Source organism: Papaver somniferum, unplaced genomic scaffold (assembly GCF_003573695.1).
Source record: "Papaver somniferum cultivar HN1 unplaced genomic scaffold, ASM357369v1 unplaced-scaffold_10, whole genome shotgun sequence".
Classification (NCBI taxonomy): Eukaryota; Viridiplantae; Streptophyta; class Magnoliopsida; order Ranunculales; family Papaveraceae; genus Papaver; species Papaver somniferum.
In genome coordinates, this window is record NW_020618825.1 from 344,319 (window position 1) to 488,497 (window position 144,179).

The following is a 144,179-nucleotide window of genomic DNA, read 5'->3' on the forward strand; positions in this document are numbered from 1 at the left end:
ACAGGCATAATGGCTGGCAGTATGGATGGATGCTGGCTGGCTGACTGGATTGGCTGCATGGGTAGAGACTGGATGGCAGTGCGATAGAGTACTTAGCTGAGAATTGGTTGGCAGCACCGCTGGCAACGTGAGTGGAAAATGCATGGAAGCACCATCGACAACATGGATGGAAATTGCATGGCAGCACCATCGGCAACATGTCCTTGACATTGATTGATGGTTGATTTTGAACGTTGACCGGTTATTGACTTTTACCATTGACCGAGCGTTGACTTTGACCATTGACCGGTCATTGGATTTATGTAATATTGGGCATGCTGGTGGGATGCTTCAGTTGACTGGTTAGCGGGTAATGTGATTTGTAAATAGTGGTAAAACTGGTTCGATTCTCAGACTTTTGAAGGATATTAATTAGACTTAAATTTTAATATTAAAATAGAAAACTCACTAAAAATTATAGCAAACTCAATCAAAGATGATATCAATATTAAAAGAAACACTGAGGCTAAGATTCCACTATTTTCCAAGTTTAAAGTGATTAAACCAATACTTATATTTATGCAATTTTCTTGTTTAATTTGATTCTAAAATATTGCAACAAGTAGATTTTCAAAAGTAATAATTGTAAATACCAAGTATGAAACATCAAAAGTCTTAAAACTAAGCATACTCCATCAAAATAGATCACAATCACTCAAATAAAAATCATATTCAATAATGTTTCAAGGCAAATAATCATATAATTATTGCAAATAAAAAGATAAAATAGAATATACCACTTTTTGTTGGCAAAATAGCTTCCTCTATCGCCTCAACAATGGGGTTTAGCTCCTCATATTAATCATGATCTCAAAATATTGTTTGTTGCTCAAAAGATGATTAAAAGAGTGAAAAGTAATAACACAGACTGTTTGCAACAGTGTATTGGTGTTGCAAAACAGCTGTTACAATGGAACTGTTAGAGAAAAACTGTTGCTTTGTCGCTGATTTTAAGACCCTAGAATAAGACTGCCCTGAACAACTTAATGTTCTTCAGCTGTTAAACAGCGACACTTTTCTGCGACTGTCTACCGAGGGTCAATGTTCTTCGCATTCTTCTTCTTCAACAGCAGCAGAAACAGAGTTTGGTAAAGCTCTGATTTCTTCTTCTCTGGCTCTCCTTAGCTTCCCAAACTCTCGACACCTCTTCTATATGACCCAAGACATCTATTTATATCAAAAATACCGATTCAATCTCTCCCAAATCTTCCAAAATCTCTTTCCTTCTCTTCACGGACAAGTTGCGACAATTTCTTGTTTTAGGATTTCTACGCGTTTCCGAAATTTCCTTTTTATTCTAAACTCTTCCTTAGATAGATACAAATCTTTGGGAAGGTTTACAACATTTTAATCACTCTAAAATTCCCTAAAACAGGTCACACACGTGACTTTCCATATTTTCTTGTTGTGAGAAAAATCTGTCGATTGAGCCCAATCTAATCGATTTAAACACCCATATCAGATTCCTAGACCCATAAGGAGTCTATCCTATGAAAATCAGAGGTTTAATCGACCTCAAACTCCTCTAAATCACGATTGCCAAAACTCCTCTTTAACTGCACTTTTTTTCCCGTCAAAATTTTTTTTTTTTTGAATGTTGAAGATGGTTGCCCCTTATCCAGAGTAGGGGTGCGATTAGAAACTTCCTGGAAATGAGATGCCCCTTGGTGATTAGGTTACCCCTTATCCAAAGTGAGAGTCCGAATAGCAAATGTCCTCCGGGTGCTTTCCGACAACTTTTCGAGCTAATTTTTTCCAAAAATGTTTATTAGCCAAAAATACCTACAAATAAATAAAACACCATAATAAGTACAAAAATGAGCCCTAACAATATATAGAATCGAGACAAATCGAACACAAAAATGTGTCTATCAGCGGGCTTGAATGAGGGACAAAAGATGATTCAAGTACCACTTTGGCCCATTATGTGGCATTTTTTCTTATGGTACAAACATCGGCCCTTCTTAACCTCCAACTTATTGGGGGTTAAAAAAAATTTGTTTTACTTAGTCAATGACAAAACTTGCCCCAATTGGGGATTATTGATGCAGAGGTGATCGACAATCTTCCTTTGTTGTTTTCGAAAATCAAGACGCCCCCAAGAATAAATTTCTGCTATTGAAACTTAAAGAAACTTCCTTTGTTGATTGTGGAAATCGTAATCAAGTCGCCCCCAAGTGAGGCTATTGTGGTCGGAAGATCGGCGGAAAACAGTTGAGTATGAACTATTGTTGTATGCAAAAACATGACTGAAGGCTGAACTGGTCTGCAACGGAAGCGTGATGCTGGACAGGAGTGGTGTTGAAAGTGAGCTGTAACTGTGGATGTAAAACTGAACTGTGGTAGTTGTGTAGAAATTGACTAGTAACTGTTGTTAGGAAAAGATGAGCCATATTTGGCGTCACTCTGCTGGAATCTGTGTGAGCTGTTGTTGTAAATGAAACTTGAATTGTAGACTATCAGTAATTTCCGACCAAACTAGGTAGTAGTAGTTGTCGGTATTAAGCTGCTGTTAATTACGGACTGAGCCGCGGTAGTTGTGAGCGAAAGGCTGTGACCCTTTAGTAGTTGAGATGGTAACAGATTTTGTGTGTTGTTGGACCTCCAATGGTCTTGGATGTTCTACTGGATGTGACTTCGATCTTGATATGTCTTCAAATAGTTATATGAATCAAGATAGCAACAACGATGTAGATTAGATCGCGATAGTTGTTGTGGAATTGGATTGCGATGATTGAAGTAATGTGTGCTGCGATGGCCACAGAAAACCGTCCTCTGCAGTAATGAGTAAAACTGGGTGGTAACAGTATTGAGCAAAGCTGGTCTGCAGCAGCTGTGATCAGCTGGACTATAGCAGAAACGAGCAAAGTTGAACTGTAGCAGCTGCGATCAGCAGGACTGCAGGAGCTGCGAACAGAGTTGTAATGTAGCAACTTCGATCAGCAGGACTACCAGAGCTGCAAACAGAGATGTACTGCAACAGCTTCGATCAGCTGGGCTGCAACAGCGACGAGCAAAGCTGCACTGCAGCAGCTGCGATCAGCTGGACTGCAACAGCGACGAGCAAGACTGCACTGCAGCAAATTCGATCAGTTGGACTATAGGAGTTGCGAACATAGATGAACTGCAGCAGCTTCGATCATATGGATTGCAAGAACAACGAGCAAAGATGCACTACAGCAGCTGCGATTAGCTGGACTGTAAGAGCTGCGAACATAGCTGGACTGCAGCAGCTGCGATCAGCTGAAATGCAGCAGCGACGAGCAAAGTTGCACTCCAGCAGTTGCGATCAGCTGGACTGCGGAGCTGCGAACATACCTGGACTGCAGCAGCTTCGATCAGCTGGACTGCAGCATCGACGAGAAAAGTTTTATTACAGCAACTGCGATCAGCTGGACTGCAGGAGCTGCGAACATGACTGAAGAAGCTGCGATCAGCTATCTTGCAGGAATCGCGAACATAGCTGGATTGCAGCAGCTTCGATCAGCTGGAATGCAGCAGCAACGAGCAGAGTTTCACTACAGCAGCTGCGATCAACTGGACTGCAGGACTACGAACAGAGCTGGACTGCAGCATCTGCGATCAGCTGGACTGCAGCATCTGCGATCAGCTAGACTGCAGGAATCGCGAACATAGCTGGACCGCAGCAGCTTCGATCACCTGGAATGCAGCCACAACGAGCAAAGTTTCACTGCAGCAGTTGCGATCAGCTGGACTGCAGGACTATGAACAGAGCTGGACTGCAGCAACTGCGATCAGCTGGACTGCAGGAGATGCGACCAAAGCTGCACTGCAGCAGCTGCGATCAGCTGGACTGCAGGAGATGCGAACATAGATGGACTGCAGCAGCTTCGATCAGCTGGAATGCAGCAGCGACGAGCAAAGTTTCACTGCAGCAGTTGTGATCATCTGGACTGTAGGAATCGCAAACATAGATGGACTACAGCAGCTTCGATCAGCTGGAATGAAGAAATGGCGAGCAAGACTGCACTGCAGCAGCTGCGGTCAGCTGGACTGTAGGAGTTGCGAACATAGCTGAACAGTAGCAGCAGCGATGAGCAAGACTGCACTGCAGCTGCTTCGGTGAGCTGGACTGCAGGAACTGCGAACATAGCTGGACTGAAACAGCTTCGATCAGCTGAAATGCAGCAGCGACAAGCAAGACTGCATTGCAGCAGCTGCGGTCAGCTGTACTGCAGCAGCTGCGATCAGCTGGAATGCAACAGCGACGAACAAGACTGCACTGCAGCAAATTCAATCAGTTGGACTATAGGAGTTGCGAACATAGCTGAACTGCAGCAGCTTCGATCAGCTGAAATGCAGCAGCGACAAGAAGACTGCATTGCAGCAGCTGCGGTCAGCTGTACTGCAGCAGCTGCGATCAGCTGGACTGCAACAGCGACGAACAAGACTGCACTGCAGCAAATTCAATCAGTTGGACTATAGGAGCTGCGAACATAGCTGAACTGCAGCAGCTTCGATCAGCTGGATTGCAACAACAACGAGCAAAGATGCACTACAGCAGCTGCGATTAGCTGGACTGTAAGATCTGCGAACATAGCTGGACTGCAGCAGCTGCGATCAGTTGAAATGCAGCAGCGACGAACAAAGTTGCACTGCAGCAGTTGCGATCAACTGGACTGCGGAGCTGCGAACATACCTGGACTGCAGCAGCTTCGATCAGCTGGACTGCAGCAGCGACGAGAAAAGTTTTACTACAGCAGCTGCGATCAGCTGGACTGCAGGAGCTGCGAACATGACTGCAGCAGCTGCGACCAGCTATCTTGCAGGAATCGCGAACATAGCTGGACTGCAGCAGCTTCGATCAGCTGGAATGCAGCAGCAACGAGCAGAGTTTCACTACAGCAGCTGCGATCAACTGTACTGCAGGACTACGAACAGAGCTGGACTGCAGCATCTGCGATCAGCTAGACTGCAACAGCTGCGATCAGCTGGACTGCAGGAATCGCGAACATAGCTGGACCGCAACATCTTCGATCAGCTGGAATGCAGCAACAACGAGCAAAGTTTCACTGCAGCAGTTGCGATCAGCTGGACTGCAGGACTATGAACAGAGCTGGACTGCAGCAGCTGCGATCAGCTGGACTACAACAACAACGAGCAAAGCTGCACTGCAGCAGCTGCGATCAGCTGGACTGCAGGAGATGCGAACATAGCTGGACTGCAGCAGCTTCGATCAGATGGAATGCAGCAGCGACGAGCAAAGTTTCACTGCAGCAGTTGTGATCAGCTGGACTGTAGGAATCACAAACATAGATGGACTGCAGCAGCTTCGATCAGCTGGAATGAAGAAATGGCGAGAAAGACTGCACTGCAGCAGCTGCGGTCAGCTGGACTGTAGGAGTTGCGAACATAGCTGAACAGTAGCAGTAGCGATGAGCAAGACTGCACTGTAGCTGCTTCGGTGAGCTGGACTGCAGGAACTGTGAACATAGCTGGACTGAAACAGCTTCGATCAGCTGAAATGCAGCAGCGACAAGCAAGACTGCATTGCAGCAGCTGTGGTCAGCTGTACTGCAGCAGCTTCTGAGGGATTGGATTTAAATAGTTCGATTAACCTGAGTGTAACAGTTATAAAGAATACCAGACTGTATCAGTTGCGTCCAACTGAGTACAGGATGGATGAGCAAAACTGGACTGCATCAGTTGCGTCCAACTGAGTGCAGCAGTTGCTTAGGAACTGGATTACAGCAGTTCGATCAACTTAGTTGTAGCAGTTTAACATTACTGATTGCAATAATTGCTTCAAAATATTAGGGTGTATGCTCGCCCCCTCTTAATCCTATAACTCGTTGGAGGATTAAGAAGTTTGGGTTACTTGAAGTTTCGATTTTCAGAAGCTGAATTCCGCATTGAAATTAGGTGCTATGTAACTCTCCCCCAAGTGTATGGAGTGTTATGCAGCTCGTCCCAAAAAAGTTACTTTAGACCATGAGGTGTTACATATATCTCCTCCAAGTGATGATCAGTTACTTTTAAGTGATATGCAACTCACCCCCATAAGATAATGACTGTCATGCTGCATTTTGCTCGCGCACGAGATTTTGAAGATGTCTTCTATCTGGAATTCGTGCGGGGGGCCAATCCCACTATTCCAGATGCGCGCAGAGTTGAAATGTGTGCATCTCCTCGTGAGAAAATGCTCGCCACATTGTAGGTGTTCCAGTGAACAAAAGTATACATGATTATATGAAATGATGCAAAAATATGTAAATTGTATATGTACCTTATGAGATGTGGTATTTCGACTATGTGTATGAGGTGGTTAGGATGTCCGTTGGCTATGTTGATGTTTTCCAGCGACGATGACTAGTTTAGTTGTTCTATGCTTGACTCAGCAGCTAGATTTGTCTGCGGGACTGGAATGCACCAGTTAAATCAAAACTGGATTGAAGACAGTTTCCATGGAAACTGTTCTTCAGCAGCTGCGATAAGGATTTTGTTATGGCTTTTTGAGGATTTTGTTATGGCTTCACATGGTGAAATTTCGACGTCGCCGTCCCAAACTCAAAAAATAATTTTTCTTTAAACGTTGAAATTTCGCCTTCATGATGTTTGAAATTGGCATACGATCTCAACGGGCCGAAAATCACTCCGTTTGGATGCACGGAGAAGAAGTTATTGAAGAAACAAAATTGGTCGGTGAGCGCCTTGCTCTCAAACATGTTGATGACGTGATTGTACCAAAAATATTATTCTCCAATTGTAAAAAATTTACCTTCATGATATAGGATATCGAAATATGATCGCAACGAGCCAAAAACCACCCAGTTCGGACGTGGGATGAAGGAGATATCACGAAACAAAATTTGAGACCAAGCCCAAATGGGGCGTATAAATCCGCTAGGCAAACAGTATGGGGCTGAAAATTCCGGGGCTACAGAATTAAGTTGTGCCGCACTGCATTAGATTGGTACTACGAGATTAAGTTGCGCCGCGCTGCACCGAATCGGGATCACGGAATTAAGTTTCGTCGCGCTGCACCATAGCACAAGCGGTACCGGACGGATGCGGATGGACCGCTACAGCTACACAGGATCTACCGCCGTCGTCTATGGCCGCTGGCAATTACCATAGCCGGAGAAGATGATGACGTCATCGTGACGCAATCAAGATGACGTCATCATGACACAATCAGATGACATCATGATGATGTCACCGCACACTGGCTTTCTGACCGTACATTTCTATTGACGTGGCGCATCCTTGTTGGCAAGTATTGCTGGCGTAAAAATGATGACGTGGCAGTATTTGATTGGCAATTGTTGCTGACGTGGCACTCCACTGCTGACTGGTACATGCTGATGTGGCGGGTGTTGAGTGGACCAAGCTGCTGACGTAGCACTGATGACTGCAACTTTTTTTTGATGTGTATTTTTGTCGGACATTTTTCTGACGTGGATCATGCCACGTTAGCATATCTGATGATGTGGCTTACTGATTGGGATGCTGACGTGGCGTTAGCGGGGTGGCCATTCCTTGTCTCGCTGACGTCATGCTCACCCCTCTTGTTGATGTCATGCTGACATCATAGTCCACTGACTCTGAAGTGGGTGATGGAGACCATAACGTGGGTGAGGGTTCCTTAAGGTGGGTGAATGAAAACCTGAAGTGGGTGAACAGATCTCGCCGCCAACTGTGCCGTCGGCCTTTTTCTTTAAAACTTTTCGCAACACTTTTCTGGCACTGTGATCTTTAGTCTTGAACCTTCTGTCACGGTTTTCTGAACTGTTGCCATTGCTTTTGAACTTTTGTAACAGTTTTCTGTTTTTTTCTTTTAGCAACAGTTTTCTTTAACTGTTGTTGTTTGTCAAGAATTTTCTTTAGACTTTTAGCAACGGTTTTGGGGACTGTTGTTGTTTCTCATGAACTTTTCTGGAACCCTTTGAGATTCTTTTCTAGAGGTTTTCTCTAGGGTTTTCAAGCGTCTAGAGATGTAGGCAACTTGACAGCCATGCGATCACGACAATAGTGATTTTGACATACTATAAACTCGAACATGTGGACACTGCGTTATTTGAGAAGCAATTTTTTCCAACTTTGGACTTGAATATGCTGCGGATCGAACATCCTGGCAATAATCTTAACGATCTTTCCAATGAGTCAAACTTGGTGGCCTCTGACTATGAAGTTGGATTGCAGCAGTTGCGATCAACTGGACTGCAGTAACTGTGATTAACTGGACTGCAGCAGCTGCGATCAGCTGGACTGTAGTGATTGAAATCAGAACCGGACCAGCCATGTTGCAGATCGAATATCCAACAACAATTTTGATGATGTTTTTATGCCATCTTTTACCGTGGACCGAACATTCTGACAATAGTTGTAAGAACCCTTGTAGTGGTATAGATTGGGTGTTTTTTCAAAGGTAATAGTTTACGAAAAGCTTGAAGTGCGAATCTGGATTGCAGCAGTTGCGATCAACTGGACTGCAGTAACTGCGATTAACTGGGCTGCAGCAGGTGCGGTCAGCTTGACTGCAGTGATTTCGATCAAAATTGGACTGCAGCAGTTTCGATCAACTGGACTGCAGCGGTAACTGTTGAAGGCATCCAAACTGGAAATTTCTGGATGTTTTTTTCAAGAGGTTTTTTCCTAGGGCTTTTTCCTCGTTTCACAACAAAAAGATCCTTAGTGGAAATAGCAACGAACTTTTGACCCTATCATGTTGCGGATCGAACATCCTACAACAGTTTTGATGGTGTTTCACTACATCTTTTTCCGCGGAACGGGCGTCTTGGAAACATTTTCATCATACTTTGTAGTGATGCGATTTTCAGTGGTTTTAGAAGGTAATAGTTTCAGCAAATCTGAAACAGCGAATCTGGATTGCAACAGTTGTGATCAACTGGACTGCAGTATCTGCGACTATATGGTCAGCAGCAGCTGCGATCAGCTGGACTGCGACTATTACGATCAAACTCGGTTGCAGCAGTTACGATCAACTGGACTGCAGCAGTGATTTTTCACGACGTTCAAAAAGCTTTTTCACGGACATGATTTTAAAGTATTCTGTACAACTTTTCTCAATGGGAAAGCATAATTCCTTTTATCGTAGTCCCCTTAGTCGGCGCCAATGTTTGTACCCAAAATTAATTTTGGGCACGAAACACAATTGAATCGATTATTCGGTGTGTATGTTAGGTTAGGAGACGAATTGAAGAGCAAATAAAGTGACACAGGTTTAACGTGATTCAGCATGGTTTCCTACATCCACGGATGAATCCTCTAGGGGATAGTATTTTATTGATTATTAGTATTACAGTCTCTATTTTCTATATTGGCTACCCCCCCCCCCCCTCTAATTTCTGTTCATCACTATTTATATAGTTGAATACATAATTTCAATATAAATTTAAATGGCATTAACTGCTCATTCATGCCTCCCTGTTTAATTCTGCATGAAACTGCACATTTATGCCTCCATGATGAATTCTGCATGAAACTGCTCATTTATGCCTCCATGATGAATTCTGTATGATGGCACACTGGATTGATGGTTGACAGGCATAATGGCTGGCAGTATGGATGGATGTTGGCTGGATGACTGGATTGGCTGCATGGGTAAAGACTGGATGGCAGTGCGATAGAGTACTTAGATGGGAATTGGTTGGCAGCACCGTTGGCAACATGAATGGAAAACGCATGGCAGCACCATCGGCAACATGGATGGAAACTGCATAGAAGCACCATCGGCAACATGGCCTTGACATTGACTGATGGTTGATTTTGAACGTTGACCGGTTGTTTACTTTTACCATTGACCGAGCTTTGACTTTAACCATTGACCGAGTGTTGACTTTGACCATTGACCGATCATTGGATTTATGTAATACTGGGCAGGCTGGTGGGCTACTTCAGTTGACTGGTTAGCGTTCTTGGATGAAGGCTAAAAGATGATTCAAGTACCACTTTGGCCCATTATGTGGCATTTTTTCTTATGGTACAAACACATTTATAATAGGTTTTCGAACCAAACAGTAACAAAATTATAAAGACAAAGATATTTGAGATTCCACGGGAGAAGCAATCCAATGTAAGTGGAATAAAGGGCTTTGATAGTCTAGTTGTTGATTTAGTCAAAAGACTACAAAAATAAGTTGCAGTCGATGATGATCTCTCTCCCAGAATTACTAAAGCAATTATAAGACAAGTACAAATCAATTGGTCTTTCATTAATATTTTATTTAAGATTCATGGTATTGTTTTTATTGTTCATTAAAAAAAATTGTTGTTATAGGATTACTGCATATTACATACTTGAACTTTCAAGATCCAAATTCTAACAATAAAAAGTCTCGTATGATATATATTACAAAAAGTGAATTCAACAAGAACACGTCTTGTAGGACCTTTGCTCTGCAAGCTAAGACTATCTAAATTTATTAATGTACTACTTGTGATATTTCAAATATTCAGATAAAAAAATATAATGCGGAAAAGAAACAACATAAGATACATGTAATTTTGTTAACAAGGAAACCTTCAATCTAGCAGTAAAACCTCGAGACCTCATCCAGTTTAAACATCATACTGTATTAAGACGCTACAAACACCAATATACTATCAGACTTTGAACTGGAATGTAATCAAGACTGAATCAACCTGATAAGCAATTTATTTTCAGTCGTGCTCTTGAATCACGCAAGACCATGCACACTTGATTTCCTTAGATGACGTCCTTTACAAGCCTAGGAGCTACTCCACATTCCATCATGATAACTAGTATTACCCTTCCTCCAATAAAACACTTACTTGATTCCCTTCATATATATTTCACTAAAGGTAATGGAAATTATTTAATTTGAGGGATCACAAGGTAAAAAAGATACCAAGAAAACCTCAACAACAAAGAGAACTTATTCTCTTTAAACATCTATAGAGATGCCTAATTGATTCCACCTCACAAGATCAATTTTAAATCAATGTTAGATATAAATCTTGTGGAACTATAAGACCAGAGACGAAGAAGTTTTTATAGTTTATATCAATCTTAATCCTCAATCAACAGTTTTTGAATGGGGGATAGCGGAAGAGGCCCACCTTTAGAACAAACAAGAACTACAAAGATCAATATAAGATTTCAAATTTGAAGGATTCATCTGGTAAAAAATAATCTAACCACGCTTCACGAATCCCAAGTGAAATTTTCATAGTCACAACCTAATTATGTTTATCGAAGAAACCTGGGTTTCTGAAGGAAGACTTTAGCAGCAACTAGGACACTACGTGTCAAGGTTGAATTTCTTTATTGCAAAGAGTCCTCTATTTATGATGATGAAACATGCCAGGTTGCTTAAAGTTTAAGAAACTCGTACTTGCATTCAAAGCAGGTTTGTGAACTAGTTTTCATGTTTTGATACCAAGAAATATTTAAATTCTCAATATAGATTGATCCAAAGAATGGAAACCATGTAAGCATATGACAAGTTTACCTTGTAATACAAAGAACAATGTGACACCCGCGTATTTATCGATTAAGGATCGTGCACAAAAGTTAGATCACGAATAACAAGATAAGGTCTATGTGAACCATCAGGCGATGTTAGAGTTCAGGAACACCAAAAAATTGACAAGTTTGCGAATTAAGAAAATTGGTTGGCGAACTCGAGATGTTTTGGAGTTTAGGAACATACCAAAAGTGCATATTTCACAAACTGAAAAATCAGTTTTTAGAAAAAATCAAAAGTAAAGGATCATGAAATTGCATAGTTGGCAAACAAAGAAAATCAGTTCGTGAACTCTTACGCACCTTAGAGTTCAGTAACATCAAATTTTTGTACAGTTCGAGAACTAGAAAATTATTTATGAAGAAAGATACAATTTGATGTTTTTGGATCTTCTTTTACAGATATAGTATTTTGAAGAATAAGAATTATTCTCAACATCAAAAGCAATATGTCCTATGAATATCCAATGCTTGATTCATTTTTCTAGATTAGTCAAATACAACCTTAAACTCGAAACTTCTTCTTTGTAATTTTATCATGTATATTAAATCTATATGACATTGTTTCATAAGATAGTATGGTCGGTATAATGATAGTTAATCTTCACGTGATGAAATTCGCACAGATTTATTCGTTATTCTCCAGTCTTAAATCTTCAAGGATATTCAGTGATTTATGATATTCAACTACCTAAATGTAATCCTAATCTGAGTTGAATTTAGTAGACAATAAATCAAGAAATAGGTTTAGTCATCTAACATTGGCGACAAGTTTGACATACCAATACTTGTGACATCAACCGAGCGATGCTTTAACGAAACTCTTTAAATCTTATCAGATTTTTTCTACTGAATCTTAGAACAACCACATGGTCCGATTTTTTCAAATCATCAGGGTTAGATTAAGATTTAATCGTAATTATATGATATAATAGTAAATAAAATAACCTCTCTTAAAAAATAATTTTAGTTTTTCTTAGTAAGTTTTTATTTTCTTTTGTAATGGTTTTTATATGCCAAGTAATTTTTATTGTATGCTTTAATAACAAGATTTTCATATCCTTCATGGAGCTTCAATTGATTGTATCAATCGTCTTAGCTATATAATCGAGGTAGTCTTCTTTTGCGTGACATAATTCTACTTCTATATGAAGATCAATGGCTACAAAAGTGAATGTGATAACGATGTTTTCCTTATATTGCTCCCTTTTGGGACATTTGAATCTGTATAATGAAGAAGAAGTTAATTCAAAATGGTAGATTATTAAATCTCGGCCGATGCCTCAGCCATCATCAGATTCTTCTTTGAGTTCATGCATTTGGTATTTATGATGTATTGCAGAGTATTTATTATTGTGATACATAGTATATCTTCTTTTGTTTTTCATTGTTGATGTATTCTCATAATTGTGTTCTTTTTTTTTTTATATTTGTGAAATCAGAAAGAAATTTCTTCATTAAAAAAAGAGTTGGTGTAAATTGTTTAATGTCAAACACGATTTCTCTCTCTCTCCTTTTTTTTTGGTTATTCTCCAATTCCATCAAATTCGCCATTTTTCTACAAATAGTACTGATTTTTTATGAGTGGAAACATTCATAGATAGAAATTATAAAAAAATACATCGATGTGATTCAATAATATCAGTTAAGAAGATCTTAGATTATCAACTTCAAAAAGAATCAAATTTCAATTTTGATTAAAATCATAAAATTATTCATATCAGCCACTTAATACTTCAACTTCTTCCTCTAAAAAAAATTAAGTCATCAACTGAAAGATGAAATCTTGAATCCTTTTGATTTTACAAGTTCGATTTAAAGAAAACAAAGCATAAAAAAGTGAAATACGGAAAATCTAAAATTTGAGCGATGAAGACGGACAATCAAGTCGGATTTTCGGATATCGTTAGCTGACCCATGCTTATTTCAAAATAGGATATCAAAAAAGAAAGCAATACCTATCCTATCAGCCAGTTTTACTTCACGAGTCAACGGTTCTCCCGCGTAGATTCATTAAGTTGATGATTCTATTTATTATTGGAAAAAGTATTTAGTTTTTTTTCAGAATTTTTCTTTTTAATTTTACGTGAAGATTATTTTCTTAAAATCAGAAAATTAGTATTTACTTTTTTAAAGCAAATTTGTTCCTTTGTCTAGTTTAACTACTTTAGTTTAATCTAGTTGAACCTGTAATCCCTATATTTCAGTTTTAGTAACCTTGTAATAGCACTACTACTGTTAGCACTACTTATTTAAGAGCAAAGATTGGAATTTATATCAAGATACAATCAAAGTTAACGACTCAATTGAAGTGATGGATCAATCCGAATATCAAAGGAGTAGATAGATATCCCTCGGGCAGTTCACCGCAATAAAAATATACAATGGCCTAACAAGCAACTTCAATCAATTGCATCGAACATCTCTTCCGCCAACTAAGTTCTTATGGACATCGTCATGTCCATCAAAAATACAACTTTTCTTGTGGAAGGCATTGACCGAAGAACTTCTGACATTCGACTCCAACATCCTCGATCCCTTGATGCAACTCCGATTTGAAGACTGTTATTTTCCTTCAATATTATGTTGATGTAGATTCATGGCTCACCAATCTTATTGTAACTGATGAATCTTTGGGTATTATATACCCTCATGTAATAGCCCACTAGTAGTAGTTTAATAAATTTTATGCTTCAGGAAAAAAAAAAAAAAAAACTCAAAATGGTAAAGTGAGTTTCATCAAAAAGTTTAGAAAATATTATTTTTTTCTTTTGAACATAATTTTCTTTTAATTTTTACTTGTTTTGCTTATATTTTTTTCAAAAAGTAGTACTTGAATATTTTTAAAATTGATAAACGATACGGAAACTTTAGGTAAAATTTGGAGGGTCAAGATCTACTGAAACTTGTGATTTCCTCCCATTAATGTATCTAAGCCGTGCGTCAAGGGCAATAGACCAATAAAAAAAAGATCGGAAATTATTTGATGATCTTTATTTATTTCCTAACCTGTCTGCTTTGTCTGTTACAATGAAAGTCAGACCATGACTTTTCCGTATGGCCAAATAAAGGCCAACGCCAATATTTTTACATTTATATTCACATCCACTGAAGCACACTGTAATGTGAATATTATTAGGTGATGTGTTACTATCCGTAGTAGGTGTGAGTTCGTTAGACCAAGGAGTTAAGATAATGTGTTTGGTATCATTTGTTACTGGCTTCATTGTTATTTTAGTTTATCTCATTACAGGATTTAGTCATAGGAAGATATCATTAGGTATTGGAAACATTGTTATTTTAATTTATTATCACATTATTACAAGACTTAGTCATAGGAAGGAAGGCACCTGGCAGCCAGAGTAATCTAGAAGTAACCTAAAGATAATCATGGATGCTAACGGCAGGTATCTGTTTGTACCATAAATAAAAATGCCACATAATGGGCCAAAATGGTTCTTGAATCATCTTTTGGCCTTCATCCAAGACTGCTAACCAGTCAACTAAAGTAGCCCACCAGCCTGTCCAGTATTACATAAATTCAATGACCGGTCAATGGTCAAAGTCAATGCCCGGTCAATGGTCAAATTCAACGCTCCGTCAACGGTCAAAATCAACCATCAGTCAATGTCAAGGCCGTGTTGTCGATGGTGCTTCCATGCAGTTTCTATCCATGTTGTCGATGGTGCTGCCATGCGTTTTCCACTCATGTTGCTAGCGGTGCTGCCAACCAATTCCCAGCTAAATACTCTATCGCACTGCCAGCCAGTCTCTATCCGTGCAGCCAATCCAGCCTGCCAGCCAACATCCATCCATACTGCCAGCCATTATGGCTGTCAACCATCAATCCAGTCTACCGGCATGCAGAATTCATCATGGAAGCATGAATGAGCAGTTTCATGCAGAATTTATCATGGAAGCATGAATGAGCAGTTTCATGCAGAATTTTTCATGGAGGTATGAATGAGAAGTTTCATGCATAAGTCATCATGGAGGCATAAATATGCAGTTTCATACAGAATTGAAGATGGAGGCATGCAGAATTCCAGCAGTTTCATGCAGAATTGATTACAGGGCATATTAATGCCATTTAAGTCTATCTCGAAATTAGTTATTAAAAATGTATAAATAGAGATTCCCTGGTGGAGGAAAGGGGATAGCTAATAGAGAGAAAAAAATGCATTGTAATTCCATAATCAATAAAAATACCATTCCCCAAGGGGATTCGTCCGTGGATGTAGGAAAACCATGCCGAACCACGTTAAACCTGTGTCTCATTATTCCTTCTTCAATTCGCCTCCTAACCCAAAATACACACCACATAATCGATTCAATCATGTTTCGTGCCTAAAAGTAATTTTGGGTACAAACAGTACCATACGCGAATTAGTCTGAATATAATGAATGTCTTATCTGATATGGATCTTAGTACACCCTCAAGCAATATAATATGATAATTATTAGTGGGAAAGTCACTTTTAATAAAATTGAGGTGGATTTAAAAAAACAATCTCTTATCAATAATTAGTTTTTATTTTGATTTTCATATTCAATTAATTAAGCCTAATTACAAGAGGACTTGAATGCAACTTAGATGAGGTGCGTAAACAATCACAATCTGTTCATTAGAGATCGAGATATTTTCACCATAGCTTTTGTCATCACTTGATAGAGTAATCACGCTCAGTTAATTGAGGAATGACTTCCCCGTACATGTAACTCTTAAGGGCCAATTTTGAAATGCAGATGTGTGGGAACTAATGATTTGTCCTATACTGTTTAGCTCTTGGCTCTTACAATTCTCTTTGCATTTTGGTTGCGGCATCATATGAAAAGGTCACATAAAAGGTGGAAAAGCATAAAAAATAAAACGTAATCGTCCAAATCGTGTCTTGAAAAATTGTAAGGCACTTAATTTGGGTTGCGCCATCTAGTAATTATTTTTTCGTTAGCAAGGGACCAGGGTGGTATGGAAAATCAAAACAAAATGATACTAATTGTTAATAGTGGAAGAAGTTTTTCTTAATCCACCCCAAAATCGGTTTTCCTTGTAATAAAAATGGCTTTTCCCCTAACAACTATTTATAATATCCCTTATTAAGGATACTGGAAATAATGAGGATACAATTTATTTCAAAATATCATCACTAATTATTTTTAATGTGCTATGATATTGACTCTTGAAGCGATTTATTAACTGCTATATTATTTTTAGAATGACCTACATTTTCGGTAGATATTGTTACAATTCGAGTCACTATTTATCAATTTTAATTTCCACTGTTAACTTCCAAAATGATTTTTTTCCTTTTGGGAATTTTCAAAATGGTCAATGATGTTGTTGTACGTTTTAAATAACTTTTTCTATAAGATCGTCAAGTGTTATAAGTAGAAAATAAGAAGAAAATATTATAGAAAAAATTGCTTCAAACTCGTCATATAAGTAAAACAAAATGGTGCCAAAATTATGAAATAATATGATCATAGCTGCATAAGCATAACCAATTCCACTGGTTCTCCATCTCATGTGGCGATGTCGACACCTGTTATAATCATTTGGGAAACCTAAACCATCTCTACCCAACTTACTCTAATCTCATCTTTTTTTCTATTGCCTTTCTTTTCCACTCTGGTTTTGCATTATTTGCCACAAACTCAATAATGAAGGGAGATGGGATAGGAATTTATGTTTTCAACTTGGACAAAATAGAGTTTTGAACCATCTCTAGACTTCACTGTCCATAACGCTGACTATTCTTTTGTGGTTTGAAGCCACAAAAGAAACTGATAGGGAAAGCTCCCGAGAGCGCCTAGCTTGTCCAATAAAAGAAAGGGATTGGCAACCAAATTTGTTGTGCGTAACTAATTCTTTTTCCATGAATTGGGACATGTATGTGTTCAATCTGAGTTTGAACCTCAGACATCATATACCTACTGATGGACTAAGATAAGATTAAACGAAAATTAAAATCAAATGCAGCTGGCGAGGGAAAGAAACATGCATATACACATTTCTAAGTTCACACGATGATGTTGTCATTCGTGTCATCAGATGAGCACCATATTTGTACATTAAAATGAACAATTAGGCTAATATACCACCTTACGTCATATCTAAAATGACTCTTTAAGATTAGGCCTTTTGGTGTTCAAAGTGAGGTTTACAAGCCGAAGAGGCAGTCTACGTACTTCGGGAGGGTTGCAAGTGGAGCCTGTAGGCCCAACTAGATTTTGAATCATAAACCTAATTACGCGTTTGGATACACATTTAGAAGTAACTTTTTGACTTCTAAAATTCAAAAGGCAAGAAATCAATTTGGGTGTAGAATTTCAGAACGACTTCTAGAAGCAGAAAAATCGACTTTTTGTGAAGCAAAATATCTGGACTTCTGACTTCTATTTCTGGAGAAGCAGAACTCAGAAGCAAAACTGCATCTAAACGCGCTATAAGTAAGCTTGTGTTCCTCGTAATATTAGAGGAACTCAAAGAATTTTACGATAGGTATATGAGCGTAATTTGCGTGCCAAAAATGTAAAAGCATTCGGGAAATATTTTGAATGTCGAAATCTTTTGATTTGATTCTGGAATTGAAAATTAACAATTCCATATTTGCAAGTTCCTTTTGCAAATAAAGAGCTAGTTTATGTATCCAAATAAAAAATGTACTATTTTAGAAAAAAACAAATACCGTCATTTTTTCAATTTAATTTATTTTTAGGCTAAAATAAAAAAAAACGAAAATATCTATTTTTTAAAGAATAAGGGAGCATAATAGGTTTTCGTTAATCTTAATTCTCTAGCAGGACGCATTTTATTATTTTCACTCCATTTATTTTGGACTTTCTAGCCCCGGAACCCTCTGTTTTTCCCCCCTTTTCCTTTTCGATTATGTATAATGGCCACAATTTTTCATTTAAAACCATAACAAGTAGTGTCTTTTAAAATTTATGCTTCAAAAAATAGATACAAATAAGTATCTTTTAAAATTTGATGTGGTAAGTAGTAATTGTATGTCATAAGACCTGGTCCAATCAAGTTGGACTTAAAAATGGAAAAGCTTCTGATTACAAAGACGACAAGTATATGTACACTCGACATAGCCATCTCATTCCATTCAAACTTCATAGAAGTCAGTTAATAATGCCGCTTTGATATTCTAAGAGCGTCCACAGTGGTACGAGTATAACCAAAGACCAAAGACTAAAAAAAAAGACCAAATTTGGGTTTAGTCCGTCATGTGGCGTAGTGGGAAAAGAGTATATTTGGTGGCGCGTTGATAAATATTACGCCTGGGATCAGGCGTTGGTAAAGATAACGCCCGAGTGGAGCGTTGGTAAAGATAACGCCCGAGTGGGGCGTTGGTATAGTCTACGCTTCATAAACAAAAAAAAAAAAGAAGAATTAATGGGGCGGAGGTATAAAGCCCGCCCCATGCAGAAATCAAAAATTGTGAAATAGAAATTGGAGTGGGGCGTTAAGTATATGAACGCCCCATTTCGCGCGACCACCTTTACCAACGCCCCATCGGGCGTACATTATATCAACGCCCCGTTTCAGGCGTACATTATATCAACGCCCCTTGTGTAGCGTACATTATATCAACGCCCGATGAATGGCGGAGATTATATCAACGCCCGATGTGTAGCGGAGATTATATCAACGCCCGACTATATTTGGATTTGGTCTTGATCGCAGACCAAATTTGGTCTGGATTTTATTCTTTGATCAAATTTTGATCGATGATCTGTCCCACTACGCCAGCCCACTCGACTGAAAATTTGGGTTTACTCGTTCATTGCAGTTGCTCTAAGGTGAAAGAGACACACAAAAAGAAAAGGTTAGTCACTTTAGGTTTATCATCATAATCAGCAAGACTCTTAGTATAAAAAAAAACACCAAGGCATTACTTTCTTCTCAAGAACTTTTCTTCCTTCAACACAAAGTCATCATTTCAAATCATTTTTTTGCCTAAAACCAGAAGCCATCCCAAGTTAATCCAAACCCACACTTCAACCAATCCACAATCTTCTTCTTCCGTTCTTCATATAGCTAGACAGATTAGACTCTTTGCAAGAAAGGAATAAAATCTTGATAATTTTAATGGAGGGTTTGATACCACTGGTGTACAAGGCAATAAAGAGAAACAAAACTGGGCGTCAGTACAAATCTCTATCTAATCCTGATTACAACATAGCTGACTTTTACAGTGCCGATTCTATTACTCATCAGTTACCGTATCTTACACCACAACCTGAAAAAAGTATGGTGGTGGTAGCAGCGGATACGAATCGAGAAGGCGGCAGTCTTCATCGGAGATATAAATCAGTGGACCAATTTTCGGGTTCCCGAAGTGTTCGCGACGGTGGGTTCTCGTCGAATAACGGTAGTAATCAAGTTGTTGAAATGAGAAGGTATAGAAGTCATCGGGGTATTCTATCTTGCATCAGTTGTGGGTAGTCAAAAGAAAGACTCGTCCTCCACCACATGAAACCAATCAAGATTGAATTGAAGTTCACAAGGTGTTCATGTCTTGATTTCTTCTTATTGTTTTGCTTATTGGGAATTTGGGATTGATTACTGAATGTAAAATGATTATCAAGAATGCGTAGAATTTGACGCAGCAATGATATGTAAAATCTTAATAAATCATTGTGTTAATGGTTTAATTTTATGTTCAGGTGCAAATATTAATTGGATATTTTTGGGTGCCCTTTAAAGTTCTTATGGTGATTATTACGAACAGATGTGGATTTTTTTACTATGAATCACTAGATTTTGATTAAATCTGATTTTGTTGAAATAATTTATTTGTATGATTGTTTGATTCTGTGATTAATTTTGAGATCTGCGTGATTTGAAATCAGTTTTGTTTATTGTTTTTTAAAGTTTAAAAGGTACACTTTAGATTCTTGTGGAGTGCTGACAGCCCGTGATAAACGAGACACACCAGTGGACGTGACAGGTTGAGCGTGTCTGTCCCCTCACATGAAAATGTGTACCATATAAAATTTTAATAGAAGTAATACTCCTAATTAGAAAAACAGATATCTTCTCTTTAACTCTCAAATCCTAATTAGTGCATTAAATGAAGTACCAGGTTATCTTTTTCAGCTTTTTGAAAAGAAGAGGCTTCACGAACCCTCCACAACTTTATCAATAATTTTTTCTTTTTTTAATAGCCGAAGGCCTTCAACAAGGCTAATGATCCTCCTCGACTGATGGAAATGTGTACTAATGGTCGCATCACATGGTAGAATTGTTGTTTTTAGCCCACTGAGCAAGCTCACAAGCTACAGAATTACAATAACGAGGTTGGAATGTAAAGATACAGGCAACTAATTTAGAAGAGAAAAACTGAATGTCTTTAAAGATAGCATCAGTACGCGAGTTCCCCTCGAAATTCCTTGATGAAAATTGGTCGATAAGGGACTTTGCATCGCTTTCTATGATGATGTGAGTTAGACGTTGCTCCAAAGCTTTCTTCAGTACCGTCCAGATGGCTCTTTCTTCAGCTTCTCCAGAAGAAAATACTTCGAAGACTAAGGACGCACAAAAGGTTGCTTTTCTTGAGAAATCTTGCATCACATACCTTGCACCATTTGCTCCAGAGATAATATCAAAAGCACCATCAGTATTGCATTTAATCCAACCAATAGAGGGAGTCATCCGTTTATCAAAAATACTGACAGAGATAGTATTAAAGACAGGCAAACTAGTCTTCCTAGTGAGGAGCATAGCTCTGGCTCTAGCAAGGACGGTAGTGTTGGTTTATCAAAAGTGATTGTAGTTGAAGTGGTAAAACGGATTCGTATCAGACTTGTGAAGAAAACAATTTTTATAGATTTAAATTAAACAGGTAACTAAATAAAATATTTCAAAATTTTAGAGAAAAATACCAAGACTAGGATTCCACCATTGACCCATTAATTTATAAACTCTAAATAATATTCATGCAATTCTATCTTTAAAAATAATTCTAATATTTGCCTCAAATATATTCTTGAAGTAATAGTTGTAATCAACGAGTATAAAACATCAAAAGTATTTAAAACCCAGCATGCTTCATCAAATTAATTCACAACTATTCAATAAGAACTAATATTTCAATTCAATCCCATGCAAATAATCAAATAATAATAATATTGCAAATAAATAGTAAAATTAGAATTATACCAATTAATGTGGAACAATGGCTTCCTCCGTCGCCTTGGCTAATGGGGTTTAGCTCCTCATCCCAAAAACATGATCATAAGATGTATCCATGGCTTAATAATGTGTTTTTATTGATGAAAATGGTGTAAAAAGAAGTTTGCAACGCTGTATAAATGTTATAGCGTCACTGTTACAAAGTGGAAGGGTCTTAAAAACAACGATAGTAGCACTAACTGCTGTAAAACAACGACAGTTGGTTTTGATACTATGACTATTGAAGAACGACGGTTCAGAAGCGTTTGTTCTTCGTCTTCTTCAACTGTGCAGCAGCAGAAAATATTTTCTCTGGAAGTTTTTCTCGCGCCTCTCCTGGTCTTTCTTTTGCTCCCCAATCTCTCCTGATGGTTTCCAACCCTTCTTATGACTCGAACCAACACTTATATAGCTGCCAAACCCCCAAAAATATCGAGTGAATCCGACTTCTTCTTTTTCTCTCTTCTCTGCGTTGTTGAGAAAATATCTCTCTCTGATCTCCCTGTACGCGTTTGTTAGCTATATATTTGCCACCAAACTCTTATCAAGACTAGAACAGGACCAAGTAAAAGTCTAACTAGCGTGAAACTCTCCCTGATTCCTTTACCCATTCTCTGTACATATCGGGAAGATACGTATCTCTGTACCAACTCTGTTTATCCAGCCCGGATTATCCAGCCCATTTCGATTGATAAAAACGCATGTACCAACTCTGTTTAGTCCATTAACATCCAGCCCAAACGAATTTGGTGATCGAATCTGTCCCAAAGGGCCCCAAAATTCCAACCCTGTTTGCTGTTCGTGAAGCATTTCATTTCCCGCCAAAATTTTCTTTTGAATTTGAGAAGATGACCTCCCCTTATCTGTGGCTGGTCTCCCTTTAGAAGCTGCCTGGATATAGGTCACCCCTTAGTAATTAGATTACCCCTTATCCAAAATCAAGGGTCCGTATAGCAAGTGTCCTCTAGGGCATTTTCCGCACTTTTTCGGGGTTCCTCCGGGGTATTTCTGAGTGTCTCCAACATACTTCTGGGGTGCTTCTGGTAGTTATCAACGGAGGTCCAAATGCCGCATTTTTAGCCAATTTCGCCACAAAGCCTTATTCTTCCAAAAACACCTACAAATACATAAAATAACCGAATAAGTACAATATCGAGTACTAACAATATATACAAATGAGCTATATTAAACACATAAATGCGTCTATCAAATACCCCCAAACTTATTATTTGCTAGTCCCGAGCAAATCAAAACTACAAAATAAAATCCTAACTCACTGTCGCAGGCATCGTCGATTGCATTTAGCGTATGCAATAAGCCTTTAAACCCCTAGGTGGCCCTAGTGGCCGAGTTATAGTCTCGGGAGGGTTTACCAGAGATATACCCACAAAACCTGTACTCCAGACCTTAGCTATCTACGCAGAACCTTGGAAGACACTAAAGAATCTCCTTGGTTGGCATACTTATTGACTATAGGAAGAAGTACCCTGATGTGAAATTCCAATTGATGTACACGAGTTTGCACTCAAGCATACTAAAATTCATATAAAGTGACAGAGCTCTACTCAGATAGTTGCACTATGGACATCATATTCGGAGTCAAAACTAATCACATGGATAGATCAAGAAGATGGATATAGAAAAACATGTATGGTTTTGATGTTTACTAAGTGAACAGCGTTTCCCATATATGTCTGAAGGCCTCCGCCAAAATGAACCTATCCTAATGGATTGAGATACTAGTCTGACTAATATCAACACACTGGCATATACAAGGGTACCAGTGGTCGATAACCTAACTCTAGGTCAACACAACTGGCATATACAAGGGTACTAGTGGTCGACTTTATTGAATTTATTCCTTTTGGTCAAATGGTCTGGTCTCAATTTTTTTTTTTTTTTTTAACTACCATTTTTTTTTTTACTCTTTTTTTCTTTCATCTCTTTTTTCTTTTTCAACTTTTTTTTTTTTTCATGGTATCTCAATCACTCTAATTCACCCTAGCATTGGTAACAACTTGAATCGTGGGCCCCACCTATCACTTAGAGAAACATAGTTTAAAAAAAATAAAATAAAAATAGAAGTGAAAAGGACTCAACGAGATATGGTGAAACTATCATGTTATTTCTAACACCTGAGCTCTGTGCTTTTATGAATAGACTCTTTAGATGTTTCCATCTAATCAGATTGGTTCCTCAAACTCCTACAATCAAAATGCTTCCATCCACTTAGATTAGTTAGTGCAATCCTCAATAGGCATAAATTTCTAGGCTCTGGAGTTAATTTATTGCAACTAAAAGCTAACAAAAAGTTTCTTCCCCACCCCCAAACTTAAATCTAACATTGTCCTCAATGTTTCTCATGAAAGAACAGTACCAAGAATATAAGTAACATGAGGAAATAGTAAAGAGAGAGTTCGGAAAGATAGTACCTGAGTGAAGTGAAACCAAAAACTGAATACAAAAATTATACAACATACAAATCGCCTCGATGGTCAATCAAGGGTAAACAGGATCCTCCAGAGGGACCTCCTCAACATCACCTGTAGGAAAAGGATCTAAAAAGGGTTCAGTCGCTGACCGTTAACCTTTGAAGAACTACTACCATCCAGTGTCTCGATCTCAACAGCTCCATGAGGAAAAACAGTACGGACCACAAAAGGACCGGTCCACCGAGAGCGCAGTTTCCCGGGGAATAGATGCAAACGAGTGTCATACAGAAGAACCTTTTGACCTGGAGAAAATGACTTCCGTAATATGTTTCTATCATGCACAAGTTTCATTTTGTTCTTATACTCCTTCGCACTATCGTAAGCATCTATACGAATCTCGTCCAACTCATTGAGCTGGAGTTTCCTATGGGATCCTGCCTTGTCAAGTGAAAAATTTAGCTGCTTAACATCCCAATAAGCTCTGTGTTCTAACTCAACAGGTAAGTGACATGCCTTGCCATAAACAAGCCGATAAGGCGACATTCCAATGGGTGTCTTAAATGCAGTACGGTAAGCCCATAAGACATCAGTAATCCTAGACGACCAGTCTTTCCGATTAGGATTAACTGTTTTCTCTAATATACGTTTTATCTCCCTATTGGAAACCTCTACCTGACCACTAGTCTGTGGACTCCCATTTCAAAAGTGTGACCCTCCATCACTAATTATAGCTCGCGGTGTACCAAAACGTGTAAGTATATTATTTTTCAAGAACTCAATCACAACCCTATGGTCATTGGTTTTACACGCAACCGCCTCAATCAACTTAGAGACATAGTCTACGGCGACAAGGATGTATAGGTTACCAAAATAATTAGGAAACGGACCCATAAAGTCAATACCCCACACATCAAAGACCTCAACAATTAAAATAGGGTTCAAGGGCATCATGTTCCTACGGGAAATGGTTCCTAATTTCTGGCATCGTTCACAAGTAACGAAGTAACTGTGGGAGTCTTTAAACAACGAAGGCCAATAGAATCCACACTGCAATATCTTAGCAGCAGTTTTCTTAGCACTAAAGTGACCCCCACAAGCATGATCATGACAAAAGGAAATAATACTGGACTGGTCACTCTCAGGTATACATCTCCTAATAATCTGGTCTGGGCAATACTTAAACAAATAAGGATCATCCCAAAAGAAGTGCTTAACCTCAGCTAAAAATCTAGAACGATCTTGTTTACCCCAATGTTGGGGCATTCGACCAGTAACAAGATAGTTCACTATATTCGCATACCAAGGTAATTGGGTAACAAAGAACAATTGTTCATCAGGAAAGCTATCCCTTATAGGAAGGGAATCATCTGGGGAACTAACAACTAGCCTAGACAAGTGATTGCTACAACATTTTCGGCACCCTTTTTGTCTCTAATGTCTGGAGAAAACTCTTGCAACAACAGAATCCACCTAATCAATCTAGGTTTAGTATCCTTCTTAGACAAAAGATATTTTAAAGCAGCATGATCAGTAATATGATGATCTTAGAACCTAAGAGATAGGGTCTAAACTTGTCTAAGGCAAACACAATGGATAATAGTTCCTTCTCGGTAGTGGTATAGTTCAACTGGGATCATTCAGAGTTTTGCTAGCATAGTAAATCACATGAAGTAACTTATTTTCTCGCTGACCTAGCACAACACCAATAGCATAATCTGAAGCATCACATGATCTCAAAGGGTAGGTTCCAGTTGGGTGCCTGGACTATGGGGGCGGTAGTGAGTAATGACTTAAGCTTCTCAAAAGCCTCTAAACAAGCATCATCAAAACAAACTTAACATCTTTTGCAAGCAAATTGCAAAGAGGTCTAGACATCAAGCTAAAATCCTTAATGAAACGACGATAAAAACCAGCATGTCCTAAGAATGACCTAATATCTCTTACGGTTTTTGGGACCGGTAAAGTTTTAATAAGGTCAACTTTGCTCTATCCACCTCTATACCCTTTGAAGATACAATATGCCCTAGAACAATTCCTGAACGAACCATAAAGTGCATTTCTCCCAATTAAGCACTAAATTCTTTTCCTTACACCTAGTCAAAACTAATGACAAATGATGCAAGCACTCATCGAAAGACGAACCAAACACTGAAAAATCATCCATAAAGACCTCTAAGAACCGTTCTACCATGTCAGAAAAATGCTCATCATGCAACGCTGAAAAGTCGCAGGGGCATTACATAGCCCGAAAGGCATGCGTCTATACGCAAAGGTACCAAAGGGACATAAAAGTGGTTTTCTCTGGTCTTCTGGGGCAATAACGATCTGATTATATCCAGAGTCCATCTAAAAAGCAGTAGTGACTATGTCCAGCTAATCTCTCTAGCATCTGGTCGATGAAGGGAAGGGGAAAGTGGTCCTTCCTAGTGACCTTGTTCAATTTCCTATAGTCAATACAAACACGCCAACCCGTGGTCATCGGGTCGGGATTAACTCATTGTTATTATTCTGGACTACAGTAATACCAGATTTCTTGGGAACAACCTGAACGGGGCTGACCCACTTACTGTCTGAAATAGGGTAGATGATGCCTGCATCTAATAGCTTAAGAACCTCAGTTCGAACTACTTCTTTCATATTAGGGTTTAGTCGACGTTGCATCTCCCTAGAAGGTTTGGTGTCTTCCTCTAAATAGATCTGATGCATACAAACAGTAGGACTTATACCCTTAATGTCTGCTATGGTCCACCCTAAAGCTTCCTTGTTTTTTGAAGGACGGTTACTAGCCTACTTTCCTGATCTATCCAAGTCGGAAGAAACAATCACAGGTAAAGTCTCAGACGGGCCTAAAAACATATACTTCAGGGTATCTGGCAATGGTTTTAGGTCCAACTTAGGAGGCTCTTCTAAAAGGAACTAGGGTAGACTTAGAAACTGGTAGTGGTTCGAACTTAGGTTTCCATCCATTACTAGTATCTAACAAAGGGGTTGAATCTAACAAAGCATTCACCTCATTAATTACATTATCATCATCAAAATCAATCCCAAAGTGAGCTAGGCATTTTTAATGGATCTTCTAACAAAGTGTTTGGTAATGACTCCTCGACTAATGTTCCTATCATGTTCACCTCTTCTATATTCGAGTCATCTAGTTCAGAGGGTAGCTTACTAATATTAAAAATGTTCAGCTCAATAGTCATATTACCAAAAGACAAATTCATAATACCATTTCGACAGTTAATGATCGCATTGGATGTAGCTAAAAACGGGCGACCTAAAATCACTGGTATTTGGTTCTCTGGGTCAGGGACAGGTTGGGTATCTAGGATAACAAAATCCACTGGATAAATAAACTTGTCAACCTCTATGAGAACATCCTCGATCACACCACGAGGAATTTTAACGGACCTATCAGCTAACTGAAGTGTCATCTGGGTAGGTTTCATCTCACCAAGTCCTAGCTTAAGGTACACATGATATGGAAGTAAATTCACACTGGCTCCTAAGTCAAGCAAAGCTTTCTCAACACGGTACTTACCTATTGTACAAGCAATGGTAGGGGACCCTGGGTCTTTATACTTAGGAGTAGTGGTATTCTGAATAATAGAACTCACATGACTAGCTATGAAGGCTTTCTTCTGGACACTGAGCTTACGCTTTCGCGTACACAAGTCCTTAAGGAACTTGGCATAAGAGGGAATCTGCCTAATTGCATCTAATAATGGAAGGTTGATATTAACCTGCTTAAAAACCTCCAATATATCATTAAAGTTGGACTCCCTCTTAGTCGGAACTAGCAGCTGGGGAAACGGGGCTCTGGGAACAAAGCCGTCTAACAGGACCCTCATTGGTCTCTTTGGAGACTCTATCAGTCTCCTCATTTTCTGGCTCAGCAGGGTGAACTACAACATGTTCATTATCAGGCATGGCGACCTTGTTGTCAACTTTCTTTCCACTCCTAGGGTTGTGACAAGCATTCACATGATTGTACGATTTCTCTCCTTTGGGTTAGGATCAGTATGACTAGGGAACCTTCCTTCTTCTCTCTCATTGATAAACTTAGCTATTTGGCCGACTTGAAGCTCTAATTTAGCAAAAGACTGGGCACTATTCTTAAAATTCTGTTTGGTTTCCTCTTGAAAATTACCCTGGCTTTTTACTAACATTTCCTGGCTTTGTGATAGCATCTCCTGGCTCTTCCTTAATATACTAAGGGTTTCCTCTAAGCTAGTATTCTATTCTCAGATGGGTTCTGGGTCTGACCTGAAGAGTTCTTAGTATAACCAAAACCTGGGGGAGGCTGAGAATTACTAGACTGGCCTTGATTCTGGCCCTTAGACCAAGAGAAATTAGGATGGTTTCTCCAACCAGGGTTGTAGGTTTCTGAGTAGGGTCAAACTTCTGACGGTTTCAAACCTAGCATTGTTATAGACAGCATGGGCTTGTCTTCACTAACCTGACCTTCCCAAAATGAATTATCGGGTCTATTCCACAACTAGAGACTTGAGAGGCTCTATTAGGTTCAACAAGGGACCTATTTTTGACCCATTACCTTCTAACTTCTAGACAAAGCAGCAAACTTAGCATCTGACGCAAAACTCGTATCTACCATATTGGTGCTACTTCTATTGACCAAGAGTCTTTTAGGGGGTTCAACACAAGATTCCCACTGTTGGGATTTTTCAGCGATAGCTCCTAAGAAGGTAAAAGCATCATCATCAGCATTTTTACTAGTGAACTCACCAGCGCACATAGACTCAACCATGGCTTTGGTCGAATAGTCTAAACCATCATAAATAATCTGTACAAGTTTCATATTATCAAATCCATGGTGAGGACACTGAGATAGGAGATCATTGAATCGCTCTAAAAACCTATAAAGAGACTCTCCCTCTTGTTGCACACTAGCACTAATTTTCTGCCTAACAGCTGCAGTTTTATGCTTAGGGTAGAATTTCATATAGAAGGCAGCGATAAGTTCCTGCCATGTTTCTATGGATTCAGACGGTAGGTTGTTAAGCCAGGTCTTGGCTTTATCTCTCAAGGAAAAGGGAAACATTTAAGTTTCAAGACTTCATCAGTAAGGTCTTTTATTCTAATTGTCCCACAGATTTCCTCAAAGTCCCTAATATGAAATAAGGGTTCTCATCATCTTTTCCTAAGAATATAGGGATCATCTGAAGAATACTAGGTTTTATCTCAAAATTAGCCGTAGTGGCTGGCAATTTAATGCATGAAGCTCGGTTGGTCCTAGTTGGGAACATGTAATCTTTCAAAGTTGCCATCGCTGGCACAACAGAAGTACTAGGGGTACTTTTATCACTCAGAGATAAATTCTCAAAACTGAAGTTTCCAAAAACAGGGCTCTCAAAGAAGAGTCTTCGAGCTCCCTGCTTAAATCAGAAGAACTACTAGGTTTTTCGCTAATCAATCGACCTAGAGTATCTCTTTTCCAAGCCCTAACAAAATCGGGCATACACTAAAAAGAATTCAAAAAGAAATAAAAAAATCCTAACAGGAAGGTTCTAGCAATCACACAGCAGGCTGACTCGACTTTACCACAGCAAACCTAAAGATTTCTAGCAAACAACAAGCATGATGGCTCCACTTAGATTGTTTCTAGACCAGCTTCTAATCCTTCGAAAGGGAATTCGTTACAATTTAAGCAAACCCCTCTGGAATCAATCCGAGTTAAACAAGTTGAATCGAGGCGAGGGAAGCTCAGTGGAGCTTTGATACCCAAAACCTCACCGATCCAATGCGGCGCAGTCACGCATTCAACTCGCAGAAACCGTCAAGAACTTCGAGGTGTGCTTAAAAGAGTAACCAATATTTTTCGAATGATTGTCCTGTTAAGCTCGATACCCTATAGGTCTCTTTCTAGTCCAAATTTTAGGCTTAGGTTCGCTTTAGGTTTCGTTTTCCTAAGGCGGGCAAGAAGGGAGCGGTGATGAAATCCGAACCCTTATCTTATATGGTCCAGTCCTTGCCCTTTACTAGGAATTTAAAAACAGTCCATATTCAAGTCCTCAGCATATATTCACCTTAAGGAGTCCAGTAACCCGCTTGCAGGAGATTCGCGGGTGTTTAGAATTTTACCTCCCGTACCAGACGGGCGAGAGAACCGTTGGTCGACTCGGGCCACGACTCCTATGTCGTGTGCGAACCCGAGGGGCCGAGACGATATCGTAATCGTCGTCCTTCCCTGCAAACAGTTTATATTTAAGGTACCCTTCCGTAGGGTTTAAAAATAAAAATAAAATGTCCAAAATTAATGTCCAAAGTCCATAAAAAAAATCAAAAGAAAAGAAAGTCTAAAAAAAATTACAAAAATAAAAATGTCTCTCTTTTTTTTTCTCTCTTTTACAAAATAAAGAAAATCTTCTTTCTTTCGCTCCCAAACTTTAAGTAAATCACCACAAGCTTTGGCAAAATTGTCTTTCGCTCCAATCTTCAAAAATCTGCAAGGAAACAAAAAAAAAAAAACCAAAAAAACGTAAAGAAGAACAAAAATAATAATAAAAAAAATCTAAAAAAAAATGCTAACTAAACACAGGTCCGCGTCGGTGGCGCCAAAAATTTGTTGGTTTATCAAAAGTGATTGTAGTTGAAGTGGTAAAACGGATTCGTATCAGACTTGTGAAGAAAACAATTTTTATAGATTTAAATTAAACATGCAACTAAATAAAATATTTCAAAATTTTAGAGAAAAATACCAAGACTAGGATTCCACCATTGGCCCATTAATTGATAAACTCTAAATAATATTCATGCAATTCTATCTTTAAAAATAATTCTAATATTTGCCTCAAATATATTCTTGAAGTAATAGTTGTAATCAACGAGTATAAAACATCAAAAGTATTTAAAACCCAGCATGCTTCATCAAGTTAATTCACAACTATTCAATAAGAACTAATATTTCAATTCAATCCCATGCAAATAATCAAATAATAATAATAATATTGCAAATAAAAAGTAAAATTAGAATTATACCAATTAATGTGGAACAATGGCTTCCTCCGTCGCCTTGGCTAATGGGGTTTAGCTCCTCATCCCAAAAACATGATCATAAGATGTATCCATGGCTTAATAATGTGTTTTTATTGATGAAAATGGTGTAAAAAGAAGTTTGCAACGCTGTATAAATGTTACAGCGTCAGTGTTACAAAGTGGAAGGGTCTTAAAAACAACGATAGTAGCACTAACTGTTGTAAAACAACGACAGTTGGTTTTGATACTATAACTATTGAAGAACGACGGTTCAGAAGCGTCTGTTCTTCGTCTTCTTCAACTGTGCAGCAGCAGAAAATATTTTCTCTGGAAGTTTTTCTCACGCCTCTCCTGGTCTTTCTTTTGCTCCCCAATCTCTCCTGATGGTTTCCAACCCTTCTTATGACTCGAACCAACACTTATATAGCTACCAAACCCCCAAAAATCTCGAGTGAATCCGACTTCTTCTTTTTCTCTCTTCTCTGCGCTGTTGAGAAAATATCTCTCTCTGATCTCCTTGTACGCGTTTGTTAGCTATATATTTGCCACCAAACTCTTATCAAGACTAGAACAGGACCAAGTAAAAGTCTAACTAGCGTGAAACTCTCCCTGAATCCTTTACCCATTCTCTGTACATATCGGGAAGATACGTATCTCTGTACCAACTCTGTTTATCCAGCCCGGATTATCCAGCCCATTTCGATTGATTAAAACACATGTACCAACTCTGTTTAGTCCATTAACATCCAGCCCAAACGAATTTGGTGATCGAATCTGTCCCAAAGGGCCCCAAAATTCCAACCCTGTTTGTTGTTCGTGAAGCATTTCATTTCTCGCCAAAATTTTCTTTTGAATTTGAGAAGATGACCTCCCCTTATCTGTGGCTGGTCTCCCTTTAGAAGCTGCCTGGATATAGGTCACCCCTTAGTAATTAGGTTACCCCTTATCCAAAATCAAGGGTCCGTATAGCAAGTGTCCTCTAGGGCATTTTCCGCACTTTTTCGGGGTTCCTCCGGGGTATTTCTGGGTGTCTCCAACATACTTCTGGGGTGCTTCTGGTAGTTATCAACGGAGGTCCAAATGCCGCATTTTTAGCCAATTTCGCCACAAAGCCTTATTCTTCCAAAAACACCTACAAATACATAAAATAACCGAATAAGTTCAATATCGAGTACTAACAATATATACAAATGAGCTATATTAAACACATAAATGCGTCTATCAGGTAGTATGGTTTTCCCTAATGTTTTGGAAGATGAAATTGTTTCTACTAGTCCAAAGAGACCATAAAATAGCCACAAAAAGACATTGATCATCCTCAGGGAGTTTAAATTGAGGATCAATTAACCAGAAAAGAAGCCAATCAATAAAAGACTTATTTTGAAAAAATTGGGTGTTTATGTTGAAATCAGAGATGAACCAGATTCTGCTAGCAAAGGGACAAGTGATCAGAGCATGCATAATAGTTTCCTGAGGATCAGAACACCTAGGGAAATCCACACTATGCATAGACATTCTAGTGTGAAGGATAGTTCTAGAGGTAAAAGCATTTCTAGCTTCTCTCCATAAAAAAACTTGAATTCTGTAAGGAACTCTTACTTTCCAAATACGCTTCCAAAGGTTTTTACAAGGGGAAGGCATAAGGCCTCTGAGACCCAAGTAGGCAGATTTAGAAGAAAACTTGCCATTCTTTGAAAGATCTCAAGCCCTCCTATCAGGAGTGCAAAGCTGGCCTAAGGGAATAGTGATAATCTTCTGGACAGAAACATTATCAAAGTGGGTGTTAAGGCTAGACACATCCAAACTTCTAGATTGATGATTAATAAAATAAGATACTATAATACAAGGATCAGGAGGGACTAGAGGGTTGGGTGTAGCAGAAACCAGAGTAGGGATCCATTTATCACACCATGGGTCAATAAATTGGCCATACCCAACAATACAAGAGATGAAAGGCTTGATTAGTTCCTTTATGGCATGAAGACACTTCCAAGACCAATAGCACTTACCAGTACACTTGGCATTCAAGAAATCAGTTCTAGGAAAGTATCTAGCCTTAAGGACAGTGGCCAGTAGGCAATTAATATTTTCCAGGTTCTCCAGGCATTCCTAGACAACATAGCCATATTATTTAATTCATCCTTCCTAAAACCCAAACCACCTTCAGCTTTAGGGAAGCATAAAATGTCCCAACCAAACATATGCAACTTTCTATCTTTTGGGTCTAAGGTTTCCCCCCACTAGAATTTGCAGAGGTGATAGTCCATTTATTTACAAAGGTGCTTAGGAATAAGAAAGGCTCCCATTTGAAAAAGGGGGATAGCCTGGCCAATGTGCTTAATTAGAGTAGTCCTAGCAGCTTGGGATAGGAGCTTATCAATCCATATAGAGATTCTGGCATCAACAGCTTGGAGAATACCCATGTGAGTTTGGATTTTAGAAGCTTGAAACACAGTAGGAGTGCCAATATATTTTTCTCCTAAATCCCTGCTAGAAATTTCTAGAATATCGGCCAAAAGGGCTTTCCTATGTTCATGAATCTTCCTGTTAAACAAGATGCCAGATTTTTCAAAATTTATTTCTTGCCCAGAGGCTAGACAGTACTTCTGAAGATAGTCTTTAATGACTTGAAAATTCTGAGTAGTAGCTTTAGAAAATAAGAGAGAATCATCAACAAATAAAAGCTGAGTCATTTCAGAGGTGTGGTTAAAGAGGGACTTTAAGAATGAGAGCAATATTGGTGTGGCTAAAGACCTTAGAAATATGTCATGTTATGAAGCAGGTTTGTGTCATATCAATGACAGTATCTCCCACAATATCCCAATGTTTTTGGTAAAAAAAACCAGTAAAACCATCTGGTCCAGGAGATTTTTCCACCCATTTGGAAAACAACATTCTTAATTTCCTTGGAGTAAGAGGCATATTTAACAATGGATTATCCTCAGCAGAAAATTTAATAGGAAGGTCATCAAGGATTTCATCCTGAAACTGTTGAGGGTGGGAAGAATAAAGGCTTTTGAAATAGTCTATGAAAGAATTTCCAATACTATCTCTATCAGTTAGAATAATATTCAAGGATTCTTAATCCAACTGATGAAATTTCTTTTTCTCCTAAAGAGAGTTACTCTATGGAAATAGGGTGAATTTATGTCACCTTCCATGAGCCAGACCTTCCTGGATTTATCTTTCCAATATAACTCTTCTAAATTATAAAGGTACTCAAGTCTAGCTTTGAGTCTAGAAGTATTATTGGTATCAGTTGGGTTAAAGAGTTGGAGATCACCTAAGTCTTTTCTAATGGTAGATATATTGGTTTGAATATTACCAAAAGAAGACTTATTCCAATCTCTTAGACCTTTCTTAGTACTTAAAAGTTTAGCTTTGAGCTTGTAGGCAGGGGAGCCTACCACACTGACATACCAAGAGTTAGCAATAATGTCTCTGCAGGTAGGATCCTCAATCCACATAGCCATAAAATTAAAAGGCCTAGGCACACAAATATCCTCATAATTAAAACCTATATGCATTGGGCAATGATCAGAAGATTCCCTGGGGAGATTGTTGACACAAAGTTTAGGACAAAGATCTTCAGCAGTTTGGTTTATTAGACATCTATCTAATCTTTCAAGAATTAAATCAGGACCTTCTTGCATATTGGACCAAGTAAACCTAGGTCCAGAGAAACCAGGATCATGCAAGTTATAACATAACATAAATTTCTAAGGTTTTCAAAATCAGGATCATCAACTTCTAGGCCACCATTTTTATCTTCAGTACCTAAGAGGGCATTAAAGTCTCCTATGAAGAAAACAAGTTCATCTAAGGTAGCATTAGGTTGTTGACATTGTTGTTCCCAAAAGGCTTGTCTAAGACTACTATTAGGTTCACCATACATGAAATGAATACGATAGGTCTTAGAGTGAATGAAGTCAGTATATGTAACATAGATACCCCTCATACTGGATGGAACAATGTTGAGATGAATTTCCTTCTTCCAAGCAAGAGAAAGACCACCACTTCTACCAACACTAGGGATGTTAAAGGTACATGGAAAACCCATATTTTTAAGTTTTCTGGCTGCCATATCTTTGTTCATTTTCGTTTCAGAGAGAAAAATAATGTCTGGGTTGACATTCCTACACAGTAGACTAAGTTCCTTATTAGCAGATTTCTTTCCAAATCCTCTAATATTCCAAGAAATCAGGTTACTGTTATTAACAGGGAAAGGGTTTATAGTATTATTTGCAGTATCAATTAAAAAGGTTGGTTGAGGTTGATTTACCTGAGTGGTGGAGTCAGATCCACCACCAAGAGAAGCACTGGTATCATCACCACTTTGAGAAGTAGCAGCATTGAGAAGGGAATTATTGCGGAAACCATTGTTGTTTGAGGAATTGTCAGCAGGTACATTGTAGCTCCCAAAGGAATTGAACACTGGTTGGGTATTGAGAGAACAGGTAGAAAGGTGAATGGCTGGTAAATCCCCCAATTTGGTAATTGGAGGACACAATTGAGCATAATCAGGTTCAGTATTGTCATGTTCTTTAGGGATAACCACTATGCTTTCCAAACTAGAATTATCTCTTGTATGTTTCTTCAAATCATCCCTAGGGTTAATCTTTCTTTTGATATTTGATAGTGCATCATGTTCAGTTGAGTTAAGTGCTCTTCTTGTGCTGATTGGGTTGTTATTTGGGACAACAACAGTCTTGAACCTTCTTGATAAGTTGGTAGTACGAATCAGACCACTAGGGGTTGGGTCGGGACTAGAAATAAAAGCTTCAACAGTAACATTTTGAGTAGTAACCTGTTTGATAATGATGGGTAAGTCATTCTCCAGTTGAGTCGAATGTTGCCGAACATGACCAACATCAAAGATCTTCAGGGTAGTGGATCTATTTACAAAAGGACCCATCTGAAAAGTGTTTGATAAGCCCTTCTGAGTAGTATTTTCCAATATATGATCAATATCCTTTGCTTTTCCTTTGTTGAACATTTCAAGTGCAGGAGATTCAATTTGAGTTTCCGGTACAGTTTCATTTTTTTGCATGATGGTATCTGTAATGGCAGCAGAGGAAGAGTCTACTTGCTTGGTTACCGTTGGAGGAGGCATCATTAACCTTGAGACAGCAGGGAGAACATACTTGCTTCTAGAAGCTTCAATTTCTTTAATTTTCTTATGTTTTAATTTCCAAGCTGGACAGTTTTGATCTTTATGATCAAGGATGCAACAAGAGGTGCAGAAATACCTTGGAACTATGATGTGTCTATATTCAATCAGAAATGGTTGAGTTCTACCGCTGGTAAAGAGAGGGATGCCTGTTGGTAAAGATTTCTGAACTGGGATTCTAATGCACACTTTAACATTCTTTTTTAGAGGGTGTTTACCAAAAGGATTTTGAGCTTCGATGAGTTCCCCCATGCTGAGAGTAAGTTTTTGAAGATCTTCAAATTCTGTGCATTCATTTGGGATGTTGCACAAAATGAACCACAAAAATTCTTCATCAAAAAAGAGTTGACGGTTAGCAGGTCATATGTGATACTCCAAAACTTTTCTCAGATTTGCCTAAACCCAAAATGCTTACTAGATAGGTTATCCCTTAGTAATATTGATATGCACGACTAATAGGTGCTATGAAAACACGTAAATTGAGCATGATCGACAAATGGCAGGCATGATCTAGGGACGTTTTTGTCATTTTTGTAAAACCAAATCTCTTTCTTCACCAGGATGATATTCCCTCAACTGGACTGACTGATTTTACTAGCTCTCAGGAAAAAAATATCTTCATTTTCCAAACATATTTTCACTCTCTAGATTTGGCTAAATACTTGACTCGCACCAAGTGATGGAATTTTGTTTGCTAGAACTAAAATGGAGGGAAGAACTCTAAAATAGAGCTCGCTACCTAGATAGATTTCACTGGCAAGAATCTAGGAAGGAAATAAGATTCAGTTTGATTCAAAGTGTATGTCTGGCATGGGTTAGATGAGTTCACATTTAAATGGGGACAAGGGTTCCACTGCCAAGAAAACACTGAGGAGGTGTAATGGTTACTACCTTGTTTTTGTCGATGCATGATAAATACTGAGAATCAGTAAATGTATGGGATTGTTGGGTTATGTTCAAACTCAAAAATTCAGGTCACCAGATCTATGTGAGGGATCCGAATCTACACAACAGGGTCACCTTCTCAAGACTAATTTATGCACGTCGTTTGTTTGATGAAAATCCTGAAAGAAAAGTAAAAAGGGATTTCATGCAATAAAAAGGGGAATCAGGAGGTGTTAATCCTTCTCCGTACACAAAAGAAAAACTAGAGAAGAGGAGAGCTTGGAAAGATTGAAGGACACCAAAGGAGTTGTGTTGTTGAACTATGGAGGTTGTTTGCAAGCAAAGGTAAGGATCATATTCCCTTGATTGTGTTTGAGTTTATTTTTGCCTTAATGATACTCCTGATTGTTTTGAAGAAATTTAGTGTTCATTTTGGTGATTTATTTAATTTTAGGACAATGGGTAATTCGTAAGGAATATCAATTTTATGTATAAATGCCTTAGTTTGAGAATTTTGAAATTACGGTTCATCATAAAATTTTGGGAATTTAACAGAAACCATATTCTTAATGAAAATATGGATTGGGTACTTTGGTTTCTTGTTTAATTTTTGTTTAAAGAGCCCCTGGTAAGAAAGTGCATGTTTTGATTATAAATCAAACTTTGTGAACCATAGAATCCTTGTTTTAGTTTTAATGATATCTTTAAATTGGACCGTTGGAATATAATGAAATTTTAGTATGTTATGCTTCTTCAATTCATAATAATACAATAAAATTTTCAGGAAGATCAGGTTTCATTTACCACTGAAAATATTATATAATCTATGACTCTGTTATGCAGATTTTTAAATCTAAAATATCCGACTGATCTTAGTGCTTCTCATTATCCGTATATGTATATGGGATGAAGCTGAATTTTCAGTATGTTATTTGGTACTGTGTAAGTAACTTCCTGTAAAAAATTTGAGAGGGTCCGATCATTTTAGATACCTCAAACCATGAGATAAGTGTGACTGAATTCTGTATGTCAGCAGTGAAAGTTGTCAGGTTGTGAAGTGTATATTTTTCTAATGAACCGTTAGAATATGTTGATTTTTTTTACATGTCTTTTTTCTCTGAGTAACCAGGCTACTGTGAAAATTTTAAGACGATCGGGTGAGATTAGCTACTGAAAGACTTGAACGAATTAAGACAACATTCTGTAAAACGGGAATCCTTTACTTCCCACTCATCCTTCATTATCTCATTCAGTGGTCATTGGATTGAGATAAAAACTTTCATAGTTTGTTCTCTGTATGGTTGTTAATGTTCAGTGGAAGTATTAGGAGGACATGACCTAAGATACGCAATTGGTCTAACTAATTAGAAGGAACCTTAGAAGCCCTACGGAGATGAAGAGAAGAGTATATCCATTTTACTGTTTAATCTCCACTTTTGACTTCTTCATTGCATTACTGTCCCATATTTATATCTTCCCATATTTCATGGGCCTGAATTCAAAATGTATGGTTTGAACCCGTAATGGTTCGAATATGTAGTTTGTTTCTTTGATGCTTAGTAATATTTGGTTATATTGATATGGGTGTGTCAGCTAGTGACCGAATTGGCTATCATTAGACAGTTGTCGGACGATGAAATTGGATGAATTGATGGTACTTGCAAATATAGTTTTGGTTAATCAAATAGAAATAGATATGTGACGACAAAAATGGGAAGGGACATCAGGTGAAAACCATATGAGAAAAGGTTATTTGATGCATCGTATATTATTAGTGTATAAATGTACCTATCAACATTTTTACTTGTGTGAATTTTGGAATGAGACACCTAGTAAACTATAGGTTGCACTGTATCTATCTTTATGTGAATGTTGATTTTCTTTATGAGATCGTATAATCCTTACCTGCTATCAACTGAGCCAATTTCTCCTACTATGTCATACTATACATAGGTTTATTATTAGTGCTCTACACAGTTAACATGATGAAGTGGTTATGAAAGTGATGGTTGATTGGACTTAACTATTTATTATTGTTTCGTAATTTTCTGTGGTGGTAGCAGAAATATAAATGCTGAATATTTTATAATGGTGAAGTGATTTGCTAATGCAGAACTGTGAATGCATAGAACAGAATATTAATAATTTATAGGGGAAGGTACAAGTACAGGTACACATAAATGTTGATATTTACCATTAATTGGAAGCCTAGGTACGGGTAGTGGTTCGGGACGGTATATGTACTGGAATTATACGGATTCGCATTCGGATAGGTCGGATTCGGTCAAAAATCCGGTCAAGGGTTCGTTGTTCGGACAGTAGTTCGGAACGGCATACGTACGTGCATATTCGTTTTATAAATGTGAGTTCGGCACTTAAAATTTGATAAGTATTGTGACCTTATTAAGAGACTAATTTTATTTGTATATGATTTATAAAATGGAAAAAAACATTTTATCGTGGTTATTTAACAAGAAGTAAACAATTTAATCGCATAAATGTATTAAAAAAATAATTTATAGACTTTTAAACAAAAATTAACACATAAAACTGGTTAAACAACTACCAATGGAAAATTGTAACTGAATAATTGTATTTAAATATAAAGTATATACAAAAATCAAACAAAGTTCTAGTTCGGAACTACCATTCGGATTCGGTCAGTTTGGGTACCATTTGGATTCGGTCAGTTCGGGTACGTTCGCGAATCATTTGTGGGGTCCATTTTATCCGGGAACTTGGTTCGGAGTTCAAATAGTTCAGAAGTATCATTCGGATTCGGTCAATTTGAGTACGTTCGCGAATCATTCGGGAATGAGTCGGAGAATTACTAACTAGGATTGGAAGTTGCTTAGATAACTGTTGGTGACATTCAAAGTTGGGGATAGATATTGCCACTTAATTCATACTGTCTGCTTTAAGAGATATTGCATCCTCACATAAAAATGATGAATATCATCGGTTGGACTCAATGACCCGTATTTTACGGTAGCGAAATTTGGAAGTCTGTTTTCTTTCCGAGTGGAGAATCAGGAAGTCGGAACTTGCCAAACAGGTCGTAACCCGACCTACTGGAAGCGAAAATTTTCTGGTCCATCACACCATCCTTCAACCGGAACCACTTTTAACACCATTAGGTAGCCACAGACGAACCAAGGTTTCTGAGAATTGATTCTGTTGAAGTCCTCTTCTGATAAGAAACGAATAAGGATTTTGTTTCGCTGACCATTAAAGCTGGTGATAGTAGGATGTTGAGCTAAAGGCCAATTATTGCATATGTAAAAATGGATTGGAGAAGTTGGAACTAATGTTTCATAACATACGTATCCCGCCATATACCATTTCCAGTTTCTATCAGCTTCGGTTGGAACAACTTTCTTGTCAATGAAAACTGGTTTGGCAAGTGTAGATGGTAAAGTTAATTTCTCATCCATTTGAGCAGATAGAGTTTGAATATCTTAATCTATTTTTTTGGGGGTTTTCTGAAGAACTTGAGGTTTCCATGAAATAAGAGAGTTTGATATATATAAGAAAGTGATTTGGTTGGGATCAGTATTGCAGAAAATGAATATAAAATGCAGATGTAGAAAAATGAATCTCTTGGTGGTACTGTACTGGTATTGATCACAAATAATATGGATGGAGAAAAGGCAATAGAGATTTGTTTGTTTGTATGTTTGAACCTTAAAAGAGGGAATGTGGGAGTTGTTGACTAGGATTTGAATAGTTTTCAGGAGGAAATTGATGTAAGGTAGTTGTCTTAATACTGCAAACACTGTGTTGGGGAAGGGGTTCATCATATGAGATGTCATTTTCGTATCCAAAATTTATGGACACCTTCAGATACGGGGTATTCACGTGAGCTTGATGGTTAGAAACCCGAGTGAGGACAAAGCCAATAATACTTTGTAGGTAAACCTGGGATGGAAGAGATTGGTATGTAAAATTGGCATGGTTTAGGGTTGGTGGATTATTAATGGGTTTGTCATTTCTTAGAATGACGTATGTATGATGATATAAACTGCCAAATGTAATAATGGTAGTAAAATGGAGGGAAAGTTTGTGTTGGGGCGGGTGGTTTTGAAATGGTTGTAGAAGGTCCATAGAGTACTTAGGCTTAGTAGTGGAGCTAGTAACCCATCTGCCAGACATGTCCCAGACCGCAATGGTGCCTCTCAACTGATGCTGCATTCTTCTAATCTGCATAAAACATACAATTTTAATTAAACCCCAAAGAGAAACTTCAAAGTTTGGTGACCTGCCAAATCCTCCCTTAATAGCATTTCCAAGAGGAGTAATGGTAATAATGAAGATTAGGTGTTGAAAATAGGTATTGATAGGGTAATGATGGTCACTAGGTTGAAGGGGGTACGCATGGCTTTGAATGGGAGTAGAGAACAAAACGGCATGACGGTTAACTAAGCGTCATAAATGACAGTTAGTGAACAAAATTGTGCCTTTAAAAGGGATGTTTTGGAAGAAATTAACATTTCCATTAACAAATTTACTAGAAAATGGAAGGTTAAGAGAGATTTTAGCAGAGAATGACAAGTTCCAGCGCCTCAAATCCGACAATTCCTGCCAACTCCGATCAATACAATCAAGCAAAAGACCAGGCATTTTCCCTGGAGATGAATGAGTTAATGAGATTTAGGGATGAAGTTCAGGGGGAGATAAATAGACGTGCAAGTGAGATTGCTGATCGTCATAGAGAAGAGGAGTAAAAGAAGAGGAGAGAAGATGAAGAGACTGAATCGTTGTTTGTTGCTTGGTTGCTGAAGCATTATGAGAGGTCAGATCGGAAAATGAAGGAGAGGTCTGAAAAGCATCAGAAAGGTCCAAAATATGGTAGTGCAACTGAGAGTGATTCCGAACCAGATTCTGCAGCAGGGTACGACTATCACGTGGAAGAGGTAAACACCAGTAACGAAGGATCTGATGCTGTTGAGGATAGGCTAAAGATGGAGAAGTATCTTGATTGGAAGTTGCGAAGACGGTTTGATTTTGAGAGGTCCAATCCAAAGATATTTTCCAGAACCATGCAGGAAGGAGAACCCAAGGTTGAAGATCAGAAGCTTGTTTTGATACATCCCCGAAATGCTCAAGAAGAAGATTTTAGTGACTCCGATGAGAATCTCCCTGATGCCTCCAATGATGATAAAGAAGAAGATGAAAGTGATGAGGATGACTCGTCTTCTGGAGATAGTGATACTTCTCCATCTTCATCAGGCAGCAGTTGCAGTGAACGTTATGATGAGGACGGGGAGTGGATCTACGATGAAGAGGATTGGTAAGGTTCTCTTATGAAGTGTCGAAAGCAGGCAAGTTTCCAGACTTTGAGAAAAGTTTGAAAATGATCAACAAGTTCTTTTTAAAATGTCTTTCTCGATGCTTGCTTCTAGTGTTATGAATCTTTGATGATGGTAAGCTTGATTTTCTTACCCTTTCGGCCCGCTCTAGATGATGGTTTTTTTGTTACTAGTTTTGAAGAAATGTTTGAAATGGTAGTAGTAGTAAGGTAAGTATTTTGTTGTTATTGGTTTACAAATTCTGTGGAATATGTAAGATAGGGTTTCTGGTAGTGATGTTGGTAATGGGTATCAGTTATTTGGTTTGCAAAATGGATGAACAAAGTGCTGTTATGTTTGGTGTAATCTTTACTTTGAATGGTACTATTAAAGTTATTTCTTGCCTGAGAGTAATTGATACTGGAAATTGTGATGAATTTGAACAAACCGATGATGAAATTGATGAAGATATTAAACAGATAGATGATTCTAGAATAGGAATTTCTATGATTGTTAGGAGGAACTTGAAAATACATCAGAAAATTTGAGTTTTTGTGACGTCACAGTCACTGCTTCAAAGAAAACAAAAATCAAATAACAATTATATCGCTACCCGACACTACAAGTCTACAACAAAGCATAGAAGAGTCAACTACTCCACCCGTGATTGGCCATTTTGCTTGGCTATAACTATACTATGGCCAAGGAAGAAAAAATACGAGTCCCATTAACCTATGTACCCGTATATAGGTTAAGATGGATTAAATATTATGCTTTTTGCATTGTTATTAGGTATTTTTGTTGGAGTTAGCATATTCTTGGATAAATAAATTTACAATGATAATCGTTAAAATTAAGTAGATTCCATCAAAACTACCTAATAACAATGCAAAAACTATAGTATTTAATCCACCTAACCTATATACGGGTATATGGGTTAACATGACCCAAGAGATAAACATTGCATACACATCCTATAGGTTCTGCTTCACTTAGCCTAATGAGACTGTAACATCATAATAAAATATGAAAAGTGGATTTTTGAGTCGGTCGAAGCGTTAACCTTAACCAGAGTTGTTATAAACACACGGTAGAAGTTGGGGTTTACGCTTCTATCTTTTTTTCACTCCGTTTTGTTACCTCTTTATGGAACAAAATGTGGGGGTATTAAATGACAATACGTAATAGAGATCTACGTGGTGGAGATGCGGATGCTACGGCGGGCATATGGCCACACAAGATAGACCGGATTAGGAATGAAGGCATTTGCAATAAACTTGGGTAGCACCGATTGACAAGAAGCTGATTAAACATAATTAGAGGTGGTACGAACAATTCCAATGAAGGTTCTTCGCTGCCCGGTACGCATACATGAATTATAATACGCATTGAGGGGGAAAAGAGATCTAGAGGTCGTCCAAAGATGACATGGAAGGAAGCAGTGAAGCAAGACTTGAAGGCGCAAAACATATTCGAGAAGTGGGTATGGACAGAAGTGCGTGGAAGGCAGCGATCCACATACCAGAAACGTGACACATTATTCAAGACGAACAACTTTGAAAGCAGTTGCTAAGAAAAGTGGGGTAGTGATTCCTAGTAATGTCTGTCTTCAATCTCAACATGCGAACACGTGACCTAAGTCTCTGCAATACGACAAATAAGGTGATTCCTAATTTTCTATATTGCTCGGCAGGAGAGTTGGCTAACACCTTTCAAAACATGGAGGTACCAAAATACACCACCAACTTTTTCTTAGGCAATCTTTATGGAAAAACTCAATATTCAATTCCGAGAGTTCAACTTAATGAATCTCAATCAAGAAATAATATGTAGAGTTATTTCTCCAACTCTCAAATAAAATTAACGTTTACAGACACAGTCCGTGTACCTAATTTCCGGATGAGAGTACTTGGGGGATTCCAAAGAACAATTACGCAAGTAATCAATCAAGTCTTATCCAACAAAAAAGGTCAGATTTGCCTACTATGATTGATTTACGTACAACCTGTGATATTTCAATTATAAGGATAAACGATATAATGCAGGAAAGAAATAACACAAACATCAGAAGTTTTGTTAACGAGGAAACCGCAAATGAAGAAAATCCCAGGGACCTAGTCCAGATTGAACACCAAACTGTATTAAGCCGATACAAACACTAGCGTAATACCAGTTAACTTCGAACTATAACGAGACCGAACTAAACCCTCCCGGAAATTCAGATACAATCACGTTCCTTACGCCTCTTGAATCCCAGCAGGACCCCACGCAATTAATTCCCTTAGCTGACGTCACACCAACTAAGAGTTGTTTCAACTCAATTAAAGACGTTAAACCAATCTGTCTCCCACAGACAAAGCCTATATATGATTTCCTTTCCGATTTGATCAAGGTGATCGGAAATCTTTAGCAATAGACAAAGTCTAGCTAACCTCAAAATCCAGACGTATGCAACCCGAAGTGCAACCTAAATTATTAGTCACCTCGCAAGTAATCAATCAAGTCTTATCCAACAAACAAGGTCATATGTGCCTACTATGATTGATTTACGTACAATCTGTGATATTTCAATTATAAGGATAAATAATATAAAGCCGGAAAGAAATAACACAGACATCAGAAGTTTTGTTAACGAGGAAACCGCCAATGAAGAAAACTACATGGACCTAGTCCAGATTGAACACCAAACTGTATTAAGCTGATACAAACACTAGCGTACTACCAGTTAACTTCGAACTTGAATGCAGTTGAGACCGAACTAAACCTCCCAGCAATTCAATTACAATCACGTTCCTTACACCTCTTGAATCCTAGCAGGACTCCATGCAATTAATTCCCTTAGCTGACGTCACACCAACTAAGAGTTGCTTCAACTCAATTGAAGACGTTAAACCGATCTGTCTCCCACGGATAAAGCCTATATATGATTTCCTTTCCGATTTGATCAAGGTGATTGGAAATCGATAGCAATAGACAAAGTCTAGCTAACCTCAAAATCAAGACGTATGGAACCTAGATTATCAGTCACCTCACAAGTATAAAACTTGTGGAATAACCAAAGTTTGAGACGAAGAGAACTTTGATGATTTATATCTATCTTGTTGATGGAGTAAGACTCAAAAATCAAACAAGATCAGGATACATGACATAGCTGGACCACCTGGCTTGACGAATCCCTATGAAATCTTTTTAGTGGTGGAAACCCTAAAAGTGTTTTAGGAAGAGGACGACTCTAGTTACAACTAGGACACACAAAAAGTAGTGTCGGGATTCAGAGATCCTAGTTTCTTGAAGTTCCCCTTATATAGACATTCAAAACATAGGTTGCTTTAGGTTTAAGCTATGATATATATGGAACCAAGCAATCAATGTTCACCATTAGATGGATTTGTGAAATTTATTTCACGTAAACAAGATATACAATATGGTTACGTAAAACCGTAACCGAACCATGTACAAAGACTTTGTTCAAGGTGGTTAGCTGAAACTAGCCGATTTGAACTTAAAAAATCAATACTCGCTTTCATAAACACTTAAGACTTAAATCGAAGCACAATAAAGTGATCCAATATGTCTATGGTGTTTAAAGATATTAATCAAATGCAAATTGTGCATAAGAATTTAATCGACATGGAAAGTAGGTGTACAAAGTATAAACACTAAGGTCGTTCGTGAATCGGTTGAGTCACAATACGCGTACTGGTTTGCATACTATAAACATTCTGGAGTTCCGGAGTTAACACAAAACAATTTGGGTACATATACCGGTTTTCATACCATAACCACTTACCAAGGTCAATAGTTAACAGAAAAATTCAGGTATGTGTACCGGACGGTTTGCATACCTTAAAACTTTAACTGGTTCTCGAGTCCATAGAAATTTTCTGGTACGTGTACCGGTATGTATACCAAGCGGATTTTGTGACCACAGTTCCTTTAAGGTTAGCATACGGGTATACGTACCGATCTGGTTCACGAGTTGACAGATTTTATTCATGGTATGCATAAGAATACGTGTACCAAAAATTCATTCGTCGACATATAGCTAATCCATGTACAAGTACATGTAATACAACTTCAGACTTCTAGCAGTTTTTTGAATTTGTAAGACTGATAACATTGTCTTATATCCGAATATAGTATCTCTATATTTATCTGTAAATCAGTTCGAAACATTACCGAATAACATCAATGACACATATCATTGTTTCAGGCTATTTTCGAATGATAAAACTTGAATCACCATTTTGATTCTGAAAAATAAAATTGTCCTTAATCGAAATTCATTAAGTATGAACAAAATGTCCATTAAGCTTAGTCATTATATTTCGAGAATATTTTAATTTGACAATTAGTTCTCAACTCAAAATTTTTGTCTATGCATAATTGTCTAATTAGTTATGCGACATCGTATCATAGATAGAAAGATGAATATAACTTGAGAAATAGGTGGTCCAGTCTTCAATTACCTTTTCGAAGAAGTTCTCCAAAAGGTTCGGTTGATCTTCACTTTCAAACGGTATAACCCAATGATGACTGCCGCGATGTCCGTTTCTTAACTACAATTCTATCCTAATCCGAGACTTAACTAATTGTAGAATAAAAATCAAGATATAATTTTGGAAGCTAAATTTGACAACAAGCTTGATATAACAACACTTGTGAATCCGACCGATCAATACTCTAACGATCTCCCCCTTTGTCAATTTTAGTAACAAAACTATCAATACATATGGATAAAAAAATAAAGCTTTGAAACTCATCGAATCCATCATGATTGATTTCTTTGTTTTCTTCAACTCCTTGAATTATTCGTTACTTCAAGTTGCAATGATTTTGAACTTGTTCAACTCAACATTATTATTTTTGAAGATCCGTAGCGATAACAACTTTGAAAAAAAATATTCTCAATCGGCGTTATACAGAAACATAATATTATTATCTTCTCCAAGGTTCAATTGTATCTCAACTTTGAAGTAATATACTACGGTGGTAAGTCTCTCCCCCTAGTCAATACTTACATCTTTTGCATAATAGGTTTTTTTCTAGATAACTGGAAATTTTATTTAAATAGCAGGAGGAGCATTAAACTTCTCCAGAAAAGTGTCAATACAAATAACAGAGTAATAACTTTCTTCTAAAGACTGTTTTAAACGTCTTATTCTTTTTGAAACTCTATCTGCCAAAAGATTACTATCCCTTTTGAAATGAGTGACTGACCAAAGACTAAAAGACGATAAGATAGATTTAATACGTCTAATCATTTTCCTATTTACCCAGTTAACATAAACTTCTTCTGTTGTGATGGATTTCACAACCGTTTCTGCATCAGCTGCAATGTGAATCTTTAAGATGTTTTTGTCTCGAATCCAGCTCAGAGCTTCCATTACAGCCATACACTCCCCTGTTTCTGGAACTTTTACTCTAGCTGCATAGGATCCTTTGACGCTTGAGATTTCCCCTGCAAAATTACAGAGAACCATACCGATTCCACAATCATTAGTACTATAGTCAAAAGATGCATCTAAAAATAGTGTAAGGGTAGTATCATCTCTAGCACTAGTGGTTTGACTGCCTGATTGTATTGGTATGCTCTCAACTAAGTTATCTGTAGAAGCAGAAGTGAAGTTAAGTTAAGACATATGATAATTAATTCTAGCTACAGTTTTTTCAGGGTTTAGAGATTTATCCTTGAAGATGCAGTCACATCTCTCTTTCCAAATTATCCAACACCCAATCATTAGAAGAGATCTCCATTGTTGAGTTTCTTCAGCATTTGAATTCCTGACATCCACAAACCATGAAGTAATCCATTGTATGACACTTTGGCAGTTGGTTATGACTTGATCAATATTTATATTAAGCAGTCTCCATACAACTTTAGAGTGATTGCATACAAGGAGGAGATGAAATAGTGAATCCTCTTCTGAATTACAGATACTACAGTGATGATCATCCAGATAGTTAAACTGAGCTAATCTTATCCTTGTTGGAACTGAATTCTTGAGGCATTTCCAAATGAAAAACTTCACTATGTGGGGTAATTTCATCTTCCAAAGAACCTTCCAAACAACTTTAGGAATTGTACAGATAGCCGCTTGATTAAATACTCTTCTCTCCATGAGTTTATTGTAAGTGGATTTTACTGAGAATACACCGTCTTTAGCAGGAGACCATCTCAATATATCCTCTTCTGACACTGAGATCTCCATTATGGATATTCTTTCTACATTCTTAGGGGAGAATAAGATGTTGAGAAGTCTTGTATCCCAATCATTGGTATCTGTTCTGATTAATTCACTGACAAACAAAAACTGATAATGAGAAGTATGCTTAGGTTCAACCGTTTCATTTAAACCTATAATCCATTTATCACGCCATATTCTTGTTGATCTGCCATTATTTACCTCCATGAAGTAGTGCTGCTGGACTATAGAGAAAACTAATTCAATGCCCTTCCATACCCAAGAAGAATTACTTATTTCACCATGTAAATGAAGAAAATCCTCATTTTTATGATATTTGGCTTGAAGTAATTGACCCAGCAAATTATCAGAGTTGTGACAAATTCCCCATGCCAGTTTAGCCAGAAGTGCATGATTCATCATTTCTAAGTCTCTGAAAGCTAGACCCCCTAAATCTTTAGATAAACACATATTCTTCCAAGCAATGAGATTAAAACCTTTATTAGATTTGAACCCCCACCAGAATTTTCTTTGAATAGAGTCCAGTTTCTTGAGAATTTTCTTTGGCATTTTGAAAGTGCTCATTTGATACATAGGAATGGAGTTGAGAACTGCTTTAACCATAGTAGATCTACCAGCTTGATGGATTGTAGTGCCTTGCCAATTACCCAACCTTCTTTCAAATGCCACTTGAATATCTTCAAATGCTTTGACCTTTGATCTGCCAATAATTAGAGGATATCCCAAATATTTCTCATTTTTACTCATAGGTTGAATACCTAGTATGTTACTTAGAGAGTCACATACCACAGGATCCATGTTGTTACTGAAGAGTATTGAAGATTTGTCAAAATTAATGACTTGACCAAATGGTGAACTAAAATCTTGTAAAACTTGCAAGAGATTATTCACACTGGTTAAATTTGCATGAGTAAAAATGAGGCAATCATCTGCAAATAGCAGATGATTGATAGGTGGTGCACCTCTAGCTACTGAAATACCTTGTATGCTTTTTGAATGATGAGCTTCAACCATAGTCCTTGAGAACCATTCCATGGATAGAATAAAGAGATAGGGAGAAAGGGTATCTCCTTGTCTTATCCCTCCACTAGGATTGAAATCTGTACAGGGTGAGCCATTAAGTAAGACAGATAAGGTGGTGGTACTAATACATTGTTGAATGAGACAACACCAATCTTCTGAGAAACCAAAGCTTTGTAGGATCTTCATAAGGAAAGGCCATTATAGTCTGTCAAAAGCCTTTGACATGTCTAGCTTGAGTGCTAACCAACCACTTTGTCCTTCCTTCCTTTTCATAGAGTGAATAATCTCATGAGCCATGATAGTGTTATCATTTATTAATCTTCTAGAGACATAAGCTGTTTGGTATGGTGAAATTATCTTCTCCATTATTGGCTTCATTCTGCTAACCAGTATCTTAGAAATTATCTTGTAAGAGGTATTACACAAACTGACAGGTCTAAATTCAGCTGGTGAACAAGGCTTACTTTTTTTTTTGGTATTAGAGAAATATAAGTCTTATTCAATTTCTTGAGCATATGCTTGGAAGAGAAGAATTGTTTGACCATATCACACACATTATTACCAACAACATCCCATTGAGATTTATAAAATCCTGCTTAAAATCCTTCTGGTCAAGGTGCTGACCAATTTTCCATAGATTTAAGAACCTTGAATATTTCATCATCAATTGGAGGAGCAATAAGCCTTGAATTGTCTTCATTAGTAACCAAGTAAGGGATGTGATTATAGTGCCTTTCATCAATGGAAGGAGCAGAAGTAACACTGATATTCTTGAAATGATTAGTCAATAAATTAGCTAAATTATCTCTGTTATGAACCCAGTTATTATTTGAATCTTTCAAAGAATCTATATTATTCCTTGCTCTTTTCCTTTTATGAAGAGTATGGAAAAACCTAGTATTAGAGTCCAAATCTTTAAAGAAATTATCTCTGGATTTTTGTTTGTAGAATTCATGCTGTATGCCATGCCATCTTTGCAACTTCTTTGTAACAACAGTAGCTCTTTCAGTATTTTATGAGGAATAGGGAAGAGACTGAATATAGGTGAGTTGGTGTTGTAGTTCATCCATATTTTGGTTTATGTTCCCAAAATGTTCTTTATTTCATCTAGACAAAGCAATTCTTGTAAACTGCAGTCTTTTTACTAGTTTATAACCTGGAGAACCAGATACAATTTTTTCCCAATCTTTTGTAATTTCCACATCACACCTTCTGTCTTGTAACCAAGAAGTAAAGAATTTAAAAGGCTTCCAGAGATTAGGTTGAGTATGATCTGTCACAATAAGTATGGGGCAGTGATCACTACTAGACTGGTTAAGATGAAGAATTTTAGAATTTGGAAAATAAGTATTCCAATCTGCATTACCCAAGGCCATATCCAATCTTGATCTCTTTCTCCCAGTACCAACATTATTGTTAGACCAGGTATGTTCCCTTCCTATAAAACCAAGGTCCTCTAAACCACATGTTGAATTATAGAATGAACCAAACCATCACTAGAAGTAGAAGAAGAAGAAGCATTATCCATGAGGTGAAAGTTCAGATCACCCAGAAGAATCCAAGGCTGATTGATATTACTACCTATGTCTTTGATGAATTCCCATTGATCTTTCTTCTTGGAGTAATTACAGTAGCCATACATACATGAGAGGATCCATTCAGGTTGACTAGGATCACTCTGAACTACAACATGGATCATGTTATTTTAACAACTGACAATATCACAAGAAAATCCATTTTTCCATAGAAGAACTAGACCACCTGAAAGACCAATTGGTTGAAGATACCTAACATTGGGAAACATAAATGGAGCTACCAGATTTTTCATTTTATCCTCATGGAGTTTAGTTTCACAAAGAAATATAATATCAGGACTTTGAGACCTGATTAAATCTCTAAGATGATCCCTTGTGGCCAAGGAATTAAAACCTTGAACATTCCAAGATAAAACTTTCATTATGTGCAATATGTAGAGAAGTAAAGGAATGTGAACTAGAAGTCTACTCCTTTGATTATATCTTAAAGAAGCTATGTATTGTCTTGGAACCCTATATAAGGGTCAGAAGATATAATGCAGTAGTGGAAAATAGAAGATGTAAGTATCTAGACAGGTTTTAATAAAGAAGCTAAACCATAGAAGTTTTGGTGCCAAGATAAAAATTAGACTGATGCAATAACTACTTAATCTTAAAGTGGTAAATAACAACCTGACAAAAATATTAGAGAAGGAAAAAATCAAGACTGGAAATCGAGTAAGAACAAATAAGAGTATAGAGAAAGGTGATGGGGTGTATACCTGAACCTCATTTTCTGTAAGTGCAGTTTGATTATCTCCAGTTATGACTCTGTGAGTAGTCTGGCTGGAAATGCTGGTATCTTGCGCATTGTTGTCAAAGGAGCTTTCAGCATCATTAAGATTCTCAGTCATGATCCTTTTTCCTAGTCTACTATCTTCTTCATGTTCTTGATCACTCTTCTTGAGAAGAAAATGCATATTAATCGCAATGCCATCTTTAGGTGGGACAAAAGTAGTGGATTTCACAAACTTATTAGGATTTTTTTGGCGAATAGGAGCCAAGTTATTAGGATTAGCAGTGATGCACTTCCTGACAGAGTTAGCTTTGCCAAAAAAAGTAAGGCTTTTCATGAGCTGCCTTTAAGAAAGTTGTTGCAGATTTGCATGCTACTTTGCAATGTTTAATGACATAGCAATCCGTGCAAATTCTTTTTGGTTGCCTCTCAAAGAAAAACTGCTGCCATTTAGTGATTCCAGCATTGGTGATGCACTTGACTCCTCTTCTTAGTGGTATAGTAAGATCAACATTCACGCAGACTTTGACTGGTGTGCTTCCAATTGGCATTGCATCTTCAGGCTCAATTTTAGTCACCTCTCCCATAATTTATCCTATCTTGGTGACAAAATCTACATTCATGTTTTCAGGAAGCAAATATTTCAGTTGAATCCAAAACATCTGAAATCCCCAGTGCTTCTCCGTGTATACCAGTTCAGGGATATAATCATGAATGACTAGGAGATGCCTGTTGATACTCCATGGTATTTCAGTTATTACCTTATTTAGGAAATCCCAGTTTTTCAACTTGAAAATCATGGTATTGGGTTCCACCTCCACAATCTTCACATGTTCTGAAGTCATGAATGGCCAAGTAAACGGTAGCCACTTCTCAACAGTAGCATAATTCACTTTTCCTTCTATAATGATTTTCCCTATTGCACTGGCCTCCCAGTTTGAGTTCTCTTATTCTGATGTGTTCTTGTCTTGAATACACACAATCACTTCATTAGTGTCTCGAAGATCCAAAGTGGCTTGTTTGAACTTGTTAACCAGATCACCAACATTGCTTGAACATTCATTTTCCATCTTGTGAAAGGTTATTGGTAGTGAGATAGGATCGTTAACTGCTGTTTTCTTATAGATTAGTATGGAGGTATTAGGGTTTTGAGAATCAAAAAGATGTGAATGAAAGTTTATTTTTGGCCTGAATTACGGTAGCAAAATATTTTGGGATAATTTTGGTAACTAGAAATTCTACATCTGGCTAACAACTTTGTCAGAAAGACTTTCCAAATAAAACTGAAATTCTTTAATTTGAATTTTTTTGAATTGCCGAGAAAGCGGGATAAAATGCATCTTTGACTCCTTGGATGGAATCGCTGAGTTATCTCACCTCTGACAAATACGTTGACCTCGTTGAAACCTTTGATGGCATTGATACCAGCACAATCTAGACCTGTTAGCAAAAGCTTAAATATATACTCAGCAAAAGCAACAATCATAACAAAAACACAGGCAAAAGCCATATGAGAATAAACAAACTGTGAACACATTATGGAGGAACAAGGAGAGTTAGCAACCCATAAAGAAAAATGTGAGAAAAAAGAGAGAGAAGAACAAGATAAAAAAGAACTTGAGGGACTAAAAGGAAATCAGACACTAATTATGCATAACTGAAAGAGAGAAGATAATTAGATTATCATAAACAGATGTTAAACAGATTCTAGACGATGCTTAAATCAAATATAGGTTTGATCTTTTGCATTGTAGGTGAAACCTATAGATTATTGATTCACTCCCCCTTACATAATGATCGGTAAACCATATGTATGTACGTAGTGCGAAACTGCTAATAATTCTCCCCTTTATTGTCAATAAAATTGGAAAAGTACAAAAATCGTGGGATTGTAATGAATACAACCAAAAGGTATTTCAGGATTCTAAGGTGTTTACATATCAACTTTATTTAGATGATTTCATATAATATGACAATACATAGCACTCATCTAGGATATTTAAAAATACAAGCGCCCCTTCAAGTTCCACATCCACACTCGGCACTCCCCATAAAGATATAACAATTAAGCACCATTTCATTAAAGAAATCTCCCCCATTTGATGTCATTCCCAAGAGAAAAACATGGGTGACCTTTCTTTATGAAAAAGAAAAATGATTTTTTTGGACATTAACAAATCACATGGATTTGCATCCAAAATCTCTATTTAGGTTTATAACTCAACATAAGAAGATGTTATGGAGTGTTTGTTTTGCAGTAATAACACAAGAGTGTGATCAAAAGTAGACCACTATTGCGATAAAATTCTCAAAGAGTTTGTTTTATTTTTAGTTTATAAAAAACATAATAGATTTAACTTCTGAGCATATATGAAATATCAGCTCAATCTACGAAAACTGTTAAGGTACATATATTTCATAAGATTTTTGCAATAATTAAACTAATAAAGATTACATACTGCAAGTTCATCTTCTAAAAACTCTATAATTTAAATAAATAAATATAAAAACATGCAAGATGAAAATGGTTTGAATAGCTTGTGTAATCACAATTTATGCTATACCAAACCCTAGTTATCCTTCTCAAAAGTAAGAATAAATTCTCATGGGAGATTTCCTAGAAAATAATAAAAGAAAAGCAAATTAAACTATATTTTTCTAGATTCTTCATCGGTATTGAGAACTTTCAATTTGTCATCAACTGTATCCACGAGTTCTTCAGAGAATATGTCCTCATTGAGAATATCACGAACATCATATTTCATGAGAATAAGGTCAGCTAGTTTTTTTTCCAACTCAGTCCGTAACATGTATATACCTTTGAGTGTTTCAAAAAGTTCTAGTTTTTCTTCCACAAGTTGTTTAAGAAACTCATAAAAAACATTAGCAGAAATCGTCTCTTCATGCTCAATATCTTGATGATCATATGAGAATAGTAATTCACATAAGAAATATCTTAAGATGATTCAACAGCTTCGTTATCGACCAGGGTTCTCTTCTTTCCTCTTGATTCAATACCATCGCAATTAAGATCTTTCTCCATGATTTCGAAGATTCGTGACATATAAGATATGCTTGGTTGCGGAATCCTTGGATGATGGTTTCTCAATCAAAAGTTAGGGTATATAAAAGAGTTTATAAAGAGGTATTCTCTGAGATGTCGGTTCATGACCCAAAGATAATTAAGGTATGCGTACGGTCAAGAAAAAGATATGTAAGCTTATTAGAGCATTGCACGGTCGAACTCGCAAGCGTTGCTATCTCAAGCTTGTTTGTCAAGTTTAGTTGTCAAAACTATAAGTCTTGATTTCTAGTATTGATTAAAGATTTTCCGTGGTTGTAGTAATGAGGTTCAAACTCTCGGACTTGTGAAGGATAATTTTTTAGAAAATAAATATATATACAAATATTGACAAATTGGTAGAGAGGTACTGGGACTAATGATTCGGCCAATCTTCATAACATAAGGCTTAATGATTTATTCTCAACAATAATAGCTCAAAACATATATGGACTCTTATTTTTCCAAAGTCGATTCTCAAAACATTGGTTGTAAATGTTAAGCATGGAACATCAAATCACCTAAGCTAAGCATGACCCATCTAATCAAATAACACCCAATTTAATCAAATCATATTTCACTTAATTTTTAATGCAAAAGTCTTAAAAAGAATTAATAAAATTACCCATTTATGAAGCTCGGCCTCCTCCGTCGCCCCAGTGTTGGGGTTTAACTCATCATAGTAAAAATGCTCTCAAAATATTTCATTGATGCTCAAAAGTTTTTTACAATGAAGAGAAATACAAGAAATTGATGTAAAACAGAACTCTGCGACCCACAGAAGGCGTCCAGAATCAACGACAGAGATGAGGTGCTGTTGTTGTTGAAGAACTACGACCCACAGACGATAGTCGATTTCACTGTTGAAGAACGACTGCTGCTGCGAGTCCGTTCTTCGTGTTCTTCAGGCGTGTTAATGGCAGCAGCAGCAGCAGGTAACTTCTCTGCAACTCCTCTTGCGCCTCTCTGCTCGCCTCCAAACCTCCCCAAACTCTCGACAACCTCTCTAGTACTCCCAGGGAACATATTTATACACCTACAGCTCGTTGAATCTCCCTCAATTACTCCATATAATTCTCTTTAACTCGGCAGTAAAGAAAAATATTCTTGAAATATTTTCTTTCCATTCTTGATCTGGTACGCATAGATTTCCATCCTGGTCACTCTAGAAGTGTTTAAACGCGACCCACAACGTTTCTAGAGCCCTCATGCATGAGAAGAACACGCTCAAATCTTCTCCAATCCCGTGTCCAACCCGTGTTTCCCTGTTTTGCTTCCGCGAATTGTCCAGCTAATTATGGCCAAATTTGATCGAATCAAAAGCCCAAAACGTGTTTGATAGGTCATAACACAACTTCCTACCAAAAATCAGCCGTTGAATCGCCCTAGAACACGTTCAAAAATTCCAGCAAACATCTGCCAGTTGATATATTTTTTTCCCGCCAATTTTTGGTTTTTGAATTTGGGAAGAAGATGTCCTCCCCCCTAACCAGAACTGGGGTGCGAATAGCAGCTGCCTTGGGGTGACCTGGGGCTGCCCCTTTGTAATTAGGTTACCCCTTATCCAAAAGCGAGAGTCCGAATAACACTTGTCCTCCGGGTGACAAAATCAACTTTTCGAGCCGAATTTTCCAAAAATATTTATTTCCAAAAAATACCTACAAATACATAAAATAACAAAATTAGTACAAAATCGAGTGCCAACAATATATAGTATTGAGAACAAATTGGACACAAAAATGTGTCTATCAAGTATACTTATAGTTATGTCTTGGATTATGATAGAATGTGTAGTTGAGCTTTAGACTTCACGACGTTCATCGATTGAAGACGAAGAACTACTAAGGGGAGCTTGTGGAACTTCATCAAGAAAAGGTATGTGGAGACTTGAACTCATCTATCACTGAGAAGTCTATTTATATTCTATCTCCTATTGAGACAAAAAGTCATATAGCTATATAGACTTTACTTTATACACATTGATATTTCGAGCTGAGTTTAACTCGCTTACATGTTTCTCAAAATATGTGTTAATAAGCTTTCGCTTAAACCAAGTTCATCTTTTATTCTTGACGAAAGTCAAAAGATGATCATGTGAAAAATCGCCTGGTAACATCTAACATGATTTGTGTGAGACGGTCATTTTATGTAGACTCGGAATTTTTCGTATTGTTTATTTGATCACTTGAAAATTGCTTTGAAGATAATAGTTTGTGTCAGACAACTATTCTCATCTTCCGAGAATGTTTCAATGATTAAAATGGAGTTTAGGACAATTAACCTTTGATTAGATATAACACAGTATGCATACTGTGCATAAGAATTTAATCGACATGGAAAGTAGGTGTATAAAGTACAAATACTAAGGACGTTTGTGAATCAGTTTAGTCACAGTACGTGTACCGGTTTGCATACTACAAACAATCCCGAGTTCCGGAGTTAGCACAAAAAAATTTGGGTACGTGTACCAGTTTGCATACCATAACCACTTACCGAGTTCCGGAGTTTACAGAACAATTCAGGTACGTGTACCGGTTTGCATACCTTAAAACTTTAAATAGTTCCGGAGTCAACTGAACTATTCTGGTACGTGTAACAAGCCCGTCCCGAAAACCATAGTTCCTTTACGGTTTTCATACGGGTATGCGTATCGATCTGGTTCACGAGTTGACAGATTTTATTCAAAGTATGTATAAGAATACGAGTATCGAAAATCCGTTCATCGACAAATAGCTACTTTGTTACGTATACGAGTGCATGTAATACATCTTCAGACTTCTAGCAGTTTTCTCAGTTTGTAAGACTGATAACACTATCTTATATCCGAATATAATAGTTATATATTCATCTCTAAATCAATTTGAAACGTTCCCGAATAACATCAATGACACATATCATTGTTCTATGCTATTTTCGAATGATAAAACTTGAATCATGATTTTGATTCCGAACAACAAAATTGTCCTTAATAGAAATTCATCAAGTATGAAAAAATATTTAGTAAGCTTAGTCATTATATTTCGAGAATCTTTTAATTTGGAAATTAGTGATCAACTCGAAATTTTTGTCTATGCATAATAGTATAAATAGTTATGCGACATCGTCTCATAGATAGAAAGATGAATATAACATATGAAATAGGTGGTTCCGTCTTCACTTACCTTTTGTCGAAGAAGTTATCAATCTTCGGTTGATCTTCGACTTCAAACGGTAGAACGCAATGATAACCTCCGTGATGTTTGTTTCTCAATTAAATTCTATATCCTAATCTGAGACTTAACTAATTGTAGACTAGAAATCAAGATATAGTTTTGACAGCTAAATTTGACAACAAGCTTTAGATAGCAATACTTGTGATTTCGACCGAGCAATGCGTTAACAACTCTCTAAGCCTCATTCGAACTATCTTAGAGTGTGACAAGCGCTAAGTGACATGTTGGTGTATATTGAGTTTATTTCTAGCCTACCCAACGTTTTTGAGAATAAGGCTTTATTTTTGTGTTTATGTTAGCTTGAGTTGTTGCTTCAAATTAAAAGAGGTTATTCCACAACTATAGGTGATTCTATTGCATCCTTCAATTTCAAATTTCATCTACAAAATCACCAAAGGTAAGTCATTATACTTATAGGATTTGTACAAAATTATTTTGATAAACATGAAATTTATAATATTAATTTGATTAGTTACATTGTATATAGCTCAATAAAAGCATTAGAGTGTAGATGAAGTTAAAAATCCATGTTTATTATATGTTTTGTGATGTACGTGTGATCAATGTTGAATGAAACTATTATGTTGGTGTTCAAAGTTGTTGGAAAATGTGCAATATGAGTCTTATACGTGCCAATGTATACTTACATACAAAATAGAACTTGATACTTCAAGGGATAAAGAAGATAAAAATCGTGTTATTGTTTGAAAAATTGTGTTTGGATGAACGTAGCTTATTATTCGTCAACGCTGCCTAAGGAAGTGGACACACAAAGTATACTTAGTTTAGATTGGGTGTGGCATGATGGAAAAATGATGAATTATTATTTTACACCTGGAATTGGTTATACTTCAAGAAAATTCAAACAATCTTTAGGTATGAAGGAAGATTTATTTCAGAAATAAAAAAGTTATTTGAAGTAGATGGAGAATGGCATCAACGCCCGGATGCAACTGGTGTAATGGGGCATTCTCCACGTATGAAAATAGTTGCTGATGAAATGTTTATGAAAAACACATGCATCTGCTGATAGTATCAATGACTGCACTCGTATGAGTGCCATAAAAACATGATATTATCCAAAAAGAGTTTGCAACATAGCTTGCAAAACTTTTGGAGAAAGATACTGGCGCCAATCTACTCCTGAAGATGTTCAGAGGTTTCAAGATGAAAATGATGAATGAGGATTTCCAGGAATTATAGGTAATATTGATTGTATGCAGTAGTCATCGAAGAATTATCTGATATCTTGGAAATGAACGTGTCAAGTTAATGAAAACTACAGTTCTATTGTTTAAGAGGCGGTCCCGAGTCAAATAACAATTTGAATGTGTTGATCATTCACTCCTTTTTGTTAACATTCTCAGTGGTGTAGCACTTCCACCCACTTATGTCATCAACAATTGCTAATACAACATAGGTTATTTCTTACCCGATGTATCTATCCACAATTGACTACAATTGTATAATCTTTCACTAAAATATTAGAAGTTCTAGGCTTGGGAAGGTTCAACAAGTATCAAATGACTGAAGAAAGAATGTTAGGCGTGCTTTCAGAGTTCTTAAAGGGAAATTTAGAATTGTCGGATCACCATGGAAGTACTGACAACAATCTTATTTGAGCCTAATAAACAAATATTGTCTTATTCTGTATAACATAATTATTGAGCATAAACGTGCGGATAGGGATTGGGGGTGCAATTATTCCTGTTTTGATTGCAGAGCCTATAGAAGATCCCCGTGTTCTTATGTCAAATCTAAAAAACATTGAATTGTACCTCCAACTAAAAATTGATCTTGTTGCGGACAAGTGCGTCCTCATAGAGGAGGTTAAGCCCAACCATAAGTCCAAGCATAACAATCAGGACCGTCAAACTTTAAAGATTTCGATATGTGAGAACCTATAAAATCACGCCTTCGCAGGCCATGACCCCCGATGCACCACTATGATGCTAGTGACCGGGTCGTAAAGCTTATAATCATCTCTTGCATCAAAATTGGGAGCCAGATGATATGAGTTACCAAATTATAGCAATCGCCTCTCAATTATATGATACGAGCGACAAAGTGCTGAATCATTAATGCTACAACTCACGTGGATGCCTATGTACCTTACGGAGAAGGTATCAAGCACAGACTGTAGCTCATCAATCGTCGGGAGAAGCGACTAAAGCGAACTCGTGTTGCAAGGACAAAGGACAAGCATAGCCTAGTCCACATAAGCCAAAAGTATCTTTTGCAAATGATGCGCTAGAATGTGTGTCACTGGACTTTCCTTCGTTTTGCACTATGGTGATGCATCCTTAGTTTCGTAATTCCGCAACGATGATGCCTAAGCATTATGAAGCTCTTTTGAGCATCCAATATTATCATACTGTTGGGACAGTTCAATAAAAACCTGTTGTTTGAAGAGAACTGAAGGGATCACAATCCTCAATTGCCAAGAGTTGATTTCATCTGTTTGGTTCAGGGAGTCGGGCTCACTCCATTGGAGTTGAATGCCGATCCCTTAATTCTCTGAACCAAGTTCAATGTAAATTCTAAGTTCCAACTGCATGCTCATTTATTCTTAATCAATAGAAATAACTTAAAAATAAACTCAAATATCAATTTAGATAATGTATAGAACATAGAGTCCATCTTTAACGATTATATTTAGCTACTCATGGAAGAAAAAAGAAGAAGAGATAACACGCTTTTCATCTTTGAGGGGAAAACCTCTTCTCTCTTATGTTGGTTTCACATCCGGTGTCCTTGTAATGTAAAAAGCTGTCTAATTCTAACCGAAAGTACCTCTTAAATACTACCCAAGTGTGGAGGTATATGTGCCTCAATTCTAGTGTCAAAAGCTTGCCAAACATTCAAAAGTATGGCAAGAAAAATTTGTCCAAGACGAGCCCAAAACTTAACTCCGCTCTCCTTCTCGTCCAGGCCGCTGAAAGGCCCAACAATCAATGTTTTAAGGGGTATTTTGATTTTGGATCATATAAAAGTGACTAGAGTTGTGTTTGGGTCATACGGAAAGTTTAATTAGAGTTCGGGTCACATGACCACGGCTGATCGTTTTGACAATTATCTAATTATTTATTTTTCAAAATTAATTTCAATATATTTAACACTGTTAGCTGCCGTTAACACGTGTTATCCCACCTCACCATCTCCACCTCTGTCTTCCTTCCTCCGACGAAGACTCGTCCGATACAGATGAACATAAAAGCACCAGATCCATGTTGAACAGAGGAATCAATCTTCACCTTTTACATTTCTGAATTCATAACAGCTCTTCTTCTTCCAAGGATTGCAAACCAAATCAATTGTCAATCTCCTCGAACACCCAGCTCTTCTCCTTTTCCACCGTACACCTGTCAAAGAGAAGGTAGAATGGCCATGTTAGTAAATAAATTGAAATCTAATATTTATTTGGTCATTTAAGTGTTTAGTAACTCTGTTAAATGTCAAGGCGGTCAACAGTGACCATGTGACCCAAACTCTAATTAAATTTTCTGTGTGACCCAAACGCAATTCTGGTCACTTTTATGTGACCCAAAATCAAAATATCCCATATTTTAATCGTAATTTGTTTGTTTTATGTCAGATTTCAGTGATTTTTGACTCTCTGGAATCGTATTTTGGTTCCCTACAGGACGGAGGTAGCGACTCCTAGTATGCCTGATGCAGGTGGACCTAGTGAACTGGTTTTCTTCCTTTCTCCACTTAATCTTGGGTCTTTCCAAACTTATAATATATCACTTCTTTTAGCTCTTTTAAATCATTTCTGTTGATTTGAATAATTCATCTGACCTGAGGCATAAAATCAAAATAAAGAACAATACACGCAAAAAACTACGTCGAAAACAAATATCAATTTGACACGACGAATATGTGAATCAAATATTTATATGTGGTCTGAAACATTACATGTGGTCGCAGTGTTCGGGGATATATGAATTGGAAAGATAAATGGGTATTAAATATTTATCCGCGCAGAATCTCATGCAACAACAAAATATGATCAATAGGCAATACGTAGTTTAGCTTTGGTTGAATTTTCCATGCAATTCCAAACAACACAATTCCTTGTTTTCCTTGAAGGCTAAAATCACAACCGAACAATCCCCCATATTCTTCAATTCGGCCATCAATTGCTCTTGGGTTAACAATAACATTAACCTTTTTTCTTTTCAGTACTCTTGGTGTGAGATAAAATTTGAAACAAAATGATAATGTTACTCATTTATATTTTTTGATATGATCAGCTGGGATGATATATAATGTTAATTTTTCCATGTCACTTACCTCTAATATAAAGTTAAATTTCATAGCTCTGGTTTACCTCTAATATCCTCCTATGAATGTTCATAGCTTTGAAAAGTTAAATTTCATCATAAGCACAATATTCAGAGATCAAGTGCGAAACTGTCCTATAAGTGCGAAGGTTGTGGTATCATTTCAAGTCAGGGATGACTACCTTATAAAGATAGAGAACAATCGTTTCTCAAGGCATAATTGATACTCAGCTAGAGGTTAAAATACTTTAATGTGCTCTTTTAGCTCAAATTTATTTTATATAAATTGATAGTATTAGAAACCATTCATAATTAATTAACTGGTAATATGATTAACAGTCCTTTCTTTGTTTCGCCAATTAATTTAATAACAGGGATGATATTTTTGTCATAATAGTAGTATAATTTAGTAGCCACCACCACCATGGCCACTCCCTTCACCACTTCCACCACCACTACCATAGGCACCTCCATGTTCACCTCCCGAGGCATACCCAGAACCACCACCTCCTCCGTATCCACCACCATGCGCTCCTCCAGAGCTACCACCGCCTGCACCTCCACCGGCTCCACCTCCACTACCGTATCCTGCACCGAGATCTCCTCCAGCACCATATCCACCACCACTTCCGCTACCGCCACCACCACCGGCACCATGCTCACCTCCAGCACCATAACCGGAACCACCAGCGGCTCCTCCTCCACTTCCATAACCACCACCATGAGCTCCACCAGCACCATAACCACCACCACCTCCACTACCACCGCCGCCACCCACACCACCGCCATGTTCACCTCCAGCACCATATCCAGCACCCCCACCACTACCACTTCCGGCACCATACCCGGCACCATGTTCTCCACCAGCACCATATCCTGAACCGCCTCCTCCACCACTACCTCCACCACCAGCAGCTCCATAACCTGCACCTCCACCTTCTCCACCACCAGCACCATATCCTGCTCCATGTTCTCCTACTAATCCAACTCCAGCTGGACGAGAATGAAAAGCTAAGCCAGCTTCTTCCTCGGGAGGAATAGTAAGGAGATTTCTAGCAGCAGAACAGATGCTCAACGCTACTAACAGAATGAAAACAACGGTCGTTATTCTCTTATGAAAAGCCATTTCTTAAGCTAATATTAGACAGAAGAGAATGTGTATGATAAATCGGTGAGGATGCTAGGAGATGGGGAGCTGGTATTTATAGAGTTCGGAGGGGGTCCGTCCATAATCGTGTTGCATGCGCTTGAGTTGGAGGAAAAAGAAGAGAGCAATGGTGGAGAGTTAATGCACATGCAAATGCTATCTCGTTGGGCCCATTTTTACACCATCACTTGCATACACTAATTAGTAGATGTAGAAGATAGTGTGATTTTGCTGTTGGCCATCTAGAATAGTGAGTACATGCATGTACAATATTTCTTAATTCATTTATTATCCGCAGGAAAGAAAAATGGTCTCTTCGCTGGATGTGTCCATTTAGAGCTAAGGTTTTGAGATCATTTTCTACTTCACCAAACTTTTCTTACCCTAATGAGTGGTATGTATATCATGGTATAATAAATGGATGTCTACTCATTTAAATCCCCTTTCGCACATGACCATAGTCTTTTTTTTTGTTTTGTTTATATCATCGATATTCAATAACACTGATCTCTGACTTAAATTCATAATTTTTTTTTTTTTGGACAATTAACGTATTTCAATTCATTTAAATCAAAACAGTGGTTACATGTTTAATTACAAAAATAACAAAAACATCAAAATAACAGATAATCAAAACCCTAATATAAATTCAGACATCATTTACAAGTAAATCGCGAAGAGAAAAAACAATAAACCGCAAATATCAAAACTCTAATTCATAATTAAATTAGCTAATTATTCTTGGAGAATATTGTGTTCGCCCTCACCTAATCGGGTACAAATTCTTTCATTTCTTAGTGGAAGCACTTTGTGTGGGTTGAAAATGCAACTTTGTGTGGGTTGAAAAAAGCACCCTCATTTTTTTTTTCTTTTTTTTATGGTGCAGTAGAAAATACATCCCTATTATTTTAAAAAAATAAAAATTCAACACCGTATGTTGGGCTTAATTTTAATGGTGCATCTGCTAATGTACCCCCACTACCGTGAGAGGTCAAATTGACTTTTAAGTCAAACAAGCAATTGCGCAATAGTGCTGAAACAGAGTAAATGGGACCGTCTCGTTGCTGTAATGTTGACTGTTGAGTACTACGTATTGGACGAGACTTCTCTTAAATCAAAAAACCCATAACAAAGGTTTAAGATTTACCAGGAAATGGGTTTGGAGGAAATCGTACATTGTTGGGATACCACCATCCTATCATACATTAATAAATTATGGGTATCGAGACGGATCACGGATTGGAGAAACGAATCAAACATAAATAGAAAAAACAAAACAATTAACATGGTTCGACTCTAATGGCCTACATCCACACAAATTTCTTAAGGTGAAACCTCACTATTGATCATTAGTGAATACTGAAATGGTTTTACACTTACGACAGAACTCTTACTTATAGAGTGAACTAAACCTAACATAGAATCTCGATATTTTGTTTAATTGGGTAATAATATCTAAAATATTAATTACATAATTATTTAGGTAATCTTTGACTTTTTCTAACTTGACGTCCACGTAGTGTGCACGGTCACTTGATCATCGTATGGTCTTCACGGTCGCCTCGGCTCACTGCACTTTTTGGTTTCTTGCCTTGTATATGAGATATTCTAACACTCCCCCTCAAGTTGGACATGGAAATTTCTTGAAATGTTCAACTTGAACAGTGTCTTAGAAATATTTGCATGAACTTTGGTTGTTGACAAAAGTCACCTGATCTTCCGTACGGTCCTCACGGCCGCCAGTCACATTGGTATGTGAACAAATGAAAGCAGCAAAACGATTTTCACAGCTGCCGAATATGTAGGTTGGGTTAAAAAATGGGTTGATGGCCTACTGGAAATTGAAAAGCCTGGATGAGTGAAATGGCTTTATTGGGCTTGGTTTGTTGATGAGTAACCAAGACGAGATAGAATAGAATTATAAAAACAACTTCAGATTGAAATGTTCATGAGTTGCAAACGATGAATGTTTAAGAGAATTTTCTTTTTATAAAATGAAAATCAATTTCGGATTGATAATTTCCGAGATGAAAAATATTTTGATATGTCAAAATTTCAATCTCTTGATATTTGACCGTATTGAAGACTTAATTAATAAGTATAGTATCCAACATGGATACTTTGGGATAAAGATCGAGAGAGTATCATTAGAGATAACTTGATTACCGTTAACAGAGATGGTAGAAATTTCTTTTGAGAATGGGATTACCCGTTGAAAAAGATATTAGATTCGTATAACCACCAATAAATTAAATCCCTAAAGGTCAGCAAACCCTAAGATTTGGATGTAAGATTTACCGATGAACAACATGGTGGTGAGAAGAAAAAGATGAAAACACGAAGGAAAACTGACTTGAAGTCGTGATGATATTGGATAATAGAAAATCAATCTGATTGATCGATATAGAGTATACAAATTACATCTTTAATGAACAAGGATAAAGATGCAATGAACAAAATATAGTTTAATTGAGTTAGATGAGAAAGCTACCCATCATGAGAAAACAAATTATGTTTTCAATGAGAAGAAAATAAAGGATCAATACTGAGAAATAATCAGAGAACATTATACCATCACGACGAGTACTGGCGTGTTGTGGTAAAAAAATAAAGATATTTGCCTTTAGAGTTAGCCTGAACTTGCGGATCAACGGTAATAACTAGATCCAAGGGTTTAAAAGCAAGTATATAATATAGTCACAACAGTAATGCTATCGGTTCCTTGTTTTGTGCTTCGGGTCATTTGTCCAAATATTTTTAAAACACGATATTAATGGATGAGTAAAAATTAGTATGGGTGAAATGGACACAGAAAAAATAGCAAGGATGAAACTGGAATCATCCTAGCTTAAACTTTAAAAATAGCGAGGATGAAATTGGATACATCCTGTATAAATTAAAAATAGAAAAAATATTTGAAAATAGACTGGTTGAAACTGTTTACATCCTGGCTAGTTTTATCATTTTGTCCATTTAAACAGTATCAAAATCCAGATTTCATTTTCACCCAAAAATAATTGATTTTGGTCTTTTTAACCAATTTTGTGTTTGCTCTTTCTACACAAATTTTCTTTGCAGAAACTACGCGAAAACAATAATACCCAGAAGAAGTGTTCTATTTAAAAAAGATGAAGCAAAAGAAAAAAAAACGAAAACGAAAACTTAAATCTCCCGCTACGATGTGGTTGGGCGGCATACTCTCAGTATCCGGCCCCTCCTCTCTTTTTGACACGTCCTATTCTTAACGTGATTTCTTTTTTAAAGTTTGGTAAAGAAAAAATACCACCTGCTTATAACTACCTAACAAACTGTCTCTTCCTCTTAGTTTTTATCGTGATTCTCTTTTCCTCAAAATATCAAAACTTTAACAATACTCTCAAGCAAAATTGCAGAACATATCCAACTCTAGTAATCCGACTAGAACCTAAGTGATTGGAGAAGAAGATCAGGATGAACACTCTGAAATCACCCAACAAAAACAAAAAAGCTTAGCCCTCTCAATTATGATTGATTAATAATTTTCTGATTTCTTATCAATTTTGATTCAATTAAGAAAGTAAGGTTGAAAGAAACGAAAATGGGTGACTAAAATTAAAGTTAATAGGAAGATTATATTTCTAAGAACAGGGTTTGATGTTTCCTAAGAGTTAGTTTTTCTATTTTTCAGAAATTGAAATTTGTGATTTTTATGTAATTTTGGTTGTAAATCGCACTCTATGCATCAATGACTTCATATTGCAGTATAAGAAAGCGGTAATGGACTGGAGGGAAAAAGAGTTACCAGCTGATTATCAATGTAAGCCTGTATTTTTTCTCACTTGCGTTTTGAAAGGGAGGCAGCGAAGATGTATACTCGAAAGGTTTTCGCTATATTTCAGAAACTATTAAAAATATTTGGTTGTTATCTTTGACAAAATTAAAGATGAGAATGATGAGATTGCAGTTCATAAGGTTGAGATCGTGAGTCCGTTAAAAAATGACAAATATCGAAAAGTATGGTTCAACAATACAGTAGAATGTAGTCGCACTGGTTTCACGTTTACATGTGTGCATGCTCCGAGAGTTCTTCTTTCATGAAGAATTTTGGAGATTACATTGCAGTATTTTCTAAAAAGGTGGTCTAAGCATGCCAAGAATGGTTTCATAACAGACAATTCAGGGGCTCCCATACTTTCTGACTGCAATGAATCTTCAAGCGTCCCATATAGTGATTTAGCTCATATTGCTCTTACCGTGGAAGATACAAGGTTCAAGAGCGCAATTAATCAAAGATTTATGGAAAAGACTGGTAAAAGATTAGCATCATCCAAGAAAAAACCCCAGATATTTTATGTCCTTTCTTTTAACATTCGTTTTATAAGTTTACATGAGACCAAAAATCCAACAATCATATGTTATTATTCAATTACACCTTCTTTTGACCTTTGTTCAGTTCCTGTAAGCTTATCTTACATTTGGTTTTCGCAGTACTCATTTTGCTACCTACACTTTACAAAAAAATTGTAATTCTGTAATTTAAGTGACCTTTGTTCGGGTGCAACAAGCAACTCTATAGGCACATTTGCCTTTTGATTGGATCGAAGCCAGAAGCTGGTGGAATTGTGGAAGTATGTTCAGCATCTCACGCAGCAGAAGTCGCAGTCTCCAGTGTTCATTGTTTTTCTTTTTCTTTTGAATTTAAATGTTAATTCAGAAGTTGTTTATTTATTTTTTAGCTTGTCCATGTCTTTTCTTTTAAATTTAGATGTTAATTCAGTTAGAAGTCTGTGTCCGTATATGGTTTATATGTACTGCGTTTTGCAGTTTCCATGGGGGGTGTTGTAATTTGAGCTGTATAATTTGTCTGTGTACTTCTTTTAGTACTGCAGCTTATGTAACTCTCGCAAATGTTAAGTGGATGACAGGAAAATTTGTTAGTTTCCCAACTGGAATTCAGATTCTCATAATCATAATCAAAAGAAAACTTTATTAATTCCTTAATGCAAGTTTAATATAAACCCAAAACATTTCCATTGATAATTTCATAAGCCTCCGTGAATTTGAATTCGCGCCCTACAGATGCAGCATATGCAAGAATTGCAGCTTCTTGATCCATATTGAAGGCCCTCAATATTTTTTTATATCGTAAACAGCAAAAACGTATGTCCCCAAAACCTTTCTGATATACATTGTGTTCTTCCTTGATCATTAACATTTGAGTTGACAAAAGATTGAAGAAAACGATCCTAGAATGCTGATGTGCTCTCTTCCATTGTACGTTCTTCTAAGCAAACAATATAAGCCCTGCAAAGATCATGATCTTTAATAATCTTTGCAGTTGTGAAATTCATTTCGCGCTCGGTTAGTTGAGCAAACAGTATGACAAATAGGAAGATGTGTATAGAAAACATATATAAAAATAACATGCTCAAGTTTAATAATAAACATGCTAGTTTTGGGGATTTAAAGAGGCCAAAATGTGCTGGTCTTGGGATCTATGCTAGTTTGAAAATAAAGAATGTTTCTTACAACATATCCTCTCGATCTAGTCCTGATTCAAATTGCGCATTATGTGCACCAAGTTGAATGGATAAATTCTCTGTACAAAAAAAACACAATTGATGATTACAAGCTTTATCATGGAATATTAGAGGAATTATGCATATGCATACAAATCACCATAACTTTTACAGTTATATACAATAGACCAAACTAGCTCTATCTTTTGGAAAACAAATGTGAACGAGGCTGAGCTTCATTGTCACATATGGATGATCTGAATCAAATGATATACATCATATTAAACAAAAGGATATGACTAATATATCAAAGAGATTAACAACATACATACTTCCCACTTTGCTGCCATTCTTTCACGAGAGTATCTTTTCTATGTTGTAAATGTTGGGTTCAGAGCCATCTACATGCTAATAATGCGGAAACAAAATAGCTAACAAAAAACACTTGATCTCTCGTATTTCTCCATGAACCTCACTACGATCTAAGATAAGAAGAAGAGAAAGAGAACCACACAGATACAAGCCATAAATAAAAGCAACAAGAAATAAAGTACTCACAGATTTAACGTGGTTCAACAATATACACAATGTGTATATATTGTCTACATCCACCAAACGTCTACGACCTGTTTCTTTATTATAGAACCAATTGAGAATTACACAAGAATTGAATAATCAATTAATCGACTCACCATAATGTGACCGAACAACTCTCACAAACGCCCTATAAATCTAAAGTAGTGTCGTCACCCATATGAGATAATGTTTACCACATTATCTACCACAACGAGATGACCTTCTCTGCACGCGCTGACATAGATTACCATGGACGCCTTCAGCTCAACACCAAAAATCTAATCCAGCACCACCAAGATGATCTTCTCCTCGACAAGATGTCTTACCAACATCTCCATATGAATACTCCATAACGACATATCTTCCAACATCGATAAGCATTCCATAAGCACCATAATGATGTATTCCTTCCACCATTAATGGTTTCTCACATCCACCCCAAAAGGTGGGATGAATCCCTCACATCTCTACGAGAATTACATTGAGAATTCCATGGCTAAAACTCATAGACTAAGCCTATTTATATAGGAGTCACAAACTTATCCTACAAGTTTAGGGTTTCCTAACTTGGTTATTAAGTTCCTAGAACTTAAGATCAAGTAAACAATTAGGGTTTATCATAAACTCTTGTCCGACCAAATTTGGGATTAACCCAAATTCCATTCACCGACCAAGTTTGGATTTTTTGCAAAACCAAAATCTCTAACCGACCGACCCCACAATTCTCCACCTCGGATCATGCATTCATGCATGAGACGATCAACATGTTATCCCTCCATCTTCTGCATATCGATTTCACCATCACTGGTTTCCTACATTTCCTCAATAGGAATCAAACCGAAATGTGGTTCACCCAAACTTGTTCCGTAGAACCCACACCAGAAGAGAGTAAAACAAACTTGAACGTCACCAACTCAGACTTAACAATCCAACCTACCGGTGATTGTACAAATCTCCACCACCGTGAAAAATCTGACTATCTCAACAACTATCATCATATGATCATCCGTTATGAAACATCTTGAGAAACACCTTACTCCTTTATGTTCACAACTCCACATTGATTGGCATCAGTCTAGGTGTATTGCATGCCAACTCAATCAGATCATACATGCACGATCCTTGTTCATATGCTTCCATCGAACTTAGTTACAGTCATTATGCGTCTTTGAGCCTTTACCACCTACGAACTTGTTCCATACTACGAACACAGCTCCGTCTTCACTGGCCTTGCTCCACCTGAGTTAATGTTCCGCTATTCTGAGCCACTAACTCCAAGTTGCACACCGTACCCGTAAGGATGACCTCCATAACTACTCGATCACCAAAGAAATTACCATAGTAGCCTCCATGCGTCTTCCTAAGCATTACCTTAGCAGAACCACAATCTCCATCTAAGAAATTGCTTCTTCAAGCAACTGATTACACACTTGCTCTCTCCACGAGCATGTCCTTCAAAGCGAGTTAACGAGATGCTTTGCGTTAGTTTGTAATAAACCAACCTTCATGTTAGCTTCCAAGAAACTAACCATCTTGTATGTACCAAATCATAGTGAGCATGACTCTAACTGCGCACCAAATAAAACCAATCTATAGATCATTGCCCTTGCATGCCAATCTTGAGCTCATCTCTATGAATCTTACTTTACAAGCCTATCTCCGATTGGATCATGATTCTACGACCATATATCACCAATTGATTTCTACTCATCCATGAAAGCTCATCATATCTTCGACCATTGCATACATACCAAACACGTGTCCAGCTTCACAGAGACTTCAACAACTAACACACCAATCGTTTTACTACACCACTTCAGCAACCTCAACGGGCTTTGACAACAATGTCCCTTTTACATGCATAATTGTCAAGATAGTTGATGAGTGCCAAATATTGTATATATTTGCACCTTTTTATTGGCATTTAACTCATCTTTTGTGCACTAATGCTCCATTTTATCTCATATTTTGTGTTTTCGTTGTTTTCAAGAATAAATACTTTTCTTAATTAATTTTGCATTTTTAGGTACTAAATAAAGCCTGGTTATCTCACGGAGCGAAAAGAGCAAAGAAACGGCAAAGACTCCCGCAGAAAGGCAGCGAAGAATGATGTTTGCAAGAGACGGATCAATTAGAAGCGGGCTTGAAGAGGAAGAATTGTTCTTAAAGAAGATATGGGCTTGGCATACCCAAGGCCCAAAACCCTTACCCAAATCCATTTCCATTATCCATACCCATTTCCATGAGAGCCGTCAGATTGGATCCATCTCATCATCCAACGACCGCCTCATCATTGTGCATCAAAATCCGAAGCTCCTGTCAAACACCATGGTACCTAACTCCATCTGAAGTCGTCAGTTTTGTTGTATCTCATAATCCAACGGTCGCTGCATACCTCTCCATCGTAGCCGTTCGATTCAATCTATATGAGATCATCCAACGCTCTTTACTCGCTGTTCGTAAAAGTTCTCTATCCCTGCTTCACACCCTAGCAACCGAACACCTACACCCCAAACAAACAAACCCTAATCTCATTATCCATCGAGCTCTCTTCTCCCCAAATTTCATCTTCTTCTCCCACTACAACTTCTTCCCCGACCATGGAAGAACTGCTCTCTGCCTCCACCTCGAGCTTCACCACTTCCACCTTCACCCGACATCCCAGAAACCAAGACCCATCACTCTAAACTCTATCTCTCTCACCTCTATCTCATTCATCCTATGAGATAAATATAAGAGATCTAGGGTTTGAGTACCAGTCGACATGAGCATCAGAGAGTATGGGAAAAGAAGGAGAGGACGAGAAGGAAGCATGGGTCGAGCACAGGGGAGACAAATTCAGAGAATCAGTGAGTTTAATTTCCAATTTAAAAATTAGGGTTTCCAATTTAGGGTTTCTGAAAATTTGGGTATTTTGTAATACTATAAAAGGGAAGTGTTAGGGATGTAGAAAGTAAGCCTGGATTATCCAGAGCACAACCCATTAGAGGCTTGGACTAGCCAGTGCTCTCTACTGTCACTTCTCAATCCAAGTTTAATTTTAGTTTCAATTTCAGTTCAAGTTCAGTTCAATGTTTTATACAATTTCAATTTTATTGTCATTTAATTTCATTATGCTCTAACTTCATATGCTAGGGGTTAGATGATACTCTTGAATTGTAAGCTAGGATAGTCCATGTTCATGTCACTGTTCTTGTAGTGCTGAAACTAAGTAGGAATGATAATTAGCTAGTTGAGTGAATGCACCTGTGATCAGCTGTGCTGTAAGAAGACAGCTGATTCTAGGGGTGTAAGAGTGAGAGTAGCTAAGGATTCAGTCCATTTGAAGGACTGTGCTTAATTGAAGTAGGGAAGTTAGTAAACTTAGTGATCAAATGCACCTGTGATTGAGTGTGCTGTAAGAAGACACTCAATGCTAGGGGTGAACTAGAGAACTTAGGGGATTAACCTTCCACCAATGCGGATTGCTAGATAACTGGTTGAGCAAACAAGCCTGTGATCAGCTGTACTGTGAGAAGACAGTTGATGCTAGGGGTAAGTTAGTAATATTAGTTAAGTAAATCATCCATAATCTTCCCTGAGATGAAGCAAGAACATGATTTGATTAGGATCTGCCTTAGTTTAGGATCAAGAAGTGGATTCAAAAGCCCTAGCATGTTCCTGTTTACTTGCTTTACATTCTACTGTTTTTCAGTTCAGTCACTGCCATCATCTCAAGTGTGTTTTAACACAACCAAGACTCTTTGTTACAACTCAGTTTTAGTGAAACCTTAAGCTTCAACTACACACACCTTGTCCCTGTGGATTGACCCGTATTTGCATTGTTCTACACCTCGACACCGTGCACTTGCGGTATTAGTTTATAGGTCTTTTTAGAAACATACCAATAGTCTTTTATCAATTTCTTAAGCAAGCATGTAGTTTCGACTTCATGACATTCAAACCACAACACAATCGTACTCGGATAGAACTGTGACCATCGTCTAAGAATTCACTGTTACCCTCGTAACAATGCATAATGTCATACATTCTGTCTTGTGCATATCCCTTCTCTAATATTGCTCCAAAAACGTACACCAACGTTCGAAATCTGATAATCCGTCCTCACACAAAGACCCAATCACACCCAGCTATAATCTGAAACCTTCGGTAACTTCCTCAAGCTCCAAGAAATTCAAGACGTTGTTTTTTTTATCTTCTCATACTACGTAGAGAAAATAACTTGACGGAAACTATATCGTTGCTGAACCAAATTTCTCAATAGAAATATTTACCTTCATCTCTACAGGCTCTGTCACTATTGAAATCAATTTAAATAAGTATAGAAGATGATCAAACCCTGAAATATTATCATTGCTATAATATTGCTTTCTCCAACAGAAAGTCTCGCACTGATCATTAGGAAATCAAATAGTCAATGCATAGTAAAAGGTTGTCGGAAAAACACGTCAAAAATTGTATCCTAATCTCAAATTCGTGCACCGTGTTTTCTCCTAAATAGTATGTGCTAACTCGTAACCACACCACCATACACATTTTATAGTATTGTATCTTTATTCTTTAAACTCTTGAAGTGTACAAGCGATACCTTTCTAATTCGTCACAACGGGTCTTTACCAAAGTAGGAACGTATCCGCAACATAAATAGACCAACCTGTTTCTCACAACGGTCTTGGACTTCAACTAGCTCCGATCGACTTCAAATGGTGTATAACAAAATAACTCTTTGACTGAACGTCATCGACAAGAATTAAAAGATCACAAACTATCTAGATTCTCCATCAGAAACAGTACGAGAGACACTCCAAAAACATTGTTCTACCCGATACAATGTCAAACTTCAACACAGACAAACAAACCCTACAAACTGTGTCGAAAAACTTCTTCTTATATAAAAATAAGAAACCATAACTCCACCACAACCAATATCACATCTCATCCAATGATCAATGTCTTGCAACTATTTGTAGCCACGTGCTTCAAATACTAAGACTGAATTTCAAACTCTTCACTTCTGGAACATATCAAACCATGTCTAACGGTTAATACTTCCAAAACGAAACCTACTACGAGATTTCTCCAAATCATCATTGTAACAAACAATTAAGGCAGAACGAGTATGAATTCATCTTTGTATTCTTCAACTTCATTTTAAAGAAAATCAGCAACATGATCTAATTGATGATGATTGATAACTAAATTATTATTTCCATTAATCCGAAACAATAATGAGACTTTGACATGCTTATATTTCATCTTTACTTCCACACAAACATACAAACTAATATTTGTATCCCAACTACTATATTCTTGCCTTCTTGTGTCTTCCCAAGCAAACACCAATTAATTGAAAACCAATCTACGCAAGTCTTTCAAACAGATCACAAGAATATAGTACGAAGTATAGACAATAAATAAACTTACTTGAAGCCATCCATAGAGTTTATGCTCCAATAAGAATCAATGCCAAATATCCAATGTAGAGCACCATAAACATCAAGACCATATATCTTGACCATGCCGAATGCAGATCACCTGATATAATCCCATTCTTTTCGAAGTACACTTCACTTTGCTTTGTTCCAAAAAATGATGAAATCAAATCTCATATTAACTTGAAAACATCAAACTCTGCATCGTCGGAAGCTGTAACATCAAATCATCACATACTTGATGAAACCAAATCCTTCATCTTCAAAATTTTCTTTCAACCAGAAAATCCAAAACTTTCTCTTCAAATCTTTTACCCAACCTATAGCTCTGATACCAATTGTTGGGGAAATTGGTGTCTAACCTAATGCTCTGGTACCAATTGTTGGGGTTCAGAGCCATCTACGTGCTAATCTTGCGGAAACATATTAGCTAACAAGAAACACTTGATCTCTCGGATTGTTCCATGAACTTTATTATGATCTAGGATAAGAAGAATAGAAAGAGAACCCCATAGATGCAAGCCATAAAAAAATCAACAAGAAGTAAAGTACTCACAGATTTAACGTGGTTCAACAATATACACAATGTGTGTAATATTGTCTACATCCACCAAACGGCTACGACCTCTTTATTCACTATAGAATCACCACTAAGAATTACATAACTGATTGACTAAAATAATACATTGACTCACCACAACGTGACCGAACATAAGAACTCTCACAAGCACCCTATAAGATCTAAAGTAGCATCTTCACCCATACGCTTTACTTTGCTTTGTTCCCAAACTGATGAAATCAAATCCTACACATACTTGATAACATCAAACTCTGCATCTTCGGAAGCTATAACATCAAATCCTTACATACTTGATGAAACCAAATCCTTCGTCTTCAAGATTTTCTGCCAATCCATAAAATCTAAAACTTCTCTTTTCAAACCTTCTAAACAGCCTAAAGCTCTGATACCAATTGTTGGGGTCAGAGCCATATACATGCTAATACTGCGGAAACAAAATAGCTAACAAGAAACAATTGATCTCTCGGATTACTCCATGAACCTCACTACGATCTAGGATAAGAAGAAGAGAAAGAGAACCACACAGATACAATCCATAAACAAAAGAAACAAGAAATAAAGTACTCACAGATTTTACGTGGTTCAACAATATACACAATGTGTATATATTGTCTACATCCACCAAACGTCTACGACCTGTTTCTTTATTATAGAACCAATTGAGAATTACACAAGAATTTAATAATCAATTAATCGACTCACCATAATGTGACTGAAAAACTCTAACAAACGCCCTATAAATCCAAAGTAGTGTCGTCACCCATATGAGATAATGTTTACCACATTATCTACCACAACGAGATGATCTTCTCTGCACACCCTGATATAGATTACCATGGACGCCTTCAACTCAACACCAATAATCTAATCCAGCACCATCAAGATGATCTTCTCCTCGACAAGATGTCTTGCCAACATCTCCATATGAATACTCCATAACGACATATCTTCCAACATCGATAATCATTCCTTAACCACCATAATGATGTATTCTTTCCACCATTAATGGTTTCTCACATCCACCCCGAAAAGTGGGATGAATCCCTCACATCTCTATGAGAATTACCTTGAGAATTCCATGGCTCAAACTCATAGATTAAGCCTCCTTATATAGGAGTCACAAACTTATCCTACAAGTTTAGGGTTTCCTAAATTGGTTATTAAGTTCCTAGACTTTAGGATCAAGTAAACAATTAGAGTTTATCATAAACTCTTGGCCGACCAAATTCGGGATTAACCCAAATTCCATTCACCGACCAAGTTTGGATTTTTTGCAAAACCAAACTCTTTAACCGACCGACCCCACAGTCAAAACATAATTAAAATCACAGTAAACTTCGTATAACAAATACCAATGGTTATTTCACATAACTAACTAATTTTAAGCACTTCAAATACTTGACCTAAAACTGGTTAACCAGATGTAATTTACAAAAGAAAATCTCACAAGTGACGTAAATGAGTTGGATTATAGTAAAACTATTTTATTCATAACTGTTACACTCAGGTATATCGAACTATTTTATTCTAGTTCCTCAGTAATTGTTGCAGTCTAGCTGATCGAAGCTACTGCAATCCAGTTATGTTCGTCGCTCCTGCAGTCTGGCTAATCGCAGATGCTGCAATGTAACTTTGATCGTCGCTGCTGCATTTCAGCTGATCGAAGCTGCTGCAGTCCAGCTCTGTTCGCAGCTCCTGCATTCCAGCTGATCGCAGCTGCTGCAGTGAAACTTTGCTCGTCGTTGCTGCATTGCAGCTGATCGAAGCTGCTGCAGTCCAGCCATGTTCGAGCTCTTGTAGTCTAGATGATCGCAGTTGCTGCAGTGTAACTTTGATCGTCGCTGCTGCATTTCAGCTGATCGAAGCTGCTACAATCCAGCTCTGTTCGCAGCTTCTGCATTCCAGCTGATCGCATCTACTGCAGTGAGACTTTGCTCGTCGTTGCTGCATTGCAGCTGATCGAAGCTGCTGCAGTCCAGCTATGTTCGTGTATCATGCAATCCAGCTGATCGCAGTTGCTGCAGTGAAACTTTGCTCGTCACTGCTGCAGTCCAGCTATGTTCGCAGCTCCTACAGTCCAGCTAATTACAGCTGCTGCTGCGCAACTTTTCTCGTCACTCCCGCAATTTGGCTGATCGCAGCGGCTGCATTGAAACTTTGCTCGTCGCTGATGCAGTCCAGCAGATCGAAGCTGCTGCAGTCCAGCTCTGTTCGCAGCTCCTGCATTCCAGCTGATCGCAGCTGCTGCAATGAAACTTTGCTCATCGGTGCTGCGTTGCAGCTGATCGAAGCTGCTGCAGTCCAGCTATGTTCGCGCTCCTGTAGTCCAGATGATCACAGCTGCTGCAGTGTAACTTTGATCGTCGCTGATGCATTTCAGCTGATCGAAGTTGCTGCAATCCAGCTCTGTTCGCAACTCCTGCATTCTAGCTGATCGCAGCTACTGCAGTGAAACTTTGCTCGTCACTGCTGCAATGCAGCTGATCGAAGCTGCTGCAGTCCAGCTATGTTCGCGTATCCTGCGGCCCAGCTGATCGCAGCTGCTGCAGTGAAACTTTGCTCGTCGCTGCTGCAGTCCAGCCGATCGAAGCTGCTGAAGTCCAGCTGATCGCAGCTGCTGCAGCGCAACTTTTCTCGTCGCTCCTGCAGTCCAGATGATCGCAGCTGCTGCAGTGAAACTTTGCTCGTCGCTGCTGCAGTCTAGCAATGTTCGCAGCTCCTGCAGTCCAGCTTTCTTTCTTTTCCACTCCCAAATTGTGTCTCTGACTGACTCTTGAAACACCCATTGAAGATTATAACCTGACAAGAAAAAGAACCAAAGCTCTCTGGTAGTATCACAATGCAAAAAAATATGATGATTAGTCTCTGCATCTTTCTTACATAAAAGGCAGCCATTGACCATGAATGAGTTCTTGTAAGTATCCATTGTTGGAGCAACCACAAAGCGAAGATTCCATACAAAAAAGACTACCTTCTGTGGTATTTTGGGGTTCCACACACATTTGTATGGAAAGTAAATCAGTCCATGTACCTCCAAATCCTTGTAACACTCTTTCACAGAAAAAGACTTGTTACCATTTTTCTAAACTCTATAGTCCTCGACATCCCCCCTTCTAAGATTGAAATCAAATCCAGCAAATGAGCAACATCCTCTATTTCCTCATCCTTTAAGTTCCTGCAAAAAACAAAATTCCAGATGTTTTCTTGATTGTACTCAAGCATCTCTTGTATAGTTGCCTCCTGCATTCTGCTCAGATGAAACAGTAAAGGAAATAAAGTCATCAAAGATTGTCCGTTCAACCATTTATCCTTCCAAAACAAACATCTATCTCCCTTGCTCACATGAAAAGTAGTATTCATCTCAACTTGATCTCTGCACTTCAAAATACCAGCCTAAAAACTCTTGCCAATGGGTTTAGTTGTTTTATTTTGAAGGAAAGCTTTTTCATTTCCACCAAATTTGTGGTTAACAACTTTCCTCCATAGTGCATTTTCCTCATTGCAATACCTCCAAATCCATTTGGCATGAAGAGATTTATTCATTAATCTTAACTTTTTGATCCCCACACCACCTCCTTCTTTTGGCAATTTTAATTTCTTAAAACCTACCCATCCTTTCTTTGCTTTGTTATTCACAGTCCCCCGTTAGAATTGCCTCATGATGGTTTCCATCTGCTTCTCCACAGATGCAGGAATCTGAAAGAGAGAAAGATAGTAAACAGACAAACTTGAGAGAACATTTTGAATTAACATTAATCTCCCCCCTTGACAGATACTTTCTTTGCCACAGAGAAAGCTTCTTCTGAACTATTTCTATCTAACTTGATCTCTTAGGCTTGATAACTTGTGAACTATTTCTAGCTACCTAATCTACAAAACAATCCCACGAGAAGACTGCAAAACAATTCCATAGGATAAAGAAAACCCTAATATAAAGTGAAGTAAATAGAGCTATCCACGCCAACAAAACACAGCAGTTTCTTTACCAGCGTTTTATGTTCGAGCTCCAGTTACAGATTCCCTTTTTAAGTTGGTGATGCTATCTGGTTGCAGCTAGAGCTCCATGATTGTTGCTTATCCCTTTCTCCCTGGACATCGCCTTCTTCATCTGTTATAACGATTACCACAGTTTCAATAATTGAAAATTCCTGCCAAGCAATATAACAACATCTATTATCTATGCTGGAGAGCTCTAACTTGGTCGTTGGTGAGCTGACTCGGGTTTGGATTTCGGTTGGGTATGTACTTGGTTGAGCAAGTATTGCAGGATTTGACACGTCATCGGATGAGACTAATAGCAGCTGCAGGTGATGGTTGGTCTAGTGTCTTGGAAACACTTTCAGCAGCGTGCTTTCCAAGTTGTTAAGCACATGCAACAAATGGGAGATGTTAAGTACGGTGATGGTTTTGCTAAACTGAAAACAGGTTGTTAAGAATCAGTGATTGGATAGAAAACAAGAAAACAATAATAATAGCATAAAAAAATAAATGAATTTAAGAGAAAAATAATTTTATCATTAATATTATAATGGACTGATGAACGGCTGCCTAGCTACGTAACCAAAACCAGGGATCACGAGCAACATTTAACTTCCACATTCAGTAAACGTTTTAAATTTAATAGCATTACAATAGTGCGGAAGAGGAAAAATATTGTTTAACATTTGTTCACTTCTTCTCTCTTGTTTTCTTCCATGGTCGACTCCAGAGCTTGACTTTTGCAGACAGGGCAAACGTTCTTCTGTAGCAACCACTGCGTGATGCAGTCTTCGTGGTATTCATGTTGGCAATCAAGAGTTGCAATCTTATCCTTATTACAATATCCATCCTGACATACGGTGCAAATTACAGACTCCACCGTCGAGTCTACAGATGTGGTGTGAACTCTTGTTTTCAGCTCCCTTGAGATAGTTTCTTTTGATAATCCTCTTTGTACTTTGCCAATCATTTCTTCCATTTCCGTTAGTTCCTCATAACTCATGCCATCTTCTGATGACCTAACGTTATGGTTCAATTGGATAAGCAACTCATCATCGAATCGAATAGTTCTGACGACTGATCCATCTTCATTACCAATAACGAGTTGTGCATCATGGACCCAAGGAACTCTTTCAAATAGGTAAGTCGCCCCTTGATGATTTTGGTCGTCTAATTGGCTATTGGAATCCCATCCTTCTTCAGCAGAAACTAAACTCTCTTCTTCCACAGTCTCATCATCATCATCAGTATCACTGTCATGTATCGCATCCTCCTCAAACTCCCTGTCTATCTCGAGACATCTCCTCTTAAAATTCTCCCAACTGATACTTGACCTGGGACTGTTGTTGTTGTCGTCGTTTTCTGCAGATTCATCATCTACCCGACGACGTTGATTTGTCTGGTTTGAATCCAGTTCTTCCCTTTGTCGACGATGTTGATTTAAATCTTGTGTCGACATAACTCACAATTTCTTCTTGTTCTTCAACTGGTTCTCAATCCTCTTTTTCACTTGCTCACGATCAAATTTCTCCTTTCTCCTCTTCTTGAACTCTCAACTATTTTCGCTTGGGTTAGAATGTGTTATAAAATCACAACCTACTGCTACCTATTTATATATCTTGGCTAAACCGGCTTTAGCAATATGTAATGAGGAAAGGAAACGGGAAATACTATAATTAGCGGCTTCCTAAATAAGAAACTTGTCCAATGACCATTCCTAATTGATGACACAATCCTGAACCAGATGGGAAAACCTTTGGCTTACCAATCAAGCTGCTATTTTAGGGAATTGGAGGTGTAGTACTCACTTAGGCAACCAACTGAGTTGCAGGCCAAACCATTGCCATTGGTGTTCGACTGTTTGGTTTCTGGACCAAACAACAAAACAAATTTTGTAACTACAAAAGACATTTGATTTTTACATTGCTGGGTGATTTGAGGTTTTCAGAATTACCATTGCTTTTTTTCCCCCCTTCCTCTTCTTCTTGTTATTGCTGCTTCCAATGGCGCCACTTAAAGAAATGTCATAGGCTGGATCTGTTCGTGATGAAAAAGAGATGTTTCTTTGACTGACGAGGGCGAGGCTGCTGCAGAGACCTGGTAGCTTATCTCTATGTCAGACTTAGGAGAGATGGGACAATGAAGTGAGGAAAGGAGCTCAACAATACAAGAGTCAACTCGTTTACTTAATAGATAGCTGGTTCCCCGTTGTCTCTAAACTTCTGAAGTAATTTTCATTCGAAAATAGTTGATAACAATTCACTAAACATTGATCATGTCAAATTTAATGTTTGCAATCCAGAGTTGCAACCTTATCCTTGTTCTCATACCCATCCTGACATACAGTGTAAATTTCAGTCTCCTCCTCCGTTGAGTCTCTAGATGTGTGAACTCTTGTTTTCAGATGACTTGAGATAAATTCTTTTGGTAATCCTCTTTGTACTATGCCAATTCTTTCTCCCAGTTCCGCTAGTTCCTCATAATTCATGCCATCTCTACCAACGTTGGGGGTCAACACCTGAAGTCTCACAATATCTAGAGTAGTTCTAAATGTTCCATCTTGGTTCTGGAATCGGCCTACATCAAATATGTAAATCCTCCTCCCCTGTTGGTTTTGCGTTGCGTCCTTCTCCATCTGCCTAGCAATCTGGCGAGCTCGCCCCATTAACCGCTCAAAATTCTCCCGGCTGATACTTAATCTGATGGTGAAACTGTTGTTGTTGCTGTTGTCTTCTGTTGCTGATGTCACATCCACCCGACGACGTTGGTTTCACTGGTTCGAATCCTGTTCTTCCCTTTGCCAACGACGTGATGTAGGACTAGAAGAAGGTTGATTAGCCTGTGCACCTTCATAACCATGTTTGTTCTCCATGACTCACAATCTCTGATAGTGATATTCAGGTTCGTAAACTTTCATTCTTTTTCGCACTACCATATACATACCATCCGTATTAAGATTCTAACAGTACTGCTAACTGTTTGGTGAAAGTAATAGAAGTGTTTGAGGACATTATATTGTTCCCCTTGAAAGATTCGTTGTGTGGCGGCGGCAAGAGCTTGAGTCTGGTTTCCCTACTGCACATAATTAATTTCCAGTTTGATAGATTGGCTAGATTCATTCTAGCTGTCCTTTTTCTGATAGAGGAGTAGGTACGTAGTATGCAACATATATTTTTGAATGTGATCTTGTTAAGCGTATTTGGTCCACTGTTAGTAGTGTCTTGGCCAGAAATGTTGAAAATACCGCGATCAGTTCCTAATGGAGCTTGTAGTTCTGTCTCTGCTAACAATACCATGGACGGTATTATCCTTTGGCATATATGGAGCTTGTAGTTCTGTCTCTAAAAAAATTGAGAATATACAGGCGAATATTATGCAACTAGAGTCAGTCAGCACATGCAGGGACTTTGTCAACTAGCTAAATGGAATATGACTACTGTCTATTGACCCTTATTTTAAACGCAATTTGATGCTGCGTACCTTAAGAACTCTTGTAAAGCTGGACTGGTAGATGTATGGAGTAGATCCAGAGCAACCTGAGTCTGCTAGTATGATGGAGGCTATGAAGTGGGCAAAGGAGAAGGGTATTTAGAAAGAGATTGTCAGAATGTGATGTCAGCCATAAATGGCCGGCGGCAGGCAGAGGAGCAGTTAAATGGGTCATACAAGATAGCTTATAACTTTGACACTTCGCAGTGCACCTTTACTCCACGAGATGCTAATATTGCTGCGCACAATATAGCATAACATGCAAGATCGAATTGCCTCTTTAATGAATTTATTTTCGCAAAAACTCATGAGTCATGTTTCTTTTAATTTCGAACTGATTACAAGGAAGGAACCAACAATAACACCAAAAAGACAGATACATAAAATTAAGATTTTTGTTAAAGGGAGAGCAAAAAGAGATTTGAGGAGATCAAAAATCATTGTTGACTAGTTAACTAGGAGTGATTTAATATAAATGTTCGAGTCAGACACAATTACCCTTCGTGGTCACAAAATATTTCATACACGTTTAACATTTTACTAAAACCTAACCCTCTCATCGTCTTCTCCAACTCCAAGATAAAATACACTGTACTATTGGAATATTAGAGTTTGTCACACACAAGTAGCCGAGGTTAAAGTCCAGTGAAGGTCCGAGGCAACACAAGCAATCAAGACACGTACTGGAAAAGAGGATAAAACCAATCTAACTACCGTGGACTTAATCAAGATAAGTGAAGAGAAGCTTCCAAGATATGCCGTAATCCAAGTTGTTATCTAGATATGCTTCTTATCGTGTAATTAGTCAACAACACTTATAGTTTACCACTCTATAAATACGAGTGTTCTAATGTAACAGAGATTATCCCAGCAAGCCTGGAGATCAATCCAATTCACCCTACGGGGTTTCTCAGTGGATGTAGGTCAGTGACCGAACCACTTTAAACATTGTCTTCTTTGATTTCTGTTTTCCGATCTATGAACCCTCGATACCCATAATTTATTATGGTATCAGAGCGGGGAGATCCGCTCATATTGCTTCCGCTTTCTAATTTTTTTTCTGTCATTTTCATCTATTTTATTTGGACTAATCTCCAATATTAGCCTATATTCTATGGATGATTTATATCCATTATTTCCAACAGAGTTATCATCAAATAACTCTTCCTAATGATCGTTTTTCTCATCATCATGAGTTTCGTTTTCATTATATCTATGGATATCGTTCTTTGAAATTTATCATTGTCCTACTCTCAAATCTCAAACGATGTTTACATTTCCGTTTGCAAGTTCCATTTGTTTTGCACTTTGTGCAACTGTCATTAATCTTTTCAGGTTTCTTTTCTCTGAAAATCAGTCCCAATTTTTGTCATATTTTATTTTGGACAATTTTATTGATTCCAGTGTTGGTTTTATTCCGACGATTGTGCATAATCATCCGTTTTGGAAGGATACTTTTACTCCAAAATTTGTTATCATCACTGCAAATCTTAATCAAATGGATTAAGATTCTATTATGTGTCTGTTAGGTCAAGACGAAATCAAAACAAACTTTCCGCTTTGTTTACTTCTCTGGTGCTATTATTATGCAAGTCGAGATGTCTGCTCGATTTGGCATTAATAGCCATTTATTTCCTAAAATATTTCTGATATCTCGGGAGATTTGGTTCAATTCCAAATTTTCTTATCAAATCTTTTTTATCCACCTGTCATACGTTTCAGCATCTTTTTATAAGTTACGAGTTGTTGATGAACCCATATGGAAGACGGCTCATCAAGTTTAACTTCCAAGGTCCGTGCATGAAGATCAAGTTCAACTGCATGGTCTTTTCTGTTTCATTCGGCATTATCATCTGAACAATCAAATCGAAGGTATCTATAAACTCTTGTGCCTTTTATCAGGTTCAGTAGCAAGTTGTGAGCATGAAGACTATACAGCTCATTTTTCACTTGTGAAAACTATTTTTCTTAGACAACCATTGGTTTGTCTATCATGTCATTCCTTGGTTAGTAATCATCAAACCAAGTCCGTACCACTCTTCTAAACCTTCTTGAAAGCCTAATATCAATTCAAGACCGTTTGCAACCACAAGACGCAACTACCAGTTTCTATGAAGATCATTTTGCTTCTCCAGTTGATGTATAATTCAAGCCTGTTAAAGCCATTTCACTCATTTATGCCTCGTGAAGATCATTCTGCTACTGCTCTCAAGTACATGGGTTTGTGTGATTCCCGGCTATGGCTACACCCACAGACTTAATAATGATAAGATTGTGATCATATTCAACGCAAGTCTCTCCCTGAGGAATAGGAGATGCAAAATAAAACGGATGATTGGTTATCGATTATGCGATATAAATATGATTTCACCTGGTTTCACTGGGCGATTCTCTCCTTTTAGATCTTTATGCAAGATCAACCTAGCCCCTAAGTTTATGAGTTAATTCATAAATGTAGTAGTTCAACTGCTCATTTATCATCTACCATTCTGGTACACGATTTGTGGAAGAATTTGAATTTACCATATTTCTCATCATCCGATCTCAAGTGCTGTTACATGGGTCATTTCAAGTCCAAGTTCAAGTTCCATGGCTAATAATCATCGACGGTTCATGGATACAGAGTTCTGTTCAACAATTTTCAAGTTGCACACTTCAAAACATTACGTGTCCAACTTGAGGGGGGGTATTGGAATATTAGAGTTTGTCACACACAAGTAGCCGAGGTTAAAGTCCAGTGAAGGTCCGAGGCAACACAAGCAATCAAGACACGTACTGGAAAAGAGGATAAAACCAATCTAACTACCGTGGACTTAATCAAGATAAGTGAAGAGAAGCTTCCAAGATATGCCGTAATCCAAGTTGTTATCTAGATATGCTTCTTATCGTGTAATTAGTCAACAACACTTATAGTTTACCACTCTATAAATACGAGTGTTCTAATGTAACAGAGATTATCCCAGCAAGCCTGGAGATCAATCCAATTCACCCTACGGGGTTTCTCAGTGGATGTAGGTCAGTGACCGAACCACTTTAAACATTGTCTTCTTTGATTTCTGTTTTCCGATCTATGAACCCTCGATACCCATAATTTATTATGGTATCAGAGCGGGGAGATCCGCTCATATTGCTTCCGCTTTCTAATTTTTTTTCTGTCATTTTCATCTATTTTATTTGGACTAATCTCCAATATTAGCCTATATTCTATGGATGATTTATATCCATTATTTCCAACAGAGTTATCATCAAATAACTCTTCCTAATGATCGTTTTTCTCATCATCATGAGTTTCGTTTTCATTATATCTATGGATATCGTTCTTTGAAATTTATCATTGTCCTACTCTCAAATCTTAAACGATGTTTACATTTCCGTTTGCAAGTTCCATTTGTTTTGCACTTTGTGCAACTGTCATTAATCTTTTCAGGTTTCTTTTCTCTGAAAATCAGTCCCAATTTTTGTCATATTTTATTTTGGACAATTTTATTGATTCCAGTGTTGGTTTTATTCCGACGATTGTGCATAATCATCCGTTTTGGAAGGATACTTTTACTCCAAAATTTGTTATCATCACTGCAAATCTTAATCAAATGGATCAAGATTCTATTATGTGTCTGTTAGGTCAAGACGAAATCAAAACAAACTTTCCGCTTTGTTTACTTCTCTGGTGCTATTATTATGCAAGTCGAGATGTCTGCTCGATTTGGCATTAATAGCCATTTATTTCCTAAAATATTTCTGATATCTCGGGAGATTTTGTTCAATTCCAAATTTTCTTATCAAATCTTTTTTATCCACCTGTCATACGTTTCAGCATCTTTTTATAAGTTACGAGTTGTTGATGAACCCATATGGAAGACGGCTCATCAAGTTTAACTTCCAAGGTCCGTGCATGAAGATCAAGTTCAACTGCATGGTCTTTTCTGTTTCATTCGGCATTATCATCTGAACAATCAAATCGAAGGTATCTATAAACTCTTGTGCCTTTTATCAGGTTCAGTAGCAAGTTGTGAGCATGAAGACTATACAGCTCATTTTTCACTTGTGAAAACTATTTTTCTTAGACAACCAGTGGTTTGTCTATCATGTCATTCCTTGGTTAGTAATCATCAAACCAAGTCCGTACCACTCTTCTAAACCTTCTTGAAAGCCTAATATCAATTCAAGACCGTTTGCAACCACAAGACGCAACTACCAGTTTCTATGAAGATCATTTTGCTTCTCCAGTTGATGTATAATTCAAGCCTGTTAAAGCCATTTCACTCATTTATGCCTCGTGAAGATCATTCTGCTACTGCTCTCAAGTACATGGGTTTGTGTGATTCCCGGCTATGGCTACACCCACAGACTTAATAATGATAAGATTGTGATCATATTCAACGCAAGTCTCTCCCTGAGGAATAGGAGATGCAAAATAAAACGGATGATTGGTTATCGATTATGCGATATAAATATGATTTCACCTGGTTTCACTGGGCGATTCTCTCCTTTTAGATCTTTATGCAAGATCAACCTAGCCCCTAAGTTTATGAGTTAATTCATAAATGTAGTAGTTCAACTGCTCATTTATCATCTACCATTCTGGTACACGATTTGTGGAAGAATTTGAATTTACCATATTTCTCATCATCCGATCTCAAGTGCTGTTACATGGGTCATTTCAAGTCCAAGTTCAAGTTCCATGGCTAATAATCATCGACGGTTCATGGATACAGAGTTCTGTTCAACAATTTTCAAGTTGCACACTTCAAAACATTACGTGTCCAACTTGAGGGGGGGTATTGGAATATTAGAGTTTGTCACACACAAGTAGCCGAGGTTAAAGTCCAGTGAAGGTCCGAGGCAACACAAGCAATCAAGACACGTACTGGAAAAGAGGATAAAACCAATCTAACTACCGTGGACTTAATCAAGATAAGTGAAGAGAAGCTTCCAAGATATGCCGTAATCCAAGTTGTTATCTAGATATGCTTCTTATCGTGTAATTAGTCAACAACACTTATAGTTTACCACTATATAAATACGAGTGTTCTAATGTAACAGAGATTATCCCAGCAAGCCTGGAGATCAATCCAATTCACCCTACGGGGTTTCTCAGTGGATGTAGGTCAGTGACCGAACCACTTTAAACATTGTCTTCTTTGATTTCTGTTTTCCGATCTATGAACCCTCGATACCCATAATTTATTATGTACATCGAATCAAAAATGTTAAGTTATGGTACCTGTTAGATTTAAAAAGAGGTGTGTTCACCAAAAATCAATATCAATTTCATAGGTAATGGAAAATCTTTCTATTATTCATCAAAAAAGTTAAAAGAAGCAGTAGTATTATCGGTGATAAGATTATATTCAGTATTAGGACCCCGTCCTATAGTAGGAAACACTTCCATCTTGATTGAATGGATCCGTACGTTAGGATGCGAAACATTTTGGCGCAAAATTTTCCTCTTTGACTGAAATCTCTAGATCATGATCTCACTTCTGTTGGTGATGATATGTAGATTTCTCCATCACTATCAATTGTTGTATAGGCTTATGTGGATTTCTTTTTATATGCACGACAGTAATTTCGTATTTATTATGATGACAATGGCAAGAAAAAAGTTCACCACCATTAATCGAAGTTTAGTCTCTGTAATGGTTATTAGGATTGTAGAAAAGAACAAGACGAGGAGTAGGTTTAATGATGACTGTAATGTGAAAATTTCGTGTGGCTTGAAAGGGTAATTTAGTCCGACTCGTTGATATATATATATAACTCGGTTCAACTAGTGAGTTGGCTAGGATTTTTGCTCTCCTCAGATCTCTTTTTGCTCTCCCTCTCACAAAAATCAAAATTGAAGAGAAAAATAATCTTTTATTTATCAGTTTGTACTGGACCAACGAATCGTACACAAAACAAGAAATCAAGCACGATGTAGTTCTAACTTCCATTACTGTGCAAACGGGAAAAAGAAAAAAAAAATCAAGCCCTCAGAGCTTGTCTATTGCAGATGGGGTAAAAACTGCCCCCTCACATGGGGGCGGGTACCAGACCTTTGGGACTTAGCAGGGGGACTCTAGCAGAACATATTCTTAACAAGTTCAATAATTGTTTAAGATTAACTTGCAATATTGCGGAAGAGAAAAACAACATATTATCTAGCACTCGTTCACTACTTCTTCTTTTTTGCTTTCTTCCATGGTTTTCAGAGCTTGTCCTTTGCAGATAGGGCAAAGGTTCTTCCGTACCAACCATTTTGTTATGCAGTCTTGGTGGTATTCATGTTTGCAACCAAGAGTTGCAATCTTATCCTGGTTCTCATATTTATCCTGACATACGGTGCAAATCTCAGTCTCCTCCTCCCCCATCGAGTCTCCAGATGTGGTGTGAACTCTTGTTTTCAGCTGCTTTAAGATATTATCTTTTGATAATCCTGTTTTTACGATGCCAATCCTTTCTTCCAGTGCCGTTAGTTCCTCATAACTCATGCCATCTATATTTAAAGACAACGGAGATCTCACAGTATATGGCATAGTTCTAACTGATCCATCTGCATTGTCGATATTTAATACACCTACTGCAATAATCGTAATCGTCCCTTGTTGATTTTGCATCGCATCCATCTGCCTAACTGCCTGGAGAGCTTGCTCGGCAAGCCTCTGAATATCCTCCTGACTAAAACTTGGGCTGGAACTGGAACTGTTGCTGTTTCCGTCTTCTGTTGCTGATGTCTCATCTACTAGCCGATGTTGATTTGACTGGTTTGAATTCCATCCTTCATTAGAAACTGAACTCTCTTCTTCCTCCATCTGATTTTGCATCATATCCATCTGCCCAGCTATATGGAGAGCTTCCTCGACATACCTCTCAGCATCCTCCAGACTGAAACTTGTGTTGGAACTGTTGTTGATGTCTTCTGTTGTTGATGTCTCATCTGTCCAACGACGTTGATTTGACTGGTTTGAATCCTCTTCTTCCCTTTGCCGACGACGTGATGTCGAACTAGAAGGTTGATTAGCCTGTGCACCTTCATGACCATCTTTGTTCTCCATGACTCTTAATCTCTTCTTGTTTATCACCTAGTTTTCAATCTGCTCCCTATATATACGTTAGCTAAACCGGCTTCAGCATTCTTTAATTAGAAAAGGAAAGGGAAAATTATACGATCCGGACCCAGATGGGAAAACCACTGGCTTACCAATCAAGCTATTATTTTACGGAATATCCCTTATATTACAGGGAATTGGAGGTCTAGTCACTGAGGCAACCGAGTGAGTTGCAGGACTAACCTTTGCCAATTGGCGTTTGATTTTTCTTTTCTTTTATTTTTTCTTTTTTCTTTTTGCTGCTGCTAGGGCATAGCCCGTCCTGCCCCTGGCACCGCAGCCACCGGCTTTCTCCCCACTGAGCAAACTCGGCCAACTGGGCTAACCCCCAATTGTTGGCGTTTGATCTTTGGTCCAAACAACAAAACTAAGTTTTGCAACGGGGAAAAAAAAATTGATTTTTACATTGCTGAATGAGAAATTTTAAATTTCTCAAAAAATTTTGAAACTCCATTATAATGGCTTCCCCTTTTTTCATCCATAACTGGTATTCCAGTTTCCCTGTTTACAACACATGGAGCCTCTGTTCAAAATGTAGGGTTAGATTAGTTACTAATACCAATCCATTCCCTTTGTGACTGTATATTTGAGGTTTTCAGGATTACCACTGCTTTTTCCCCTTCCTCTTCTTCTTGTTATTGCCGCTACTACTGCTACCACCGGCGCCACTTCCTGGAGTTTTGTTGAAATTTTTTGCACCAGAAAAGGGGCTATCTGGCTGAGGTGGATTACCAGCAGCAGCTTCAAACATGCCAGACTGCATTGCGTTTTGCAACCACTCCACAAATTCATCCTCTGTCATGTTCTCATCCATGTTAGGCGGAATGCCACCAGCCCACTTTTGTCCTGAACCACCATTTCCCTTTGTCGGTCCATGCTTAGACGATGTTACACTAGTGTTCACGTGGAAGCTTGGTTTGTGAGTGTTGGCTGGACATCTCATCCCCTGTACAAAATAAGACTTGGTATATAAATACATGAATTTGATATAAATTAAGTTAGGATGTGACGATTATGCTTTTGAAGACAGTTTCGCCTATAGCTAACACATGCTTCGTATTTCCATGAAGAATTTCAGGCTGAATACAATCTGCAGAAATATGTATCGGGATAGAATTTCATTACCTGACAACTAAACCACGCTGTTGCATTAAAAATCCTGCTTTCAGCGCAAACATATGCCAAGGGTGCATCCACCTGTTTAAAAGATGTTGTCAAATTCGGAAATCAGTATATTAGAAGAAGCAGGTCTGACAAATAGAATCAGAAAGTAGATATTATAGCATTGCTACCATTTCCATTCTTTTTTCTTTAGGTCCAATTTCATAAAAGGGATTGTTTCTTGCGAAATTACAAACACGATTCTATGCAAATGAATTGCTGTAATAGCCATATTATACTATGTACTGATCAGTACCTTCTGCAGCATTCCGAAGAAAAAGGGTTTAGAGGACTGTTCAACCCATCCATCTCCGTCTTTAGCTGGATGACAATCATTACATTCCTTTGAAAAAAAGGTAGAAGTTCAGGATCAGGTAATCTGTAAACTATCTATACCTCATCATATAGATAAACCAACGACAGAACATACCTGGCACCATCTTGCTTGAGATTTTGGTCTATTGACAAGAACCCATATGTGAAACTGACGGCACTTTCTGCAGGCTATTCGTCTGAAATCTCCGAGGGGCTCGCCATCATCACCCTCAAATTGTGTGAATCCAGAAGCAAAGTGATCATGTCTCCCACTCTGGATGTTCACGTAATTCACAGTTCAAGGAAGTAGTGAGCAAACAGCATGCAGTTGAGAACATAATCTTGACAGACATGCAAGCATTAAAAATAAACGACGGACATAAAGTAAGTCATCAGACTACAACAAGCTAACACATGAATAGAGTGAACCTCGTCTCTAACCATCTATCTTGGTCAATAAAAGGCTGGGTGGCTTTCGTATCCTTAACCAGAAGACAACAATTACATTCTTAACATCTGTACAAGAAAACCCCATATATATGTCTTCTCAGAACAGGGGCTCTATCCTGTGACAATTCCAGACACAAACTTTAAATATTAGAATAACCAGTAATCCTATGGTTCTACCAATGGTCTAATTTCATGCTCAGGCCTAAGTGAAGCTGAAATTTATGCATTTAAATTTCATGGTCCAGTTTCATACTCTTTCTAACCAAACAAGATTACTGCATTTAAAGTTCTCCCAAAATTACACAAGACTGGCACTATAAAACAGCAAAGCGGGCTAACTCAGAGAATTTTACTAATCAGCTAAGTCTTTATGAATTCAGTCTTAGTTCTGCTGAACTGAGTTTATTACACTGAAGTTTATTCTTCGATTTACATATATAAACAACACGGGAAAAATCCAACTTCTCATACATTGAATTCAGAAAAGCTCAGAATTATGAGAGGGAACTTACCATCTGAGATGAAGTTTGGGATCTCCGGAACCAGTTTAGTAGCTCCTCTTTCCTCAATTCATCATTATATGCTTCACGCTTCAAAGAGTCGAGTAAAACCTGGAGACAGCCAGTTATAAACTTAAGTACGCCAGGATGGTTAGATTCTTACTATAATACTAACTGAAGACCAAATGTACCTCATATGCATTCTGAAGTTTCTTGAAGGCTTCTACAGCCTTTTCATCCCCCATATTTTTATCAGGGTGGACAAGCATTGCCTGGATACAAACCAAACAATCACTTTTTGCATTTTTTAAAAATATACTTATTCACTGACCTTCACATGAACCAAATAACCGAAGGTTCCTTTTGAACGCTTAGTTCATACTAATTTAGAAAAATTTCTATTATCAATTTGACAAAAATTATCTCAAGCACATGACCCATGAGTTTCTAATCGCATACAGAAAATTATTTGACAAAAAGATAACGTCATGGTGATACCTTTTTTCTGTATTCACGTTTAAGTAACGACATATCAATGTTCTCATAACGAGCCAATCCCAGGGCTGAATAGTGATCGGGAGAATTTAACAACCGAACAACTTCTTCCTCAGATGTCAGCTCAGTCTCAGACCCACTTGTTGAAGGTTCTCCTGCATTTCTATCTGCTGGTTTCCCAAAACCAGCTTCAAAAGGAGAAGAATTCATGGGCGCCACAGAGAAGGAACCAGGTGGGCCTTGCATATTGGGATTTCGTTCATAGGACCTTCCGTGCTCGCTTACGTTGTTTTTAAGAAAGTGTATAAGAACATCACTCGAGATAAAAGATACATTCAAGGCCACGAACAGACCAAGCCAACCCACATATATCCAAGCACAATACACGGAATACATAGTTGTTATTAAGAGAGCAAAGCGTTCACTTTTTAATAAAAATCCCAGTCCTGCATTTAAAACAACCCAGGTTTTAACAAGTTACAAGCTTAAGAAAAATGAATCAAATAATATCAGCAAAAGAGAATTCAGAAAGACCAACCTCCAACAACAATGACAAGTCCTGTTGTGCAAAAGCTCCCACATATCCATAAAGAAACAGTTGCAGAAATGGCAAGTACCAAAATTCCAGGTATGAAGCCAACAAAAAGTGCTAAGACAATAGCAACTCCCTGTGCATCATGAATTTGCATAGAAACAACAGTTGCCTTAGAGTAGATCCAACGTAATTATAGATAATGATCAAGGGGAAGGAAGCATTACGTTACATAAAAGATAACCATTCATGCATTTGTTTTACAGGTTCCAATTAAAACCAAACCAAAAAGAAAGACTCCGTGACATGGCCCAAGGAGCATAGCTTACCATGATCATAAGAAACTTCCATATCCCAATCATTGCAAATACCGAGAAAATGCCACACCAAATGACGGCAAAAAAGGATGTTGTACCCAAACGCAAAAACGAACCAAGGCCCCGAAGACTACAATCCAGCCATACCAGTGATACAAGCATAACTAGATTCCCCAAATGCATGAGCCACCTGCAAACAATAGGGTATGCTTGCAAAATCTTGAGACGAACATAATCGCGGGTATCCATTAAGATGGTTGTGATACTAGTAAGCAATGGCTTCTTCCTTTCTAGCCACCCATTGACTACCTTCAAAAGGGATACAACTAACTCTCCCAAATTTCTACCAAGTATGGTATCTGGAGACCCTGGACTTTCCCTCATATTTGCTGAGTGAAATCCATGCCTTATGCTGTCCACTGGAGTTCTCAAATACTGGTCACCACTAACTGATGGTCCGTTCTCTCCAGCAAAATCAGAAGCGTCAGACCTGTCCACATGTCCATCAACTTCTCTTGGTCCATTAGAGATAGATGCCGATTGCAGAATATCCGCGTTTGTATCTACCCTCTGCTTATTTTCCACAAATGTTTCTTTGGGTCTCTGTTTGTTATCTTTTCCTTCTCCTGCACTTCTTTTCTTATTCCGTCTCTTAGCATTTGAACCACCATTTGGAAGTTGCTCACTACCAACAACTTTGCCATCACTTGGTTCGACTGTTTCCTTTTTATCCACTTTTACAGAATCCACACATGTCTCTGGATCCCTACTTTTCTGATTTCCCTTTCGTGCCATGATGTTATAAATTCCTAACGGGAGTTTTCCGTTAAGACCTAGTTATTCTATCAAAGATGCCATTCACTGCAATTAAATCTTATAGATTAACTGAATACCTGTCATGCAAAGTTAAAGTCAGTTTAGAACTCAGACCATTCCATGATATATATCAGAAGAATTTTAACAATAATTTCCTAATTGCGTCATAAGAATTAAATCGTCCACATCATGGGTATTGTTGAACAAATATTATTCGTTCTCAATGTCTACATAAAGAAGGAATATGAAGAAACAAAAGCACAACCTAGAAATAAACAATCAATTGTAATGACAAATTTCAAAGAAATCAAAAACAGACTACTGAATTGGGGAAAAACAAAGACCCACATGTAAAACAGATTAACCAGATAACTATGACATATTTTAAAGCATCCGTGTTCATGTTGGAAGCTTGCCATCCTTTAACTAAGAATTTAAGAGAAAAGAGGTGGCAATGTAGCGAGTGGTGTGTATATTTTGTCTAGACAGTCATGATCCTACCCCTCATGTGTTGTTACATAGTAAAACGTCAAGCAAGGTATAAAATGCAGGGGCGCAGAAATGAAACAAGAGACATTGCAGAGTTCGAGAGCACCTTGTTAGGGAAATTTGCTGGACATTACGGCTCGTGAAGTGAATTAACAGTGTTCTTAACACGACAATCTACTTATCAATTGCTCATGGCAGTTTTACCACAAATTCTAATGTTCTAATTGAGAGTTTGGCTTATCATTCTCGCGTAATAAGAATTTCATTACTTCACTGAACTTACGAAATTGAACCAATACAACTTATAAATTACTGGGAAACCCCAATATCAAATACAAAAATAATAACAAATGAACCCTAGAAAACACTAATTCCAGTTAAAAGCAATTACAAAACCCCTGAATTCTTCTGAATCTCAACAGAAATTCAAGAAAATCTGTAAGTAGACATTATTATTAGAGAGTTGCTAACAGTGAGGGGAAATTACAAATAAAAACCCCCAAATTCGTACACTCAAGTCAAAATAGAGATATGAAATTAGGGCACAAGATTGATAAACGTATAGAGAAATTCGTACCTTTCGGAATTAGGGATTTATGGATAAGCAGCCACAGAGAGAGAGAGACTGATTGATTGATTCGATTCGATTCGATTCGATTCTTTTGTCTGAGATTTTTGAGAAAGAAGAAGTTGTATGCTGTGGAGAGTGATGGTGGTGGAGGATGGGCAAGCCTGATAACGATGAGGAATAGAGATATGTCCGTCCAGCAAGAAGATTTAGGCCCAAAAAGAATCAATCCACACCACACCATCGGATTTTTTCTTCAACAAAGCGCATTAAATATGGGTTTTAACGAGGGAGACCATAAAGTGACGACTCCAAGTATAAGTTTTGGTAGGCTAGTACCAATTCACAAATTATTGACACTGTAGTTTTATAAAGATTAACATAATCCAATCCGGAATGCATACCACTAATGTTTACCACCTTGTAAATCAATTATCGAAATTAAAATTGATAGATGGTGAATTATATATGAATCTCTTAATGCTCTAATATTTGGTGGAAACGTAAATCTGGTGGGAACGCAAAGTTTTGTAAGAGAAACTTATCACTAAAATATTAGTTTCATGCTCATTGTCGTTTGGGTTTTGTAAAAAAAATTAATTAGAATCGAACTTATGAAATAATGTGAGAATATAACTATCACAAAGGATCCTCCCCCGTATATATATGGCAAACTTGATGTACATGAGATGGATACACATGTAAAGGAATCGTGGAGCTCAAAGTAGGGCTTGTTATTAGAGCATTGCTCAGTTGAACAATGTTGGGTTATAATCAACGAAGGAACCGTAAACGCAGAAAAACCCGGGGTCCTAGTCAATTTTTGAATACTCTCATAATTAAGCCGTTATAAAAAGACTATTACCAACTTCGTATAGTTGACACCAAGTAAACTAACTTCAAGTTACTCAGTTCCTTAAGTATTCGTGCGCCTACTATCAATTTGGTCGTGCACGAGAATCCTAAAATTGAGTTCATTATCTTAATTTCTTTAGCTGCTATGAAGACTTTTAATCCTTTGGATCATGTCCCGAAAAGTAAAAGACTAATTTTTATTCGGTAACCGCTTTATCAATCTGGATAACCAAATCATAGATATAAGTTAAGTTATACAAAGGCTCTTCTATTTAATTAATATAAACTTCTTTGTATCGGTTCAGATCTATTAAAATCTAGATTAACGAGATAATCAAATCTTAGTTCACAACCTATCGGATTCGAATCCTAAAGAGAACCACCAAATCATAGATCGTGGATTTATACAACAAGTTACGAAAGTTTCTCAAATATAAACCAACTTGTCGGATCCCAGTCAATCAAGTGTAGCGAAGTATAATCATAAATATTTGAATACCAATCAGAAATCTTCTTGTCTACAAATCTTCGGTCTACAATGTACCTTCACAAATAACTTGATTCCTTTATGATCAATCACAGACGGAGGTTGTTAACAATGGATGATCACAAGCCTATCGTTAGATTTAAAAATATATCTGAAATTTATCGATCCTTAATCTACTTCGAGTGACCTTATATCAGAAGAGAAGGATCACTGAATAAACAGACTAGTGGTTATCAAGGTTCAACTACCGTTAGTCAACCAAATCAATAATCGGAAACTAAAAAAATAATACGATTCTAGTTTTTCCACCAAAGAAATAATTTTAGACGCTTCTTGATCCCACGGAAGTCTTTAAATATAAAGGACGTAGAAGATTTCGCCTAATTAGGTTACTCTGTTATCCAAGTAACTGTTGCGAATAATAATGTTAATCGACTTCCCACACTGACTACAAAATAAATGGCGTCTGCACTGCGATAAGTTTGTAAGAATAACAAACTTCGTTATTCATAGACCTAGTAAATTTGGACAACAATGAATTTCCATAACCGAAAATATTAAAAGATATGCAATATATATCCCCAATTTTCATAAAATTCCAACCGATATCTTACAAATATACCAATATCTCCATGGATGACAACCAATATTAGCTAGCATATAAGTATACCTTACTAATACATTCTCCAAACATATGTTTTAATTACTGGGAAATTAAAGACATATAAATTCCAAATATAAAAATGTATTTTGGAATATTTTGGTTCAGAATCTCACCTTAAGTATCAAGGAGTATAAGATTTTAGCACATGTACACATTATGTTGACATTGTGAACTTTCTAATCTAAGCAACTCATATTCCGAAAATCATGGAAACCCTAGAGTAAACATTCAGAAATACAAGTGTTATTAAGGATCGGTCCTACAAGAGATCGGTCCTGCTAGAGATCCCTGGGACCGGTCCTAGTAGAGATCCTTAGGATCGATCCTAGTAAAGATCCTTGGTTAAGGGATTGGTCCTAGAATAGATACTTCGATTCCATTAGATTATAAAACAAGTTTCATAAGTTCAATTCTTTAAACTCATCCAATTAAAACATAGTTTTCCATACATAGAATCAAGTTCAACCCACTAACTAGTAAGAAGTTACAAAGATAGTGTCATGACGCATATATGAAGTTTTGGTTGGTAGAACAACTTGTATATTCTTCCTTGACACTTTGATCATAATATAATTATCAAGAAATTACCAATACTAGAAATGAAAACGTACAACTTAGTATTTTATGTTTTTAATATAAACGAATTGAAAGCAACGTTGATAGAGTTGGAGACAAGTCAATTCCGTATTACTAACCTTGAACAGAAGGATGATGTCTTAGTTAATGTCGATACATCTTTAGGTTTTTCAGAGTAACACTATAGATTTTCTCAACATTTCTAGACTTCCAATAGTCTTACCTAATGAAGTTCGTTAAGACTTGTGAAGATTTTCGATTTTAGACTTAATTTTCTAATTTTTTTTTCTACCAATAAATTAGTAATTTATAATAGGATGGACTTCAAGACTCGTACAAAACTTTGTTTGGTAGCCTAGCAACAAGCTGAGCTCCAACACCTTTTTGAATAGCAACACCTAATCTATGGAAAATAAAACTACCTACTCCACTACTAGCATCATTACAAGTTAAACAATTTCTCAAACGCTTAAAAAAACACAAGGTATCCTCACCAATTTTTAATTAATTTATTATTTATTTATTTTTGATGGAAAGGAATTTTATTAATCCATTAGAGATTCGTACAAAATTCTGGTTGGTAGTCTAGAAACAAGCTGAGCACCAACACCCTTTTGAATAGCAACCCCTAATAAAAACTAAAAAAAAAAAACTCAACTCAAAGATGATTTCAAGATTTTAAAAATAACCAATACATTATATTCCACTATTACACATGATTGAATGATCCTAAATATTTCAAAACCCTAATTATCTTTTAAGTCATTTTATCTCTTAGTTCACAAATAATCAGGCATATCCTCAAATATTAATTGTATTCCCTAAGCATAGATTATCAATTGATTAAAAAAATTATAACCTATCAAATTGAATCACGAGTGATTAAGAAAACTATGCAAACAATTTTAAGTTCTTCAAAGCAGTGATTGAGTGAATTATAAATTAAAAACTAGAGAAAATAAAATAATTACCCATCAATCATGTGTAAATAGCTCCCTCCATTGTCTTGGTTGCATGAAAATTATCTCATCATAATGTAAACTCTCACAACATATTGGCTCGTAGCTCAAAGTGTTGATAAACGATGAAAGGAGAGAAATTAAATAAAACCGAGAATTTGCAACGCATATTAAGCGTTGCAAACCCACTGTTATAAAGAACGATATAAACCATGTGTTGTTGTAACTTTGATCTGTGGCTGGAGTAACCGTTATAAAACAAAGAAAATACCGCGGTTAAAGAACAACATTCTTTCACTACACCATATTTCGCGTTTAGTAACCACTTATTTCAGTCACTAAATGGGGTTGTAACCTAAATCTGCCGTTACAAAAGAGGGTAACAAATTTTAGTAACCAGCATGTTGCCGTTACTAATCTGGGGTTGTAACGGCTTTTGTAACAGAAATTAAGCCGTTACAAAATGAAAATTAGTAACCAAGGCCAGGCCGTTTCTAAATTTTTACTAGAGTTACAAATATATTGACTAAGTATACGTTGACCGACTTTTATTGTCGTGGTAAAAATTTAGTAACACTTTTCTCCCGTTACTGATTTTTTTGTAATAAAAAAAGAAGGCCAGTCTTCATTGACCTGGTTAAAATTAATTCCCACCCCTTTTATTTTACCCTGCAAGCACCCTATCCCCTGGAATTGTTGTCATTCAATCCAATCCAATTCAAACATTCATCCTTCATTCAAAAGAAGTCATTCAAACATTCATTCTGTCTACATTCAAACATTCATTCATTCTACATTTGAAAGAAGAAAAAATTGTTCGAATTATTATATATGTTAATCGATTTGTTCAATGATACTTAGCTTCATGGTGAGTTCAACTGTCAGATGATTCATAACTGCTAAGAATAGGCAGATGACTCTTTTCTCATCTAAAAATCTAAGAGTTCCAGCAATACTAATAAGATTACCTTAATCCACTTGTTTCTATATCTAATTCAACATATGCTTGTCCTCAGCAATCTTGATTACTGCTTCGTCTGCAATCAAGAAAATAATGGATTTAGAAATAGAGTTTTGCAAACTCTTGCATACCATATTGACAAAAGACAAAACATTTGAACCTGTTGAATTTCATAAGACAAGACAACAAGTAATACACAAGATTGAGTACTGATAGAACTTAGTATCTCTATTGCAACAAAATGGAAGAAATTGTAATGGTTAATTACCCGATGTCCTCTTCTTCAGTTGTTCATCAAACATGATTTGACACCACTAGAAATGCATAGAATTCTGCAAAAGCAGTGGCGCAAACTTCTTCTCCTGCCGGAACCTGAAAGCAAACCAACACTTGTATTTTCAGCACATTACTCGCATGTCATGACAAAGACATGGCGCCGCACGATGTCAAGAAGATCACAACACACTTACTAGATGAAGGTCACCAACAACATAATCCAGCAGAAATTTGATTATTAAGCGTTGTACCTCACTAGAAAGTGTAAACCGAAGGTTCGAATCAAAGAATTGTCAATTTATTTTACTCATTACTACGCCAAAGGAATCTTACATAATGTCTGAAACAAAGAAGAAGTCTAACATTCTATGTCTTCAAGGGAAAAATGAAAAAAAGACAAATACATGAAGTACCTTCCCATCCATCAATGGCTTGGCATCTGCAAATTTCTTAATACTTCAATTGATTCATCTTTAGATATAACCCGCATCATAACCAGACTCAATCATCTCCTATATAGTGACAAACATATAGTATGGGAAATGTGTAATCATGAAAGCCATTTAGAATGTCTGCATTTGCAGTACCTTTTATGAGACAAGTAATGGCGTCAAATAGCTTGCGAACTTCTTTCCCCGTCTTAAGAGATGCAATTCCTACATAATAATTTACTACACTAGCATTAAAAAATTGTACCAAGTATCAATATAAACACCTTAAGAAACAAATCAGGAAAGTGTAAAGATAAAATGTATTCCAATTGTTATATAAGCATCTAAGATTTCTTGAGACTTAAGAAGATCCAAATAAAAAAGATTGTAAAAGACCAACAGGTGTAGGTAAGAGATAGATACATTCATCAGGAATCATTTTAAGAATCTTCTCAAATTTATCTGCTGTTTCAAGTAGATTTTGTCCACAAAAAAAATCCTCTTCAAAGAAGGGTCCTAGTACTTGTTGATATGATTTTCTGCAGAATATGGTACTACTTGGTAAAACTTAAAAAAGAATTGAGAATTTGAAAACATCAAAAACAAAACCTATACTTACACCAAAGAAGGATGAAGAAAACTTTCTTATGGTTATTTTGGTTTCCCTGAAAGAAAGAATAAGTTAGGAAGATCCCATGAGATTGATCAGATTCTAAGAGAGATCTTTACATATGATACTACTATAGTTGTATACCACCGTATATACATGAAAATTGTCTGCAGTAGGCGTGCTATCTGTGCGTTGTTTAAACTGCATGGATAGATAGTATATATATACCTTTTGAATAAAGACGGAGTTTGTATACAATTCAATAATTGAATAAATTTACAGAACCTTCTTCCTCGCGTATCGCAAACCCAACAATGAGCACCACGTCCACCGCTACATACCCATAGAATGTAAGTAAATCCAAAATCTTCTGAAATACAATTGTTCTAAACAAAAAAAAAACGTAAGTTCTTTATTCCGCTTTCCTTATAATTCAAAAAAGAAGCTTGATACTTACATAATACTATGATGCGTAAACATAATTAGAAAACACAAATGCATCAGTAGCGATACCACAATATCAAAATTTTGTAAGGGGCCAGAAAACACTAACTTTAGAATTGCTTCTATGATAACTTCTATTGACAAAATATATTAACAGTTATATTTCAAAGGATCACTGATTGGGTAGCACGATAGAAATTTTCAAAGGATCTTAATAAAAGACATGTATTCGTTTTTTCCTACTTGTACCACCATGTGCTAAAGAAAGTGTTGAGTCTCCCTTCTCACTCAACAACACTGAGCATGACGCATCTCTTCTAAGATTTTACACTTATTGAATAGCTAATGTAGGAACTCCTACCTCTGAGTGCAGAATCAATCACTTTAATAGCAATTTTCATTAATGGCCAACACTTTTTGCAAATATTAGCACGAGCGGCAATATCGAACATTGTCATAATCTGACACACCCTGCAATCAAATGCAGTTTAAACATTGAAGCCAGTGGGTCTGAATAATGTTTATTCATAAATAAAGAAGCTCGGCAAGTTACATTATCAAAAACTAACTCCTCCTCCACCGGAGTGAATGCATTTTCACCAGTATACGCACTACGCTTAGCAGGCTATAGAAAATGTATTGTAAGTTAAAGGAAACAACAATCCTTTTTCACAAGATAATTTCTCAATACAGTAGGCAACAATCTTTGCATCTTGCATTCCAAAATGGAATATGTTATAACAAAAACTTCTTATTGTTAACTTTTTAATAGAACCAAAATGATTGAAAAAATCTACAATAAAATCAGAACCCCGATTCAAAACAACAAATTCCATTCGAAAAACATGAATATCTATCTGAAAATAGAGAAATCACAAAGTGTTTGGTTGGTTATACCTTTTGTGTCCTTCTTTGGTAGTTCTTTAGCTGGTCCACCTTCTCATGTCTATAAAAAATCCTTAAAGGAATTGAAGCTTTATCCATTTGCTCCATCAAAAGAAATTACAAAAGATGCATTAACAAACATGAAAAAACCAAAATCAGATATCTCTTTCTCTTAAAAAAAAAAGAAAAATTTAATTGACTGACCTAGAAATCGACCCAATCAAAAAAATTTAAAAAACTAAACCACCATTGAAACATCACCTGATTAAGAACAACTCTGAAATTGGGAAAATATTTGCTCAATCGAAGTAATATCTTACCGAATCTCTACAATTGAAACCCTAGATAATAGATAGAAATACTGGATCTATGTTTTCTAGTGTAGAGATTAAACAAGAGTGTTCAAGAAAAACTAATTTAGGAAGAAGAAAAAGTTAGATAGTGTAGCTAGCTGTTTGCACCCAGAAATATTTCCGAGCACTAAACACGTTGATTTTGGTGTTGTTGATGAAAACAGGGTTAATAATAGGAAATAATCAAGAATGACAGACACACGAATTTAATGTGGTTCGGCATGGTTTGCCTACATCCACGGACGAATCCCCTTGGGGAGTGATGTTTTATTAAGCTTAGAATTACAGTGGATTTTTTCTCTCTTCGATACCCCCTCTATCAGGATTATCTTCCCTCTATTTATACAATTATGAACTAGAGTCTTTCCCTCATTATGAGGTAGGCATAAATTGTTTTAAATTTTCCTGCATGCCTCCTGGCATTAATCTCCCTGCATGCCTCTTGGAATCAATTCTGCATGAAACTGCCATGCATGCCTCCATGTACTAATTTTGCATGAAACTGCTTTCCTATTTTAATGCTGCACTTGTTGGATTTTGCATGCCTCCTGGCATTAATCCGCATGAAACTTCCTTTGCATGCCTCCTGGCATTAATCCGCATGAAACTATGTTTGCATGCCTCTTTGTATTAATTCTGCATAATGGATTGATTGGCTGATATCCATAATGGGATGGAAGACTGGATTGACTGGTTGACAGCATAATGGGCTGGCAGACTGGTTGGCAGTGCGGCATTGGCCGCCGACATTAGCCTCCGACGCTGGCCTCCGGTATTGGCGTCCTTCCGAATTCCTAGAAGCGCCACTGGAAACTGGACTTCGATATAGTTGACCGACGATTGACTTTTTCCATTGACTTTGACCGTCTTTTACTTTGACCATTGATCGGTCGCTGACTTTGACCATTGACCGGACGTTGACTTCATGGATCCCTGGACTTGCTGGTAGCTACTTTAGTGAGTAGGCTGGTGGCAGCTGAATAGTGGCCCAGGTAACATTCTGGCCCAATATGTGGCAATTGTACTCATGGTACAAATATCGCCCCCTCTTAACCTCCAACTTTTGGTGGTTAAGAAAATTTGTTTTTCCTTAGTCAATGAAGAAAATCGCCCCCAAGTGTGGATCATTGATGCTGAGGTGATTGGAAAACTTCCCTTGTTGTTTGCGGAAATCAAGACGTCCCCAAGAGTAAATTTTCGTTGTTCGAGCGCAAAGAAAACTGCCTTCGCTGATTGTGGAAATCGTAATCAAGTCGCCCCCAAGTGAGGCTATTGTGATTGGAAGATCGGCGAAAAACAGTTGAGTATGAACCATTGTTGTATGCAAAAATAGGAATGAAAGTGTGATAATGGAGCGGAGTAGTGTTGAAAGTGAGTTGTTTTTGTTGATGTAAAACTGAATTGAGGCAGTTGCATAGAACTATACTGGTAATAGTTGTTGGAAAAGATGAGTTATATTTGAAGTCACTCAGCTGGAATCTGTGTCGGCTTTTGTTATAAGCGAAACTTGAATTTGCAAACTGTCAGTAATTTCCGATCAAACTGGTTAGTAGCAGCTGTTGGTATTAAGCTGTTGTCAATTACGGACTAAGCTGCGGTAGTTGCACGAGAAAGGTTGTGATCCTTCAATAGTTGAGATGGTAATAGACTTTGTGTGTTGCTGGACCTCCAATGGTCTTGGTTATGCTTCTGGATATGACATCGATCTTTACATGTCGTCAATAGTTATATGAATCAGGACAACAACAACGATGTAGATTAGATCGCAATAGTTGTTGCGGAACTGGGTTGCACTGATTGCGGTAAACAGGACTGCGACGGCCACAAAAAACTGTCCCTTGCAGTAGTAATGAGCAAAACTGGATTTCAATAGCTTCGGACAAAGTTGGACTGCAGCGGTTTTGATCAGCTAGACTGCATGAACTACGAACAGAGATGGACTGCAGCAGCTGCGATCAGCTGGACTGCATGATCTACGAATAGAGATGGACTGCAGCAGCGACGAGAAAAGCTGCACTGCAATAGCCGCGATCAGCCGGATTCCAAGAGTAGCGGGCTACGCTGCATTGCGACAGCTACGATCAGCTGGACTGCAGGAGCGGCGAACATAAATGCACTGCAGTAGCTTCGATCAGCTGAACTGCAGCAGCGACGAACAGAGATGCTCTGCAGTAGCTGCGATTAGCCGGACTGCAGGAGCTGCGAACAGAGCTGGACCGCAGCAGCGGCGAGCAAAGTTGCATTGCATCAGCTGCGATCAGCTGCACTGCAGGAGTAGCGGGCTACGCTGCACTGCAGCAGCTACGATCAGATGGACTGCAGGAGCGGCGAACATAAATAGAATGCAGTAGCTTCGATCAGCTGAACTGCAACAGAGACGAACAGAGCTGCTCTACAGTAGCTGCGATCAGCCGGACTGCAGGAGCTACGAACAGAGCTGGACTGCAGTAGCTTCGATCGGCTAGACTGCAGTAGCGACGAGCAAAGTAGCACTGCAGCAGCTACGATCAGCTGGACTGCAGGAGCTGCGAACATAGCTGGATTGCAGTAGCTTCGATCGGCTGAACTGCAGCAGCGACGAGCAAAGTTGCAATGCAGCAGCTGCGGTCAGCTAGACTGCAGGATCTGCGAACATAACTGGAATGCAGTATTTTCGATCAGCTAGACTGCAGCAATTGCTGAGGAACTAGATTAAAGTAGTTCAATAAAACTGAGTGTAACAGTTACAAATAAAACCATACTGCATCAGTTGCGTCCAACTGAGTACAGAATTGATGAGAAAAACTGGATTGCATCAGTTGCGTCCAACTGAATGCCGCAGTTGCTTAGGAACTGGACTACAATAGTTCGATCAACTTAACTGTAGCTGTTTAACGTTACTGATTGCAATATTTGCGTCGAAATATTAGGGTGTATACTCTCCCCCTCTTAATCCTGTAACTCGTTGTAGGATTAAGAAGTTCAGGTTTCCCTTCGTTCGGATTTTCAGCAGCTGAATTTGCATCTCATTTAGGTGCTACGTAACTCGCCCCCAAGCGTGTGGAGTGTTACGCAGCTCGCCTCAGAAGATTTACTTTAGACCATGAGGTGTTACATATATCGCTCCCAAGTGATGATAAGTCATGTTGAAGTGATATGCAACTCGCCCCCAGAAGATAGTGATTATCATGCTGCTCAATGCTCGCACAAGGGTGTACTGCCTTGATGCATCTTGTTCGCACATGAAATTTTGAAGTTGTCTGCTATCTGGAATTCGCGCGGGGGGCCAATTCTACTATTCCAGATCCACGCAGAGTTGAAATGTGTGTATATCCTTGTGAGAAAATGCTCGCCACATTGTAGGTGTTCCATTGAATAAAACTATGAATTATTATATGAAAAGATGCGAAAATATGTAAATTATATACGTACCATATTAAAAGAGTTATTGCGACTTCGTTTATGAGGTGATTTGGATGTCCGCTGGCTATGTTGATGTTTTCCAGCGGCGATGACTAGTATAGTTTACTTAGCGTCTCGGATTGACTCAGCAACTAGATTTTTCTGCGGGACTGAACTGCACCAGTTGAATCAAAACTGGATTGAAGACAGTTCCCATAGAACTGTATTTCAGTAGTTGCGATCAACTGAACTGTAACAGTTATAAGTAAAACTGGACTGAAGCAGTTGTTGAGAAACCGAACTATAGAAGTTTGTGAGGAAAACTATACTGAAACAGTTTTGAGGAAAACCCGACTACAACAGTTCGATCAATTGGGATGTAGTAATTATACGAAAAAGGACTGCGGCAGTTCGACCAACTAGACTGCAGTTTTTGCTGAGGAACTGGACTACATCAGCTCGATCAACTGTAGCAGTTATGATCATCATCGAACATAAGCATCTCAAGATTTGAAAATCTACACAACAAGCACGAACATTTAATGTTGTGGACTTAAATCGACACAACATCAATCTATGAGGATTTCATTATGGCTTCATATGGTGATTTAAAATGCGCCCCTCTTCAATGTCGCTGCTCCAATCTTAAAAACTAATTTTTCTTTAAACGTTGAAATTCCGCCCTCATGTTGTTGGAAATTGACATGCGATCGGAACGAGCCGAAAATCGCTCAATTCGGACGTACGATGAAGAAGTTATCGAACAAACAAATTTGCATGTGGAGTAAGTCGAGAAATAGATTGTTGTTGGGGAAGGAGCAGCTGATGTGGTGCAACTTCTACTAATAAGATGGCAACTTGATGATGTGGCAACTTGTGTGGAAGGAATTAGCTGACGTGTCACCCGTTTGAAAACGTGGTATTAACATGTTGATGACGTGATCCATTTTTCAATGACTTTGATTGGTGAGCGCCTTGCACCAAAAATATAGATGATGTGGTTGGTCCAAAAATATTCTCCTCAAATTGTAGAAATTTTACCTTCATGATGTAGGATATCGAGATACGATCACAACGAGCCAAATATCATCTAATTTGGACGTCATATGAATTAGATATCAAAGAAAGAAGATCGACGACCAAGCCCACGAAATAGTGTGAAATGCCAAGCCCAAGAAGTAAAAAGCTTGCTTAAGCCCACATGGGCGCACAAATCTGCAAGGCCAACTAAATAAGGCTGAAAAATACTGAGCTAAAGGCTTGACTAGCTTGCAACTCGGCTAGCTTGGCTTAGCATGGATTGGCTCGGCTCGGGGTGGAAACATCCATCAGTTGAACAGAGGAGGAGCGTAAATATCCATTCGCATCAAAGCCTGATGTACCGCAAAGCGTGGGATCGCTGTCGGATGAAACTTGGTATGGCAGAATGGATTGACTGGTTGACAGCATAATAGGCTGGCAGACTGGATTGACTGGTGGACAACATAATAGGCTGGCAGATTGGTTGGAAGTACGGCATTGGCCTCCAGCGTAGGACAACTACATTGGCCGCCGGTGTAGGCCCCAGGCATTGGCCTCCGGCGTTGGCCGCTGGCATAGGCCACCGATATTATCCTCCGATGTTGGCCGCCGGCGTAGGCCCCAGGCATTGGCCTCCTTCCGAATTCCTAGAAGCGCGACTGGCAACTTGACTTCGATAAAGTTGACCGACGGTTGACTTTTTCCATTGACTTTGACCGTCGTTTACTTTGACCATTGATCGGTCGCTGACTTTGACCATTGACCGGAAGTTGACTTCATGGAGCCCTGAACTTGCTGGTAGCTACTTCAATGGGTAGGCTGGTGGCAGCTGAATAGTGGCTCAGGTAACATTCTGGCCCAATATGCGGTAATTTTACCCATGGTACAAACATTAGCATTAGTGAGATGGTGATGGTGGTGTTCGAGCAGAAGAAAGATAAGAGGAAGGAAGAGAAAAATCCATGTCTGCTCTTCTCTTTCCGTTGAAGAAAGACGAGAAAAAGATGAGATAGTTGTGGTCGTGGGAATGGGGAGTTGAGGTTAGATAAGCTAGAAATAGGGTGGAAACATTTCTAAGTTTTTTTAACAGTTACAAAATATAGGCAGAATAAAACTAGGAAGTGTGCCTCTGCACACGCTCTTTTCACATGATTTAAACACATTAGTTACTAATAGAAACAGAAAGTGGACCGTTATGAATCGGTATAAAATTGGTAACTGAAAATGGTTCGTTACTAAATTTTCATAACTGAAATTTCTAGTTACGAATTAGTAATGGCTACATGTTACTGAATATGGTGTAGTGTTTGGCAGCGTTTGTTCTTCGTGTTCTTCACAGCAGCAGCAATAGAAAGAAGTATGTAACTCGAACAATCTTGCTCTCCTAATTCTCTCGGTGATAGATTCTACTACTCCTCAACACCTTATATAGCATCACAGTATCGAGAATACTACTCCATAACTCCAAATATCCTCCATTAGTTACATTTATTCTCCACTGCCAGTTAAGGAAATAATTTCTATTTTTAATTTTCCATGCATTTTGAAGCTACCAAATCACCTTATTTATCTCCTTCACGCTTCAAATGGTTGCTAAGGTCTTCCAAACACGTGCAAATCCCTCTGCAACTCACACAATCTCGTGAATATCTCATGTGGTAAATATGTCCCATGTTGTCTTCAAATCAGATTATCCAACCAATTCTAATCCGATTGAACACCCTTATCAACCCTGTCTAGCCCATTAAACCAAATCCAATTAATTTCAGCCATTGAGTCTACCTAAAACTCTTTCAAATCTTGAACTGCTGGTTTCAAAAACAATTTTCCCGTTAAAATTCTGTTTTGAAATGAAGAAGAAGGGTGCCCCTTATCCTATACTGGGGTCCCTTTAGCACATTCCATGGGGTGCCCTAAGTAATTTTGGGGGTGCCTTAGACATTTTTTTTCCCAGGGTGCTTTTAGCACGTTTTCACTACACCAAATTCAAGTTTTTGTAATAGAAAGAAAGTGTTAGGGAAAAATAGAAGCTAATTTCCCTAACTAAGAAAAATGGTTAGTTATATGCAGTTATATAATGTGTTAGGATTTTATCTAACTGTTTTCGTCTGTTAGGGAAATGAAATAGGCTAACACTTCATTTTGATTATAGTAAATATCCTAACTATTGACATTTTACACTTTATAATGGAGAGATTATGTTATAATTTTTGTTAACTCTTTCAATAACTATTAAGATGGCCAGTAAACTATAGACGTGTGTCTTTTTGTTTCAGACTTTACTAACACTATATTCTGTTCAAGAATTTGTTAGGTTTTAGTAACTAAAAAAATGATATTTTCAGGTGACCTGATTCCGGTAACCTAAAACCGGAATCTGCGAGTTTCCTGTCACCTGAAACCGGGATTCGTGAGTTTCTGGCAACCTTTCAGGTCACCTAAAGATTTTTCTAAGCCCGTTAATATTGCTGTATCCATCAACAAGTGAAGTCAAAAAAAAAGATTGAATACAAGAAAAATATTATATATATTATGTAATCATAATCATGTACAAGGAGCATAGGGTTTCCATCAAAAAAGAGTACAGAGTTTACATCAAAGAAGCTACGCCGAACATCACAAATACAGTCTGATCGTCGAAATAAAAACAGTATGTGTGACCCCTACAAGACTTGGATCTGTGCTTTGATTAGGACTCGCAACATCTGGGATTGAATTGTTGTTGGAAGGATGCTGGTTTTGTTGCTGCTTCTCGTAACTTGCAGCACAACCTGTAACAAAAAGCAGCACATCTGTTTAATTTGCACATGAGATGTTGAGCAAAACCTCATCAGATAAATGCTAGATGACTATTCTCATGCTTCTACAACCACAAATGCAACAGAGATACCGACAACCAAATGATTTCCCATAGGACAAGAGAGAGCAAAAATTTGCAAATAAACCAAATAAAACTAGTTTGAATTGAGTGTCAAAGTGATCTGAACATAATCCATGTTATTTATTCATAGATAGGACACCCAAAACACAGTGGTATTGAACAGTACCAGGAATCATTTAATATAAAAGGTTTGTAATATGCATTGGGATTACAAATGTGTAGATTACATACCAATATCTTATTCCAGATAATATCATAGTACTCTGGAACATTCCACAAATACAAGCATGACACTGGACAATACACTCGGACAATACAGTCTCATCTACAGGTTCACCACCAACTTTGGCTTGGACTTATGTTTTTCTGGCATACAAAAAACAAACCAACTTAATATCAGTACTTCGTAAACATAACTCGACATCACAGTACAAAGAATATCCTTACTTAAATCAATTTGCAAGAGAAAGTAGCATACCTCGTTTACAAAAAACCTGTCCCCATACCGCTTTATCCTAGCAATCTACACAAAAAGTCAAAAAGAATTTCATATATTCAATATCTTCTGGCTAAAAATTGGACATCAGAGGGGAACAACAAACCTGAAGAACAAAAATATACATCAATGAGAGGACAAACTAATTTTTGGAGTTCTTGAACAGTCGAACCCCAGAATTAAACAACTTCACAACTAACAAGCTGAGTCAATAAATAATTTAACAACGTAGACAAAATAGAAGAAAATGTAGTCCATTCATGGGCATGAACAATGTCTTGTACTTAGACCATAGACTTAGTTGGTTATCATATGAGATATGAGGATGTTCCAAAATTATCATGTGTTTATCATTTGAGATATTATCGCAGCTACCTAATAGACTATCCTAGTTGGTTAATATGTTATGTGCAATAAAATTTAAACGAAGACAGAACTTGTAATTGAAAGCTCACATTAGTCACAAGTTCAGTATGCTTTTGCAGTAGAGTCTCGTCCATATGGTCATTCCTTGCTGCATTATTCGTTGTATTTGTGCTTTCTTACATGACTGCAGTTGCAACACTTGTGTATAAGGCTTGCTTTTTTCGATATGAGAGAGCAGTAACACAACAAACCAGAATCTTCCCCTGATTGAGAACCTGCACCGCTACTCTCTGAATGTGTAAATGAACCAGACCAACAACCCTTATCAGTCGTGTATGCTTAATTGCCTGCAAAAATCAAACAATTTCTGTGTTAGTGGAGAAACAAAATGAAAAATGAACTTTGAAACAAGCAAGAAAGTATTATATGAAGACCTGCAACCATATGTTTCACTGGAATACACTTGACTAGAGTTCCATAGATTTGCTCTTCTTGGCGTGAAGCATTTTATATGAAGATCTGCTCATTCATTAGGATTTTCAGAAACTTCACCAACACTCTGAAGTGAAGCATCTCTGCTACTGGGTGGCATGGGATCTGTTAATGGATTTTCTCTTCTTGGCGTGCTGGCTGAAGATCACCCAAAGGCAATCTATCTGTAGATCCTTATCTTTATCCTCCATCATCATGGCCGTCAGCACTTCCAATTTCCACCTCAAGGCTACAAAGACTTTCCCATAAACAAATAAGAATGACTCCCATTTGAAATATACAAAACCAGAACAACAAAGTTCAGTAGAAACTAACTTTTCGATTAACTTACATACACATAAGGGATTGAGTCAAATTTACCAAATGCAGAATTAGATCCATTTAGAGAAGAATTGTTGGCGAAACGGAGGAACTTAAAGATCACATAAACAAGCGCATTTCCATACACTATCTTCTTCCAAAATTACACGACGAAACCAACGGCGAGAGGGTCTAAGCATCAATATACATTTTTGTCTACATGTTTTGCTATCTCGGTCCAAATATCCTCCTCAAACCTGTAATTATGAAAATCGAACAATGAGTTAATGAGAAATTGAAACAGTCATGACCAAAGAAGTTAAATAGATCCGATATAAGAGGGATAATCAAAGAAGAAAACTAACTGTGAAAACTTAAGTCAAACTGAGATTTGGCAACATAATACGGTGAAACTCCAAAACCCCAAAGATTGGATGTATGATGACAAATTCAATTTGAAATTCCAAAACCCGAAAGATTTTCTCGAAAATGTCAATTCAAAAATCAGATTTCAACTTCAAAAATTGGGAGAAGAAATTCAAAATAGGTTCAATCAAACAAAACGATCTTCAATCAGTTTTATAATTGAATCAAACTTCATCCTCCAGTTAAATCTTCAATCGAAGATCCAGATTCAACAAATTGAAAATACATAAAATTAAACAAAACTGTAACATAAAACTCAAAATTGAGCTAAACCCTTTTACTGAATCCAACTCAAAGCCCGAATCCAGTCTGGGTTTTGAATAAATATAATCAAAACATAAAAAAATGAAAAAAAACTCATTCCAGTAAAATCAAAATAAAACTCTGGAATCATCAAACATGGGAAAGAACAACGATTTCTAATCCAGTATGGGTTTTGCAGCAGCAGAAATGGTGGCTCTGCAACTCGATTTTTCTTCACTCTGTAGCCTCCAAAGCTTCCCCAAACTCTCGACACCCTCTATTCTAACCCAAGAGTTATATTTATACACCTTTGGACCAAGAATAACTTCTCATTAATCCAAAAAATCTTCCCATTACTCGGCAGTGAATGAAAATATTCCCAACAAATTTTCTTTCCATGCACGCGTCTGCTGGCTTGTTTTAACCTCTCCAAATCTTCATAGGATGTATTCAAATCAAACAGGATAACTTCTTACCCATTTGGTCACGTAACTTCCATATAAACAAGAAAATGCCGAGAATAACTCAACTTCCTTGTTTTCGCATCCCACGATTATCCAACCCAATCTAACTCGATTTGAACACCCATACCAGCTCTATCTAGGCCCTAGGAACAAACCCAATCAATTTAGGTCGTTGAGTCTCCTTTAATCCCGTCCAAACTGCCAACCCTAAATCTGCCAGTTGATAACAATTTTTCCCGCCAATTTTGGTTTTTGAATTTGGGAAGAAGATGTCCTCCCCCCTAACCAGAACTGGGGTGCGAATAGCAGCTTCCTTGGGGTGACATGGGGGTTCCCCTTAGTAATTAGGTTACCCCTTATCCAAAAGCGAGAGTCCGAACAACACTTGTCCTCCGGGTGACAAAATCAACTTTTCGAGCCGAATTTTCCAAAAATGTTTATTTCCTAAAAATACATAAAAACACAATATTAGTACAAAAATAGAGTTCCAACAATACAGACATTGAGGACAAATTAGACACAAAAATGTTTCTATCAAATACCCCCAAACCTATTATTTGCTAGTCCTCGAGCAAAACTAATAAAAAATAAATAAAACCAAGTTAATCTCGGGAGGGTTTACCAGAGGTGTGCCCACAAAACCATTACTCCAGACCCTAGCTATCTACAACGAACCTTGGAAGGCACTAAAGAATCTCCTTGGTTGGCATACTTATTGACTACAAGAGGAAGTACCCTGATGCGAAATTCCAATTGATGTACACGAGTTTGCACTCAAGCATACTAAAATTCATATATAAGTGACAGAGCTCTACTCAGATAGTTGCACTATGGACATCATATTCGGAGTCAAACTAATCACATGGAAAGATTAAGAGATGGAAATAGAAAAACATAGATGGTGTTGATATTGACCAAATGATCAATGTTTCACATATCTGTCTGAAGGCCACTGCTAAAATGAACCTATCCTAATGGACTGAGATACCGGTCTGACTAATATCAACGCTGCTGGCATATACAAGGGAACCAGCGGTCAATAACTTAAATCTAGATCAACAAACTGGAAAATACAAGGGAACCAACAGTTGACTACACAGAACAATAACCATTTTTTTTTAACTTAATGGCATGAATAGATCTTTTTGATCCAAGCGCATGCTTCTTGTCAGCAGATTACACGATAGTTCCCACGGGTCCTGCATTCCACGCTTGCTTAGGAGACGGAAACAGGGAGAACACACGCGTATTGCTATCCAAGTGTTAATACTTATTCCGATTGGTCTAACTGGTCCGGTCTTAACTTTTTATAGTAACTCAATCACTCTAATTCACCCAAGCAGTGGTAACAACTTGAATCATGTGCCCCACCTAATCACTTAGAGAAACATATGGTGAAACTATCATGTTATTTCTAACACCTGAGCTCTGTGCTTTTATGAATAGACTCTTCTAGATGTTTCCATCTAATCAGATTGGTTCCTCAACTCCTACAACCAACATGCTTCCATCCACTTAGATTACTTAGTGCCTACCTCAATATGCATAAATTTCTAGGCTCTGGAGTTTATTTATTGCAACTAAAAAGTTTCTCACATGCCCCCAAACTTAAATCTAACATTGTCCTCAATGTTCTAAAGATGAAACTAAAAGCATGAACAAGGAGAAAATGTTACCATTTGAAGCGAAAGAGTTAAGGAAAGATATTACCATGTTGCATGAGCATGGGATACCTCCCAAGAAGTGCTAAGTTTAAAGTCTTCAGCCAGACTTAGAAAAGGATTGGTCAACTCGAACCATAAAGTAACAGTCGAAATAACTGTGGGTCTTCAAAACCAAAAAGAGCTGACCATAGGAAACTGCAGTGAACCAAGAAAATGGACAAGAAAAGCATGCCCTTACCTAGTTTCCTGAAAACTATCGCTAATTGCGGTTCAGGTTCAGTTTCTATGAAAGGGTCTAAATAGAATATTTTCATTGGTTGCGTTTCTTCATAGGTTGGATCCAAATTATTAGGTCCTAGAGTCTGGAAAAACTCAAATAAGAACTTGGAATCACAAAGTAGTAACCTAAATAATTGGGGATCCTCTAAGTCAATCAGATATGACTTACATAATTGACCACAGTGAGAATAGTGGTCGTTTTTAAGCAAATGTGTCGATTCTAATTTCCTAAGGCATTTAGGTTTAGTCTCACAACTTAATATTCGACACATTTGGAATATAAACGTTTCCACAGTTGGAAGAAAACTATTTGGTGGGAAAACAAAGTCAATATGGGGATCATAGCCTGGGCAAACCACATCAACCAGAGGATGGGTTTCTAACGACTGAACTTCTTCCTGGACATCATTAGGTTCGGGAAAACGAGTATGAAGGTAATCTTGTAAAATTTTCGAGGCAGAGATATCAAGTCCTAAGTGAAGGGACTTTCTGAGAGATAAAGGTAAGGCACTATGAAGGTGATAATCACCCCCAAACTTAGAGTTTTTAGTTTCTCTAGATAGACTAGTTACAATCTCCCTAATTTATGGATCGTTAGATTCTTGAAAATGGTCAATTGATTCTTCTAATTTATTATCAGGTAGTGCATCTTTACTCATCTCTACGGTTATATCTTCTTCATCTAATACTATTGTTTCTAAGTCGCTAGACTCTAAAATAGCTTTTTCAGAATAAACCCGTTCCTCTAAACCACTATCGGCTTCGTAATCAAAAGGAAAAACTACATCGTCTAAAACGGTGGTATCCCTAATCAAATCCTCGTCCTTTTGAATAGATGAATAATCATACAAATTATTTGGATTTGAACTAGAAATAATATAATCATTATAAAGATCAATTGGATTAATAGATTCCTGATCACTATGCCTACATATTTCAGATTCTTCATTACTACTATCCTCATCATCATAATAGTACAAAGATGATTGAACCTTATCTAAATAAGTAGTGTCTTTTATTCTAGCCTCGTCCTCTAAATTAGGCAAATATTCACTATTGATATCAAGGGTAGAATTAGAAACCCTATTTTGGAAATTTAGATTATTTCGAGCAGCATTAGCCAACTGTTCATTTTCTGCCTCTAGACGTGCCTGAATTTCACTGAGCATCACACTTATACGTTCACCACTCTCGTTTATCATCTCAGAATATCGTGTACACTCTTCTTTTGAACTATTCATTGCAACTAAACGTTTATACGTCCTTTCAATCCGTTGTTGGGTCTCTTCTAGATATGGAACATGTTCAGAAATATCATAATCAGGACTAGTTTCCAAAAACGAGTAACTAGTACTATAGTGTTCCTGATTTTCTTTCTCGTAAGACCAATTCGCGTGTGGATAGTAATTGGGCTCACCATGGTATGAACCATAACCTTGAAAAGGTTGGCGTTCCCAACTATTATTCCCACCATGGTCATAAAACTGATGATGTTCATATTCAAATTCAGGTCGATACTCATTGTACTGGCTTCTATCATACCAGTTCGACATTCTTAATTGCAAGGAAATTCTACACAACCACAAACAAGGCCGACTCCACTCCACCAAAACAAACCTAAAGATTTCTAGCAAAAAAAAAAGCATGATGGCTCCACTTAGATTGTTTCTAGACCAGCTTCTATCTTTCGAAAGGGAATTCGTTGAAATTTGAGCAAACCCCTCTGGAATCAATCCGAGTCAAAGTAAGTTGAACTGAGGCGAGGGAAGCTCAGTGGAGCTTTGATACCCAAGGACTCACTGCTATCACAAGGCGGCGCAGTCACGCATTCAACTCACAGAAACCATCATGAACTTTGGAGTGTGCTTAAAGAGCAACCAATATTTTTCGAAAGAGTTTCCTATTAAGCTCGTTACCCAATCGGTCTCGTTCTATTCCAAATTTTAAGATTGGGTTCGCTTTAGGTTTCGTTTTCCTAAGGCGGGCAAGAAGGGAGCGGTGATGAAATCCGAACCCTTATCTTGTATTGGCCAGGCCTTTCCCTTTACTAGGAATTTAAAAACAGTCCGGTTCGTCCTCAAACAATTATCACCTTAAGGCAGACAGTAACCCGCTTGCAGGAGATTCGCGGGTGTTTCTATTGGACTTACCTCCCGTACCAGACGGGCGATGAACCGTTGTCGTCGACTCGGGCCACGACTCCTATGCCGTGTACGAACCCGAGGGGCCGAGACGATATAGTAATCGTCGTCCTTCCCTGCACACAGTTTATATAATTTTTTTTTATTTTTATTTTTTAATAATAATACCCTTCCGTAGGGTTAAAAAAAGAATAAAGTCCAATTGTTTAAAGTACAAAGTCCAAAATAAATAAATAAAAAACTACAGTTTTCCTCACACACTCTAAAAAAAATTAAACTTTAAATCCTAAAATTGTCCTTTTTTCTTCTCTTTTCTCTTTTCGCTTTAAGATTTTTCCTCTCCAAGTCCTTAGTTTTCACTTTGAACCTGCAAAATAAAGACAAAAAGAAACGTAAAATGGAACAAATAATTCTAAAAAAAATAAAATAATAATAAACCTAAAAAAAAAAATTCTACCTAAGCACAGGTCTGCGTCGGCGGCGCCAAAATGATTAAAGATTTTTCGTGGGGTTGTAGTAATGAGGTTCAAACTCTCAGACTTGTGAAGGTGAAGGATTTTTAGATTTATAAAAATTATATACGAAAATATTGACAAATTGGTAGAGAGGTACTGGGACTAATGATTCGGCCAATCTTCATAACATAGGGCTCAATGATTTATTCTCAACAATAATCGCTCAAAACATAAATTATATGGACTCTTATTTTGCCAAAGTAGATTATCAAAACATTGATTGTAAATGTTAAGCATGGAACATCAAATCACCTAAGCTAAGCATGACCCATCTAATCAAATAACAACCAATTTAATTAAATCATATTTCAATAAATTTTTAATGCAAAAGTCTTAAAAAGAATTAACAAAATTACCCATGTATGAATCTCGGCCTCCTCCGTCGTCCCAGTGATGGGTTCTAACTCCGCATATTGGAAACACGCTCAAAGGAATTTTTCAATGCTCAAAAGAGGTGTACAAATGATGAATTGGAGATAATAATGAAAATCGGGTGTTTGCAACATTTTTAATTGTTGCAAACACCGTTACAAAGAACGATAAATGAAAAGTGATGTAGTATACAGAATACTACGACCCTCAGTTGACGGTCGTTGTTACTGTAGTATGAACGACTGTCTCTGGTTGTCTAATGTTCTTCGTGTTCTTGAGTTGCAGCAGCAGAAATGGTGGCTCTGCAACTCGATTTTTCTTCACTCTGTAGCCTCCAAAGCTTCCCCAAACTCTCGACACCCTCTATTCTAACCCAAGAGTTATATTTATACACCTTTGGACCAAGAATAACTTCTCATAAATCCAAAAAATCTTCCCATTACTCGGCAGTGAATGAAAATATTCCCAAGAAATTTTCTTTCCATGCACGCGTCTGCTGGCTTGTTTTAACCTCTCCAAATCTTCATAGGATGTATTCAAATCAAACAGGATAACTTCTTACCCATTTGGTCACGTAACTTCCATATAAACAAGAAAATGCCGAGAATAACTCAACTTCCCTGTTTTTGCATCCCACGATTATCCAACCCAATCTAACTCGATTTGAACACCCATACCAGCTCTGTCTAGGCCCTAGGAACAAACCCAATCAATTTGGGTCGTTGATTCTCCTTTAATCCCGTCCAAACTGCCAACCCTAAATCTGCCAGTTGATAACAATTTTTCCCGCCAATTTTGGTTTTTGAATTTGGGAAGAAGATGTCCTCCCCCCTAACCAGAACTGGGGTGCGAATAGTAGCTGCCTTGGGATGACATGGGGGTTCCCCTTAGTAATTAGGTTACCCCTTATCCAAAAGCGAGAGTCCGAACAACACTTGTCCTCCGGGTGACAAAATCAACTTTTCGAGCCGAATTTTCCAAAAATGTTTATTTCCTAAAACTACATAAAAACACAATATTAGTACAAAAATAGAGTTCCAACAATACATACATTGAGGACAAATTAGACACAAAAATGTGTCTATCAGCTCCTTCATGTTTACATATTTTAGATCCTTGATTTAGGGTTATTCAAACAAAACGAAGCGGCTACTGATTTCAGTCGAAGCCATGGCCGATCTTTAAGTGGAAGAAGAAGAAGGGAAGATTTGAGATAGGGTTTTCTTCGGAGGCGCGGACGATTTGAGAGAAAACGAAGAAAAGGGAAGTTGAGTGAGAGAAATTTATTTTCATCTTTTATATAAAAAAGTTTGGACGGTAGTGATTTGATAAAGGGTGGTCATACGGATTAGGGATATTTTGGACGGTAGAGATTTGATTTAAGACTGTCATACGGATCATGGAAAGTGTGTTTTCTTTGTGCTTTTGTGCTTTCTCTTTGTGCTTCCGGTTGGAATTTCGACTAGTCACATAGGTCATGAAGTAAATTCGAGTAGTCATACATGTCATGACGTAGTTTTACTGTGTGATACGTCATCGAAATCGATAAATCTGAAGCTTCGGGAGGGTTCTGACTTCAAAATAAGCATGTTACATCTCGGAAATCGATAAATACGAAGCTCAGGGTCGATTCGAACTTCAAATTCAGTATAACGACAAACAAACTATGAACCAAGAAGCTCGGTTCATATTCATGTAGCTCCGGGATTCCTCTGACTTCAAACTTAGCAGGATACATCATCGAAATCGATAAATATGAAGCTCGGCATCGATTCGAACTTCAAATGTGGTATAACGGCAAACAAACTATGAACCACGAATCTCCAAAAGGGTTCTGACTTCAAACTTAGCATGATACATCATCGAAATCGATAAATACTTCCTTGAGGTACACGTATAACTTGGTAGTTTGAGTTCACGAATTGGGTTGGTAAGCATACCAGTACGCACACCATCCCTGTCGAATATTTTCAGATTCATTCAAACTATTTTCTACGAGTCAAGCTTGTATTGCTGAATATCTCGAAATATGATCCCAAGCAACAGTCATTCACACACTTTATGAATTTAGTTATGAACAACTTATTGTTTATGAACTATGTAACGATTTAAGATTGATCATTCGAGTATAGACCGAGTAAAGACATTTGTCATTGATGTCATTTGGGAATGTTTCGAATCGGTTAAAAGATAGACATGAATATGGATACAGGACGATATGAATACCCAGTACGCTTACCGACTCAATTGAATTGGCTCCAGATCAGTGGTATGCATACCCAGTATGCGTACTGCGTAGCTCTATGGTTCGACGACTTTGGGTACGCATCATTTGTTCGTGAGTTAGCGTTTTATGGTATGCAAACCCGGTATTTCCGAAAATAAGCTTATTACAAATTAACAAGACTCTGACATTAGATCGAGAATGAACATTCACTAGAAAGATTATAGCTTTTACATATGACAAAATGGACATTCGCTCGAAAGATTCCGAGTCGCTAATCAGTTTTTGAGACTCGAATCTGATATCGTTATAAACTTTGGATATTTCTCTACATAATAGCACACACTTGTGTCTAAAGGACGTTATTAGATTGAGATGAACTTGTCTAGACCCAATTGTACGTTTTAGATATTATAAGGTCAAATCTAATTTCTATTCGGGAGTCCATTCGTAAAACGAGATTGAGGAAATGGAAGTAAATGCATTAAATCAGAAGATCTACAGTCACTAATCGGTTTCTGAGAAACGAATCATCAACTTATTCGCTTTGGTTTAGTTATGCTCGATTATGGTTAACCGATATTTCTGTCAGTTGTTCAAAACTGAAATTTAACTAGAATGCTGCAAATCTGTCAGAACTGAGAAAAATTTTAACCAACACATCAAAATTGACAAACAATAACTAAAACAAAAAGATTAACAATCGAAAATCATGTGAGATCAACAAAAAGAACAACTGAAAACCAATAACTTAAACAAAAAGATTAACAATTGTGAAATCAAAGCAACCAATCTACGTGGCGCAGCTTAAGCAGAAGACATCCGCCGAGTTTCTCCTCCTCAGCATTTTATCTTTTATTACCTTAATTTCTTTATAGAGCTTCTCCTCCTCAGCATTGATCTTTTCAAGTGTGATGTAGTAGGCACCAGGTTTGCACGGCTCATTTGGGTCATGTGATTCAATAGCATCTCTGGTCGCTCGACTGAAATGATTTTGAAGACCAACTCGAAGACAATGCACTATGAACCTTTGCTGACTTGAAGCTTTTCCCTGTAAAAGAAATAGTACTTAGAATTGAATTCCTTGTTTCAAGCACAGGAACAACAAACCAAAATCAAGATGCGCTAAAATTTACTCATTCAAATAATGCATATCGATTAAATGCATACGCCAAATGATAGTCCAATCAGTATTAGAGGGTCTTTAGAGTGTCAGAACCCATTTGCCACATATTTGTTGTTCAGATGCAAAGAAATCAACCACAATGTAGCTGCCTTAAAATGTCATTCTGCTTATAAGAGTAGGTTAGTTTTTTGGGCATGGATAGTCCAACAAACTCATGAACTTATATATCCCAAAGTACTGCATCACTCTAGAAAAACAATAAGTATTAAACTCATATGCACTTATAAAAAAACAATACAATCGTGTTGTTTCTCTTACGATCCTCAAAATATGCAACCGTGATAGTAAGTTCTTAAAACCAGTTCACAATAACATCATCAACAACAAAAAATGTAAACTCAATCCATACACCAGAATAGGCAGATATAATCTACACCTTCCTAAAATAACTAAGGTTGCAATGAGGCCTTCGCCCTTCAGCTTATAGACTATTTTTAGCAACATGCATTCAATCATCAAAACTCAATATATGCTTAATTGAATCCAAATGCAGAAATAACACACCACTAAACTACCAAGCACTGGCAACATTGATGAGAACATTAAACCAATCCTAATTCAATGTGAAACAAAGATTACGGCAAATTGAAATAAAAAACATAACTTAACAGAGACTTTCACCATCAATTGTAATAACAGTTAGAGATAAGAAATTACTCTGGATGGATTCAAAATCGTGACGAATAGAATCACCCCTATTAACTTCCAAGAGAACAGCTACATCTCTCACTGAATCAAAAGTTGTCAATCCAAACTATTAGAATATGAAATCATACACAACAAATGAACTCTTAGATTCACAAACAGATTTGTAAAAATAGGAAACCAAATAAGACTCACAAATTAAGTTAAGGCAAATTTTAAAAACCCCTAGGTTCAAAAACCCCCAAATTAAAACAAATTTTAAAAATCCCGTTCAAACCCTAGGTTGATAATTGAAAAATTGTAAGAAGAAGAAGAGAAATCATACCAGCAACTGAATGAGTTGAAGAAAACAAATTCGATCAGTTATTATTTCTCTTCAAGTTCCTCTGAAATTAATGAGTTCAATAGAAATAGAAATCAATCATAAGAATGACGAATATTTAATCAATCATAAACAATCAATAAGAACGATAATGGATCTGGGTTCTTTGAGTTCAATTTCAGAATTTTGTTCTCAGGTTTTTGATTAGAGAAGAGATATAGATAATGAATTTTCTTCTGTCGGCCGGGTTCTTTGGGAAGAATAGCTAAGTAAGCATTTAGTTCCCATATCATCCTGGTTCCGGGATTTAAGTTATTCTAAGGTTCTACAACTTAAATTGGTTCCAAACAAAAGATTTATAAATCTTAAAACTCTATTTTACATTTTCTAATTTTGAAAATAAATCATTGTGTTAGGTATGTCAAAGTGTGTTACCATTAAAATGACAAAGAGTTATAAACTTGGGTTTCATTTTAGGATACATCCAATTTTGGGTAGAAATAGTTGTAATAGTAATTTAGTTAAAAGTGTGTTAGAAATGAATAACTAATAATATAACACCATGAATAGTTATTTAATTTTTATGAATTAATTCCTAATTATGGTAACTATTTCTTAGTTTGCTAACTCCTTATAACCGTTACTAGAATCATAACGGATCATTTGAGTTAGCAAAATAAAACTAGTTAGGAAAGTCATTGTTACAAAAATCTAGATTTGGTGTAGTGTTTCGAGCCAATTTTTCCATAGAAGTTTTATTTAAAAAATATAATTATAAATATATAAAAACACAATATTGGTAGAAAACTGAGTTCCAACACTATAAAAATTGGGAACAAATTAAACACATAGATGTGGCTATCAGTTTGTCTCAAACAAATCGTTGTAGCTAACCCATAATATAAGTAGAGTAGTATGATCGGTATGGTATTTATCTGGCCAATTATATATATAGTTTCAGGAGAAAATACTCCGTTGTGGTTAAAAGCTGTATCAAGCTCAAATTCTAGAGCTTCTGGCCCCACTAAAAATATTTAGACCAATAAAAAAATTTTGTTCCGTCACACCACCTATGTAACATACTTTCGACCCCACTTTGCTCATTTTTCGTGTTTTCTCCCTTTCGTTTTTGTTTTCCTCTACTACTACTACCGCCATGTGACATTAAACCCTAACTCCGTTGGTCTCTCATAATCTCCATTGCTCCTCATCACCAGTGGTGAACCACAACGGTGGAACAATGGATACTGCAGATGTCAATCCACGTAAGTTATGGCTACCCAATTATTAATGTATACAAGTTTCGATCCAAACCCTAATTGTTATTATCTCACCACCTTCGTTTTCTCTCTTTATTCATGAAGATCTTAATTTTCTCTTCCAAACCCTTATTGATCTGTTCTATATTTCCGGTAAGATTTTTACTTTCTCTCCTTCAGTTCCCCTTATTCCCGATTTATTTCTTCTCTAAACAGAGAAAAAGTGATTACGAAGTGATGTGTCATCATGTCTAACTCATTTTTGGTTTTAATCTCATTCGATCACAAATTAACTTTTGCTTTTTGTTTTACAGGTAAAACATGATAAAACGGGTTTCTATGATAAATCATAGAATCTTGGCTATTTATTACTAACACGTATAAGTAAAACTTTACAGGGAAAACGCAACTGTCTCTCTTTCTCTTCTTCCTTTTCCTCTTTTCCTATAATCGAATGCTTAAGAATTTGTTTACGATTTCGTCTTTAGATTTTATTTTATTTTATTATTCTTTCACTAATATTTAGATTTTCGGTTGACCGATATCCGTTGTTGTTATTTATTTTCTGTTGTCCTACGCAAATTGGTTGTCAGAGGTCAACCCTCAAGAGATTAATGATGCCATTAATTTCGGTATGATGAAAGGAGAAATAAATAAGGTTTCACACTCTTTATGATATCATACTCTTCACGATCAATTTTTTGATTTGTAGGGTTCGTAAAAGTTTTATGAAATCGGTCATCCACTTGATATAATGTTCGTAATATTTGTGATCAATTTCAGTTTTGATTCGTCTTACTTTTGTTTGCCTACCTCCTCAGTATGTTACTTATCTTCTTGAAAGAAAAACAGTTCTCTGATTATAAGAGATTGTTTTTTAGTCAATGGAAAAATTGATTTAGCGAGTAACAGAATGAGGCTAAATGACTTTTCTTGGGAATTGGGATGCTTTCGTATGTCGGAAATACGGAATTTTTATTCCATGCATCTTATCAGTGGTGCAAATGAAGGATTTTTTGTATTCTAGAAAGGTATAATGTCAATGTTGGTCTTGGTGTTTTTTAATGCTCCTACATATGATATTGTTTTGCAGGAGCTGATTTTAGATTTTTCTCCTTCTTCATTTTTAATAGAAATAGCAATTCATTATAACGGAGTAATGGAGTGAGGTTATTTGTAAATGCAGAAAGTGGTGAGGAGGATGAACAGGTAATGGGCATACTTCAGTAGTAGTTCGGCAGTAGTAGTTCGGCAGTAGAAGATATCTCATGGTTAACTTTGTTTTATGGACCTAAATACTCACGAGACTTGGGTTGCAGGGTACTTGGGTTTTAGATATCCAAAAAAGTTAGATTAGATATTGGGAGAGCAGAAAGCCTAATTTATAGTTTTTTCCTATGACATTTCTTGATGAATATATCTTACTTTATGTTAGGTATATCTTCTAAAAAGGATTCACCTGATGTGACCATTGATTTTAAGGTATCATCTGTAAGGGTTTTGTTAGAATACCATTTTTTCATGGCGTTATGAAGGGTGGACGTCCTGATTTTGTATTGATGATAAGACTGTTACTGAACTTGGTTAGGTATTAGTTAGATTCAATATTTATCACAAGGTACCTGTAGATATGCTATTTGATGCCAGCAAGTTAACATTTATCCTCTCTGTTTTTTTCTTTCTTTTTATGAAGCAAGTTAACAATTGTTTTATGTTTCTATCTGAGAGATGGATTGCAGCTGTGGCAAGGAAGATATCTTAGGACGTCATAAAACACATGTATTGTAGCGCCCCCAAAGCTAACAGCTGACTATTCCAAGAGATTTATTAAATAAAAAGGCACTAAAACTTTAAATCATTTACTTAAACATTCAATTAGGAGATCTGCTACTAAACTTAACCCAAAAACTAGCCCCGCTCTGAAATATATATATACAAGAACTTCTCTCAAATGATACATATACAATAGTTATTTGGTTCACAGATAAAATATACAACATAATAAACGTATCCCAAGTTAACCAACTAATGAACTCAAGGATTTAAGCTTTCGCTGCGCAACTCTGATCTGTCTCTGAAACTGAAAGTGGGAATGGGTGAGCACATCATCCTTAAAAGGGGTGCCCTGTAGGAATAACATTTAACTTTAAAGAAATCATGAGCAAGATTTAGAAAACAATTCATGTTTTCTCAAACAACCACAAGTGACCAAGTCACTTGAAATAAACAACATGTATATGGACAAACTCCTTCTTCAAACAATGTATAATATGGTTGTGCAATTCCGAACCCGCAAATCCACATCTAATCGTACGTATGGATGTCGACAATTCCGAACTCGCAAACTGTCGACCAAATATATCATAAAAGGTCTAGGTATAAATGTGAAGGAGCGTATCCTATATACCACAGGTGGAAATTATCATTTCCCATAACAATTCATATGACAAACAAACATTACAAGTCCTTTCCAAACCATGGAAAGATTAACAGAATCCACATAATTATCATAATGCAGTTTAAATATAGCATGGAATGCATAAAAGACAATGCATGACTTTATAAACATAAACTTTTGTAAAAGAACAACAATGATTACCAAAGAGTCAAATGTATTCCCACCACATTTGATGACAAGCCACGCCTACCTCGAGATCCACGATCCACTGGTTCATCCTTTGAATTGATCGTTGTTAAATAGACTAAATGTTAATCACACAAGAACTCTAAGAATTTATCCAAAAGGATGATACAAGGCTCATACAAATCTATCTAATGGTGATAAGCCCATTTATGACTTTACACCTTTTCATTCTCTATCTTTAGCATAGCTAAGGTTTACTAATTGAATTGGGTTGTTTTTATAGTCCATTAGATAAGTCTTAAGAATATCTACAACTTTGTAGAAGGAACGAAATGCTAATTCAGACCACAGAGGTCTAATTCATCAATATAGGATAACTAGTCTTAAGCCCAAGTCCACTAGACCAGCCCATTAACCTAAGGTCCATTTCATCTGAGTCAATTAACAGTCTCTGACGGTCAAACTGATGGTCAAAGGTCACCTAACAGCCAACAGTCAAGGTCAAGTCTAGGCAACGAGTTAATTCGGGTCCATGTCTACTGAGTCGAACCAATTCAACTCAGGGTTAACTCAACTCAGTCAGGTAAACTGAGTTATCTAACTAAACTAGTCAGACATCTGATTGGGATGACAAATAGGCCAAAAGCCTAAACTAAACTTCTATTACATATTTCATTACAAATACAAACTATTCATTCTATCTAAATGAACTTCAGAATCAATTTACAAATACAACAACAGATTATTACCTGCAAAATGCAGTTCCAAGCTTTCACAGCAACCACTAATTACAACTCTAATCACCATTTTAACCTTTATTCATTCTACCAACATACTTTCAGTTCAACTTTTTCTTACTTATCAGTTTAGACCAATGTAGTTAATATCGGATATCGGTTCATTTCGGCCGGGACCGATACACTGGTACGATTTTATATCGGGGATATTATCGTTGAAATATCGGTCATAGATTTAGAGACTATAATTTTATATTAAACATTTCTACACACATTTTCGGATAAGATATAATAGATAACATCAATTTTATCTAAAAAACAAAAGAGTAACTTTAGTAGACTTGCTTCGAGAGCTACATGCACCTCTACTACCACCCGGAAGACTTTCTTCGCCAAAATTACCCTTAGACTTTATAGAAAACGACCAATACCGTCTCATATCAGGAAATGTAGGAAAATTTCGTATCGACTGATACGGCCGATATTTGACCGAAACGGCCGATATTCGACCGATACGGCCGATATTATCGGTCGAATATCGTATCCCCGATATCCTTCTTATCGTATCGTTTTGGGCCGATATCCGAAATATCCCCGATATATCGGCCGATACGGACGATATTGACTACATTGGTTTAGACATCTCAACTCAGTTCATTACCATCTCAATTCAGACACGCATACATTCGTCTCAAGGAACACTGTACCTTAGTCAACATACCACCACTATAACCCGAATTCCATTTCTGTAAGTTAACACCAGCAGTTCATTCATATCTTCACCCGCAACAGTTTATATACGCCTTTCTAAATCATTCCTCTAAATGTTATCAGATCAATAATCCCCCCATATTAACTATAACCACGACTTACCATTTCACTTCACTAGTAACATCAACCACCCCTGTAGATCTACATCCAAACCATTCAGCTAACTACAACTGCTTATATATCCATCATTATGATAACCACTATTAGCAATTCACTTCTAAATCCATACCCTCATCAACCTCAGTTCAATTATTAAACACACAAACTATAAACTACAACCAATTGTAGTTCAACAAAATTGTATTCATCTATAATACATATCCAAAACCACCAACACCCTTAGCTCTATCATCTCCAGCCATAAATTCAACTCCTCCCTGCAGCTTCAACTCAAATAACAACCATATCACCGAAATCTATTTCTTTGTGCAATAACATCAGCAACACAACCATGTTCTCCACCACAAGCAAATAAACTTTCTTCCCTGACACTCATATCAGTTGCATACAAGAATCATCGACAGCAACACTATATCTCATTCAACTACAATACAATTTCCACACAAATAAACCCATCAGCAGAACTGAATTAAATCAGTCCTCAAGAACTCAGAGTTAATTCAGAAACTCTAATTTCATCTTTATTTCATAACAACACCATCTTCATCTCTTCACTGTCTCAATCACCAACTCAGTGTAATAATTCCTCCTCCAGTTCCATACACATACATCTATCCCATAGCTTAAATCAATTAACAAACTCATACTCAGTAATGAAAGTACATACAACATTACTAAGCTAACTAAGAAGAATAATTACCTCAAACAGCTTGTCTCATCCAAACTGAAATCAACTCATTCTTTCTTCTGATTCCAACAATCAATACCAAATCATCTCCTCCCTAAACCATCTGGGTAACTCTCAAAACCCTAGTTTTTGAATAGGGAAGAACATGAAACCCTAATTCTTCAATTCTTCTTTGTGAATAAAAAATCAGATATTAAATCTTCTTATTTACATTCAACACACAAAACCCATCTTTAATTGATCTTCTAGAGCATCAGATTCACTTTCTAAATCATCTTAGAGTTCTTCTCATAGAACCCTGATTAACCGATTCTTCACTGATTCGTCATTGAAACAACTTCAAGGCCCCAATTAAACTACAACCCAATTGTTACTTATCCTTCATCAGTATCATATCATCATCAATTCTTCAAGAATTTCAACCTCAGAAACCCTAACTTCTATTTCACTTCCTTCTTCGAGTCCGAATCAACAACAGACAACAGCACCACCACTATTAGTAACTCCATGATCTTTTACACCTCTTACTGGTGACAAAGCTCTCAATTAATCTCTGAAACTTGCAGAAGAAAAAGAGCAGGAGAGGAAGAGAACGAACAGAGAAAGAGAAGAAGAAATAAGATGAATATAAAGATGAGAAAACCGAAAGTTATCCTCACGACGTGGAGATAAGGCTGACCCAATTGCTGAGATACCCGCTCACTTTGACACGTGCAGCCACAAAGACAAAATCCAAAATTACTATTTTACTCTCTGAAAATAACTTGATAAATCTTCTTTACCCAGTGTCTGAATGACGCGTGCAAGTAGTCTACTCTGCGTAATTTTTCGAGATCTATCACGCGGTATTAATTTCATATCTAGATCGTCGTTAGATTAGTTTCTATTAATTAACGATCATGTTAAACTAATCGAGTTATCATCGACTAATTCGTTACTTGACTAGTCTAATAATGTTGACGAGCTTGAGGTTCTTTACATGTATTCTGCGTAGAGTATTCTTATTCAGCAAGTATCTATCCAAGTGTGAGTTTTGTTCAGTTATTTTTAGGATAAACTGACAGTGAGTTTCTTTTTTCCGTTCAACACCAAGTTATTGAAAAAAAAATCTACTGCACTTTAGGACTAGGTTGATCTTTGGATAAACAAGTTGTGAATTTGATACTTCAAAACTTGCTTCGTTCTGTTTCCTTGAACGAAATCACATGTGTACGTTAGATGGGCCTACACGATGTCAGCAATTAATTTAAGCTGTGCGCTAATGTTGTGTTCTTTGATCTGCATTATTTTTCCCATTTCTAATGGCTTTATATATATGTGATTATGCTTTATTCTTTGCAGGCTTGGAAAATTTAATGATGTGTCCATTTAGGAGAATCCTTCGCAACCAGTGGAAGCAATCAATCCTATGTTTGACTTATCAGATCTAGAGTCAGTTACCAAGACAAGTTTTGATTTTGAAAACGCCCAAGGTGTTGCAAATGTAATTATTATTCCATGCTCGGTTTTGATGAGTTTACTTCTGTTATCTTGGAAATACTATCTTGAGTTCGTTTACATTATCAAATACCAAGGGAAAAAAAAACAGTTTCTTTTATTAATGAAGCTTCTTTCTATGATTGATTGTTCTCCTTAGTTGCATTATCAATTACATAATCACAGTGAATTGCAATTGTCCATGAAAATATGAGTTTTGAAGCCTTACTTTTGTGACGATAAACATAAGCCTGGGCGAAGATTTTATGATTTTGATGAACTAATACGATATCTTTCACTTAGACCACCATGTATTCAAATGAATATGGATTATAAGACAACTCTACCAATATATTCAGATTGGGACAACCAATTTGAGCCACCACATCTAGTAAAAAATTGGATTATATTGAGAAATAGGCCTGTTCTAGACCCTCACTTTCGTTTCTGAGCCTGTTTTTTTATTTATTGCAAATCTAAGCCTATCAAACGGATTCCATCCAAATTCATTATCTCAGTCAATATCTCTTGTTGACTTGTCAATATCTCGCCAAAATCTCGTATCGAGAGATCTCGTGCAGGTGTTAAGATTACTAAATTTCCCTTTCTGTACGTGTGTCAGTAGATATTTAATCTCACCCACGTGTGTCGATCTGAAAGCCTAATCTAAGAGTGATGAAATCTCGAAGATAATTGAACGGCTACGATGAAGTCCATAGGAATTAACATCACACGTGTCGGTCTCAGAATGAGTAATCTGACATATCCAGGTCTCAGAGAAATTGGACGGTCTAGATGCTAGGATAACAAGATGATACGGGGGAAAACCCATCTAATTGCAGAAAACAGAGAGATCGATTTTGATTTTCTTCTTCCTGGTTCTCTCTGGTTACGAACTGAGAAAGCCATGACTTGCAGTTGATTTGAGAGATGGTGATGAAACACAAGTAGTTTATGGTGGATTTGAGTTGGGTTTCGATCGAATTTGCAATCTGACTCTAGTTGGAGATGTTACAAAGAAATTAGGGTTGTGTGGTTATCTGCAATCGAGATGAAATTCATGAGGAATTGAAATGATTTTCAGAGATTTGACGGTTTTATTGTGATGAGAAGATGGAGATGTTGATGTCGATCGATTAGATAAATTTAATCTCCTTTTGTACTTTCATCTCATTCTTCAGTTCAGAAGAATCAATATATCAAGGGTTAGGGTTTGCTGCAAAATCTGGAAAAGAAGTCTAGTAACTTGATTCAAAGATGGAGAAGAGAGGTTTCAGGAATATAACAGATGGGTTGTTCTCAATTCGAAGTTCCACACGAATCTGGGAAGGAATTTATGGATTTTTGAAGAGATGGGATTAAATAAGAAAAGATGATGAGCTGATGTTGTTGGTGACCCTTTCTGAGTTCAACAGGATTGAGTTGAAGTTGTTGTTCAAGAAGAACTCACGAAAAATATAAATTAGGAATTAAGGTTCTTTAATCGTGTTTGAATCTGAAATTGAGAAGGGGGATTTGGAACTGAAGGATTTTGCAGATTGAAGCAGCTGAAGAGTTGAAAGGTTTCTGAAGCTGAATAAGGTTAAGAAGATTATGAAGCTGCTGTTCCAGTGGCTGTTGGTGGTTTTGAGTTGGTTCTGCAACTGGAACAAGGAATTGTCCTGAGTTATGAAGAATGAGTTAGATGGATGGTTATGAATTGCAGGTCATAATGCCAATTTGTTGATGTTGCTTCAATAGATTGTACAGCTACATATGGTGCAGTTTGCAATGACTGAAGATGCAGAAAGAGATGGGGTTGTTCTGAATCAGGTAATTATGCAAAAACGAAGAAGAATTGCAGGAACAAGGTTCTGGTGCTGTTGCAATTGGCAGATGATTGTGCCGGAATGAGAAGAAATCGACCTGAACTCGGCCTAAGAAACGCCAGAAAAATCCAAAACTCTGTCTGAATCAGAGTTAGCCGAGTCAACTCACCGATATATTTTAGCTCCATTTTGACAATATGTGTAGTTGATGGAACATTGAAGGACTAAAACGTCTTTTAAGCTGGGGAACTTTTGACAGTTGGCAGATAACTGCAACTAACTTTTCATCCATCACTTTTGGTCAAAACTTACCTAGTTTTGCAATAAATAAAAAAACAGGCCTAGTTTTGCAAACCATAAAAAAAACAGGCCTATTTCTGTAAATTTCCCTAAAAAATTATAGCCGATGTATACATATGTAAACATAAAACGTCACACAGATTTCCATTTTATCCATCCATGTAAACTTGCCACCACAGTTCTGCTTGGCGCCAAAAATTTGGGGCGAAAGAAGATGGCGGCAACCCCATCGGTTATGTATGTATTTTGGGTCGAAACTCAAAATAAAATTTTAATCGTAATTTTTGTGATGAAATTGTTGAGATTTGTATTGCTGCATGAACCTCACCTTATATTCGCCTTCCGTAATACATTTGTCTGTAACCTATTATTTTGCATCACTTGGGTCTTATAAGCGCTAGATATGTTGTTGGATATTTTCAACAAACCCTTAAATTGTAGGCATTTAGGTTGTTCCCGGAAATTTTCTGTTCTAGGGTTTCTATTTTCAGTTAGAAAACTGAACAGAGATCTCGTTTCACCAATGGACGCATTGAAGGAAGAGACGCGCATGTTCACTCTGAAAAGATGCATGTAGAGATGAAGAGTCATCTCCAAAGGGTGTGTTTCCTCTTTAAATAGGAGACTTGTTTTCATTCAAAACAATATCTCAACTCTCTCTGTTTTCTTTCTTACAAGCATTATCAGAAACAAAACTAGTGTGTTCTTGGTTGGATCAAGGTCGTACAAGCTTTGAATCTAACACTGTTGTGGGGCTTCAAGTATCCTGACGGCAATATACATTGACCTGTTTGTACTCGCCAATTCAATTGGGAAAGGGTCGAATATTATCGAAAAGGATCTTTCATTAGAGCCTTGAACCCTATTACAACATTCTTTTCTTCACCCTGTTTTAATATCAATTTTCCAACATATGCTGGTCTCTCTGTACTGAAACCAGAGATGGTGGAATAGTGCAATGGACTGCCAACCTAAGTACAAGAAATTTCCATGCCATCATGTCAAGTCACGTCATCTAGAAATTATAGTCAGTAAAGCCGACGTGAACTCTGGTAGTGCCTCATCAGCAGCAACAATACCACGCCTTCAAAATAGTACATTTCACCAATGTTAGGAAAAATATTCTGGTGCGCCACGTCAGGAAGCTTACCCAGTAAGCAGCTTGCATCATCATAATGTTAGCATGACATCAACAAGGGTTGGAATGACGATGTCCGCATGTTGTCAGCTTGCACACCATTATGTTAGCATGACGTCATCAAGTAGCTAGACCGGCGGTCTAATCGGGTCGCTTCAATCTGCCGAGTCGGCAAGCTACTTAGCAACAGTGAACATGATGTTTCGACCCCTGCTGACTTTCTACTGTGGATATATATACACCCCAGTCGAGCCAAGACGCTGCTGAACCTAGCCATATTCCTTGTAGGATATTTACACCTCCTGATGGTTTTGCCCGATTTTTTCATCGCTTTGGATGTCCCCCCCACCCCCACGCTCCCTATTTGGTTTGGGCTTTTGCATTTTTCATCTGGGGCTTGGGTGTTGCAATCAGCTTGTTGGGCCTCACCGTTTGCACCCAATACCACCGTCCTGATTTAGCAAATAATATATAGAGAAGGTTCTATAATACTTGTTACCCTAGTTACCTAGAGAAAGATTCTGGAAAATTCTGGAATACTTGTTGGATAAGTCAAACAAAGTCACAACTTATCCAGAAAATTAAGATTTATCCCACCAGAAACGAAAATATATAAATATATGGGTTCATAACCCCAAAACATACGTACACAATCTTCTATGCACAATCTCTTGTGAAAACTCTAGTTAACTTAAGCATCAAAGGTTTTTTTTTTTTTGGTAGATACCCTCCCTCACTTTGTTCGTATGGGAAAAAGGCCATAGATCGATCATCAATAACAAAATAACCATCGTCTAAGTACGTGTTTAGGTAAGATTTATACTCTTGCACAAACCTTGGCACCTACTAAGGGGAAGCGATAAAAGAGATCATGTTTCCTCTAAACGAGATTATAGCAAAAAATTATACAAACATCTCGAGAAGTCATTTCTACTAATAATTCTCGACACGACAGGAGATATGAAGCTCAAAGACGAGCGAATCATGCGATGATCGCATAGGATGAGGTTCAGTCAGCACTCGCAATGCCTATAAAAAATAGACAGGATCAAGATCTTGTTCGTGACAAAACCTTAGATCTAAAGAATCGGGGAAACAAAAAATGACTTATAATCGAGAATGATGAGGGGGTCGATGATTCCATACCTAACAAGGAAAACCCGCGAGTTCATTGAACATATAACTTGTACTCGCTCAAGGAATAATGCCAATAAATATGATATGTGGGATAAATGAACTGCGAATCCTAGTTCAAGTTCTAAGTAAATGTTTAACTAGTTGAAAGGGATGGGGAAATGCAATGCACGCCTGATATCAAAACTTGAAAAATGGTTTCAATAAATGCCATTTATTCCACACAACAAGATCGATTGATGAATGTTGATATAAACCAGCATAATCAATATATTTGGCAGTTTCTTGGAGGTCCGTTTAACTTGCAAAGATCTTTCAAACAAAGAGAAGTGATCTATCTGGATAGATTAAAGAAAGCTCTTTTAGGTAACAAACATGTGGTTACTGAAGATCTACACAGACACAGGCGTGCATAATCACGGTGAGTAGGCACTTATGCATGTCAAACATTAACTTAACAGAGTAGGGGAAGAATCGTCGTCAGGTCAGAACGCACCATGAATGATGAAGAAAGTGGTACGATATCGGTAGTGTTAGAGCACTGCTCGGTCGAACTCGCAAGTATTGCTATCTCAAGATTATTTGTCAAGTTTAGTTGATCAAAACTATAGTCTTAATTTATAGTCTACTTATAGCTATGTCTCGGATTAGGATAAAATGTGTAGTTGAGATTTAGACTTCACGGCGTTCATCGATTGAAGACGAAGATCTATTGAGGAGAGCTTGGAGGAACTTCATAAACAAAAGGTATATGGAGACTAAAACTTAATTATTTATCACTCAGAAGTCTAATCTATTCTATCTCCTAATGAGACTAAGTCGTATAACTATATAGACTTTTATATTATACACATTTGATATTTCGAGCTGAGTTTAACTCGGTTATCTATTTCTCGAAATATGAGTTGAAAGTTTTTTGCTTTAGCTATATTCATCGTATTCCTGACGAGTTTAGATGGAAACAATTTATTTGTTGGAAATTAAATATTAATTCAAAAGATGATCATGTGGAAATCGCCCTGAAACATCTTATATGATTTGTATGAGACAGTCATTTGATGTCGACTTGGACGTTTCGTATTGATCATTCGATCACTTGAAAATTACTTGAAGATAATAGTTTATGTAAGACATTTATTATCGCCTTCTAAGGATGTTTCAATGATTGAAAAGGGTGTTTATAACATTTAACCATGCCTGAATACAACACAGTATGCATACCTAGTATGAGAAATGTTTTGTAGTGATTCAGGTCCGGGAACTTTGTTTGCGAACCTAGTATGCGAACGATTTTAACTGTTAAGGTACGTGAACCTTGTTTGCGTACCTAGTATGTGAATGGTTCTACCTGAGTTGGGTATGGGACTACTGGTCGTGTACATGGTATGCGAACCGCTGGACAAGGCCAAGGTTCGGAGTTTTTTTTTTGCGTACCTGGTTAGCGAACACAGTGGTTAGGTTATAAAATTGGTTAAGTATGATTCTCATACTCATGAACTAAAACATTTATGAATTAAGGAATGCAATCTTTGCAAACCATGGCTTAATTTTCATGAATTGATTGTTATATAAGTACTTTGTACGATTACTCAATCCGATTTTGTTTCAATTTTTTCATATATATTTTTATGAAATAGTGAACAATTGAACAACTCTATGTGAAACACAATTAGATTCATGTGATTATCTTTCATGTTTGATTGATCATCATATTTGATCTAGAAGTGTTAGATGAATGTGGTTAAGACAAAAGTGTTCATATAGCTAACTTCGGTTAACTGTTATTGAGCCAATTTCAATATACATGTTTAGGTATGGTTACCCATATCTAAATGAAGGTATATTTAATTTGTGTGTAACAAGCTAAGACATCTAACAATGGAGATTAATTTCTTTATTTCTAAGCAGACTTAGCTTGAATCTTAAATAGGGATTTCATCTAACAGTGAATATTGAATGCTTTGTACTAAGCTATCTTTGATTTGACTGTAACTAACCCTGATTTGAATGACTATATAAGGGAGAACTCTAGCAACTGGAAAACCTAATCCCGGGACTTTCTTGTGTCCTAGTTGCGTACTAGAGTCGATTCTCCTTTATCCTAGGTTTTTCCAAAACCATATTAGGTTAACGACTTGAAGACTTCATTCGGGATTCGTGTAGCTAAATCCAACTATTTTCTCTATAGTTGCATATTCTGATCTAACTTGTTCTATCGTATTGAGTACTATCTTCTCTAAGATTTGCTAGAGATTTATCTCTGATAGGTAATATATAAAAAGTAATTACAAAGTTCTTCGTCTCAGACTTTGTGGTTCCAAAGTAACTTCTTCTACTACAATATAGTTAAGTTATTGTGAGATGATTGATATTTCTAGGCTGCTCTTCGGGAGTATAAGACCATATTATCAATTGGTTCTTGTTCACCTTGATTTATCATAAGACGGAACAAAAGGTACTTCTGTGGAAGATAGATTTATCTATCATAATAGACTTATCTGTTGGGAGATAAATTTGTTTATAGGTCTTCGACTTTGGGTCGTAGCAACTCTTCGTTGTGGGTGAGATCAACTAAAGGAATCAAAATCGCAGAACCCGGCGTAGTTCTAAAGGCGTAAGGAACGGGACTGTACCTTAATCGGTGTGAGACTTGTTTAGGGCTTAACTACATTCCAGTCTGAAGTTAAATCGTAGTAGGAAAGTGTCTGTAGCGGCTTAATAAAGTGTGGTGTTCAAAGCTGGCCTAGGTACCGGGGTTTTTCTACATTTGCGGTTTCCTCATTAACAAAATTTCTGTTGTCTGTGTTATTTCTTTTCCGCATTATGTTTTTATATAATTGAAATATCACAGGTTGTGCATAGTTCAATCAGTTGATAAATCCAACCTTGTTTGTTGGATATAACTTGATTAACATTTTGGAAATTGGTCTTTGGTACCGTCCAAGTTATTTCTCATATCAATCAGGCTCATGGATTTCTATCTGTTTGATTGGCTGATTGCATTGATAAATTAATACATATAAAGCTCTTTAATATATCTCTTGATAGAGCTCGCTATTAAGTTGGTGCTCTCGGATATATATTGGAGTTTAGTCCATACAGATTGCCGAACGAATTATTGGATGTGGTTGTTATACCCCCGCTTTTTCAAGTAGGACGGGAGAGAACTCTCGCATGATCACTACACTCGTTCCAGAATTAGAAGCAAATCTCCAGAACCAGAACCAGAAAGAAGATGACCTACATCCAGAGTGGAGATCCCTGAGGATATGTCCAAGGAAGGAGAAAATTCCTCGACGGTGTTTTTAATTCAATAACAGATGCTCGTCTTCTTAGGATGATTGAAAAAGTGATAACTAAAATTAAAGAATTTCATAAAGGACAAGCTAAACAAACTTCGTTGGGCCACTAGAGCGCCTTTCATGAATAATACCAGATAGTCTGGTACACCAAGGAACTTTCAAGTACCCAAGGTTCCAAGAGTTCAAAGAGAAAGTTGAGGATCCAGATCAAGACATACTATACGATGAAGTTGGAATGACCCTTTAGGAATACAATAATGAACTAATATGTAAGATGTTTCCGCAGTCATTGACTAGTGGTGCAATACATGGTTCAACCAGCTCTGGACACAGTCGACCGGGACTTACCAAAAGTTGATTGATAAATTATGTTCGAATTGCAAATACAATCGACATGATCGAAAGGGATGGCATTCACCATTCCTTCTAAAGGTTCAAAAGGTGAGAGCATTATCCAGTTTACCGACGCTTCAAGCAGGAGTTAACTAAAGTAGATGATGCCAACGATCAGGTTGTAATCGAGGCATACAAAAATGCATACCCATACAATCGAGCGGGTGTATACAATTTAATAGTTTGTAGACCAGCCAAAACTTTGGAAGAATTGTATATATGATTGCGCAGAAGATTACGCTCAGGTCGTGGATGATGCAGAAACTCGTGAAATGAGAGAATTCGGCTGGACATTTAATTATCAAAATAATCGGAAGAAAGAACCGTCAGAGTGCACAATACAATAATCAAGGTGAAGCTCACGTGAAAAATCATGACGAAAAGCAGGATATCAGAAACAACATGACACAAAACTGACGCCATTTAACATCCAGTTAACTGAGTTGTATGAAAGAATAAGCAAAGATTTTAGACACCCTTGACCTTTGGTAGCGGACACACGTAAAATACGTGGCAAAAATAAATACTCCGATTTCCACAAAGACATTAGTCACACGACCGAAAATTGTCGTTTTCTCTCTCCTCTCCTCTACCATTCTCCATGTCCAACATTTCTTCATCCTAGTTAGTGTCTAAATCCCTAGTTTTCCATAGGTTACATTTCCTTTTCTTAGATCCATAGGTTTCTTTCCTTTTCCCTTATCACCATGATCTCCGAACATCGCTATGTGCAAATTGACAAGAAATTTCATAGATTTTCATGTAATAAATCAATACCTTCCTATAATGTTACCCTAACTGAGTTCCATACTCATGGTTCAGTAAACGGATTTTCAGCCGCTCTCTCGCTATTGATCTAAAATTTGTTTTCTTCGAAGCATCCAAAAATGGTGATGCAGGAAGGAAAGTCTGGAACTATGATGATAATAAGAATTGGTTCAGTGTTACAAAACTATCAAATGCTAATGGCTACTATCTATATATCATCCTAGCTAGACCTGATCCAAAACTTGGCCCTGTATACTTCTATATCCAATCTGCTGAATGCTTTTTTGGTTGGTTCGCCGTTGGAGAAGCTCTAGATTTAATTCTAAACTACTCTTCATCCATCTCTAAACACCTCCCATCCCTTCCTCCATACCTCAATCTTTTAATCGTTCAGGCACAACTTATACTCAATCTCTAGCTAGACAATCCAAGCCTCGTAGAATCAACTTGTCCAATCAAACTTCCAAAGCAACTTTGTCTCCATTCATGTGCGATAACTTTGCCGCTCCTTCATCCTTTAAAGTTCAGAATTCCAGAAAAGCAATCTTCATTGACAGTCCACCGCGTTAACTAGGGAATAGAATGATGCTTTTATCATCTCTTCTCCTGCTGTGGTTCAATCTTGGAATCGTATTGACATTGCGATGTGTTTTGAATTACAAATTTTTGCTAAGTTTCAGATCTTTCCAATAAATTCATTTCAAATAATATTCCATGTGGACATGGATTTATCTAGTGCAAATATGGAATTCAAATTTGTGGCTTTTAATGTGACATTTTCAATTTTCAGATGGCATGATCAAATTCGGAGCCCAACAACCCAGAACCAACATGATTATCATCTGGAAATCTATGATGTACCATATCAGTTCTGGTCATCAGAGATTATTCATGCTATGAGAAAACTCAGTGGAGATGTTTTACTAATTGACCCAACAACACTACGTCTTCAAGACTTACTGGCAATACTCTTGAAGATTCGGAACAACAAAGGCATTATTCAATTCCAAAGATGATAAAACTTTACTCAGGGAAGATGCAGTTCAATGATCACATTGCAGTGATAGGGAAGACGTCTAGGGTTGACCAAAACTTCCTTATTTAGCTGGCTACAAATTTGAATCTGTATTCAAATCCATCTCTTAGTGAGGCATGTGTAGTGCCTGATTTCTTGAAGGAAGTAGAAGAAAAAAAAATCTACCGGTTCCTCCAATAAACATCACACAATCTTTTATAAAGGAAACTTCCTCATCAAGTAAGGCTGACTTTCCCAGCTTAACGGAAAAGATATTCAATATCCTTCCTAGAAGACCCGGACATCATGGGTCAAACAAATCTCTAAGGAAAAAGGACAAAAGCAAGTGGGTTAAGGATTTCCCTAAGCAAGTCTGATGCAGAGTTCAACAATCTTTTGGTACTTCAGTTTCCGTTAATTGTTAGACACAGGTGGAGGGCATGGTGGAAAGAGCAGCCGACATGGACATCGATGTGGACAATACCCCTTCTTTCAAACTTTCAATTCCAGAATCCTCCGTTGTGGTTACTGATGAGTCTGAACTACCCATTCTTGGTAAGACAGCTACATCAACAGATATTGTAACTTTGTCCCATAACCAAGATCATTCAAACCTACAGATTTCTATACCATCCTATCAACTGTCATACTTAGAGTATCAACTCTCCATTCACTCAAAGAATAGACAAATTGTTAGACGCCTGCAGACACCAACATGGGTCATTAATAAGGTCAACGGCATATTTGTTATGGGTATTAAATTAGGTATTAGTTATCTCTCAATGCCTAATCACTCGAGAAATCACTTATTGTTTGAGGGTGAAAACGGTTTCTGATGATTTTGGTAATTTCGTGTATGGGTGAGAAACGAGTCTAAACCCTAAACAATGTACTGCACGGGAGTACTTTAGATTCGAGAGATCAATCTATACAAATCCGGCCTGAACCAAGAAATGGCCATCCCAGACTTGCTTAGGTCACAAAGTGAACGAGAAGGGTTGGTCTTGGGGAGGGAAGCAAAGAGAGTGTTGAGACCAGAATAGTTGATTCTGGAAGAGTGGTTGTTTTACGACTTGTATCAGAAAGTGAAACGCTAGCAATGTGGAAAGCTAACAGGTGATTTCTGAGTGTTGTATTCTCCTGACCAAAACTTGTCCTTTGGTGGAAATAGGTGAGACCTATTAATACAAGTCGCAACAAAACGTACCCTGGTCTCGTAAGTAGTGGAAACGGTTGAGTAAATGGAAGAAAGCGGTAACGGGTAACGCCTGGAATTGATGTTTCCATAATAAAGGAAACGTTTCACCATTACTTCCTGTATTTACTAACCGCCTCACTCTTATGACACTTTCTTGTAACGGGCGTAGTGTACGCCGCACGCTGTAAACCGCCAGACCAATACCCTGATGAGCATCCCCCAGTTTTGTGACATGTTTTGATGTCTCTAGTGTTTTCGTGGAAAAGGTGGAGCATGTTGCTATTGTTTGGAAAGTTGAGCTTGGGAGGCTTGCCGGCTCGGTGGTGACCTTCGACGGTCGAGATTTTGCATCTTGAGAGGAAGGTTAGCCGTTGATTGTGGTTACCTTCCGTTGGTAGCCAGTGGCGTAGCCACGATGCTGGCATAGCTTGCGCATGCTCTTGGCGTGGCTGATTAGGGTTTGGTGTCGTGACCATAGAATTGGCATAGCTAAGTGTGCGTCGTGGCCAAAGAGTTGGCAGCATAGCCAACAGTTGCCATAAGTCGTTTGGTTTAGTGGCGAGCTTGTACGACTGAGATTTGCATCTCAGAAAGAAGGATAGCCGTTGATTGTTACAACCTTCCGTTTGGCAGCCAGCGGCATGGAGGCATGGCTGGCATGGCTTTGGCGTGGCCAAATTAGGGCTTTGGCACCGTGGCCAAATTAGGGTTTTGGAACCGTGACCGAGAGATTTCCACAAGTCATTTGGTGGCAAGTTTGTACGGCTGAGATTTGCATCTCAGAGGGTAGGGTAGCCGTTGATTGTTGCAACCCTCCGTTTGGCAGCCAGCGACATGGAGGCATGGCCGGCGTGGCTTTAGCATGGTTTAGGTGCGGCCAAGCTATTTTGGCAAAGTTTTAGGCGCGACCAAAATTAGGGTTTTGGCATAGTTTAGGCGCGGCCAAAATTAGGGCTTGGCATTGGGCCAAAAGTTGCCTCGCGTTTGGTTGCGAACTTGGACCACTGAGATTTGCATCTCAGAAGGAAGGGTGGCCATTGATTGTTGCAAACCTTCGTTTGGCAGCCAGCGGCATGGCCGGCGTGGCTTTGGCATGGTTTAGGCGCGGCCAAGCTAGGATTTTGGCATAGTTTTAGGCGCGGCCAAAATTAGGGTTTTGGCATAGTTTAGGCGCGGCCAAAATTAGGGTTTTGGCATAGTTTAGGGGCGCGGCCAAAATTAGGGTTTTGGCATAGTTTAGGCGCGGACAAAATTAGGGCTTGGCATTGGGCCAAAATTTTCCACACGTTTGGTGGCAAACTTGGACGGCTGAGATTTACATCTCAGAAGGAAGGGTGGTTGTTGATTGTTGCAACCCTTCGTTTGGCAGCCAGCGGCATGGAGGCATGGCCGACATGGCTTTGGCTTGGTTTAGGCGCGGCCAAGCTAGGATTTTGGCATAGTTTTAGGCGTGGCCAAAATTAGGATTTTGGCATAGTTTAGGCGCGAGCCAAAATTAGGGCTTGGCATCGGGAAAAAAGTTTCCATGCGTTTGGTGGCGAACTTGGACGGTTGAGATTTGCATCTCAGAAGGAAGGGTGGCCGTTGATTGTTGCAACTCTTCGTTTGGCAGCCAGCGACATTGAGGCATGGCCGGCGTGGCTTTGGCATGGTTTAGGCGCGGCCAAGCTAGGATTTTGGCATTGTTTTAGGCGCGGCCAAAATTAGGGTTTTGGCATAGTTTAGGCGCGGCAAAAATTAGGGTTTGGCATTGGGCCAAAAGTTGCCACACGTTTTGTGGCGAACTTGGACGGCTGAGATTTACATCTCAGAAGGAAGGGTGGTTGTTGATTGTTGCAACCCTTCGTTTGGCAGCCAGCGGCATGGAGGCATGGCCGACATGGCTTTGGCTTGGTTTAGGCGCGGCCAAGCTAGGATTTTGGCATAGTTTTAGGCGTGGCCAAAATTAGGGTTTTGGCATAGTTTAGGCGCGAGCCAAAATTAGGGCTTGGCATCGGGAAAAATGTTTCCATGCGTTTGGTGGCGAACTTGGACGGTTGAGATTTGCATCTCAGAAGGAAGGGTGGCCGTTGATTGTTGCAACTCTTCGTTTGGCAGCCAGCGACATTGAGGCATGGCCGGCGTGGCTTTGGCATGGTTTAGGCGCGGCCAAGCTAGGATTTTGGCATTGTTTTAGGCGCGGCCAAAATTAGGGTTTTGGCATAGTTTAGGCGCGGCAAAAATTAGGGTTTGGCATTGGGCCAAAAGTTGCCACACGTTTTGTGGCGAACTTGGACGGCTGAGATTTGGATCTCAGGAAGAAGGGTTATCGTTGATTGTTGCAACCCTCCGTTTGGCAGCCATCAACATGGAGGCATGTCCGGCGTGGCTATGGCATGATTTAGGTGCGGCCAAGCTAGGATTTTGGCATAGTTTTAGGCGCGGCCAAAATTAGGGTTTTGGCATAGTTTAGGCGCGGCCAAAATTAGGGTTTTGGCATAGTTTAGGCGCGGCCAAAATTAGGGCTTGGCATTGGGACAAAAGTTGCCACGCGTTTGGTGGCAAACTTGGACGGCTGAGATTTGCATCTCAGATG

General features: G+C 37.6%; 6 protein-coding genes and 1 long non-coding RNA gene across 7 annotated transcripts; 1 reads left to right on the top strand and 6 right to left on the bottom strand.

Annotated features, from left to right (window-relative positions):
* Nucleotides 1-47,529: 47,529 nt before the first annotated feature.
* LOC113326839 lies at nucleotides 47,530-50,058 on the bottom strand. The gene is made up of 3 exons (XM_026574517.1): nucleotides 49,941-50,058; nucleotides 48,399-49,769; nucleotides 47,530-48,071 (listed from the first exon to the last, which is right to left on the bottom strand). The coding sequence occupies exons 1-3, from the start codon at nucleotides 50,056-50,058 to the stop codon at nucleotides 47,530-47,532; spliced, it is 2,031 nt and encodes a 676-aa protein (XP_026430302.1).
* Nucleotides 50,059-62,805: 12,747 nt separating this feature from the next.
* LOC113326724 (glycine-rich cell wall structural protein 1.8-like) lies at nucleotides 62,806-63,735 on the bottom strand. Its single transcript, XM_026574389.1, has one exon. It carries the CDS (start codon nucleotides 63,685-63,687, stop codon nucleotides 62,968-62,970), a length of 720 nt encoding a protein of 239 aa, XP_026430174.1. The 5' UTR covers nucleotides 63,688-63,735; the 3' UTR covers nucleotides 62,806-62,967.
* Nucleotides 63,736-80,451: 16,716 nt separating this feature from the next.
* On the bottom strand, nucleotides 80,452-81,231 carry LOC113326840 (E3 ubiquitin ligase BIG BROTHER-related-like). Its single transcript, XM_026574518.1, has one exon. It carries the CDS (start codon nucleotides 81,229-81,231, stop codon nucleotides 80,452-80,454), a length of 780 nt encoding a protein of 259 aa, XP_026430303.1.
* Nucleotides 81,232-82,056: 825 nt separating this feature from the next.
* Nucleotides 82,057-82,437, bottom strand: LOC113326841 (probable E3 ubiquitin-protein ligase RHG1A). Its single transcript, XM_026574519.1, has one exon. It carries the CDS (start codon nucleotides 82,435-82,437, stop codon nucleotides 82,057-82,059), a length of 381 nt encoding a protein of 126 aa, XP_026430304.1.
* A 6,883-nt stretch (nucleotides 82,438-89,320) lies between these two features.
* On the bottom strand, nucleotides 89,321-90,597 carry LOC113326755 (E3 ubiquitin-protein ligase RLIM-like). Its single transcript, XM_026574410.1, has 2 exons — nucleotides 90,445-90,597; nucleotides 89,321-90,344 (listed from the first exon to the last, which is right to left on the bottom strand). Exon 2 carries the CDS (start codon nucleotides 90,296-90,298, stop codon nucleotides 89,405-89,407), a length of 894 nt encoding a protein of 297 aa, XP_026430195.1. The 5' UTR covers nucleotides 90,299-90,344; nucleotides 90,445-90,597; the 3' UTR covers nucleotides 89,321-89,404.
* Nucleotides 90,598-90,737: 140 nt separating this feature from the next.
* LOC113326754 lies at nucleotides 90,738-96,229 on the bottom strand. The gene is made up of 10 exons (XM_026574409.1): nucleotides 96,005-96,229; nucleotides 94,135-95,015; nucleotides 93,812-93,941; nucleotides 93,277-93,719; nucleotides 92,970-93,050; nucleotides 92,791-92,889; nucleotides 91,944-92,102; nucleotides 91,770-91,856; nucleotides 91,478-91,549; nucleotides 90,738-91,298 (listed from the first exon to the last, which is right to left on the bottom strand). The coding sequence occupies exons 2-10, from the start codon at nucleotides 94,915-94,917 to the stop codon at nucleotides 90,954-90,956; spliced, it is 2,199 nt and encodes a 732-aa protein (XP_026430194.1). The 5' UTR covers nucleotides 94,918-95,015; nucleotides 96,005-96,229; the 3' UTR covers nucleotides 90,738-90,953.
* A 31,662-nt stretch (nucleotides 96,230-127,891) lies between these two features.
* LOC113326127 lies at nucleotides 127,892-130,673 on the top strand. The gene is made up of 2 exons (XR_003348315.1): nucleotides 127,892-129,917; nucleotides 130,414-130,673. It is a non-coding gene; the product is annotated as an uncharacterized LOC113326127 (long non-coding RNA).
* The last annotated feature ends 13,506 nt before the right edge of the window (nucleotides 130,674-144,179 follow it).

Coding starts and splice junctions, on each gene's coding strand:
- LOC113326754 (XM_026574409.1), bottom strand. CDS start 94,917: ATGGCACGAAAGGGAAATCAGAAAAGTAGGGATCCAGAGACATGTGTG. Junction 93,051..93,276: donor AACGTGAATACAGAAAAAAG/GTATCACCATGA, acceptor GTTTGTATCCAG/GCAATGCTTGTCCACCCTGA. Junction 91,857..91,943: donor CTCAAGCAAGATGGTGCCAG/GTATGTTCTGTC, acceptor TTTTTTTCAAAG/GAATGTAATGATTGTCATCC.
- LOC113326840 (XM_026574518.1), bottom strand. CDS start 81,231: ATGTCGACACAAGATTTAAATCAACATCGTCGACAAAGGGAAGAACTG.
- LOC113326841 (XM_026574519.1), bottom strand. CDS start 82,437: ATGGGGCGAGCTCGCCAGATTGCTAGGCAGATGGAGAAGGACGCAACG.
- LOC113326724 (XM_026574389.1), bottom strand. CDS start 63,687: ATGGCTTTTCATAAGAGAATAACGACCGTTGTTTTCATTCTGTTAGTA.
- LOC113326755 (XM_026574410.1), bottom strand. CDS start 90,298: ATGGAGAACAAAGATGGTCATGAAGGTGCACAGGCTAATCAACCTTCT.
- LOC113326839 (XM_026574517.1), bottom strand. CDS start 50,058: ATGGAGAAGATAATTTCACCATACCAAACAGCTTATGTCTCTAGAAGA. Junction 49,770..49,940: donor AAGGAAGGAAGGACAAAGTG/GTTGGTTAGCAC, acceptor CACCCTGTACAG/ATTTCAATCCTAGTGGAGGG. Junction 48,072..48,398: donor TGATCATCACTGTAGTATCT/GTAATTCAGAAG, acceptor CTGCTTCTACAG/ATAACTTAGTTGAGAGCATA.